The sequence below is a fragment of the Osmerus mordax genome, chromosome 27 (genome assembly GCF_038355195.1).
Source record: "Osmerus mordax isolate fOsmMor3 chromosome 27, fOsmMor3.pri, whole genome shotgun sequence".
Lineage (NCBI taxonomy): Eukaryota > Metazoa > Chordata > Actinopteri > Osmeriformes > Osmeridae > Osmerus > Osmerus mordax.
In genome coordinates this window covers 4692263-4835109 of record NC_090076.1, presented here as the reverse complement: position 1 = coordinate 4835109, position 142847 = coordinate 4692263, and the positions used below count along the sequence as shown (strand labels likewise).

General features: G+C 44.6%; 8 protein-coding genes and 1 long non-coding RNA gene across 11 annotated transcripts in view; 4 read left to right on the top strand and 5 right to left on the bottom strand.

Moving 5' to 3' along the window:
* Positions 1 to 5316: 5316 nt before the first annotated feature.
* Positions 5317 to 16447, bottom strand: adcyap1r1b (adenylate cyclase activating polypeptide 1b (pituitary) receptor type I). Of its 2 annotated transcripts, none has more exons than XM_067230326.1 (13): positions 16384 to 16447; positions 12258 to 12356; positions 8011 to 8124; positions 7574 to 7674; positions 7275 to 7372; positions 7042 to 7174; positions 6781 to 6934; positions 6582 to 6642; positions 6384 to 6453; positions 6202 to 6293; positions 5866 to 5995; positions 5673 to 5714; positions 5317 to 5505 (listed from the first exon to the last, which is right to left on the bottom strand). In XM_067230326.1, the coding sequence occupies exons 1-13, from the start codon at positions 16445 to 16447 to the stop codon at positions 5317 to 5319; spliced, it is 1347 nt and encodes a 448-aa protein (XP_067086427.1). The 2 variants fall into 2 exon arrangements, with proteins under 2 accessions (XP_067086427.1, XP_067086426.1); XM_067230325.1 differs by having other exon boundaries at positions 12258 to 12363; positions 16391 to 16441.
* A 38973-nt stretch (positions 16448 to 55420) lies between these two features.
* Positions 55421 to 61590, bottom strand: LOC136936568 (alanine aminotransferase 1-like). The gene is made up of 13 exons (XM_067230183.1): positions 61542 to 61590; positions 60573 to 60692; positions 59117 to 59241; positions 58821 to 58910; positions 58512 to 58620; positions 57961 to 58094; positions 57581 to 57824; positions 57375 to 57454; positions 57007 to 57143; positions 56396 to 56570; positions 56037 to 56192; positions 55763 to 55875; positions 55421 to 55687 (listed from the first exon to the last, which is right to left on the bottom strand). The coding sequence occupies exons 1-13, from the start codon at positions 61588 to 61590 to the stop codon at positions 55561 to 55563; spliced, it is 1659 nt and encodes a 552-aa protein (XP_067086284.1). The 3' UTR covers positions 55421 to 55560.
* A 10218-nt stretch (positions 61591 to 71808) lies between these two features.
* Positions 71809 to 75022, top strand: LOC136937073 (cytochrome P450 2J4-like). Its single transcript, XM_067230823.1, has 9 exons — positions 71809 to 72009; positions 72106 to 72265; positions 72373 to 72522; positions 72730 to 72890; positions 73190 to 73366; positions 73499 to 73640; positions 73863 to 74050; positions 74150 to 74291; positions 74503 to 75022. The coding sequence occupies exons 1-9, from the start codon at positions 71809 to 71811 to the stop codon at positions 74682 to 74684; spliced, it is 1503 nt and encodes a 500-aa protein (XP_067086924.1). The 3' UTR covers positions 74685 to 75022.
* Positions 75023 to 103477: 28455 nt separating this feature from the next.
* LOC136937013 (uncharacterized) lies at positions 103478 to 104812 on the top strand. Its single transcript, XR_010875203.1, has 2 exons — positions 103478 to 104008; positions 104140 to 104812. It is a non-coding gene; the product is annotated as an uncharacterized lncRNA (long non-coding RNA).
* Positions 104813 to 105090: 278 nt separating this feature from the next.
* LOC136936672 (cytochrome P450 2J2-like) lies at positions 105091 to 108370 on the bottom strand. The gene is made up of 9 exons (XM_067230285.1): positions 108179 to 108370; positions 107863 to 108022; positions 107507 to 107659; positions 107181 to 107347; positions 106911 to 107084; positions 106627 to 106768; positions 106282 to 106469; positions 106056 to 106197; positions 105091 to 105373 (listed from the first exon to the last, which is right to left on the bottom strand). The coding sequence occupies exons 1-9, from the start codon at positions 108368 to 108370 to the stop codon at positions 105183 to 105185; spliced, it is 1509 nt and encodes a 502-aa protein (XP_067086386.1). The 3' UTR covers positions 105091 to 105182.
* A 339-nt stretch (positions 108371 to 108709) lies between these two features.
* Positions 108710 to 122110, bottom strand: tut4 (terminal uridylyl transferase 4). The gene is made up of 30 exons (XM_067230477.1): positions 121997 to 122110; positions 120650 to 121184; positions 120361 to 120515; positions 120047 to 120163; positions 119737 to 119914; positions 119179 to 119267; positions 118858 to 118909; positions 118518 to 118587; positions 118179 to 118305; positions 117957 to 118076; positions 117672 to 117848; positions 117123 to 117297; positions 116403 to 116989; positions 116073 to 116223; positions 115473 to 115559; positions 115244 to 115347; positions 115088 to 115145; positions 114858 to 114961; positions 114267 to 114356; positions 114022 to 114135; positions 113814 to 113891; positions 113314 to 113491; positions 113160 to 113207; positions 112706 to 112788; positions 112458 to 112573; positions 112213 to 112364; positions 110839 to 110936; positions 110121 to 110667; positions 109394 to 109564; positions 108710 to 109243 (listed from the first exon to the last, which is right to left on the bottom strand). Exons 2-30 carry the CDS (start codon positions 121089 to 121091, stop codon positions 109155 to 109157), a joined length of 4557 nt encoding a protein of 1518 aa, XP_067086578.1. The 5' UTR covers positions 121092 to 121184; positions 121997 to 122110; the 3' UTR covers positions 108710 to 109154.
* A 495-nt stretch (positions 122111 to 122605) lies between these two features.
* gpx7 (glutathione peroxidase 7) lies at positions 122606 to 124841 on the top strand. The gene is made up of 3 exons (XM_067230662.1): positions 122606 to 122755; positions 123931 to 124192; positions 124506 to 124841. Exons 1-3 carry the CDS (start codon positions 122624 to 122626, stop codon positions 124667 to 124669), a joined length of 558 nt encoding a protein of 185 aa, XP_067086763.1. The 5' UTR covers positions 122606 to 122623; the 3' UTR covers positions 124670 to 124841.
* A 5477-nt stretch (positions 124842 to 130318) lies between these two features.
* Positions 130319 to 132181, bottom strand: LOC136937060 (protein shisa-like-2A). Its single transcript, XM_067230803.1, has 3 exons — positions 132000 to 132181; positions 131248 to 131384; positions 130319 to 130503 (listed from the first exon to the last, which is right to left on the bottom strand). Exons 1-3 carry the CDS (start codon positions 132179 to 132181, stop codon positions 130319 to 130321), a joined length of 504 nt encoding a protein of 167 aa, XP_067086904.1.
* An 8440-nt stretch (positions 132182 to 140621) lies between these two features.
* The window catches only part of LOC136936687 (excitatory amino acid transporter 5-like), a 23422-nt gene continuing 21196 nt past the window's right edge, over positions 140622 to 142847 (top strand). For both annotated transcript variants that reach the window (XM_067230306.1, XM_067230307.1), the window contains exon 1: positions 140622 to 140762. In XM_067230306.1, the coding sequence (XP_067086407.1) occupies positions 140622 to 140762 (141 nt within the window). The remainder of the gene's footprint in view (positions 140763 to 142847) is intronic.

The window sequence follows — 142847 nt, the reverse complement described above, 5'->3', positions numbered from 1 at the left end:
GAATGACTAACCAATCATTATCTTCACTCACTCCTTATGTTTGTGAACCTTGTAGAACAATACTGCCAGTCCACCCCCCAAACAATACAGGGTCTGTGCTTAGAAACACGCTTTACTTGTATTGTATGTATTTTCAATGGTCAGTGTATAAATGTTTAGGCCCTGGGTGATTTGTTGGTGTGTAGGTTTGAAAGGACGAGGTTCTAGTGGCTGTGTAAGAAGAACTTCATTATGCTCGCACTGTCTAAGGCAAGCTTCTGCAGACACTGAAGGGTCACTAATGGATAGAGGTAATTGGTCGTTTTCTGACTGGATTAGGTAGTACTCCGGATTTACTGATCAGAGAACTGTATTTGTAGATGGGTCACTGCGGACTAATGTTTTGAAAGACAGCCATGGATTTGCACTCCTTCAGATATCTACATACAGTACCTTTGTAAACTATATCGTATTATTTGATAGATGTAAGCAGTGATCTGAAAACCCGAAAACAAACAACCAACAGTGCCTTCACTGTGTATTTGGGTTTATTTTATCACCACTCTCTAAAAGGAAATGCCTTTTGTTCAAACTCATGAATGAAATTGTATAAATAATCTTAATTTGTACAGTATATATATATATATCATATATTAATTGTGAGTGGTGACCATACATTGGTAGATCAACATTTATAATGATGTGTACCACGTTTTTCCTCTGTACATTGTAGCTGTGGAGTCCTAAGACAATTACATTGTTCAGAAGGAACTGCACACAGCTTTGCATTGACTGTATGATTGTAAGCTGACAACACGATCAATTGAGAACATTTGACTTGGGAGGCATGATTCAAGAGCTCAAGGGGTGGAGCTTTAGCTGTTTGTAAAAAGTATTTATTTTGCCCTCTGTAACGGTGCAATTTTCCATTCCCAGGTTTCTGACGACTACATGACTGAAAGTTTCTGAGTGATGTCATTTCTTTGTGGGAGAGGGAGAGTGGGGCCACACATTGAAACAAACACAATGACACAAAAACACCCAAGCAAAATCAGTGAGTCAACAAGTCCAAAACATTTAATAATTGGATAATTCAATAAATGTACAAAACTCTTCTAATATGTACACCAAAACAAGACAATGAAAAATAACCAAAAGAAACCAATTACTTTTACAAACACATTGTAGCAGGCAACGCTCAAAAACAAGCATGATACCATAAGTCCTTAGTTACATTCATACATCAGTGACAAGACTGTTGACTCCATCTGGAGCGCTCCACATCTGTCAGGACCCACAGTCCCACACTAACACTAAAAATACAACGGCTTCGTCTAGGATCCCTTGCATTTTTGTAACTGTAACAAATGATGGATCACTTTCCTGTCTGGTACAGCACCATCCAGAGGAGGTTTGACACGGAAAACTAACTAAAAAAACTAACTGTCCTCATAGAAATATATGCAGTTATGCCATCTATCTGTGAATGGTACGAAACTAATGATTATGTGTTTACATATCTTATTTTCTCATAGAAATATATGGCACTAACTTTTCATCTTCTAAACAAATGCCACAACACAATTGACATTCAAAGGAAAAGTACTGAGAATGCATTTACAAAGCATTGAGAAGGTATTGAGATAACACTGACGACAGTCTGCTGAATAGGGGGCCGTTGTATCAGGTCTGGCCCTTGTATAACATAATTCACAGTTAAAAGAGGCTTTATTTTCCTGCCATTAAAATGGACGTTCTACTCCGCAACTGAGAGGTGGAAACAGATAGCATTTCTCTAAAGGTCATATCTTCAGCTGCAAAAACCACTATGTGATTTTTCTCCGCATAGCTAATGGGATTGAGCGATTTAAGACGCATGCATCATTTAACAGGAGATTATAGGTAGCAATACAATATATGCTTAACATTTAAAACAAACACTCTCCATGAAAAAGAGAGTAAATACAACTAAAATCCTAATGACCGCTATTCACTTGCACCATTGACAACATAATTTACATGATACAGCCAAAGTAACTTATGTCTGTGCGTTACACAATTAAACTGCAAATTCATTTAGACCATAAGCCACAATATAAGGCGACACATTGTTTTAACACTTCAACTAGGCAGAATACAATTTTATATTCAAAAGAAAAGGTTTGAACACCTCAAGTTTGACATCAACATAGACTGGCGATAAGGCTCCACTTCATATTACACTATGTATACTTAATAACTTAAATGCTTCAATATATTGGCTCATGACATATTGGGATTGTCATGCTGGTCGGTATAAATTCATCAGCTTGAACTGTTTTAAGCTTTTCAACATTCAATTTATGACAGAATCAGGCCATGTTCTCTGATTGTCCAGTCCATCCTACACACTACAGAAGTGGTGAAACAGGGACTCCTTGTGGTCAATTGTTGTGACACACACACACACACACACACAGCAGAAAGACTTAAGACAGACTGCATACACTGAACCTATTTGCTGACATAAAATGTCCTCACAGTAAATAGGTTAAGGATATGTATTCTCTCATAACAGAGGAGCAGTGTGCTCTGTCATTTTCTCTATAAGATGCTAAGAGTACTTTATAGATCAACTATTCATAAAACACTGGATATCCCAATGTCTACAGTTTAAAACATGTTTTTTTATTTTTATCATTTGACTACATTTAACGCGGTATAACAATTTAAACAGAAAAAAACTTTTATTTGTATTCATGTTTTTATAAGTTTGTTTTGTGAATTAGTGTATGTGTCATTTAATAAAGGTAATTATTCAATTATCATGTGGCCAAACCAAATTAATTGTAGCCTTGTACACACATTGTGTGTAGGATGGTGGAGCCCATATGAGAATCATTAAGAAATCCTGATCTGTATTGATAGATAGGAATCTCACCTGGTCTTGTTCATTTCCAATGCCAAATTAATTTAAGTCTTAAATGACAGAATCCTGTCAACCAGATTGGATACAAAATAATAAGTCTCATAGTCTAAAATTCTGAAGTCTGAAATTAGTCAAAGGCATCTTTGTATCCATTATCATGTGACATTAAGAGATCATTATTCTAGAAAATAACTTTTGTTTATATTATACAAGGTTGCAGGTTGTGGTTCTGACCAGTAACAAAAATGAGATGAAGGTACTCTGAAGGCCTCCGGGTTTATAATATTGACTTAGCGTACCATCATAAAAAGCACTTTTGTTGAACCTTGTGTTTTTATTTGTTGTTGTTTTTTTGACATACTTTGCAGTGTTGTAAATTTTTTGAGAGAATCACAAAAAATCTCATGAACACATACTATTTTTGTGCATAAAGGCACTTTGGATACATAAATTAAGATAGGACATGGGAATCTGAGTATATTTTAGTCACACCAAAAGTGGAAATCTGCAGTGACATCAGTTGCAAAGCTGGCTCAGCGTTTGCAAACGGATACGGCCGTGCAAGTTCAGTGAGGAGTTGATCATTCATCTTTGGAATGAGATAATTAGCCCCAAGTAAAAACCTACCTCTCTATCAACATGCTTCCTCTTAAGATACAGAGGGAAAAAAGCATGAGTCAAGACGAATGTGAGATATACCTAAAAAAGAAACACAAAGCCAAACAAAGTATAAAAAAAAGCCCCATTACATCATCTTACAGTACCTCAGGGCTTTGAATTTAGGACATTGATATTTACTCAAGAAGGTGTTTGGATTTTTCCTGTTAATCTAAATTAATTTCCTGTTCAATGTACATCCCATACTTCTAAAAAGGCTTTACTTTCAAACTGCAAAGTGAAATTGAAAGGTAATACAGCCTTGCCTCCTGAACATCAGATGTGATATCACAACAGAACGAGAACCAGTTGATTTTTTTTTAAATAAAACAACCTATTCATGCAAAACCATTCCATATTAAATTGGACCCATAATACCACTTATGAGTCATTTCTCATTGACATTTTCTGTACTAGCGGCTGTTTTAAAACTGTTAGCACTCCCACCTCAGGTAATCACCCCAAATGCTGAGATTTAACAAGATCTATTGTAGACAAATGGTCGTAGTTGACAAACCTTAGCATTGTAGGCTACCTGTTGCAAACATCCATAGAAGATGCTTTAAGGCAAGCATCGAACTGTAATCATCATCAATGTTTTTGGCATTTTGTTAAATGGTAGAAAATATACTGTGCCTCTCTTGTAAATAATGCTTGTTACTTTGGCCGAAGGAAATAAGCCTTAACATCCCTATTTCTGGCAGGATAGAGGCAAGTAGCACTAGTGAGGTGTCGTCCAATCAGAACACCTCAATAATCACAGCTTTTACTGGAACAAGTGGATGACGTTTTAAAACTCCTATACCAAGAACTGTAATTTACATAGAAAATTGCTAGTGATACAGAGTTCGCCTTCTTATTCCACTTTCCTGGTGAGTCGTGCGTCTTTCTCACTGACCTTTGACACTTATTCAGTTCGAAGGCCCGAGTTGCTTGATTCAGTCGTTGAAGTTGGTTGCGGACATGTTCTTGCGAGGGTTACACCCCTGGCTTCAATCTTTCAACCAGGCGGTTGTTATCAACTCATCGGTCGACTGATCGATTACGTACACAATGTTATGTGACCTCTTGCCACTCCAGATTCAGAACTCTGTCATGCAGATGTCCGAGCTGTCATCGCCACGGTGATAGCATGATGAATGTGTCTAGGCTGGTGTCCCAGCACCACAATAGTTCACTTCACTTTCATTTACGTGTCACATGAAGACTATATATGTACAGTACAGAGCAGGTAACATTTCTGTTCCTTTTCCAGATGGCTCCTGCAATTGGTTGACATTCAGAGTGTGGCCCCACCCACATGGCTGGCAGCTCCAGCAGTAAAACGCTTGTAACCGGGCAGAATCCCAACTGCACCCCAGCATGGTGGGGCTAGCTACTGGGGTGGCTTCAAGGTCAGGAAGGGTTGGAGGACATTGGGTTTGTTTGGGTTAGATAGCCTGTTGTTGTAGTTGTTTTCCATGATAAATTGAATCTATCGGAGGTTTATGTGTTGTACGTTAGTTTATGTGCAGTGAGTGAGGTGCCAGTTGAGTTTGGGGGTCAAACTATGGGCACAGTTGTACCGGTTGGGTCTTGATCCAGTGGGTTTGGCTCAGGGTGAGGATTGGGGCTACTATGGTTTGAGAGTACTGGGGCGTGTGTGGGGGTGTTGATGGGAAGGTTGGTGGCGGAGGTAGAGGGGAGGTTGGTGGAGGAGGTGGTGGGGGTGGAGGGGGTGTCGGGTCCAGTGTGGAAGTGGCTGGCGGAGGGGCCGGCGTCCCCCAGGGGGCTCAGGTGGCGGGGGTCTCGGCCTGCAGGCTGGACATGCGGATCTGGGAGCTGCTCTTGCTCAGGATGGAGAGCTGCGTCCCCCCGTTCACCCCGCTGCTGGCCAGCGAAGGGTGCCGGTGCTTCAGGTCCACAGCAAAGTATCGGTTCACCGTCCAGCTGCGCCATTTCCTCTTGATCTCCGACTGCACCTTCAGGGAGGTACTTCGCACGGTCATTATTAATGGACCTTTCTGGAAAGGCTCTCTCGCACTCTTTCTCTTATCTCTCCGAAACCCTGTTGAACTATCCGATTCCATATAGAACAACAACAAAAGAAAGATTGAAGAACAAATTGTTTGTATAAAAGGACTCTTACCTCTCCGTTCAGAAAGCAGTAGAGCACAGCCACAACAAAGCCCTACAGGGGGAGAAAAAGAAAGGGGTGCAAAGTGAGAAAACACCCCCGCCCCTGCCTGGGATAGCGGGTTCGCTTTTACACTGACCTACACAATCTCCCCGTCCCCTACACACACCAAAAAAACTAAAACAATCAGAGAGCGGTTACCAACCTGGAAGGAGCCGAGGCCCAGCTCAAACACCAGCCTCTCTCTCTTGCTGACGTTTTCAGGGGAGAAGGCGAACACCGTGTAGTGGATCCCAAACAGAGGGATGAGCAGCAGAGTGGAGCGGGCCAGCCTCCTGCCAATCAACACACGTGACATCATCAAAAGTGGACCGACATCGTAGAGAGCAGCACTGGTGGGAAATGAGACTGTTCCAGCCCGGTCAACAGGCTGACATCAAACGTGGATCCGAAAACATTCCTCTTGAAATACGATTCTTTCATTCCGCAAAGGAATTCAAAAGTGCACCGCCATTTACCGACTGAACCTAACATGACTTACAGGTAAATACTGGATTCATTTCCACCAATGTCTGGAGACTGCAGTTTCTGGACGAGGATGACGATGATACCGATGAAGAGGACAAAGTTGATCTGCGGGAAAGTCGCAGACAAGTTAGGTGACAATGCAGGGTTAAGAAAACCAGAAATGTGTACAAAGTTCCAAACAATAATGCTTATCACCATGATGGAGGCCAGAACAGGCCCTTTAATCATCCACCAGATGGCAGAGTTGTCATTCATGTCCCAACACCTAGGTAGCAGGTAGCAACAGGTACACAAAATATCACTACAAAATATAAAAAACGACCTGAACAATAACGATAATAAAGAATATCTGAACTTTTTCCACACGTTTCCCTACTGGATGAGGAAACTCACCCTTTATCGTCAAAGTGCAGCCGGAGAACAGCCCATATGGTCACACACACCGTGGGTGTCCCTGGACACGAAACAAACGCACACATGCAAGCAGAAGGCGCACACACACACATGAATACACGTGACCTACTTTAAACATCAGGTGTGCTTAGATAAACCATCTCCTGCCCATGTTTGGACCTTCCGGATGAACTCTCACCCCAGCCGATGATGGTGTACCAGTAGAAGTATCTCCTTTCTGGGAAGAAGGTCTCCACCAGCAGGGTGAACAGGTACAAACCCTCTATGAACAGCCAGAAGTAGTTCGATAGCACGCAGTAATGAAAGAACACCATCACTGCCTTACACTCCACCTGTGGGAAACAGAACATCCGGGTTACTGGTTGCGTGTGCGTGTTTGCGTGTGCGTGTTAGCACGCGTGTGCATGCGCGCGGGTGTTTGCGCGCTCGTCCTTCTCACAGTGTGTATGAAGCAGTGTTCGCTGTCCTCCTTGGCGTAAAGCACGCCGTCTTTGATGAACACCGAGATGGCTCTCAGGATGAACGACACAAACAGGTTCATGTGGATGAAGTTCCTGGTGCAGTGTAGCTTCCTGTGGAGGCAACCAATCCCGGGTCAGCAAACCCTCCACTGAAAAGCTGCCCGGCGCCAACTGCTATACAATGCGTCATTTCAAGCTGGAGATATCTCACCTAAACCTGCAGAGAATGACCATGGCGGTGGTCAGGGAGACCAGAGAGGTGCTGTACCCAACCGTGTACAAGGCCTTCACTGACACATAGTACATGTCCTAGAACAACAACAACATCAACAAACTGAGGACACAACATGAGCTCGGTAATGTAAGATCAAGCTCTGATACTATTAATCTCCAGGCAGGGAATGGGGCCAGTGAAACGTCTTCCACGCAGCTAGTAGCGCAGGAGACACTCGCGTGAACAGCGACAGCCACTGTGGACCCCGGTAGACCACCGAGGGGAGAGATACTCACTGTTGTGCTGTTGCTGTCGTCAAAGAGACAGGCGTCCACGTAGTGGGGAAAGGTTTCCGTCCATCCAAACTCTGTACAGTTCCGACTCACGGTCCCCAGCTCTGTTCACACACACACACACACAGACACACACACAAAGACAGACAGACACACACACACACGCAAAGACACACACATGCACCGAAAGATACAGACACACACACAAAGACACACAAAGACACACACAGACACACAGACACACACACACACACAAAGACACACACATACACCGAAAGATACAGACACACACACACAAAGACACACACACACACAAAAACACAAGTCATTTAAAGGCAAGGCTCGGCACATCTCAGACCAGCGTACAGCAGGACTTGGAACAACAGCAACCGTGAGGTTACTGGCAAAAGCCATCGACACGAACGGCTGCCATTGCTCACCTTCCTCTCCTTCGTTAAGGAACTCGTGGAAGAGCTCGGGGCAGTTGACCTCTACCACGTCCCCCACCCTCGCTGGCTGCCAGCATGTCAGGTTATCCCACATCCATGGGCACCCTGCGGAGACAACAAATACAATGTACATAGATAAATATACATCCGTTAAATGTACCTCTAATATAAAAGCGAATGAAAAATGAAACGTATGAAAAGTGAATGAAAACCAAACAAAACAAAACAACAACAAAACTTGTTCTTTGAGGATTCTCCTTTGGCAAACCCATTTTTTTTTCCATCGATTTCAGTTCGTTCAACTCTCCAGCAGGTGGCGCTTAAGCTCCATGAAGCTGCTGCCGATGTGACACGCTTGCATATCATGCACAGGAGGGAGAGAGAGGGAGCAGCTCTGGTAGCTGTGTCTCTACGAGTGTGCGTAGCGTGATTCGATTGGTCAGGCTAGCTTGGAGGGCTGTGAGGACAGAATACAAACACACACCGAGCTGATGGGTCACAGACGTTGTGGGTTGACAGTGTGTGTGTATGTGTGGGGGGTGCTCATTCTACGGTGGGATCGTAGCCGTAATAAGTGTGCGTCCCCCACTCCGGAGGTGACCTTGCAAAACTCTCATTGATATTCACAGCCTTCCTCCGCCTCCCTCCCCAGTCCCTGCACTCGCCCCCCCACGCCCCCTCCTCCCCCCCTCTCCCATCCCCCAACCAAGCCGACCCCCCTCTATATCTCTCAGCTGAGCCTGCACAGTCATGATCAGGCCACACAAGAAGACCAGCGACACAGACTCCAATCCCCACAACCCTCTCTCTGTCTATCTCCCTCTCTCTCTCCTTCTCTCTATGTCTCTCCGTCTATCTCCCTCTCTCTCCTTCTCTCTGTCTCTCCGTCTATCTCCCTCTCTCTCTCCTTCTCTCTGTCTCTCCGTCTATCTCCCTCTCTCTCTCCTTCTGTCTATGTCTCTACATCTATCTCCCTGTTTCTCCCCTTCTCTATGTCTCTCTCTCTATCTCCCTCTCTCCTTCTCTGTCTCTCTCTCTCTTTCTCTCTCTCTCTCTATCTCCCTCTCTCTCCTTCTCTGCCTCTCTCTCTCTCTCTCTCTCTCTCTGGCTCTCCCTTCCTCCCGTCCCCTGTCCCTCTGTCACCATCTCATTCTCTCTCTTTCTCACACACTCTCTCTCCCTTGATCTCTTTCTCCCTTTCGTATGCTAAAGGTCAAGGGGTCTGTGTGCTCTAAGAAGCTGACTGCAGAGGGAATGCCAATACAGTAAGTGATGTTCATAGACGGTAGAGGAGTTGGCAATGCTCCAGAACCGATGCACATGCTATATACAGGATACAGTAAATAGTTGAAAGGCAGAGGACCCACCAGGAGAACACTGCAGGGATGCTGCAGGGATAGACAGGGAGCGAAAGAGGGAAGAGGAGGAGACAGAGAGAGAGAGAGAGAGAGAGAGAGAGAGTAAGAGACAGACACAATGTGAGAGAAAAAAGTGTAAGAAAAGATAGAGAGAGATACAGATGGAGAGAGAGAGAGAGAGAGAGACGGAGAGAGCGAAATTGACACCCTGTCGGGGGAAAGAGTGACAGAGAAAATACAGAAACAGAAAAAGGAACAGAGACAGAGAAAGAAAGAGTTCAAGATGGAGAGAGAGAGAGAGCGCGAGAGAGAGAGAGCGAGAGAGAGAGAGACAGAGAGAGAGAGAGAGAGAGAGAGAGAGAGAGAGAGAGAGAGAGAGAGAGAGAGAGAGAGAGAGAGAGAGAGAGAGAGAGAGAGAGAGAGAGAAAGAAAGAAAGGAGACGGAGAGAGCGAAATTGACACCCTGTCGGGGGAAAAAGAGTGACAGAGAAAATACAGAAACAGAAAAAGGAACAGAGACAGAGAAAGAAAGAGTTCAAGATGGAGAGAGAGAGAGAGCGCGAGTGAGAGAGAGAGCGAGAGAGACAGAGAGAGAGAGAGAGAGAGAGAGAGAGAGAGAGAGAGAGAGAGAGCGCGAGCGAGAGAGAGCGAGAGAGACAGAGAGAGAGAGAGAGAGAGAGAGAGAGCAAGAGAGAGATGGAGAACGGCAGACCAGCATCTGTTCACCATGCCTTCTTCCTGTTTCTGTTCAAACAACATCAGCCTCACCAAGCAGCTCTCCCAGCACCCCCCCCCCCCCCCCCAGAATGTTCCCCTCGTGTTCTCCTAATGTTGTTCTGAGCTCACGTTCCACATGGATCAACAAACACACACACACACGCACACACAGGACTGCTGTCTTTATCTTTACATCCAGTGTGGACATATATCTTCCATCTCTCTGGAGGTTTAGTCGAGGACTCCCCCAGCCAAACCTCAATCTTCACAGACACACCGTATACACACACACACACTCTGACTCCCACACAAACACATACTGTACACACAGACAGACAGACACACTCCCACACACTGACTGCCACACAGACACACATACTACACACACACTAACTCCCCCACATAGACACACATCCTGTACACACACACACACACACACACTGATGTCGGTGCAGCCACATCCTTGCAGTCTTTGTACACATCTATTTTCACAGTGGCTGTGTTCCAGCCTTTAAAGAAAGAACAGCACAAAGGGTTGAGACTACACTCCCTTCCAGAGGGGGAAGTACGGAGCCCCATCTGAGCTACAGGGTCAGGGGTTCCAGAGTATGTCTGGAAAGCTCCGTTCTTGTTAGCTGGGAGCCCGGAGGGGGGAATGGGTGGGAAGGGGGGGTCTGTGATTCCCCATCCCTGTCAGAGACCGCTGTCAATCATTGGCTGTCAGATCCCATTTAAGCTTCAAAACAAGATGGCCACACCATGGAGCTAGATATTATTTTGGTCTCTCTGGAGTTTACCATTCCACACAAGCTGTCTATGTCTCTCTATGAATACAAATATACATACAGTATACATATACTGTACATATGTATATGTATCTATAAAGTATGCATATATATGTATTGATATATAGTGATATAAAGAGAGAGAGAGGTGGGAGAGAGAGGGTGGAGAGAGCGAGAGAGAGGGGGGGGAGAGAGCGAGAGAGAGAGGGGGAGATATTGAGAGAGAGGGGGAGGGGAAGAGGGGGGAGAGAGAGAGGGGGGGGTGGATAGATAGATAGCTGTTGTAGATAGACAGACACTGTTGATGTTCCTAGCCAAATGCACTGAAAAGCATTGTGTATATTACTGTAAGTGCAAAACAAATTTGGGAAATAATCTCTGAAAGCTTTCGAGACACCATCTCCTATCATGCTGCTCTTAAAATGTTTTCTCAAGGTGAGCAGAGGAATGTTTGGAGAATGTGAACAACAAGGCAAGACCCAGAGGGAGAACATTATAGGAACATTAACTTTATATTTCAGATGTGTGAGGCAAACATAAGAATACACAATGGTTTAAATGGTCTTTCTTGGGCTGTCCCTGTTTCTCTTTTGTTCTTGCTTTTTTACTTTTCACACACACACACACCATACATTACATTTACATTTAGTCATTTAGCAGACGCTCTTATCCAGAGCGACTTACAGTAAGTACAGGGACATTCCCCCGAGGCAAGTCGGGTGAAGTGCCCAAGGACACAACGTCATTTGGCCTTGCGGGGAATCGAACTGGCAACCTTCTGATTACTAGCCCGATTCCCTAACCGCTCAGCCACCTGACTCCATACACTCCCTTTCAAAGGCAAAGCAGTGCAAGCTAACTAACGATCTGTGTTCAGGTTCTTGGAGTGTGGGGTCAGAGTCAGTGGAGCAGAATGTGGACGCTAATTCTGAGTATTATATCCTTTTCTCATTAGCCTGCCGCGGTCTCTGATCTAATTAGGCTTTGTGTCCGTTTGATTTGTTTTCCTATTTCTCTCTCGTTCCTGCAAGAATTGTTAACCGACACCAAACAAATGAAAACAGGAGGAGCTAGGAACCGAAGCTAACATTGGAGGCTAAATGGACTACGCTCTCATCCGCTAACGTGCAGTGATTAAAATGACTTGCTACAGCTTAGCGCTGCATGATCAATGGCGCTAGGCCGCTAACCAAAACAAAGTGCTACATCAATATTTAATCAGAAAATGTGTTAGCCCGTCAATATGGCCCGCCACAGAAAAATAACCACTCAGAAATCCACAAAAAGCTAAACGATGGTCTCAACACATACATTGTACAGTACAATACACACACACACACACTCATACAAGCACACAGAGAAGGAGGGTAGGACGTACCGAACTCTGGGTCGTTTCCGGGGTCGTCTGAGCTGATCCTCTCCATGCATTTCTCCTGCTCTAGCTTCAGGATGCAGTCCGATTGCACCGAGTGAAGACCTGGTATCTGCAATACAACGCGCACACACACACGCCCACACACACACACACAGCCATATGCACACACACACACACAGGAGTCAAAGATCCAAACATCATACCTCCACTCCAGGCAGAGAAAGCAAAAAAAAAAACATTTCATTAACACCTACTTCTCAACCTGCTAAGAGCAAAACACGCGCTCTCAGCTCAAGGTCACACTCTACTGTCCCAACCGTCACAGTCGACTGGAACACACCGGGTCCAGGAGAACAGTCAAGCCACCAGGATGGAGAGGTGTGAAAGAGAGCTCAACGTGACAGCCCTGGTGCCTGCCTGTGGGGGGCCATGGAGGTCGCCGTCTGAAGATTGACCCCCCCCCCCCCACCACCACCACGCGAGGCCGGCACCACACAAGCACTTCTGTGTGGGAGCTTGATGTGAAAAAATTCCCAGACTAAACAGCCTGTATTGTAGTCAAAAGGTTCTTACATTTGACATATACATGTTTGTATGACTATGCAAAGATATAACTGCAAACTCTCCATGCACTGGCGGGTGGTAAGAGGTGTCTTTGGAGAAGCTAAGGGGTGTTGGCACAGGTAGTGTGGAGCAGTGTGTGTGTGTGTGTGTGTGTGTGTGTGTGTGTGTGTGTGTGTGTGTGTGTGTGTGTGTGTGTGTGTGTGTGTGTGTGTGTGTGTGTGTGTGTGTGTGTGTGTGTGTGTGTGTGTGTGTGTTACGGCGACAGCTTAGCAGCTGGAGCAGAAAGAGGCGCCAGAGCAGGGTCATGTGACCAGGTCTCCTGTGACTGATTATATCACTGTCTGCTCATCCTGGATCACAATACTTCACTTTAATTAGATCACAATGCGTATGCGTGAACCCTGTGTGTGTGTGTGTGTGTGAGCGAGCGTGTGTGTGTGCTGGTGTGTGTGCATATCTGTATGTATGTGTGTTGAACACAAGTAAATGTTAGCATTTATCCCCCCCAAACTAAATTGTAACCAGTCTCACTGATTGTGTCACAAATTTAAGGTTAGACGAATCTTTGTAAATCAGCTTGAATGACTGAAATCTTGCCTGCAATGCATTCAAATCAACAAAAGATTGTTTAGAACATTTAGAACTCTTTCAGGGCAATTCCCTTTGTCAGGCCTATTCCACGATCCCAGAGTGTTCTTTAACCGATGCAGACAGTGTGTCGGCTAATTGCCCTGGATCAAGACTTGAGCCTATCCTTGTATGTAGATTCTAACTATTGTCACGCTAGATGGCTGATGGTACTGACGACTGAATATGCTCTGGAGAGAATATAGTTACACCAGTAGTCCCAGTCTGAATAACTGGCCTTTTATGATCAATACAAGTGTAACAACTTTATAAATTATATATACACAGTCTTTTGATGCTGTGAATCCATTTCGTTCACACATTCTCAGTCTGATTCTGTACGTGTTAATTGGTTGTTCTTTTTCTTTTTCTTATGAAACTAACACAAATACACACAGCAATAAATGCACACACACGTACACACACACAGCTCTGCTATAGACTGTCAATCATGCAGAAAATGAAAAGAATTCATTGTGCACAGAGTCATAATAGTCATAATAGCTATGACGCAAGTCTGTCTCCCCCCCTCTCTCCCTCTTCTTCTCTCCATCAGACTCTCTCTCTCTCTTATTCTTTCTCTCTCTCACACACAAACACACAAATGGACAAAGGGAAGTTTATGCGAGATGTATCCTCTCTGCTAATCAGCATTGTGGTTGCTAAGCAGCAGGTATGGAGTCGGAGATGGGAGATGAGAGGACATCTAGGGGCGTGATGCGAGAGGAGCGAGGCTTCCTGAATTAGACATTACTTCAGATTAGTGTCGAAACATCATTAGGGCAGACATGTCCCTGTAAACTTCCCCCCTCATCTCTCTCTCTCTTTCTCACGTACATTCTCTCTGTCTCTCTCCCTCTGTGCCTTCCCTCTCCTGTGTGTGCCTCTCTCTTTCTGTCTGTCTCTCTCTCTCTCTCTCGCTCTCTACACCGTCTCTATCTCTCTCCAGCCACCCCCCGAGCCCTCTCTCTTTTTCTCTCTCACAATCGAATCACGTTTGCCAGACCCCCCTAGATCTCTCATGGCTACTACTCTTTTGTGGGAGAACATTCAAGGGTCAGCGTGTGTGTGTGCAGCCGTGCATGTAACCTCTGGATCACAGGAAGTATTTCCTAAACTGGAGTTGGCCGTTCGTGTTGACGAGGGCAGGTCAGACCCCATCTTGCTCTCTTTTTTTCAGTCCTCTCGTTCCTCCCCCCATCCCTCCATCTTGTGTTTTATGCTCTAAGTGCTTCATATGGCTTTGTTTCTACTAGCGCCACTTTGGTAGACCCTTGTGGTGTATAAATGTGTAATGAAAATACATTTGATTGATCGATTGATTGTCCTCTTTCGGATTCGCCCCCCTCTCTTCTCCCCAGTTCTTTTCTCCTTCACAGAAGCACTCGGGTCGAAGGTCCTCATTTATAACACATGTGTAACTCTCTCTCTCCCTGTCTGCCTCACAGCAACCCAGATCTCCGCTCCATCGCTATGGCAGCGATACAGTAAATGATCCCTGCGTGCATTATCTTCCTCCCCTCTTTCTCCTACCTCTCTCTCTCTCTCTCTCTCTCTCTCTCTCTCTCTCTCTCTCTCTCTCTCTCTCTCTCTCTCTCTCTGTCTCTCTCTATCTCTCTCTCTCTCTCTCTCTCTCTCTGTCTCTCTCTGTCTGTCTCTCTCTCTCTCTCTCTGTCTCTCTCTCTCCCTATCTTTCTGTCTCTTTCTTGCTTCTCTCTTCGTTAGTCTCTCTCAAACAAAAATGCATGCACACACACACACCTACACGAATGCACCCACACACACACATGTGCACACACACACACAAGCCCCCTCGCTCTTCCACACAATGAAAGCCAACTTCTCCGTACAAACATAGCCGCTGCAGCACTCAAATCCTCAGCCAACGCTTCACTCTGAAAAGAGAGTGACTCACTATTGTTAAAGGAAAATTTGCACACAATCGTATTTCAATTTTATATCTGGAATGCAGGGGGGAGAGGAGGGCGGTAGAGAGAGAGTACCCAGACCAAGAATACCATATAGTACTATAGTCTCTCATTCCTATTCCATACACCTTTACACCTATGAGAATAACTTTAGCCGTTATTCCAATGCAAAACTTTGCGTATATAATTCTTGGAACAGGAAATAGCATGTAAAAAAGTAAATACAAATGTGACAGCTTTTCCAATAAAGCTCACAGTAATATAACAGTCACAAATAAACCTATATGGTTATATAATCTTCCATTGGAATGCTGAGATTGATTATTGTTTAGTGGAGAAACTAAATCAGCTTATTAAATGGCAATTAATCTATCAATTTAGCAACAAACACACACACACATTCAAACGTTTATAGACAATCACACACACAATAAGGTGAACATGGTTATGATGCTGCATTTGGATGGAAACGTGCATAAACACAGGCGGAGTTGAAATCAATGATTAAGGTGTGTGTGCGCATGTGTGTGTGTGTGAGATAGAGAGAGAGAGAGAGACAGAAAGAGAAATTAAAAGAGACAGAGAGATATCTCTGACGTGGAGGGGTGCATGTGAACGCGGGGCATCAGAGGACATGGCGGTACCAGTCCAGCTCCGTGGAAACCACGTATCGCCGTCGTAAAGCGTTGACACCGTCCCAACCCTGCAGTCAACCCTGCACAGGTTATCCACGAGCACCCACCCATCTGAAGAGTGTTTTGACTTTGTCAATCACTCTTCCCTCAACCTTTCATCAAAGCCTGCCTTTCCACCCCCCCCCCCCCTCTCCCCCCCCCCGCCAACCCACATTGCACTTCCCCCTCTAGGCTGCCTTGCAAAGACAAGACAAGGATTCCTGGTGTGTGGCACTACACAAACAGGGCAACAAACAACTTCTGTCGTAAAACGAATGGACGCTAGTGTCGCTGACAGTCCCCTGGGCCTTGTGACCAAATATAGTGTCGGCAAACAGCTTACCATGGCCAGGAGGAGGACGAAGGGCAGGAAGGGCGCTGCGCTCATAGCGGCGGACATTTTCTTTCCCCTCTGACTCAGGACTTTTCCTCCAATCAGATGTCCAGGAGAGGGCCGGGGGATTGACAGACCGAATAGGATGCTGGTCAGCTTTCTCTGCTCACCTTGGGATCTGAAAACACAGATTCATAGGAGACAAACATCAATACACACAATCGCTGGCGAGCAGGTCAATGTCGTAATCCAGCCTGGACAGCAGCACATTGAGAGGAAGTGAAAAACAATTGTATTACATAAAAACACAAACATACACACACACACGTACACCGATCCACACATTCTGCCATGAAGTCAACCCATGCTGTTTTTGATACATTGTGTAGGAGGGTTTTGGCTTGCAAGGATGGGGCTCTTTTGGTATCAAGAAAGAACACCAGACAAAAGATATGTGACGTTTCCATGGCACTGTAGCAAAGCTAATCAAAAAGCTTTTTTTGTCACAGCTTGTCCTTGGATTCAAAGACATTTGTGCGTTCGTGTATGTGTCTCTCCAGTGTATGTGTGTCAACCATCCAATGCATCTATGTGTCTATCTACAGCATGTGTGTGAATGTGTGAGTGTGTGTAGATTCCCCGTGCGTGTGTGAGTGTACGTGCACGTGCTAAGCGCTATCTGATGCGCAGCCATAGCACCAATCCCAACGCTAGCCGCTTCACGAACGCCGCCCATCTCCCTGCAAGGGGGGCAACTTGGCTTCCAGTACCAGACGAGCTCTGCCAGCGCCCCCCCCCCCCCCCCGCCCCTCCTCCTCTTTCTCCTCTTCCTCCTCCCGTTGTCAACGGCAACAGCTGAGGGCACGGCGGAGTCTTGGACCGAGGCTGGGCCACGTGCGACTGTGCCACCGTCACCAACCTCCTGCTCCTCCAGAGGACCCCGGCCTTGCTACCACCCTCTCTTCAGTCTCACTCTCTATCACCCGAGTCTGTCTATCGGTAATACATAACCGTGAGGTTTATGGAAGCGGTTTAGAGTGAAGGCCTGTTTTACTGTTGGCAGCTATGTCTGGGTTTAAAGGCAGGGTAGGTAATGTTGTTGAGAAGCACTTTTTTGACATATTTGCTGAATTCAACTTCACATTCTGAAAGCACCCTAAAAATCGAAAGGCTTGACAGTGAAATGAAATATGAAGGAAGGGGGTGGGATATTTTGGTTTTGAATCCTTTCAAACCAGGGATCTCACACATGACACTTCCGGCAGTTTCAAACTCTAGCTAAAATTGCTAGATTCACAAATCGTGCCTTTAATGTGGAATGCCATCTATATCTACGGCTAGTTTTAAAGTAAGTGTTTCAGGAGAAGTGGAGGAGGATGTGCAGGATCACTGTGAAAGAGGCTGGGGTCCAGCATGTTCTGGAGTGAATAATAACTTCAGTAGTTCTTCCCCTCACGCAGAAAGACAATGCCTAGCTTGACGTGGAAAGCACTCAGGGAAGACTGCAATTGTTTCAGTTGGAAGGATTATTTCACGTAATTTCTTGTCATTGGCTGAAAAGTACAGCGATGGAATCTCAAGCTACTGTAGCCCAGAAGTGATTGTGTGTTAGTGTGTGCGTGTGTGTTGATTGATAGCAAAGCCAACGTAAAGAGCGTGCATGGGTTTTTTGTGGAAACAAGTCAAAGTTTGTGTGTGCCTATGTGTGCCTGTGCATGTCTGTGCCTGTCTGTTTTTCTTCGTGTGTGTCAGTGTATGTACGTGTACGTACGTGTGTGTGTGCATGCATGAGTGAGTGTGTGCGTGTTTAGCAGCTGCTCGGAAGGCTTTCTTGACTGTAATCAAAGGCCTAATGAGTCTCAGTGGCTATCACAGCCCCTAGTGACGCCCTGAGTGTGTGATCGCTCTCTCTCTCCCACACACACACACAAACACACACACGCCATGACATCTTGAGAGATTCAAAGGCCTCATTCTCAAAAAAAAAAAGTGTTTCCTAGCGTTGGTTTGATAGAGTAGCCATTATTTAACTTCTGACACTGGCTTCTGTGTATATTTCTTTCTTTCTCCCTCCCACCTTTGCTCCCTCCCTCCCTCCTTCCCTCTCCCCCTCTCTCGCTCCATCTTTATCCATCCCTCCCTCTGAGAGAAAATCTTTACCAACCCTCCGCCTGCTCTTCGCAAAGGGGGAGAGGCTTCCCCACAGAGGAAAGAGGCAGCTATCGATAACCCCCCACCACCCACCCCCCCCCCCCCATTTGGCCCCCCGCCTCCCCCTCCCCGACCGTCGTCGCGCCAGCTGCCTCCTCCCCACCAATCACAGAGGCCGAGTCCGTCTTGCCCGCGCGTGAAACACCGCCGCCCGGCGCAAAGGTGAGGAGAGAACGAGGACCTTGTGACTCGCGTGTGCCCGTGTGTGTGCCCTTTGATGTATCCCGTAATGTGCATCGGTCTAGGAGTAGCAGCTGTTGGGGCCGAGAACACAGGCACGCTTAAGCGGATCCTCTACGCATGCACACGAGAGGTCCCCACTTCCACTTCATACACACACACAAACACACACACACGAAAACATTCCCTTCTCCCAGCGCTGGCCCTCAGTGAGAGGTGGTAATCACTGTTATTTTCTTGGAGCTACAAGAAATATGCCATGGGGTAAGTTTTATGATGTTTGCGTGCCCCTAAGCAAGGACAATATCCTATCATGATGTGATGGACAATAAAAAATAATTTTTAAAAGAATATACAGTACTACACTTCAATGCCGGCATATTGAAATGGGAACTTCCATCATGGCAGCCAGAAGAAAGTTGCTCTCAAGGGGATAACTCTCCTCCCTCCGATCCAGCTTTCACCAAGAATCATCTTAGAGCATGTTGCTAATCCAGGACTGGGCTGGCTAATGCCCAGCCAATCCTTGGGTAAGTCACTGAAGTCCACAGCTCTATATTTAGCCTGAGGAATTACGAGAGGAATTAACATACAGAGACATAACTCCATCTTCATTATTAATAGGAGAGAGAGAGAGAGAGAGAGAGAGAGAGAGAGAGAGAGAGAGAGAGAGAGAGAGAGAGAGAAAGGGTGAGAGAGATAAAGGAAGAAAACAGATATTGAGAGAACATGAGAGTGAAAGTGAGGGAGAGACAGAGAAAGACAGAAAGACAGAATGAGAAGAAGAAACAAAGACAGATAAAGAGAGAAAGGGAGAGTAGGACAGAGAGAAAAGGGGGGCAAGAGAGAGAGAGAGAGAGAGAGAGAGAGAGAGAGAGAGAGAGAGAGAGAGAGAGAGAGAGAGAGAGAGAGAGAATCAAAGCTGCCCTGGTTTCTCGCTCCCATTATGTCTCATTTTCCCAGAAGTCATCAGAGGGTTGCAGAAGTGTGGGGACCCTCAGGAGAAGACACCCTAGACAAAAACAACGCCAGCCATGGTTTTCCGTGCTCAGAGCACCACGGGTACAGGGCCAAAACAATGGCAACTCCTGGTCCCCTTTTCTCTCCAGTGCAACAAAGCCAGCATATGACTTCATCCTCAGATGAAAAGAGCCAGATAAGGTGAAGTAAACTCATTCAGCTGGGCCACATCGGCCAATGTAGCATGACAAAATCACCGCGTATGAGTAAATAAGAGAAGGGGGTTGAACGAAGGGGAGGGTGGGAGGAGATCTCAAGAGAATACTTATCTACGGTGGAGTGAGTATGAAATGATCGAAAAAGGGCAGGCGTGTCTGGTGAGGGTAGCCAATAGCCTTGCTCTCAGCCGTGGTCCGCGGCAACAACACTGTGTGACGTACACAGCACCACGGCCATCACGGCCATCACCTGTGGGAAGCACCGATTGGGCGACCCGCCCATTAAAAAATGACATAATGGTGTGCAGCAGTCTAAACTTGCAATGTTAATACCATGTTTGGAATAGTAATTGTAACAATAGTAACAGTAATTGTAATAGTAACATTGAAAAGATGCTGCTTCTTTTTATTTGGCGGGGAGGGGGGGGGGGGGGTAGAGATCACGACTAGACGCGGAAGTGCCAGGATGTAGGGGGACAAGAAGTCAAGGGCCCCAGAGATGGAGCTCAACACTCAACTGAGCGCTGTGTGGATCTTAGAGGCACTGTGATCTGTTGAAGGGGCTTCAAGTGATCTGTGGAGGCGTAGCTGCCCAAAGTGGTGTTTATGGGTGACGGTCTGTAGTGTGTGCACACACACACACACTGGAACACACACACACTTCCTCACTGAAAGGAAGGAACGAAGCAATACCGATGAGAGACACAGCGGAAACCGGTGACACGCACACAACCTCGAAAATGAAATAAAAAGACAACTTCCTCATTTGAGGAAGTGTCGCTCTTTGTAATTTAGGCCGTGCTCAAACTGGGCCTTGTGCCTAATGTTCCAGACCAGTCTCCTCCTTTGAGCTATAGCAGCCAGCAACACTTTTAAATGGCCCCTTCGAAAAGCAGGCCTTTCCTCTTAAACTTCCATTATAGATCGTAGCCCGAAAAGGCATTCAAATGTTTACCAGTAGGGCCTAACATGGTACCGTACATGCCATGGTTGTGAGTTATTGGCTGCGACACAACACACAAGAAATGACTTGGCTCCGAGCACCAGCTTTTTGTCGCCATAGGTGGGAGCTTAAGAAGACACCGCCACAACACACACTGGCATGCAAGCAGACACACAGAAACACACGCGGAAACACACGCGGAAACACCCACAGAAACACACGCAGACATGCCGACGTGCCATTCACACTCTCTGACAGCTTTCTGCCTTTGTAACGGCGGCAAGATGAAAGTCCACCGAGGACGCAGGCCTGTCTGGTGGAAGCCGGAGATAAGGAAAGATCACCCCCCACTCGGTTAAGTCTGACCACTGAAACACTCACACGCCAGGGGAAGGGAGCAGAGAAAACACTGAGTGTTTCCGATGAACAGGCAAAAAGGACAGATTCGAATGGCATTTCCTTCAGGAGGGAATATTAACAGGAAGCGTAGAGGCTGTCTCTATAAGGTGTTCCTTAAGGGTGACTCAATGGTCATGTTTGGTGTTGTTAGCGATCATAAAATAAATGTATTCTCAAAATGTGGACAGCTTTAGGGAAGACCTGTGCATTAGCCTATTATATTATTCCTATGTTCTATACTGTGATAGCACACATGCTTTAACCTCGAATCAAATAATTAACTATTCAATTGAATTTCTTAGTCCCTATGAGATTTTTTTTAACACAAACACCTTTGCATCATATTGGGGTTTCTTCTCAAAATGCATTATTTTTGTGCTGATTTGTAGGCTACTGTTTTCTTTCAGCCTAGCCCCTAGATTGAACCTCAACATACCGCAAAATCCCAGTTTCCCCGAGGCGATGGTGTCATGCACGCTAATTTACGTGGTATTTCATACTTCACTGAAGCACGTTGTTCATGTCGTGTTCACAGGTAAACGAGAAAATCGGTTAAGTATTGCGGGACAAACAGCGTCGAATAGTGCAACCTGATCATAATTGGTCAAGAATAGCATACCCTGCATGCTTCCATCGATTACCCTATTCAGATTCCATTTTAGGGCTGTTATAATGAGAAATACATCTTACCATCACAGCGGAAAGAGCGGCTCAACTTGACACCCCTCACAGGTGTTGCGAGCGGGTAGCCGATGTGAATGGGATAGGCTACTCAGCTTCTGTAGAGAAGGACTGTCGGACTGATAGTGAAAACAAACTCCCCCGTGGCTGAGACGAAAACTTGGTGAGCGTAGCAGGTATAAAACTGAGACCCGTTTAGAGACAATACATATCTCCAGTCCGAAGGGGAAAAGCGAGAGACTTCACGGTACGGGAGATAAGACACATTTACCGCAGATTTCTGCCGTGTTTGATAAAGATACCTAGGAATTATCACTGTCGTTGATATTTCATGCCATTCCGTTGCCCTGCAGTAAACCGCAAGTAGTCACGCCGACCGCTTGGGAAGTATGCGCCGCGCATTTAAACTAAACATCTCTCCCTCACTCTCTTTTTTCTCTCTCTCTCTCACACTCCCTTTCTTCGCTCTCTCACTCCCTTTCTTCGCTCTCTGTCTCTGTCTCTCTCTTCCCTTCTCTCCTCCCTCCCTCCCTCCCTCCCTCCCTCCCTCTCTCTCTTCCCCTCTCTCCTCCCTCCCTCCCTCTCTGTCTCCCTCTCTGTCTCCCTCCCTCTCTGTCTAGCTCGCTCGCTCGCTTTCTCTTTCACTGGCTTGTTCACTGAGACAGATCACTGCTACAGAACAGCTGAGCAGTGAGGCTTGTAGTACCCAACAACCGCAAACACATGCTACTACACCCCCCTCCGCGCGCACGCACACACGCACACACACACATACCACACACACATACCACACACACATAACAAAGTATAATATTTCAACCTACCCACAAAGTCATGTTCTAACACATACCTGCACACAGGCTTGCACCGATAAAATAGTTACGAACAATACCAAATAATACAATGACAGCATTGAATGGTCCAGAATTATATCATTTCCACCAACCTTCAAAACGCCATTCATAATACCATGACTGACTTCTGATTCTGTATAATAAACTGTTCATTGTTGTGCTCAGGTTGTTTACTCTTTCGAATTAAGTGTCAAAGGGACGTTTGGCTGACCTAAATACAAATGATGAGGGAGTCAGGTGGCTGAGCGGTGAGGGAATTGGGCTAGTAATCCGAAGGTTGCCAGTTCGATTCCCGGTCATGCAAACTGATGTTGTGTCCTTGGGCAAGGCACTTCACCCTACTTGCCTCGGGGGAATGTCCCTGTACTTACTGTAAGTCGCTCTGGATAAGAGCGTCTGCTAAATGACTAAATGTAAATGATACATTATGAATGAAATGCTCAAATGATAAAATAAAGGCTCAAATGATAATTCTATATCACACGCAATAGTCAAAATGCCAGTCAAATTGAAAAAGTAACAGTATAAGTGCCTTTTGATATTCCAGTGCCATTGAATCAAATGGAAACGATTACGAACGTTACATGGGTAGGCTACTTGACATTGAGACAGAAATGAGACACCCACCAGCCTGCTCTCTCAGATACTAGTTCTAGTGTGGGTGTTTGTTCAAATTTAGGAGGAGACTAGCTTCATGGAACAGTGGGTAGGCCTATGTACAGAACGTGTGGGATCTTGATGAGACGAGGATACGTGGATTGTGAAGGTGTCAAAGTGTCTGGAAGACAGTGTCATGAAGATGTTCAACAGGAATATACACTGATGAGCCAAAACATGACCACTTTTGACCACATTATGGCCGCTAAATGCTTTTTGTCCTTCGTGGGCCACCAAAACAGTGCTGACCCTCAGAGGCATGGCCCCTTCAAGAACCCTGAAGCAAAACACCAGCAGCAGATCCTACAAGTCCTGTAAGTGATCTGAAGCCCCCGTGGATCGGACTTGTCGGTCCAGCACATCCCAGAGATGCTCAATCTGATCTGGGGAGATCTTAGAAGCCAGGGTAACACCTTGAACACTTCTTCATGTTCCTCAAACCATCCCCAAACAATGTATGCAGTGTGCCAGGGCACATCCTGCTTTAAAAAGCCATGGCCATCATGGAATACCATTGCCATGAAGGGCTGTAACTGGTCTGCAACCTTGTTTTGGTAGGTGGCACTTGTAGTAAGACTGACTTAATTTGAGGTAAAAAAAAAGGTAGCCACCTCTCCCCCTGGCTAAACCTTGCGGTAAGGGCTGAGTTGCTATGCTAATGATCTGTTAGTAGGCTACGTCATTATCTTAGCATAATTTATTACGAAAGGAATTACCGTATTTCTTCGATAAAACGCCGCAGCGTTTATTAAACAATGATCATTTTTGGTGCAGCGTTTATTCGAGGGCGGTGTTTATTCGAGGTCGTCGTTTAATTAGTAATAGAGATTTAGTGAATTGTAGCTGCAGTGCAGCCATAGACAAACGAAGAATGGACAAGGTCAAACACAAAGCCTAGTGTGAAATTGAAGCCGCGCGTGTGTCTACATCGTGTAGAAATCTGAAGCAGCATGCCAACACTTCAGCTTTCAAACAGAAAGCTGTGCAGAATGTCACCAGCAGCAACAGATCTGTAGCACGCGAACTTGAGGTTGATGAAAGGCGAATTCGCGAGTGGTGAAGTCAGCTACCTTGCTATATTACATTTACATTTTACATTTATGCATTTAGCAGACTTCCAAGAGAGAGCTTTACAAAAGAGCATAGGTCACTGATCATAACAACGAGATAGCCCCAAACATTGTGAGCAGCCAAAACATGAAACATACATGGTGGAAAACCAAATAAGTGCCAAAGGGAAGAACCATAAGAGCATGCAGTTAAAGATCCTGTAAAGTAAATTCCATGTTTTGCTTCTAAGTACATTATATACGTGTGAAATGAGTTCCTGAAAGCATGTGCAAAGCGCTAAAACTTTGTCACACTGAAATGTGGAGTTAAACCGAACAGTTTCTCTTCCGTTTTCAGATCAGGTTTTAATGGGCGGAGCCAAAAATCGATGTCATTTCGCCCTATCTACGTCAGATCACTGAATGGCTCCTCCTGCTGTACTGTTATTGTAGCCTACATCAGCTAGCTAGCTAGCTTCTGGATGTGTCCCACCACTCGCAACTGCATCTTCCTTGGATGCAAGAACTCCAGCAGTGCTGCAACGCCATTTAAGTTCCCTATTGATAATGAAAGGAAAAATAGGTGGCTAGATTTTGTGAAGAGCCACGCTCATGGAAAGCTTCGGATAAACTCCAACAGCCGCCTCTGCACTGACCATTTCACAGCGGACAGTTTTAACATGGACCAGAGACAGACGGGGTTCACCATCACACGGCTTCTCTTGCAGCGCGGAGCCGTACCGAGCATCGCCCCTCCGGCCGTTCAGCCTCCGGTCGCACCTGGACCATCCACCGCCGCCAGCCGTTCATCACTCAGTTCTGTGTGCTTGTTATAATTATACTAGATAACTTTTCCAGAGGTATATCTCTGCTATGAGTTAGTGCAAACCGGGAACATTTCATTTATATGCATCTGTATGTTTCACTCATTGAACAAATAAATTGTAATTCTATACGGTTTTGTTCGGCTTGACATAGCGTCCACTATCTGGGTCGGAGGTAGGCACTAGGCAGCGAGGGGCGGAGCTTCAGCTCCTTCAGGTGACACGCCCCCCCAGTCTCAAGCAGAGAAGACTGCTGATTTTTTCACGATTTCACAGCCTAATTTAACATACTTGTCGGTTTTATAACGGTTAATAACTGTTATTTTTTCATTCGAATTTGAATGGGTAGTTAATAACACATTATTCAGTGGTGTGGCGACTTAAAACTCGTTTCCAGGTCCACTTTACAGGATCTTTAAACAAGTTACAATTGAACAACATGAAACTCCCCACAAGAGTGCAAGAGTGTACCTGTAGAAAAAACAATCAACAGTAAAATATTTTACAGCGAGTACAATAATTTGAAACCGTTACAACTAACCAACAAGAGCAACAATGACTAAATGTAAACAAGTCTCTCAATACCAGTCATTGTGATCCTGGAGGAAACTAACATCAGGTCCAGCCAAGCATTCCTAAGTGCCGTTGTACTCCCGGAAAAAGTGCGTCTTGAGCCTTTTCTTGAAGGTGGGGAGACAGTCAGTGTCCCTGATGGAGGTGGGGAGTTGATTCCACCATTGGGGGTCCAGACAGGAGAAGAGCTTGTGTTGGGACCGGGCGCTCTTGAGTGGTGGGACCACCAGACGGTTGTCAGAAGAAGACCGTAGGTGGCGGGTGGGGGTGTAAGGCTGGAGGAGAGACTTGATGTAGTCGGGTGCAGTCCCATTCACCGCTCGGAAGGTCAGTACCAGAGTCTTGAATCTGATATGGGCTGTGATGGGAAGCCAGTGGAGGGACATGAGGAGCGGGGTAACATGGGAGCGTCTGGGTAGATTGAAGACCAGACGGGCCGCCACGTTCTGAATCTGCCTATATTGTAGCCTACATGTAATTGTCTCAATTACATTATAATAATGTATACTTTTTTTTCAACCAATGTCATAATTTAGAATTATATAATTGCATTCAGTATTATTAAGTGACTTTATTTGGTAAGGGTAAAGTGCCTTCATTTTGAAGGCCTTTTGGGACGCTCGTGAGTGATAGTCGACAAGCTAACAGCAAGCGAAGCACGGACAATTTAATGCGCCAATAAAAGTTTAAGGTTGTTATAGCGGATGTAAGCGATCTAAGGAAACCTCTATTCCCTTGTGTAGAGCATGCAGCCAACGAGGTATGTTGTTTTGTGTCTGTATGTAACCCTGGTGAACGTTATCTATGCTGCCCATGTCATTGTATGTTCATATTAAGCTAATGTGGTCTTTATTTTCGGGTTATACTGTGGGTTTAGTTTTCACGGTGGATTTGAAGAAGCTTCAAATTAACCTGTAGCAAGAAAGTGTCTGCCACGTGCTTCGAGGGAATTAGTACACTTGTGATTTACTTGTGTAGGCATAACAAATAGGCTACTGTGTTTTAATTCAGCCAATTAAATAACCGTTTTCTGATTTTCTTTGGTGCGGCGTTTAATCGAGGGCAGCTTTTATTACACAATGTTCATTTTTGGTGAGGTGTTTATTTGAGTGCGGCGTTTAATCGAAGACATAGCCTACGGTGTGTTATTTGTAACTGCAGAAAATGTTGACTGTGTTCTGCTTTTCCGCAGAATAAAATGTAATTTTATTAAACGAGTGAGTAGATGACAACATTACTCACTTTATTGACGTTAGCGACAACATCGGCATCTGTGTTGGAGTTGTTGATAAATGGAAGTAGCTTTGGGGTTAAATTAAGAAGCTTAAAAACGCATACATTATTTGTTAGTAAGACAACTTTTTCAATATTGTATTCTTCCGACAGATATAGGTTTTCATCAGGTTTAAATGTATTAATCTTTCCCCGTTAAGTGTCGCTGTTTTGTCCGCAATCTTTTCTTTTTTCCCGAAGTGTCTTATTTTACCAATAATGCAAAGCGCAACAGGCTATCTAAGTCAGTCTTACGTTGGTCACTGATAGTAAAGCTTTATGCAACAGGTAAATTGAAGTGTCTATGGCAAGTCGGACTTAAAGTTGCATTTAAGTCTAAGACCAGGTCTATTTTTATGCAACTGGCCCCTTTTCTGTGTTTCCTAGCTGTTCCCTCCTGGGTTTCCTGTTTCCTGTCCTGCCATTGCAATATTTGGGTGTTAATATTTGAGAACCGTTGTTCTCTCTCATATATATTTATTGGGTGTGCTCAAGCCTTCGGCGGGAGCACAACCATTGTTCTCTCACATATATGTTATTATTTTTCTTTTTTTCCCCACCCCTTAGGATCCCTTAATATTTGGGCTACATAGAAAACGTCGGTGTCAAAATGTTCATCTTGTTAGCGATTGTGTTTTTTATTTACGTTCCATTGCACGGTTTAGGATGAAATTAAGTTTTTTGAGCCATAAAGTGTCCACAAAGGGAACTCAGTGCTAATGTCACAACGTCAGCACATGTTAGCAACAACGCATGGATACCACGTGCATAGATGTGCTGTTGCACAGCGAGTATCGTATCGTGCCGTGGTGTACTAGCAGCATCATACATTTACATTTAAGCAAATCAAGACTTGCATGTCCAGTAAGTAATGTCACATTAAATAAGGTATTTGAACTCAAGCTTGTGTGGTGCGTCACTGTCTTCAATGTCACAGCCTAAACTTTATGTCAAAAGAAACGTTTCTCATTTCCGGCACATTCAAACAATGCCCTCCATTAAGTTTGGCTAGCAACAGCAGCTAGCTTGCTCGTAGCAAACTTATTTTGAATTAGCCAGTTCCCCCTAAATAAAAGTCAAGCTTATTAACGTTTTTGTGGGCATATTTTCAGTTAAGGCCCCGTCAGACCATAAAGTTCTGGTCGACGTTCTATGACGTTAGAGGAAACGTTGATAATTGTCCATGGTCGCTGGTATAGCGCTGGTATAGCGCCAGAAGAGTGTTGTGTGGACGCTGGTGACGCTGGTAATCGTCGGTGATCGTCTGAGAACGCTGGTCCCCAATTTTTTTTTTGAAAATGCACAAAAGTTCTCATGGCGACCAGCGTTCTTCAACGTTTAATTTTAAACGCTGGATAACGCTGAAGAACGTTTGTGGAACGTTTGACTAACGTTGCACACGTTTGGCAATCGTTAGTTCATGTATCACAGTCGTTACCCTAGCGTTACTTGGTTGTTATTCATCGTTTGCTTTGAAGTGAACAACTCACTCGGTAGTAGCAGAAGCCCCCCTCGCACCCTTATGTCGTCTAGGCGGCATGATGTTTACTGTTCTGAACAACTGAATCCACAGATTTTCCAGTGTTTTATACCCGTTTGGTCATAAAACCCACACGCCAGCAAAACGCTACTCTGTCGTTATTCACAGGTTAGTCACACGCTCAACACGCTCGTCTAACATTGACTAATCGTTTGTCGCGCGTAGCAAAACGCTACTCTGTCGTTATTCACACGTCAGTGACACGTCACACGCTAATAGTTTTCAGAGGTGTCTTACTTGGTCGCTGTTACACGCTCCTCATGCGTAAGTCCCTCGCTAGTTATGCGTCAGTCCCACCCTAGTCATGCGTTAGTCACACGCCAGATGTGTCCACCTCGCCCTAGAACGCTCGAAATTGAACGATTAGAACGGTCAGAGAACTTTGACCAGAACTTTATGGTGTGACGGGGCCTTTAGCAGATAGTACTGTTTGAATCGCGATTCCATCTGAAATACTGCCGGAGACAACGTTGTAACAATAGCTTGTTTCAAAGGGGGTTCAGCTAGTTTCAAAGGGGGTTCTTAATGAATTATGCAATATGCAATATGAGTAGGCTAAATGCTTAAATATCACTAGAAGGGAAAAAACTTAAGGGGATGGACCCACCTGCAACCGACGTAAGCAAGCACACCCTACAATTTCCTCAGAAATTGTACCCTCTCTAGTTATTATTTATTATTTTCCCACCCCTAAAAAAAGATAAATATACTGTATTTGCACTACATAGACAATGTCGGTGTCAAAATTTTGCTGGACCTGATGTTAGCTTCCTCCAGGAACACAATGACTCTTATTGAGGGACTTGTTGCTCTTGTTGGTTAGTGGTAACTGATTTAACTTCTTGTAGTCGCTGTGAATTATATTATTGTTGCTTGCTTTTTCTACAGGTACACTCTTGCACTTTGAGGTTCATGTTGTTTAATTAGTAACTTGTTAAACTACATGCTCCTATGGTTCTTCCCATTGGCACTTATTTGCTTTTCACAATGTATTCTTCATGTTTGGCTACTCGCAATGTTGTTGGGGCTATCTCGTTGTTATGATCAGTGACCTGTGCACTTTAGTAAAGGTCCCTCTTGGAAGTCGCATTGGATGAAAGCATCTGCTAAATGTAAATGTAAATATACCTACAGCTGGCAGCTGTGCTCCGACTAGATTCAGACGTACTGTAGCCCCGGTAAATTGTAGAGCTAGCTAAATACTACACCTCAGCTGTGTGGGAATCGCAGGAGCTAACCAGTTGAAGGGCGTACAAAAATACAAGAGCACGCCCCACAATTTACCCAGAAAGTGTACCCTCTCTAGTTTCTATATACTCTCCAAACATACATTTCATTCATCATTTGAGGATTTGTAAGAAAGAAGTTCATAAACAGCACCATGGACAGCACCAGTCATAGCATTTGCCTGCAATGCATCTTGAATTGAAAACAAATGTGATTGGTGTCTCATAGTTACCAGCATTTTTCTGACTGATTGTATGATTCACTTAAATAAGCCACAAAAATGTTATATTCCCTGCAGTCAATTTGAAGTTTAACTACTTTGCAGGTAGAACCACGAGAAAGTACAATCATCTTATGCACCCCATGCACAAACCCTTTACACTCAATCCCATGTCTGATATTTCATTGGGATTTCTGAAACCCAAATCTCAGTGACCTTTACAGGGATAATCGTTTAAGTGTCAATTGTGATGACGCACAAACGTGGGAGGAAGAACAGAGAAAAGTGTGTCTAAAAATACGTTCCATCTGATGGACATGAGCACTCGATTTCTCTGCTGGAGAGGGGAAAACAAGGAACAGCTGATGTCTTACAGAAGTCATACACAACCCCAGCCTCTACTGCCTCAGAGGAACCAGCCTCTCCTGCCTCAGAGGAACCAGCCTTTACTGCCTCAGATGGGAGGATATGACAGACCAGTGTTTCCAGTGCCAAAAGAAGACTTGGAATAAAATAGGGAAACCTCCATACTTTGACCAGACTCCATATGTCGAACCGTTCGAAAAAGTAGACAAACCCATTTAAAGAAAATCTGTATAGAACTTTTTAAATAGAGCCCTTTCAACTTGAATTTAGCTGTATGGACCATGTTTGGACTTTGTAAACAGATTATCTTCTGTAAACAGAAGACAATCTATGAAGGCTTGGTGATTTTTGCCTCAGTCCTTTAGTTTTTTAGGGTTAAGAGGGGATTTAGTCTATGCCTTGTAGTGAGGTTTGAAACAGAAAACTAGTGGGGATTTGCAAACAAACAATGTATTGTTTTGTCCTCAATAACTTTGGCATCTGCACAGACATCCATCAAAACCACATTTCTCTCTTTCTCCCTCTCTCCATCCTGACATCTCTCCCACACAGATTGCAATGACTCAGGCACCTCCAGCATGCTTGAATATTCCACTATAACTTGGAGAGAGGCTTTAGCTGAGGCAAGTAACTAGGATCCATATGCACACACACACAAACGTGCACCCACACATGTATGCTTTCTCAGACTTTCTTTGTCCGTCTCTTTCTCTCTCACACGCACATATACATCCTACATACTCCTAAACAAATGTAAAATACACACACACTCGCTTTACCTTTCTCTCGCTCGCTCTCTCTCTCACACACACACTCACAAACATGTAACAGCCCTAGCTTCATTTGAAGGTCTCCAAATATATTCCAAGAGCTTCCACTGACAGGCTCCTCCGCGGCGACACATGCAGGCTTTGAGCAGTCCTTGCAGGCAGTGACATCATCACTAATTGATCTTCTTTTGAAAACCCGGACAAGGGGAATAATATGCAGTGGACGGGTAACCATAACAACTGGATTGTATCAATGTGGGGGGGGGGGTCGCAGATGCTTGGGTGATTAGGGGGCGGGGATGAAAGTGGGGGTCAGGATGTGGTTGTGAATAGAGAAATGGGGGGGGGGGGGGGGGGGGGGGGCTATGATGAAGAGAGAGAGGAAGTCTCACTCTACCAGTCTGTCATAGGCAGCGTGGAGGTCCCTAACGACTCATGAATATAAATCATTTTTAATTTGGTGTGTGACTATAAAACCATTCACATACAACATACATACAGCTCTTTATCCTGGAAGGAGTTACAGTCATACATACCGTACCACATGCAGGCAAAACCAGAGCAGGAAAGACCAGAGTAGAGTACAGTACAGTAGAGCAGTGTAGTGTAGAGCAGAGCAGAGGATGGGTGTTCCTGCCAGGAGACACTGCCCTGCGAACGCACAGATTCACTGTTAAATCAACAGAGAGACTCCCATTAACACTGACACAAAGGGCCTCATGTACTAACGTTTTTGCACCCACTTCAGGCGTATTTGTTTCGCAATTTGCGGTAAAAGCATGGCGAGGTATGTACAAACATGCCACACTGAGGTAAAAGCGCAGACTGCCTGTCACGGGAACTGAAAATGGCAAATTGCGCTTTTCCTTGTCATGCATATGCATTCACGGGAGGGTCAAGGGGAAAGTGGGAGTTTCCCATAAAGAGATGGGAGGGGATGCATAAAGTGCACCTAATTATGTATTCCGCGGTATGTACTAAAACCGCCCGTAAAAGTGTGCATCTATTTTGCAGTGAAAATTCTGCACCTCTTAAAAGCAGGTGTAAACCTGGATGCACGCGGGTTCCCTCGCATATGCCTCCAGGTGAAATGACAGCAGTAATCCGAGCAAGACGAAGACATAGGCCGAGGAGACGATCTGAAAGGATTTTTGCCACAAGGATCACACTTTTTCAGTTGAGTGAACACAAAATCATTACGCGTTACAGATTTAGCAGCCATGCAATACTACAGTTACTGGAATTTGTAATCTAGGTCCAGATTGCATCTTTTTGTGTCGATCTGGAATTCCGGCCTTGTATAATATTTAAATTCGCTGTTACCTCATGAACAAGCACATCAATTTCATTATCACTGAATGTTTGTTTTCGCTGTTTTGACTTTGGTGGCTGATCTATGAGAGAAAGAGAGAAGGAGGCCCATTCAATTGCGCGTTTAAATGCTCGCAATTTACAGTATAGTGGGCGGAGAAATGCGCTGATTACACGATGAACTGCAGGTTTCGTAAATACGACGTAAACTGAAGTATCACAGCGTTGGCCATGGCGCTAATAATGCTACGTTTGCAAATGTACGTCATGAGGCCCTGAGAGTCTAACTTTTGCCAACCATGTTGCACACTGGACGATTCGGAGATAGAGAATCGAGGATCAGGTCCCACCCCATCCGTTGCTCTCAGTTTCTCTCCTTTTCCACCACAAAGACAGAAAGAGCCTTCCATGTTAAGGGCTCACTATTCACAGCAGACCCCATGCTAGCCTGTGGGTTGTTTCACATAGTGTTTGGATGAAAGACGGGGGAGGGGCTGGAATCGGTGGGAGGACGAGGGGGCGAGGGTGGGGTTGAGGAGAGTGGCACTGGCTCTAGCAGGGTGATAAACGATGGCAGAGATGGCGACAGAGAATGCGCCGGAATGTAAATATAACCCGCTTTTCCTCCCTACCGACAATGGTAGTGCTGTGGCAATAACGGCGATTGAAATCACCATGGCAACAGAGTTCTACCTGAGAGCAAGGCCGTGAAAAGTAAGAGAGAGGAGGAGATGGTGAAGGGGGTTGGAAAGAGAGAGAGAAGAGAGAAAGAGCGAGAGAGGAGATGGAGAGAGAGAGAGAGAGAGAGAGAGAGAGAGAGAGAGAGAGAGAGAGAGAGAGAGAGAGAGAGAGAGGACGGGCGCTCTCATAACACCGAATGATTTATGGAGGTCTGGTCTTTGTTTCAAACATTGAGAAAGAGGCTCTTAAGGCCAGAAGATCCACTTTCTCCGTCTTTCTCTTTTAAGGAATATTAATTTTTCTTCTTCCCCCTATGAAAAAAGAACTCTGTAACTGGGATGTTACAAGTATTTCAAGTATTATTCTGTCAACAGAACAGTTTCCATGGCAATCTAATTAATGTGGCAGGGAATTTGCTGCAGAGTGCTGTATAGGATTTCCTTTGTCCGAACATTGATTCTATTGAACGTCGTAGGCAATTGTTGATTGACTGGTCGATTTGTTGTTAAGACAACAACAAGTTAAACAAGTGTTTCTAAAGTGATCCCATCAAGGGATGTGGTTTGGAGGTTGGGTTGGTTTGAGGAGGGGTTGAAGGGCCCCAGACAGCAGTTTCATCGCAGAGTGCTTCCTGTTTCTCCTCACAGAGAGGTGGGAGGGGGTGCTTACCTCCTTGGCTGGGCGACACCTCCACCTCCAAGAGTGTGAAACCAGCATTAGTAAGCCAACAACAAAACAGAAAATCATTAAGGGAAGAAGTAAGATACTGTCATTTTTCATCGGCAAATGTGTTGGGTTGAGGTTCTCAGATTTCTTTCTCTCTGTCTTTCTTTCTTCCTTTTTCTTACATTCTTTCTTTCATTTTCTGCAGTGTGCCTTCCTCCTTTTGTTTGTCTTGTTTTTTTCGAGAGCCAGTGATTCATCCTCTCATCCCTCTCCTCTCCTCCAGCTCAATGGAGATCTCCACAAGGGTTCTCAGACAAGACACCACTCCACCATCACCATGGAGACATGGAGCTGCCAAGCAACATGACAGGACTCGTTGCAGCCACAAGATGAATGCTGAGCGGTTCAGGAACACACACACACACACTGACATGTATTAAGACAAGAAGAGGAAGTATCATCCTGCTCTCCTTTCTTTTTTAGCCGTTCCCGTCATCTTTAGTCTGTTTTCCATTCCCATCCTTCCTGTCTTGGTTTCATCAGCAGCATCCAGAAAGGGTGTGCTGACTTGGCCGACAGTCTTGCCTTCCGGAGGTTTGACATCTGGGGGTCCTGTGGGGAGGATGGCTTATGTACAGAGGTTGACGACAACACTGCAGCTCCAATACTTAAATATCCACTGAACTAACTCTTCCCTTATGTAATACAGGGAGAACATTAGCACTCATTTTTTATGTGCAGTTCCAAACTGCAGGTCATACGAGTAGGACTCATATCCAATCCAATCTGGGACTGAGCGGGATTCAAACCCATGATCTGGTGTACACAAAGCTCATCGAAGGAATAGCCACCAAGGATATAAACACGATTATACGTCTAAAGGTATTTTCCCTCTGTAAAACCATCAAACGCTTCTTCTGCCAAACTCCACCACACCATTAACAATCGTCGCTCTCACTTTTCTGTTAAACGTTTATTTTAGTTTGAGTTTTTTCGTCTTTGGTCCCTGTCTCCATTTCCACTCGGTTCACAGTTGTCTGGGGAGTCAGTATGGAGGTTCGAACAGTTGTTGATATTTGTTTTGACAGGTTGTTACCCTGCAGAGAGAGAGACAGACAGACAGGCAGAAGTGTGAATCTGTGTGCGAACACAGGCGGAATTCAGGAGATAAACAACGGTGTGTGTTTGTGCACGCACCCGTGACAATAAAGAGAAACAAGCGCGGGAGAAACGGTCAAACGACAAACGGTGGTAGTAGACGACAGTGGCGATTTCAGACCCTTTTTAGGGGTGCTCAAGCACGGGTGAGCACGGCAAAAGTCACGAATGAGTGACGGATCGAGAATCTGGCCTAGGAATCCAAGACCGTTCGTCCGGACCATAGCTCTCCCGATCCACAAGGTACTGGACCCCGCGACCACAGCCACGGACATCCAGCAACCGCAGGGCCGTGTAGGCGGGGGGATCGTCAATGATTCGGGGGGGGGGGGGGGGCGGAGCAGGTGCAGGCGGAGACAGAGGACTGTCAGAGGCTTGAGCAGGGACACATGGAAGGTGGGGTGCACCCGAAGGGAGGCAGGGAGCTTCAGACGGACAGCACAAGGGTTAACAACTGATTCGATCTTGACGGGTCCAACAAGACGGGGGGGGGGGCAAGCTTCTTGGATTCCACTCTGAGTGGGAGATCTTTAGCAGACAGACAAACATTCTGACCGGGGGGCGTATTGAGGTGCTGAGACGTGGCGTCTGTTGGCGTGCCGCTGCGAGCGGCCTCCAGGTGTGCCAGCAGCGTCGCATATGAGCTTGGACAGAGGGGACCGTTAACTCAGCCTCCTGACATGGAAATAAGGGGGGGTTGGTAACCGAGGGAGCATTGAAAGGGGGAGAAGCCAGTAGAGGCGCTGGTGAGGGTGTTGTTTGCGTACTCAACCCACGGGATCTGGGAGCTCCAGGTTGAGGGGCGGTCTGAAACAAGAGTTAGAAGTGCGGCCTCCATCTCTTGGTTGGCTCTCTCTGATTGGCCATTGGTTTGCGGGTGGTAACCGGAGGAGAGACTGACGGTGGCCCCTAGGGCGGAGCAGAAAGCTCGCTACGCCTGTGATATGAACTGTGGTGTAATTTCTGGTCTGCAAGAGATCTCTGGGAGAGCACAGCCCCTATCCCTGTGTCAGAGGCATCAACTTCAACAACGAACTGGAGGTCCGGGTCCGGCTGGGTCAGGACTGGGGCGGATACGAAAAACCTCTTCAACCTTTGGAAAGCAGCCTTGGCTTCTGGAGTCCAAGAGAACGGCGTGGAGGTGAGGGCTGTGAGAGGGGCAGCAATGTGGCTGTAAAAGTTGGCGAAACCCAGGAAGCGCTGTAACCGTTTCAGGTTGTCGGGAGCAGGCCATTCTGCTACTGCAGAGACCGTGGCGGGATCCATCTTCACCTGACCCTCGGCTATGATGTATCCCAAGAAGGACACGGAGGGAACGTGGAACACACACTTCTCAGCCTTGACAAACTGTTCTCCAAAAGGCGTAGAAGGACCTGACGCACATGTTGCTCGTGTTCAGCAGGAGACCGTTTGGACGAACGGCTCTTCGAGCGATGAGCTGGTCCAGGTTTGCAGGCTCGTCGCAGAAGGCGAGCTCGTCCTTGACAGACTCACACAACGCGTTCTGAAAAGCACCTTGTAGTGCCTCATCGTTCCAGCCGCTTTCTGCGGCAAGAGTCCGGAACTCGATGGCTAGCGTTGCCACACTGCGAGAGCCCTGGCGGAGGGACAGTAGCCGCTTCGCGGCGTCCTTGCCACGTACTGGGTGGTCAAACACCATGCGCATCTCCCCGGTGAAGTCATCGTATGAGAAGCAGACCTCCCCAGAGGCCCAAGCGAGTGTGTCTCCTTTTAGCGAGCCATGCAATCCTGGACCTGTCAGTGGCATAGGTAGTGGGCTGCTGTTCGAACACCACCGAACACTGAACCAGGAATGCAAGACAGGATCCTAGGTCACCGTTGTAGCGTTCAGGCGCTGGGACACGGGGCTCAAGCTGGTGTGGAGGGGGACCTGGGGTTGGGCCAGGATCAACAGGAGGCTGGTGAGACACAAAAACAAACAAAACCGCCGCTAAGGGGCAGAGGTAGAGGGCATGACAATTATCGTTTCATTTGATGCTGGTAGTTCACGAAGAAAGGGACTTTCTTAGTTTTTTCATTCATTCAATATTTTGCATAATAATAAATACATTTATTAATTGTTATCCAGTGAAATTTGTGAATTATTAGCAAGGGGGTTTCACACTCCATGTCACATTCTCATTGGGGGCTGAGCCCCCCTAAAGGTATGATCCTAGAATCGCCCCTGGTAGACTATATAGAACAACTCTGAAGAGACGGAGAAAAGGATGGCGCGAAACCTTTTCACTCCGATCGCGGAGCTAAACAACTCCTCGGCGGATGAATAAAACATGAAGCGGACCCATTACACCCCACATCTCTGAGTGATTCGGCAGGCTAGGGTGACAAACGAGGCGTCGGGTCACGGCGGACGACATCTTCGCCGTTTGTCACAACACGCAGTTCTTTTCTGTCGCGGGGATTTAACAGGCGCTACTTGTGTGATCGGCTTGCTGACAGCTAGGGATAGGGATCTGTCCCGCGGATGAGGGGGAGAACAGAGGATGACAGACAGGCTGTCTTCCCCATTTTCTTCTTCTGCAGGCACCCTCTCATACTGTTGCAAGTATTCCCTACACTCTGCTACAAGGTGTAGTGTGTAAGAGACTGTATGTACAGTATACAGTAAAGGAGAAATGGTCCAACAGCCAGCTAGTCAGAATAAGCACAGGAAAATAGAAAACGATTTAAAATCCCCAGAATCGATTTATAATTCGAGTCTGTCATGCATGCCAGGGAGTAACAGTGAAAATGAACACAAGGGATGGTACTGACCTGTTTATCTGAGGAAGGGAGCATTAGAGAGAGGAAATGGGAGTTTAGGAGAAATTAGAATGATGGAGGGGGGTGAAGTAATCCTGACTGACTGAATCCCTCAAGAAAGCAATTACTTGACTTACACAAGTTTTTGGAAAAGTCTTCTTCCTGAAACTTTGGAAGTGATCCGCAACAGGAAACAGAGCAAGGGCACAGAGTGAGATAGCGGAAAAGAATAAGAAATAATATTCATAGTGCTTTTAGTAACCATAACGGAGGTGGCCTTCCCTGCTTTAAACAGTTCTGGTCTACTCTATCAAAGTGGAAGATATCCATCATCGCAGTCAGTTAGGTCAGTAAAGGCATTCTCAATCTGAGACGATTGCTTATCTTATCTAGAGCAAATGGATCAAGTCAGATTAACAGAAATGAAGAAAAGCGCTTTAAACAAAGAAGAGCATTTCCCATTTCGAGCAATATCCGCCCCATTTATATAAACACATCCGAGAGATTATGCTAGTATTTGGGAACAAGGAAATCTCTTCAGTAATTGTGGCCTTGAATATGCATGCTGAAGTTCCTGTATCATGTGTGGCCCGGTTCAAATGATTCGGCCAATGTCCGAATAGTAATCACTGTTATTGCACCGTCTCCCCTCACTTTGACAGTCAGCGCGAGGAATTGGCTCTGGGTCTATTTTAGGTAGCCCTGCAGATGACTGCTTTCAGGTTGGAGCTCCTGAGCATGACTTCAGCCCACCTTTGCAACAGGCTTGATACTGTACCGCTAGTGGATACTGTACCGCTAGTGGATACAGTACCGCTAGTGGATACAGTCTGTTACCTAGGTAATATACAGTATTACAGTACACTGTAGATGCTTTGGATGGTAATCGCATTATCCTGTCTAACGTGGTTATGAAATATTCATTTCCAAGCTTTACATTTTCTCATTCCTATTTGCTTTGCTAATATCACATGTGGAACATCACCCCAAGTGCTGTGGATTTTTAACACCACTTTGATGTGGATTGTGTTGTTGCGCTGTGTTGGTGAAGTTTATTGTTTCCTCTGTGAAAACAGCCCACTAAAGGATAAGTTCATTTTTATTCAAAAGAAAAAAAGAAAAAAAACATTCCCAGGGAGGCATATGGGTTGCAGTTTTTTATTTGAAATGTAGATTGGAGCTCTGTCTGATACGCTTTCATCCAGGCCATGAAAAATGCATGCTGTGATCTCATTATCCTGTTCTCTTCTATGAGTGCTACATCAAATCAATTCTAGGCAGAGGAGGGGTGAGGACACTAAAGTTGCCTCTCATATTGAACCAAAAGAGCCTGTACAAGAGTGAGAAGGCACTGTCTGTTAGTGTGCACATTCATTATTTGTGAGTTTTGCTGTTAGGGTTAAAGTGCAAAGTGTCAGTTTTCACTTGAGGGTCTTTTCATTCTTACCAGGAGCAATATGTCTAACTTATAACCCTTTTGGTGCATGGTCCTCCTACTTTAGGGAGTGAAATCGTTATTTACAATAAAATTGCCCCGTTAAGTGCTAAGGCAGTTTCGTTATTTGCACTTTCCACATGATTAATCTTGTACTTGTTCAACGTAGACGGCTCTAAATCTTCATTTGAGAACTTTCCACATTACAGACTGCCAGACATTTAAACCAAATTTCTGTTATCCAAGGGGAACATTTTTGTTCTTTAGCACACTTGGTTTGACTTTTACAGATGGGTAATGACACTTAATATTTTTATCATGTTGTTAGGAAGTCTCAAAAGATAATTTTTAAAACCTTCACCCGAGACTAGATATTAGTAACATGTACAAAAAAAGGCACATTCTCCCCGACGTCTGATTACATGTTCGTCCATCCACGGGTGAGGACCGCTCGTGGCGTAGCGCAGGCGTTGCTCGGGCTGACAGAGCAGCTCACGGGCAAGTGTGAACCGTTACCATGGGTAACCTGTTGGAAAGGAAAGACTAGATATTAGTAACATCTCATATATATGTGTATATATAACTGTCCATGTCTGAAATACAAGATGAGAGACAGTTTATTCCCTCACGAGGCATTAGTACAGTAACTCAGCCCTGTAACCTGTTGTATGGTTTTTTTCAGCCCAGAACGCTTTTATTGCTAAATTGGTTGCAGGTGTGGAGACCAATCTAACTGTGTTTTAGCCAATTACAGTAATGATGGGTAAGGGCTTTGCTCGCTTCCTTTGTTAAAGGGGGTACACATGAATAGACTTCATGAAACACATTGGGATAAAAACAAGCCTCACCAATCCTTACACAGTGTATAACATTACTATAATCTTGTGTCATGGTAGTTTCATTGGTGAGACCACTTACATAAACAGTATATAGGTGTTTGCAAGCGTTTGGTGTCCGTGTGTGCATGTGTGTGTGTATGTGTGTGTCTTTGTGTGTGGCGGAGGTCCCATGCTGGTTCGTCTGTGGTTGCTATGGAGACTGTTGCCCATTGGTTTACTCAAGCAATGTTCTTGGCTTTACAAGGAATATTTGGTCCATTCATAGAAATCTCTTGATTGGTTCCCATCCTTAACATCAATACAAACACCACCATCTAGGACAACACACTGATGCAATCATAAACACACACACATATACAATAGCCATGGAGATTAACCCCCTCAATGCAACACAAAGGATCTGTGACATATTCAGTAACAATGTTTATCGTAATTCTGCCTAATCTTTATGGCCACTGGTTCAATTATCTATACTGCACAGCATTCACACTGTCCAGTACTGTATCGACTTGATCTTTGCTTAAATCTCATTGGGTAATGGACTGTATACAATGCGTTGGGTCCATTTTCAGCCCACAGCTCATTCAATCACCCTTGGCTGTAACTTTGTTAGGCCAGCCTTGTTACCCTTATCGTATGGATCACACAATCAATATCATTACAGTATACCTGGGAGAGGTGGAGAGGTCAGCACAGATTCAGTGACACATCGAACGATCTTTATTCGGAACGTGCTGAAGAGTAAGACCTGATCAATGTTGAGTTGACACGCGACATTGCGTGACGTCGAACAGAATCAGCTGACAGGTGACATGCTGAGCAGGTGGCCAGACCTCGGGGTCCTGAGCGTTCGCTATCCTGTCACTCGGAATTTGCTAGTATGTCCTCCGACTAAAGGATACTTACCTCACGTCCTGACTATGGAGAAAACAATGTAAATACTAGGTTGGTGCACGTGAAGTTTGTGTTACTGGGAATAAACGACAGCCTGAAGCAAGACTTCTGATTCTCTTTAGGTGTTTATTGGAAAGGTATAGTTAAACCCACCACTGAGTCTTCCCCTTCAGCAAAATGCTCAGACAGGCGAATTAAAATTCATTACTGAATCCCTAGAAATTCTTAATTGCATAATCACACTGCAATGTAATACTTGTAATCTTTGTCTGCATGAAGCATACCACAAAGTATCTCTAATAGGTTGTTTGTGAAGATGGCAAAGCCCTCATTGGTTTAATTAGGTTTCGGTACTGGAAGGACCTGTGATTATAATGATTAATATTTCATCTGTGTGAATATAATGAAAGTGAGGTGGTTATTTGTGGGAGGCCGACTGAAACTGTAGGTTGCCTAGAGACTGATACGACGTGATAGATATGGGATTCATCAGACTCACCAGCCTTGGTTCTGTTCAGAGGATGTGTCTTCGTTTTGCTGGATATATTGTTGTTGCTGAACTAATTCAATGCTTTCCTTCCTGTGCAACACACAGCGGCCTGGGCTGTCCGTGAACAGATTCTGGGGATGAAATGAAGGTTGGCCGTTTTGTTTGTCGAACATGACGGATGGGAGACTGAGACATCCTGGGGATAAAAGGTGAAAAGGTGAAAGTGATTTGAGTGATTTGAGTGAATTATGAATCCCCCCACCAAGCCCAGCCACTTTCAGCGACATCAGAATCAGAATTCGGTTTATTCGCCATGTATGTTATACAAACACGGAATTCACTGTGGCAGGCATCCTCGCTTAATAAAGGGGCCACACAAAGCATGTTCAGGATCACTTGAATTGCTTGTTTAACCCATGTCATGGGGTCCTGTTCGAGATGACTGTCTATTTCCTTTATAGGAAAGACATCAAGGCTCTAAATTGCCCACAGAAGGTTGCTCTATGTGCCAAGGCTCCTCTGTGTGGTCTCTGCCCTCTACAAGCTGTATGTGCTCTAGGATGCTTTATGTTCTCTAGGATGTTCTATGTGGTTTCTGTGCTTTACATGCTCTAGGATGCTCTCTGTGCTCCATGCTGCTCTGGTGTCTGGCGAGGCAGATCAGCTGGAGGGGTTACAGTATCGGTACAGTGAGTGAGCGGGCAGAGGAGAGGAGCTCTTCTGAGATGCATCTCAATTAGACTCTAGCCTGCAGGCTCGTACCGCTGTTTTCTCTCTCTCCTCTCCTCTCCTCTCCTCAAGTTTTGACGACAAGCATTCTTATTTCGATGCGGATTCCAACACAGTGGAAGGAAACGTATGCAAATTTCCCCTAAAATCCCTTTGTGCCACGGTTCTCTCGCTGCATAAATTCACCTCCGGAATAACTCTGTGAGATTAATTGTTTTAAATTGCGGTAGCATACAGCCCCAGACCTCATGACTGGCACACACGCAGACACAGGGTAATTAGTCACCAGAACCAAAGAGCGATCTGGGCCATGGCAGGGCCCGAGGAATCGCTCCAGTTCTCTGTGTGGAGACTCAGATTACGAACAGTCAGTCTTCTGCAAAGCCCATTATCACACAGCATCCAGGCAGGCCACATCAACATAGAGGGCATTCTCACTAGGATGAGACACACAGGAACCCAACGCATTTCTAATAATGGATGGTAAACGGTTGCAAAATGGCCGACAAAGACATAATGAAGCCACGCGAAGAGACACAGGGCCTATTGTTTTAGTTTAGTAGAGAAAGTGGCAGAGGACAACAGGAGGCAATCAATCTATTCTTCCCGACGGCTGTTTTACATGTTCGTCCATCCACGGGTGAGGACCGCTCGTGGCGTAGCGCAGGCGTTGCTCGGGGCTTGACAGAGCAGCTCACGGGCAAGTGTGAACCGTTACCGTGGGTAGTCCGTTGGAAAGGAAAACGTGAAAAGTAAGAAGATTAGGTACAGCTGAGATGCTCACATCAAACACACACGCACTCATGTTCACCAACCCCCCCCCCCCCCCCCCCCACACACACACACACACACACACACACATGAAAAAACACTGGTATTAGAAACTGCAAGTGGCAGCTCGGATCTAAGATGGATTCGAGAGACCGCAGATAGAGTGCGGCTAGTTTGGTTTGTTAAACGTTTTAGATCAACACTTGTATTATTGTTTTTGTTGATTTTATGTATAGCACTTTGAGCTGCAATTCTTGTATGAAAAGTGCTATATAAATAGCACTTTTAAAAGTATTACTTACTCTTACTTACTTACTTACTGCAAACAAACACAGTTAGTCTTGAATGTTTTATGAGCAGCGATTCCTAATGTCTATCCATGAAAGCGCCTGACGGTTGAACTCCCTTGACAGCCGAACAACAATTCAAAACGCATCCACAAGTAACGTCTAGCAGACGAGTCTTACTCAACCATATTTGTGCGCTACGAACCGAGCAGACAACAGTCTCTGAATGTGTGCGGCACAAACATGGAAATGTTTGTATTCTGTGTCTCTACGAGCACGGAATATAGCGCCTCGCCGGAGGGATTCGTCAAAGTTTTTTTTATGTTTTGCTTTGCATATTTGATGGGTTGCTGAGGGGAAGTGATTGAGGAGATGAGAGTAATTGGCTTTCGCTTTGACTGCACCTCTGTGATTGCGGAGGCAGCGCGACGTCGGAGGGGGAGGAAGCCGCCGCCACGGTGACGAGAGATTCCGGCGGAAAGGGAAAAAAAGAAGAAAATAATTCTGTCCGGAGACATCCCAGGAGCCAATGCGGTAGGCAGGCAGACACAGATGTTGAAATTCAGATCACATACAGACGCCTGCAATCCCTGTTGTTCACCCGGGAGAGAATAGGAGGAGGGAGAGGGAGATATGTGGAGGGAGAGATAGAGAGAGATGGGGAGAGAGAGAGAGATCAGGAGGGAGAGAGTGAGAGATAGAGATGGGGAGAGGGAGAGAGAGAGAGAGAGGTAAAGAGAGAGAGAGATGGGGAGAGAGAGGGAGAGAGATGGCGAGGGGGAGGCAGGGAAAGAGAGAGATTGGGAGGGCGAGAGAAAGAGAGAAAGGGGTCTGTAGAAAATAGAAAGGTAGTGACGTATGGGGCAGACTGTGAAGAGAGAGAACCAAGTCTAACTAACTCTTGATGCCCTGGTTTGAATCTAAACAACAAACCGCACAGAACACAACCACACAATCCATGTCCATCCTTTCTAAAAGGCTGGTTCAATGCATCACTCCGCAGTGTCATTCAGACCGCCCACCATTAGAACAGTGTTTACAAAAGATTGTGTAAATATTTTGACTGTTGGCAATGAGTGGTGGACTGTCCACACTAAGGGAATGTGTTTGTCAGGCGCACAGGGCATGGAGAAAAAGAGAGAGTGAGAGAGAAAGAGAGAAAGAAAGAAAGAGAGAGCACAGGACAGATAGAAGGTCCTCGTTATTGTTGGAGAGCTGTGCACACATGCTGTGTTTGCACATTGAGCAGGGCAGATGGGTGAATGATGGAGCAAAACACACACACACACACGCGCTTGTCAGCATGCAAGCAACACACATGCTTGTAAGCAAACACATGCACATCACACACACACGTGCGTGCATTCTTACGCAATTATATACCCATAAAGCCATAAAACGGTAAAACGTCCATTGAGACACATTTACGATTTCACACAAATCGCACATAGCACACACAAAACGGAATGCGTTGAATCATATTTTTTCCCAGAAATCACAAAGCCGTGAGATAATGGCTCATTTTTTGTCAGTAAACAGGGGGCTCCAGCTGCTTCACTGATTGTGTTTCTTGTGCTCACGTTCCTATTTACGTTATCCATACTTCTATATTTGTCCTTTTGTTTTTCCTCCTTTCTCTTTCGCTCCCGTCTTCATGCCTCCAAACCCAATGACAAAGCGTCCTGACGCTGATTATTTCTAATCGGGTGTTCCTCTGTGGCCAACTCTCGCACAGGACATTAACTCTGGAGAAAAGCAATGGATGGTTAGGAGGGAGGGAGGGATGAGGGAGGGAGGGGACAAACGCCAGCTGAGCAGAGCAGAGAGGAAGGGTCGACCGCTCCAAAGGGGGCCAACTTTGGGCCAACGATTCCAATCACTCTGCGTGAGCTCGACCCGATCAGAATCAGAAGAATCAGAATCAGAAAGGGATTTATTTGCCATGAAAGTTTGCACAGACAAGGAATTTGCTTTGGCAGGAAGGTGCATACAATAAAAATATACCTAAAATTTAAATATGTGGACTAATCCACGACTGATTCAGCTCCACCTGCACCCCTAATACAACCACCCCACTAATCCCCCCCCCCCCAGAAACTAACACTCACCCCCCCCCCACCTCACATGAGTTGTCTGTGTCTTTCCCCCAACTGGGCATAGGGGGCAGTTTACCAAGCTTGGACCCCTCTCAGAGACCAACATGGAGCCCCTGTGAATGGTCCCCATTGATCCCAGGGTCCGGGGTTGCGGGCAATTTTAGCCGCATTGTTTGGGAGTGAGCTGAAGTTTGCACGCAGCCATTGTTCGCGTTCATGCAATGTTTGACTCGAGACGGAGACACAAGAGGGCACCGAACAAAGCGTGGGTGACTATTAACAGTGGAGCACAGTGTGTATTTGTGTGTGTGTGTGTGTGTGTGTGGGGGGGGGGGGGGTTGGGGGGGGTTACTGTGTGGGAAAAGAGAGGATCTAAAATGGTCTGAGTAGAAGGATTGCTTAACGGAGGCGACGTTGAGGGGGTTGAGCGATCAGCTGTGGGAAGAATGGATGGAGATGAGGAGGGGCGTGAGGGGAAAGGAGAGAACAAGAGAAAGAGAGAGAGAGAGAGAGAGAGAGAGAGAGAGAGAGAGAGAGAGAGAGAGAGAGAGAGAGAGAGAGAGAGAGAGAGAGAGAGAGAAAAAAAGGGGATTTCGAGAGGATAAAGGGTGAAAAGGAGGTAGGGAGGGAATGAGAGGGCGAGAGAAGAAGAGTGAGAGAGATCGAAGAGAAAGGGAGAACCCTCGGTGTCTGAGCTCTAACAGTAATTATGGCTGGCTGTTTCTCTGGGGCTGACCCACACTGATTGAGTTTGGTAGCGATGGGGACGGAGGGAGATTTGGAGAGGGAGAGAAGCAGAGGAAAGGAAGGGAGAAGGAGAGGGCAGGGAGTGCATGTGTGGGAGGTGGGGGTGCGGGGAAAGCGACGGGGCAGGAAAGCAATTTTTGAAGCATGGATCAAGCATTGCTCCATAGGCCCCTTCTCTGAGGCCTGGCTGGTTTAATTACAGACCCCTTTAAGAATCCATCCATCAAAGATTCCAGAAACAGGACCCCCCCCCCCCCCCAACACACACACACACCACCGCCCCCTCCATGTCCCAGTCGAGGCCAACAGCAGCCCCATAAAGAAGGGCTCCACCCCCAGCAGCAGTACAGGAAAATCTCATCCAGCCCTTGCACCAGGCACTCGGCTGTAGCGAGTAATAAGCAAAGCCGTGACCTGGACAGCCAATCGAACTCCTCCTGTTCCCAAGCCATTCCCAGCTCTTGTAGGATGGTAGGAGGAGTATGGAGCCTGCAATGGAGAGTGCGATAAAGAAACACGGCGTTGGTACTGTTGGTACTGCTGGTTGAAAGGCTTCCCACAGGAGCCGAAGGAATTGAACCACGCCTGGGAAAGTTGACGTTTTGGGTCGACCGGTGAGCCACACCTGTGACAAAGTGTCGACTGTGACAGGATTCTGACACCCCCCCCCCCCTCCCCCCTCAGTTGGATCAATGCCACGCTGCTGCTCGACACAAGCAAACTCGCACGCGCGCACGCACTAACACACGCGCGCACACACGGGCCGCTCAATCACCACCTCGCTGGCAATGTCGCCTCCATCACACAGCGCACTCGTCGCCATGGCAACCGCGGCCCGCTCTCCGCGCCGGGTTCTTACCTGCCTCATCAGAGCACAGTGGGGTGGAACAGAATGTTCCAGAATGACACACAGACGCGCGCGCGCACGCCAAGAGAAATAATCATGTTTCTTAGTGGCCGTGGATAAGCCAAATAGGCATGCTATGCAGGATTCAAAGTGTTGGATATGGTGTGACACTGTGTCGCTCACAAGACCAGAAGTGGTACCTGAACATGTGGCTGTATACAGAGATAATTACTTTGAGAGAGCATGACAACACAACAACCAGACTACTGCCAGCAAACGACCTTTAGGCCTGCTGTTAATAGGCGTATGAATTAATTATAAGCCACTCACCAGCTCGTCTGCTCCCCACAATGAAACGATGGCCCTTTAACCATGGTAGTGGTGTTTTATAAGGGCAAATAACATGTCACACTTCCTGTAACTTTAGAGTAATCGCACTCTGTGATTGGCTGAGGCCGGAGGAACTGACACATGATATTTAACGGCATGGCTGACAGCTATAATTCACCTCTTTGACAGGAGCCTGTGGTCAACATTGGACACCTGAGATGGAGTGAGCTGTCCCCGGTTCAACGGTATTCTGAAATGTGGATGGTCTCTCGTACCAGAAAGAAAACTGCAGGGAATGCTAGGTTGCTTCATTATGTTGCAGGTTGCAGGTGGCCGGTTTCTAAATCAGATGGGACATAATATGCAGAGTTGATTGATTGAGAAAGATGATTAGGTAACACTTATCAAGGTGCTTGTCATAAGAAGTGATTAATAGGTAATAAAGCCCTTGAAAGATTATTAACATTTATGTGGGGTAATAAGACTACAGAAGGGTTAATAGGGCTAGGGCTATCATAAGATGAGAGAAGCGGTCATTAAGATATACATACTATATAATAAGGCCCTTATATGATGTTTATCAACATTAATGTGTTCAAAAGATTTACTACCGTACTGTGGCCTCATTACCTTCTTATGCTTATTACAAGCACCTGAATGTAAAGAGTTACCAAATCTTCTTTCTTTCTTTTTTAAGAGATTTAGTGGACAATGACACAAATACACATGATGCAGAAGTTGGACGAAACTATCCTGAGAGGAAGTGAGTGCAGCTTGGTGTCATGTCCATGTCAGATGTGTCGCGTCGCTCATCGGTATCGCTTCCTGTTTCACACGGGTCCGCTCGCAAAAGCGACTTCAACCGACGACGCCACCGACGTGCTACCGTTCGATGTTCGCGATGTTCGATGTTCTTTCTGTCTGTCATCTGCGGGACAGACAGAAAGACAAAGCGGATGGAGGCTGTTTTGGTGTGAGAAACAGGAAAGGTGTGGGAGGAAGATCACGCGTGTGTGTGTGTGCTTGTGTGTGTGTGTGTGAGAGAGAAAAAGAAAGCGAGGGAGAGAGGGAGGGAGAGAGGATGTAAACAAGCTAGAGCTCTTTTTTCCCCCCCCCACCAGTCTACAGTGTCAGTGAACCGCAGCCATACATCGTTCTCATCCACTTTCAATTGGAGGGTGTCTCTCCCCTTTGTCTCTTTCTCTCTCACACGCACGCACTCACAGAAATGACATGAGAGCCGTACGCAGTCTGCATTCCCTCGGCTGGCAAATGAAATGAGGTGGAAATGTAGAAAGACTCAAACATCCTCAGGGAGAGCTTATGTGAAAGAGACACCAGCAGAGGAGAGAGAGAGCGCACAAAGCCACGCAGATGGAAAGAGGTGGAGGAGGGGAAAGGGGGGATAGCCACTCAGAGGAGAGAGAGCAGGGGGGGTGGCTGGGTTAGGGTTAGGAGGATGGGTTCAGTGTTGGGAAGGATACTTTCGAACGTATTTCGTTACAGAATACATGCCCAAAAATATTACTCAATCTGAGTAATGTATTCGGAATACTTGGATTACTTCCACATTGAATTGCATTTTATAAGTGTAGGAATGCAGCCATCAAATCCTGCTTACTAAACTTATTTTCCCAATCACAATGGATCTTAGTTGTTACGAGAGTTCTCTACGATCAAAATAACCATCGTTATTTCTTACGTGCGTGAGAGGGGGAGAAAGTGACAGAGAGGGAAAAAGAGAGAGAGAATACAAGGAAGAGACAGAGAAAGAGAGAGAGACAGAGAGAGAGAGAGAGAGAGAGAGAGAGAGAGAGAGAGAGAGAGAGAGAGAGAGAGAGAGATAGAGAGAGAGAGAGAAAGAGAGAGAGAGAGACGGAGGCAACGTGTGAGTTTGCCCGTCGCTTGCGGGAACAAGTGTACAGTGCACTGCGTGTGTTTTTCATGTCCTTCATAGGAAGTACATGAGGTGGCTGAGCTGGTAGTCATCCCAGTCAGAGCAGGCTGGGTATCCATGGCAACATGGTTGTATTAGGCATCGCTTCTCAGAAAGCTGTGAGCCGTGCGTGCCACTTGCTCACGTCGCTACTTCTAAAACGACGACGGATCAACAAACAACTGATTCTGTGCCTCCATCCTGCCTTATAGGTCACAGAAAGAAACTGAAAACACGTATTACTTCAGCAAGAAGGTAAGTCAAAGTACTATCCTGTATGAAGAAAGAAGGTACGCCATAAAAGAACAGCTAAATGTCATACACACTGATATCACATCACCACAGCAAATTAAGTAGCCATGGTAATGTAGTCTGACATTTCAAACACCAGCAATTATCCTGTCTCGAGCTGTAATGAGCTCACTGTGTAGACCTAGCCCTGGCGCCTGGGAGCAACGAGGCTAAATCAGGACAAGGTGTTCACCAGCTGCTGTGTCGACGACGTGTTCATAACAAAACCCTGTCGGGACTGGGGCCAGAGAACCTAAACAGAGACAGACACGAAATGACAATAACAATGTACAGTAACAGTGAATAACCTTGGATCTGAGAGATAAGTTAAGCTATACCTTTATTCGTACCACAATGGGGAAATCTGGGTAAAGAGAGTGAGACAGAGAGAGAAAGGTGGGGTAAGTATGGTGGGCGTATCACCAGCGATGGCACCTTGAACAAGCTCTCCCTGTCACTCCTGGTCTCTCCTGGTCTTTTCCTGTCTCTCATAGTCTTTCCTGGTACTCTCTGTCTCTCCAAGGCTTTCCCTGTCTCTCACTTTCCCTCCTGGTCTCTCTCAGCCGTTTTGTCTCTCCTGGTCTCTCCTAGTCGTTCCCCTTCAATCTCACACAGACAAGGTCACTTACAGTAGCAATGTAGGGCAGAAAAATAAAAAAAATTATTCACTTAAAAAACTCAGAAATGGATAGGGGGCAAGAGGTCTTGATGATTCATTCAAACGATTCATTTACAGAATTCAGTCAAACTATTCTTTCAATCAGCCTGTCATAGAATTTCAAGCACAGGCAGTCGTGGTTTCACAAAGGAGATGTTGTATTTTTCTGTTAAGGAACCACTTTGTTCATTCCTTTGTTCATTCCCACACGTCCTCCCAAAAGGAACACTTTTTTTTTACATAATACAATAAATTGTCAAAAGTTGGCAAGTAACCTAAAAACGTTATCTTGAGTTTATTTTTAAGATCCTTTGAGTGTTGTTGACAGCTGCCATTGCTCCACATCCAGGAAACGCTCCAATCGCGTTGTTGACCCACATCAAGACGAACTTCCTCTACTCACCCAGGTCTCCTCACTGGGTCCTGTGGGGCAGCTACACCTCATGTCTACACGATGTATGTACAGACCATGAGCAGCGGTGGAACCGTAACCGTGGTGATTGGAACAGTAATCAGCGAGGTCTTCATCTCTGCAGGCATGCAGCGGGCAGGAGCAGGGAATACGGGCCGGTGATTTGATTAGGTTGACGCTAACCGCGTTAGAGACGCAGGTAGCGGAATATGAAAAGTGACAGCGGACCATTACAGACAGGGGCTTGGTAGCCGTGGCTAAAACAGGCCCAGTTTGAAGCCATCTTCTCTTCACATTGATCGGGATCGACCTACATCGTGGTTCACAAATGAGTCATCCAATGATTGGAACATGTGTACGGTCTATGCGAGCTTGTATACGTATGTGATATACGTCATATATACATATGTGTATGAATATGTATGGATGCATAGACGCACATGATGTCTGCACGTAGGTATGTGTGTGTGTGTTTTTTACATTCGGCAAAAACAGGTTGGATCACAACAACATGATAACATTCATGCACACACAAACACACACGTGCACACACACGTTCACACTGAGCGAAGCGAAACGGGCAGTGTGAAAGCAGCAGACGACCATCGACACCCTGTGTCCTCCCCTACGTATCCCTCCAGTCCCTCCTCCAGGCTGGAGAGGATGCACCACTCTCCCTGCTACCAAAATGGACCCGGCCTTTGATCGTTCAAGTGTTTCCTCCATTAGCACCGAGGGAGCGTCTCGTTCTGGGACAGCGCGCGTGTTTTTGAGGAGTTTTTTTTTCTCCCCCCCTCCTCTCTTGGACTGCACAGGAAATGGGTGGAGGTGGTGATGGGGGGCAGGGAGAGAACCGGGCCGGGATCTCTCAATAGCCGCCGCTGACGGCGCCTGGATGATGGAGAGAGAGAGAGAGGGAGAGAGAGAGGTGGAGGACGAACTGACTTGCACGTCGACGAAGGAGCTGAGGAACTGTACGTATCCCACGTGAGCAAGCCAGAGGTAAATGGAGAAAGAGACCGAGGGAGGACCGCGTTTCTGTGGAAGACAGAGAGACAGGGTCATCCGGAGCCAAGCTCATGGATGGAATGGTCTCTGCGCTTACAGGTCTGAACATTGCCGACGTGACTCGAGGAGTGTGAGCAGAACATTGGCCAAATCCTCCGTTCATCTCTTTGGAATTCAGGGTGACACACAGATGTTTCTTCACACCGCTTCGTTTCTACCGTCCAGTGAGGAAAGGATTATCCAGGAAGCAAGCGCCGGTGTGAAATTTGCCGAGAACTACCCGAGACCATCTTTTGCAGTGAGCAGTACAGACAGATATGCCCACATTGTGTGTCTCAGTCAGCAGCCCCTTCCCCCATCTGATAAGATGCTGATACTGCATTTTTGTTGTGTGAAGCTGAGGAGATGTGTGCTGCCCCCCCCCCCCCCCCCCAACACACACACAAACCCCTTCTAGGGGCATGAAGGAGGGATGTGCTTTTGAGGAACGATCCCTCGCTCTGAAAAAAACACACTCCCCAGCTGAGACCAGGGCTGGAATAATTACAGAGCATGTGCGAAATTGTGCTCCACACTCCATGAAGAGGGTGAGAGAGAGAGCGAGAGAGAGAGAGTGGGGGGGGGAGGAGATAGGGAGAGGAAGAAAAAGGGAGAGAGATAAAGGAGAGTGTGAGAGAAAGGGGGGAGACAGAGAGGGAGGGGGAGAGAGAGAGAGAAGGAGAGGAAAAGAGAGAAAGAGGGGGGAGAGAGGGAGAGGAAGAAAGAGAGAGAGAGAGAGAGAGAGAGAGAGAGAGAGAGAGAGAGAGAGAGAGAGAGAGAGAGAGAGAGAGAGAGAGAGAGAGAGAGAGAGAGAGAGAGAGAGAGAGAGAGAGAGAGAGAGAAAGAGAGAGAGGGGGAAATGGAGAAATGAAAGATGGATTCTGGCTCCTGCAGGCTGGGCCCTGTTGTGCGACAGCCATCGCGTTATTTACGACCTGGGACTTAATACATCCCTCAGTAATGAGCGCAGAGCCAATGGCCTGTGATCTGAAGCCCATTCATTCTCTCAATGAGTAAAACAACAGACGTAATAGGTCATTCAAATCTCCCTCTGCATTTTTCAGCCTGACGCGCACGATTGAATGTGTGTGTGTGTGCGTGTGGTAAGCGTATCCGTCCTACTCAACTTTGGGCGGCTGTGGCTCAGGGGGTAGAGAGGGTTGTCTGTTAATCACAAGGCCACGTGCCAAAGTATCCTTGAGCAAGACTCTGAACCCCAAGTTGCTCCCGATGGGCAGGCCGGCGCCTTGCACGGCAGCTCCGCCGCAGTCGGTATGTGTGAGTGAGAGTGTAAATGGGCGAATGAGAGGCAAAAATTGGGAAGCTTACAAATGCAGTCCATTTACCGTTTAAACTTCCCATTTTGGCCTCTACCCACTAGTCAGAGGAACACATCCTGGCCTCTCACTGTTGTTCACTACTCTGCTGAAACAGATGTCAGTGACTCGCCTGGGAGTGTTGACTCATTCAGAGTCTGTAAAACTATTACTGAAGAATGACGTCTTTGTAGACAAAAAAAGAGACATTGTAAACATTGTAAACATTGTAAAAAGCAATATCCCTCTTAGAAAATCCCTCTCACCATACATACAGATAGACAATATAGAAAGGGACTAAGGACTAAAATGTTGTCAGGTGGGACACTAGCTAGTTAGATGAATTAATCCCTTTTGGGGGGAATGTGGCATATGATTAATGCCTTATTGGTTATGAATAAAAAATATGTTGTGGAATTGTTCTTCATACTGTAGAGTCATCTCTACCTTCCAGTAGACTGGTAAATAAATAAGGTTTAACTCACAGACAGGATGCTCCTGACAAATTCAAATCCCATCCTGCCACCCGGTGGTAACAAAACGTCATTGCAAACCAGGTGGAAAAATGTCATGGAAATTGAGGCTGAAATCCTCGACAGTGTGTGTGTGTGTATGTGTGTCTACGTGTTTGTGTTCCTCTATGTGTGTGTGTCTGTGAGTCTCTGTGTCTACGTGTGTGAATGCCTGCATGTTTGTGTGTCTGTGTGTGTCTGTGTGTCAAGGTGTGTATGTGTGCCTGCATATGTGTGTCTGTGTGCCTGCATGTGTGTGTGTGTGTGCGTGCACGCTCCCATCCCCGTGTGTCCTCCTCACCCGGAGGCCACACATTTATCATTCCAGCCGGGGTGCACCGCCATCCTCTCCACCCCTTTGATCTGCTCCTCATTCTCCTCAGCGGTGAGGTCATACTCCCTCAGAGCCACGCGGCACGAACCAGATCTGACACCACACGCGCACACATCAAAGGCCGCAGTCAGACTCCGCGGTGAAACGATCAGGCACGGAGGTGCCACTGGGGGTGTTTACTCGTGAAGCACAGTGGCCAGCAGTCATGACCCAGTTAGGGGCCGACCGAGGTACATCCACAGGTGTGGCAGTATGTGGATCTACTGAGGTGCTGCGGAGAGATCTGGAAACAGAGAAGCTGGATATACACGTCTGGAAATACACACAACACACCTTGAGAATATGGGAGCAGTTTGCTCGGAGACAAACGGATTGAATCTATTTGGGGATTTGTCAAGGGGTTGCGTCTTCGTCTTGAATGCTTGATCTTGGTTTGTGGATCAATATTTTTGTTTATGTTTATTGTTTTCCGTAAACCATAACTGAGCAAACAGCATTCTTTTAGGCTTGCTACAAACTGTCACGGCCACCACAGCCATGCCCCCTTGTTTTGTTTTTGTTTTGCCCTGCCCTAGGGTTTCCCTGGCTCTGTTCGAAATGTCTTCAAATGCCTCCTTCCTTCCTATTAGGAGAGCAGGGACTGTTCGAAATGTCTTAAACCTTCTCTTCCGCTTTAATAAGATACCTTGAAATACATCACATAACGGTCATTTTTCAAGAGAGCATATGAGCTGCCGTGCTGTCTCAATGGCGGCAGGTATTACCCATAACTCTGTGCGCCAGAACCCAAATCAGAGAAAAAATATTAATAAGATGGCGGAACAAACCACTGAAGTGCTGGCCAAAAGTATTCATTAATGTTTTCATTCAATTATTTTAAAAACACTAGGGGGTTTTTTCTCCTGAAAAGTAACAGGTTTGAAAGTACAAGGTTTCCACCTGATAGCAACCTAAGGCATGGCCTAAGCGATGTCTCTTACCTGACAGCCGTAGGGATGAGAGAAGCGGGTTGGCTGGGCATTCCACAAGCACACAAATAACAATATTACAGGTCTCATTACTGCACTCTACTGCTGGAATTTTCTAACGGTACTTGGACAGTGGCTCTAGTGAAAGAAGCCTGGCGTTGAGTTGGAGAGAACAGCTACTCACCATAGTTAACCTGCAGCAGGAAAAGAGCTCTTTTCATCATCTTTCCTCCCCAGATTGGGGGAGGGTCTTTTTATACCCCTCCCTAAACTTCTCACACAACTCTTATCTTCCCCCTATGAATACTGTACACTCCCCTCTCTCACACAGCCACACAAACAGATTCACATACACTAAAGAATTCGGTTTTAGACCTGTTCACAAGTCGTGTACACACTGGGACACCCTCCCCTGGGAGTCCATGTTCCTAGTTCCACCTGTTCCAAGACTAAGACATGTCCCTGAAGGACAGAACTGTGTCCACAGGAGGCTAACAAAACCATACGCTGAAATATCCTTCCACACATTCAACAGTTAATAATACAGAGAAAGTTACACATTTATACTCCAAAGTTTAACCACAGAGTTACATCTCGTTTATTGTTTCATGACCGAGTACAATTCATGATCACCCAATACAAATAAAAGTTATTTGTTCGGCCTTCTCTCTCCTTAGAGGAACTACAGGTTATTTCGACAGTAAAGTCAAGGGAGTCTCATTCTATTGTTGTTGAGCCACACCCCAGTGCATGCTGGGAGTCTTGGTCCAGGAGGCGGAGGTGAAACGAGGTCAGGCGGCTCAAGACCTCCTCCAGCGTGTCAGGACGGGTCAGGATACACAGTCTTGGTGGGGAAAACAAAGGTTGCCACAGGAACCAAAACACGCACACACACACACACACAGTAACAGTCTCATACCTGAGGTGATAACTGCCCTCTCTCTGCCCATGTTGACTCCCTGCTCCTACGCACACACCCTCCTCCTCCAGTAACAGGTGACTGTACAACACATCTACCTCCACTTGCAATGCCTACACACAAAGAAAGGATACAAATATTGTTTTAACTCAGTGACGTGTTTTTGTCATCCCATTAGTAATCTGCAGCTCAGTTTCCTAATTGATGTAGGGTATAAAGGGATGACATTGGGCATGGCTGGAAAACTAGCAAGGGTGTGTGTGTTTGTTCTCACCTTTGCCTGTGCCATCAGTGCAGGGGGAGGGCTCAGTTTGGGGTAAAGAGAGACACCTCCCATTACTGGCTGACAGCTTACACCTGGCAGACCAATCAGACACTCCCAAGCCCGTTGAGCATTCTGGGCCAGAGTGTTCAGATTGGAGAGAACCTCCTTGGTGGAAAACAAGAGTTCAATCAGTCTTTTCAGTCATAAGTTACTTCTAGGTTTAGTCGGAACATTTTATATTAAACATGAATAAACAAAGCAACAAGCCAAAGTTGTGTTACTCAAGTTCAGTTCAGTTTCAAGTCAATTTGACACTTTCATATTGATGTTTTCTTGTGGTGTAACTGCCAAGCATGTGACAACGTCACCTGTTTGTACGTGCCGTAGGAGAGCTCGCCAGGCTCAGGGGGGTGGACCATAACCTCCAGAGCCAGCTGTCCTGTAACCGGGGCGCAGATGTTACAACAGAATAGTGTCTCAGCAAACAGCATCACATCTGGGTCCACGTTAACCAGCTCCATGTAGCCTGCCCGCAGTCCACACCTACACACAGGGAGAAACCACACAGACATTACATTTACATTTAGCAGACACTCTTATCCAGAGCGACTTGCAGTAAGTACAGGGACATTCCCCCGAGGCAAGGAGGGTGAAGTGCCTTGCCCAAGGACACAACGTCATTTTGCTGGGAATCGAACCAGCGACCTTCTGATTACTAGCCCGATTCTCTAACCGCTCAGCCACCTGACACCTGACTCAAACACAACAATACATATGATTACATCAGATTCTAAAGTTGTTCTTCCCTGGATTACCAGATTGATTGTGGTTGAGTTTATGTGGAGACGTTTATGTATTCCATTGAAAGGAACTGTTTGAAAATATTATCACCATTAGTTAATCATTTCCCAGAGTCCAAACACTGGACACTGTTTAATGTCTGGCCTACAAATGGGTTACTGCATGCCGGCCAACTCACTCTCCCAGGAGACTTTTGGACAAGGAGTGGAAGGAGGCCATCTGGACCGTCTTGGAGTACTGTCTGCCCATCTCAAACAGAACCCTCTTATAGGACACAAAATCTCTGCCCTTCCCATACACACTGTCCTGGTACACCTATAGGGCATAGAGAGGACAGAGGGGTGGGGGCGGCGGGGTTGAGAAAGAAAGGGTGTGGGGGAGTCAGGGGGGTTGAACGTCCAGAGGGGCATGGGACTGGGGTGATGAGTCATGCATGACTGTGTGACACAGTGACACTGCGAAGGAACACAAAGCAAACTTGTACTGCAAGTAATGCAAGCTGGCTCCAAATGGTGCATTTGGGTCAATTCGGAAATTGTCATTTACCTCGTCAACCAATAGGAAAAGTTTTTCTTCAGCAGCAAATTTAATCACTTCCTCTATTGATTGTCTGCTCTGCACATGACCTACAGTATTAAAGCAAATAACTGGACAATGTAGGTCAACAGGAAATACAGTAGATAGAGTCATAGACAGCCTCATCATCATATGAAAACAAATTGACATGGATTTAGAATATCACAGTAGCCTACCTGTGGGATTGCCTGGGTTGCTGATGTAAATTGCTCTGGGGTGACAGCGCCCCCTAGTATGTTGGAGTACACAGTGAAGCTGATCCACCTCCAGGGCCCAGCCCTGTTCTTCATGGAGGGGGTAGGGCACCAGGCAGACCCCCGCCACATCCAGCACCATGGGAAGAGTGTGGGGCCAGGGCTGGGGGGCTAAAACACCTGTCTGGGACACCCCCTCCCCCCTGGCCAGAAGCTTGAGCACCACCTGCCGAGCGGATGAATGGACGGATGATGAGCTGTTTCTTCAAGGTTCTCATGAGCAAAATGAGTCTAAATGTCTGCACGTGTAACTGTGTTAAGGCGTTGGGCTTTCACTGAGATACATCTCTGCTTGGTCTCACCGTCAGTGCATGCTGAGAGCCAGCAGAGATGAAGATGTTCTGGGAGTGTGAAGGCACGCCAGCATCTCGACGGGTGATGAACTCTGCGACGCTGCGCTGGACGTGAAGTAGGCCGGCGGAGTCGGAGTAAGAACCTGCCAACGAAGAAGACAGATTGAAAACTAATATTTTCGGGACATACGGAATGTTCTGCAGCCGTGAAGTGTGGTTCACTGCTCGTGCTGTCAGCATTCTTCCTGGCGATTTCACAAATCAGAATAAATCTGAAGTCTGACGGGAAGGGTCTGAATTGTGTAGGAGCGGAGCGTCAAACTTTCTCTTTCACAATTATTTCACGAATCATGTTGATACAAAGCTTATGGGATGTGCAAAGATTGCATGTCATGGAAACCCATCCGCTTTAAAGTACAGCCTTCCCCATCGCTTCGGGCGCAAAGAATCAAAGGTCTGTCCCTGGACTTTACATTAACAGGGAGAGATTGGTTGGAGGGTGACGCAAGGGGCTGGGATGAGTGTTTCAGGGTGTTTCAACAATGAGTCTTTCAACTCACCCACGCTGCCTCCATCACAGCCCCGCAGCAAGTCCCAGACTCTTTTCCTGGCGTCTTGAGGAAGACTGTCGCCATGCAGGAGCTCTGGGTACAGACACCCAGCCAAGACCTGGGTCATGACACACAGTCCATACACATGTAATACACACAGCACATACACATGTAATACAGCACAGACACACACAGTAGTTCTCTCGAATGCACACGCATCCCATCTAGAGTTTGAGAGATGGAGAGAAAGATGAGAGATGGACAAATAGCTAGACAAACAGACGAATGGATGGAGAGACCGACAGAATGATACTCTACCTGTCGAACAAAAGAGAAAGGTTTCATCCCTGCCTTATGGGAGTCCTCCGAGCTGACATCGATCACTTTTTGGAATGGTTTTCGTTCTACCTGCAGAAAGTACAGACTTAGGCAGGTGGACCACATGTTTGTTTGTATGTTCAACATTAGAAAACCTCAACATAAATGTCAATCACCACTCGAAAGTGAGCGGTTCGTTTTCACTGATTAACGATGTTGAATTCAAACAATATCTGTACTTTTAATCACTGAAACAATCATTAGACTACAGCCAGTTGTGTGTCTGAATGATTTACCTTCTGTGTGGCCCACTTCTGCAGAGCCTCCTGGGGTGACACTCTGGTCACCCCCATCCTGGATGTCACCTCCTGAAGGGAACTCATCCTGGTGGCTGGCTGAGTGATTGACTGACTGACTGATACTACGGGGACATGAACATCAAAAAGCCCCAACCAAGCCCTACCCCTACCCCTACCTAATCCGATGACTTTATCCAGTCAGGTAGCAGTAATGTGTAAGCGCTGAAAATGAGTGATGAAAAGTGAGGTGCTGACCACCTAACACAGGGAGTTAGTCTGAAAATGACTCTTGAAAATGACGGAGAGCTGACAGTCACGTAATGGTTTAATCTTCAAGAGCTGTTGTTTATCTGAGAATTACAGTTTACCCTCAGGTTAAAATATTTTCAAAGACAGCACCACGTGGGGAGCCAGAGTTTCTTAAAAGATGAAAAAGAGTTGAAAATTGTTTTGTTAAAAAGTATGTAATGTCTTGCAGTTAATCATTCCCCGAATCCTGGTGAATGGCCATGTACAGTACTGTGCAACCAATATAGTTATACATATGTTTGATAGTCAAAGCTACTGCTTAGGAAAAATACCTTGATAAAAATGTATTATTTCAGAATTATTTTAGTATTCATAAAAATGCTTGACCTCCCATATGTTTACCTGAAAATGATTTAATCTATTGCAACAAGAAAATTGTTTTAGTCCTCTATATACTGTCAACATTTAGGAAATTATCCAAGCGCACACAAACAATGAGGATTGCTTCTTGTAAACTAGCCGTTTGTTCCACTAAATAGCACCTATGTATGTTACCAGTTAGAACATTCTTAATTTCAATTAAACATGTTGCTATTATATAAACACAATATCAGACACCACACAATAACTTTGGAAGTAAATGTGTTTAATTTAGATTTCACAGAGAGCCATATGAAACAAAACAATCTTCATATTTTGTCAAAAAGTTACAAACCACAGTCAGCTAGTGTAATCATGACCCATAGTCCATCAAACTGATTTATAAAATGGATAAAATAAGACAGGTGCACAATGACTGCACAGTGTTTTACGAACACCTAGTAGAAAGAAAAAAGAAACTATATATATGAAATATGTCTGGTGTTGTCATGTACCCAACCCTAACTCTGTCACTCTTTTGCAATCTTGTGGCTTGTCTGACTTGAGGAAGTCTTCTAGAACAGCAGTAGTATGACTGGAAGAGCCAGCAGGAGTGAGAGAGACAGGCCCCCCATACCACTAGCTCTGTTGCACCGACTTTCTTTACAACAGGTAAAGTTGCCAGATAGTTCACCATCACAGTAATTACTGGACACACATCCCCGGGCAGTGTAATTTATACCTGTGAGATAAAGAACATTCTAGAACGTTGCTGGGCAATGTCTGACTTGACCAAGGATAGGCAGGCAAGCATTGAATTCAGTGCAACTACATTTGAACTCACCCTGGGTTTGGAAGCAGCGGTCTTCACTGCCAACACACTCCATAACTTTTTGGTCGCACACAGTGTCGTTCTCACTTTTACAGGTGAAGCAGTGTAGTCCGTTTGGTTTTTCACTGGGGGCTGGAAAACAGGTTACACTTATAGAACCTCATACTAAAGTCAATGCTACTTCCTTGACCGAGAAGTCATTTAAAAAAAATATATATTTATATATTCTTACCAGAAAGGGTTTTGTTATTACATCCTGTGGTGTTGCAGCACAGAGAAGTCATAGCAGTACGGTAGTCCCCAATGTTTAGTGAGGTGCTGACTATGTGGTCTAGTATGGAACAACCTCCGATACAACTCTTTGACACCGTGATAGGAACACCAGGATATACTTAAGGAGAGAAATTGACACACAAAGAACATTAAATCCTCATGTCTCTCCCAACATGACGAAAAACGTGGAAGTTGTTTTCAGACATATTTCCCATTGACCTACTTGGGTGTTCCTGAAAATTTGTGGTGGTTGAGCACACATTCCCTCCACCACACTCCATCAACTTGATTTTAGTACATCTTTCATCCTCACATGAGAAACACTGTAGCATGTCCACTGCGAAAAAACAAGGACACAGACCTTAGCAAATGTCATCAATCCAGAACATTTACATTTACATTTAGTCATTTAGCAGACGCTCTTATCCAGAGCGACTTACAGTAAGTACAGGGACATTCCCCCGAGGCAAGTGGGGTGAAGTGCCTTGCCCAAGGACACAACGTCAGTTGGCAGGGAATCGAACTGGCAACCTTCGGATTACTAGTCCGATTCCCTCACCGCTCAGCCACCTGACTCCCAGAAGGTTCTGTCTTTGTTACTTCAGCTTTTTCTCTAGAGGACTGAAGTCAGCATGTCTACGTGCATGAGAATGGCACCTTTCTTTTTCACAATTGTCTCATAAACATAAACAAAAAAAACTTTGTTACCTGTGCTGACCAGGGTGAAAGTGATTGAGAGAGCTAGAATGAGATTCATCTTGCTGATCAGAAGAGCGTTCGTCCAACTGTGGACTAAAGACTTCAATTCACTGCTTTGGTGACTTGTTCAGTTGGTCGGATGGCCGATGATGGTTGTTTGTGTATGTGAGTGCGTCAACATTACAGTGTTTCTGTAGGTGTGCGTCACATGCTTCTGTAGGTGTGTGTCACATTGGACGGCATCCAATGATCAAATAATCTAATCATTGGTCAAGTTCAATTACGGTGAGCCAGAGATTAATGTACTACTTCCTGCATCTTATCCCTTAGTCAAACACCTGGCACTGATGTTGACAGCACCATGGCATATAACCGGATCTTAAGGAAGGTCAAGGACTCCCTCAAATGACTAATAAATACAGGTAACACTTTAGAATAATGGTCCATTGTTAACAAGTAGCTATGCAGGAAGTCATAGGTAGTTATACAGACTTCCTGCATAGCTACTTGTAACATCACAGGAGACAGGAGTAGACCCAGGGGAAGAGGAGCGTTGGATCGTGACACTACTCACTACTGATTCTGATTCTGATTAACAACGGACCATTATTCTAAAGTGTTACCGAAATACATGGGAAGGTACAACACACCCAACATCAAAAACAGCTGAATCTGACCAGGGGGGTATTCCAGAAAGCGGATTCAATAAACTGTGAACTTAACCCTGAACTCTGAGTTGATTTACTCTAAAATGGGAAACCCCGACTTATCGGTTCCAGAAAAGATTATATAAATTAGTTACTAAATCAACTCGGAGCACGTCCACTCTGAGTTAAGCGAGGGCATGAGAACTATTAAAACCCAACATCAATGTAGCTCCGATACTAGGATCCACCATGGCACCCGGCGACAAAAAACGTGTTTATGGTAAATCTAATCACATATTCCGCAAAAAAGCAACACGGCTGTAGCAGCGTAGATCCAATTGGTGTGCGAGTCAATGCATACATTTGAATGCAGTAGCCAGTCCATACATTGAACATTTAACCACACTGTCAGTTAATTGGGTGTGCTCACGCCTTCGGCGAGCACAACCATTGTTCTCTCACATATATATTTATTTATTGGGTGTGCTCAAGCCTTCGGCGAGAGCACGAAGGCTTGTACGGTTTAGGCTGAAATTAATTATTTTCATGAACAGGTTGACAACGTTTAGGCTGTGGCAATGAAGTTCAGGTTAGTAGTTAGATAGACTTTTGATTTAAGTAAGGGGAGTGCCGAACATGTTCTGTCGCCGTTTGACTTCCTAAACAGCTGTGTACTGTAGATGTTTTTGTAGTGTGTCTCGCGTAGGCTACAGCGTTTCAGTGAGCAACACTGGTTTGAAACCACAGGTAATGATAATTTCACCCACAAATCGTTTACTTGTAATGTAATGTCAGAATAAATCATACAACGAAAATGTATATGTGAGGAATGTTTATTTTAACGATTGAAAACAGATACATCATAGACCACTGTAGTATGTGTTGCCCGGGCAACACAGGCTAATGTCATGATGCTAATACTTCAGTGAAATAGTAGACTACTGTTTCCGAAAGTAGATGTACTTCCTTAATAATATCAGCTTATATTGTACATTACACGTCACAATTGTGTGTCATATCACAAAGTAAAATGAGTAAATAGTTATCACCCTGGCCTCTTTTCTTGTGGCGTTTCTGCAGCTGCCTTGCAGTAAAGCTATAGTTAGCCTAGCTATCCCCCAAGTTAACAGATGCGAAACGAATGTTCTGCCAAAGGTAGTCACGCGTGTTTTCGTGACGTTAGTGACGCAGTGACGTTAGTAACGTCAGTGACTGTGGCTAGCAAATTAGCCACCGTTAGCTTCACTTTTCGCCACAAAAACTTAACTTAAGCCTAAACCATGCAACGGAACGTAAATTCCAATAGAAGCAACTCAATCGCTACCAAGACGAAACTTTTGACACTTACGTTGTCTATGTAGGCCAAATATTGACTGAGTTTTAGGGGGGCAAAAAGAAATAAAAAAAATAACTAGAGAGGGTACAATTTCTGGGGAAATTGTAGGGTGTGCTTGCTTGCGTCGGTTGCACAGGGGTCCGTTTTTGAATGACATTTTTACAACTGATATTTCTGTATATTTTATATAAAAATGCATACTTATTATTTATAAAGATTACATAGATTTAAAAGCATTTTTTTTTGCTGCTATTTACAACTGAAAATACGAGTGAGGTGTAGAATGAAATAGATGTCTTCTCATTTCCCCTGCAAGAGGCAGCCTCATCGTTGAATCAACGAATAAAATTGCCAGACCAGTGTAAAAATTGACCTAATCTCTATGATTTAAACGTCATTTTAAGTTTTTCCCTTCTCATGATATTTTCCGGCATTTAGCCTACTCATTGCATTCATTCATTAATAAAGAACCCCCTTTGAAGATTATTCTACTACGTTACCCGGCAGTAGAAGATGGAATCGCGATTCAAACAGTACCATCTGCTAACTGAAAATATGCCCCCCAAAACGTAAATAAGCTTGACATTTATTTAGTGGAATATCGCTCATTCATAAAAAGCTCACTGGTAGCGATCATTGTCAGTAACAACGCAAAATGCGATATAGCCCTGTGTGGAGAAGCTGCCCCGGTAAATTGTACAGTACAGTAGACTACTGCTGTGTTCGTCTTGGTAGCGATTGCGTTGGTTGAATTTGATTTAACGTCCCGTTGTACGGTTTAGGCTGAAATTAATTATTTTCATGAACAGATTGACAACGTTTAGGCTGTGGCAATGAAGTTCAGTTTAGTAGTTAGATAGATTTTTTATTTAAGTAAGGGGAGTGCCGAACATGTTCTGTCGCCGTTTGACTTCCTACAGCTGTGTAGATGTTTTTGTAGCGTCTCGCGTAGGCTACAGCGTTTCAGTGAGCAACACTGGTTTGAAACCACAGGTAATGGTAATTTCACCAACAAATCGTTTACTTGTAATGTAATGTCATAATAAATCCTACAACGAAAATGTATTTGTGAGGAATGTTTATTTTAACGATTGAAAACAGATGCATCATAGACCACTGTAGTATGTGTTGCCCGGGCAACAGAGGCTAATGTCATGATGCTAATACTTCAGTGAAATAGTAGACTACTGTTTCCGAAAGTAGATGTACTTCCTTTATAAAATCAGCTTATATTGTACATTACACGTCACAATTGTGTGTCATATCACAAAGTAAAATTAGTAAATAGTTATCACCCTGACCTCTTTGCTTGTGGCGTTTCTGCAGCTGCCTTGCAGCAAAGCAGTTAGCTTAGCTATCTCCCAGAAGTTAACGAGCTGCTAAACTAATGTTCTGCTAGAGGTTTCGTGACGTTAGTGACGTAAGTAGCGTCATTGACTGTGGCTAGCAAGTTAGCCACCGTTAGCTTCACTTTTCGCCACAAAAACTTAATTTCCACTTAAACCATGCAACGAAACGTAAATCCCAATAGAGGCAACTCAATCGCTACCAAGACGAAACTTTTGACACCTAGGTTGTCTATGTAGGCCAAATATTGACTGAGTTTTAGGGGGGCAAAAAGAATAATAAAAATAATAATATATATGTGAGAGAACAAAGGTTGTGCCCTTGCCGAAGGCAAAGCACACCCAACTAGAGAGGATACAATTTCTGGGGAAATTGTAGGGTGTGCTTGCGTCGGTTGCACAGGGGTCTGTATATTTTATATAAAAATGCATCGGGCCTACTTATTATTTTTAAAGATTACATAGATTTAAAAGCATCTTTTTTTTGCTGCTCATTTACAACTCAAAATACGAGTGAAGTGTAGAATGAAATATGATGTCTTCTCATTTCCCCTGCAAGAGGCAGCTGACAGGCTGAATCAAAACGAATACATTTGGCAGACCGGTGTAAAAATGGACCTAATCTCTATGACTTAAAAGTCCTTTTAAGTTGTCCCTTCTCGTGATATTTTCAGGCATTTAGCCTACTCATATTGCATTCATTCATTAATAAAGAACCCCCTTTGAAGATTATTCTACGACTTTACCGGCAGAAGATAGAATCGCGATTCAAACAGTACCATCTGCTAACTGAAAATATGCCCCCAAAAACGTAAATAAGCTTGACATTTATTTAGTGGAAAATCGCTCATTCATAAAAAGCTCACTGGTAGCGATCATTGTCAGTAACAACGCAAAATGCGATATAGCCCTGTGTGGAGAAGCTGCCCCGGTAAATTGTACTACTACGGTACAGTACTAAACTACTGCTGTGTTCGTCTTGGTAGCGATTGCGTTGGTTGAATTGGATTTAACGTTCCGTTGTACGGTTTAAGCTGAAATTAATTATTTTCATGAACAGATTGACAACGTTTAGGCTGTGGCAATGAAGTTCAGGTTAGTTGTTAGATAGACTTTTGATTTAAGTAAGGGGAGTGCCGAACATGTTCTGTCGCCTTTTGACTTCCTAAACAGCTGTGTAGTGTAGATTGTTGTAGTGTGTCTCACGTAAGCTACAGCGTTGCAGTGAGCTACACTGGTTTGAAACGACAGGTAATGGTAATTTCACCAACAAATCGTTTACTAATGTCAGAATAAATCCTACAACGAAAATGTATATGTGAGGAATGTTTATTTTAACGATTGAAAACAGATAACGCTACATCATAGACCACTGTAGTATGTGTTGCCCGGGCAACACAGGCTAACGTCATGATGCTAATACTTCAGTGAAATAGTAGACTACTGTTTCCGAAAGTAGATGTACTTCCTTAATAATATCAGCTTATATTGTACATTACACATCACAATTGTGTGTCATATCACAAAGTAAAATGAGTAAATAGTTATCACCCTGGCCTCTTTTCTTGTGGCGTTTCTGCAGCTGCCTTGCAGTAAAGCTATAGTTAGCCTAGCTATCCCCCAGGTTAACAGATGCGAAACTAATGTTCTGCCAAAGGTAGTCACGCGTGTTTTCGTGACGTTAGTGACGTTAGTGACGCAGTGACGTTAGTAACGTCAGTGACTGTGGCTAGCAAATTAGCCACCGTTAGCTTCACTTTTCGCCACAAAAACTTAACTTAAGCCTAAACCATGCAACGGAACGTAAATTCCAATAGAAGCAACTCAATCGCTACCAAGACTAAACTTTTGACACCTACGTTGTCTATGTAGGCCAAATATTGACTGAGTTTTAGGGGGGCAAAAATAATAATAATAATAATATATATGTGAGAGAACAAAGGTTGTGCTCTCGCCGAAGGCTTGAGCACACCCAATAATATATATGTGAGAGAACAAAGGTTGTGCCCTTGCCGAAGGCAAAGCACACCCAATGAATAGAAAGCGATTTGCACATTCTGATCCTGTTGAACCGAGCATGGATGCCATACACAGTGAGATGTTCATTTAATGGCAGGCAAATTCTGTGGAACTGTGGAATTTAATGTAATCTCATGTATTCCCAGTTACCAGTAAAGGAGTTGTACAAACTGCATCTCATGAAGCAAGTGCCAAAAATTGACCAAGAGATGGTGTACTTAGGGCAGAAGAATAAAGTCTGATCTTGTAAGGCTGGGTGTCAACCTGCCCCCACCTCTCATATGCTAAAACCTGGAGTTACTGGACGGAGTCTCAACTTGATGGCTCTCACACCTCATTGTGTAACTTACTGTAGTCAGGGAGTCAGGTGGCTGAGCGGTTACGGAAGCGGGCTAGTAATCAGAAGGTTGCCAGTTCGATTCCCGTGTCAAATGACGTGTCCTTGGGCAAGGCACTTCACCCTACTTGCCTCGGGGGCAATGTCCCTGTACTTACTGTAAGTCGCTCTGGATAAGAGCGTCTGCTAAATGACTAAATGTACTGTAGCATTGCTAGTCATATGTTGATAAGTAAGGGTCAAGATTGTGGTGATTGGCATAAAGGGAATTGTGAAGCATTTGGGGATTCTTGATCTCCTGAGGCCTTCTCCTCAGCTCTGGCTTGTCCTACTCCTCCTTCCTCCCCTCCTGCTTTCTATCTCTGGTTTACAATAATCATGGTAGAGTAGGTAAGAGTTAAACTTCATTTTGTAACATGTTTGCCTTGTAATTGATTTCATTCATTTGCAATGTTATTAAATGTTTATTTTATTTAACCTTAATTTGAGCATTCTTGCTCTGATTTAACCCATATAATCAAATAACTATAATTCCATTGGTATTTCCACTTTCATTATTTGGTTAATGTTAATACACTGTTCAGTTTCCCGTCTTCCTTCAAACCATAGGGCAATTAGTTTAGGTTGTTTGGACAACATTATCCCATACAATCTTGAAAAAATTGATTTGCTGGAACACCAGTTACAGTTTTAAATGAAATCCTTCATAAACAGCATCGTCACCAGCATTTCACAACACAGTAAGGTCCATTTCTGACCCATATCCTGGCCAGCAGATGGTGCTATACACCTTCCTTCTCCTTCTCAAACATGCAGAGAGAGGAAAAAAGCTGTCTTGGCCAGATTGATGAATCAAATCAGATCAAATGTATTTGTATAACCCTTTTTACAAGCAATGTCACAGAGGGCTTTACATACACCCATAGAACTCCCCCTCAACCAACCTAAGGAAGACAGGGAAAAACTCCCAGAAAAACGAATTTGAGACTAAATGGAAAAACCTTGGGAGGAGCAATCCCTCCTCCAGAGATGGTCGGTGAAAGAGAGGTGCAGAACACAGGCATCAAGAAAAGTACCAATGGGTGTTGGAACACAGAAATCCAAATCCAAAGTGACGAATGTCAGTTTAAGCCGTGGAAGCCACAGCGCTGGGGGCGTGTGATCAGCGCAGCATCAAGGACAGCCAGGTAGATGGATGGACAGGAAGGGAAGGAACCAGGAACTCTCTGTTGTCCGTCAAAGGAGACCGATGTCCACTTGGCGGCTAGGTCCAACATTGGCAGACCGGTGACCAGGCAGATTTTAACAGCTCAACCCCCCCACACCACAGGGGAGGTGTGGGGGGAGGACAGAGAAGAGAGCAGGATTAGAGAATGCAAAAGAGTAACTAACAGTTATAATAACAGTAAGGGTGAGGTCCCCACTGGTCAAGTGTGAACTAGTGCAGCAGTTTAGCAGACAAAAAAGGCTATTTGATGTAGCCCTAGACACCAAGATAGCGCCAGCCCCCCTAGATTGGAACCGGAAATCTGTTCCAGAGAAACTCCAAATAACAATGCCCTGTCCTCCGTTGACTCCAATTTGCAACAGAAGTAACAAACAGGTTCAGGTTTACTCTATTTGTAAATTCAGACCAACACACTTCTGATTTGTTTTGTTTGTAATAAAGTTTCAAACTAAACATACAAGCACACACACAAACTTTAGCAGCTGTACAATTCACTAAACAGAAACGTTTTTAATCTAGCTTTGAATTTCGAAACAGTATCAGTCTGTTTCATATTGAAACAGGGATTTTGTTCCAGAGAAGAGGTCTATATGAGAACGCCCTGCCCCCAGACGATTTTTGTTGATTTTGGGAACCACCAGATAGCTGGCATCTTGGGATCGTAGTGTCCTTATTGGGTGATAGGGTGCAAGGATACCAGAGAGGTAAAGCAGTGCTAATCCATGGAGAGATTTGTAGGTTAGGAGTAGGACTTCAGCTCCGGCTTGGGAGCCAGTGAAGGGAGGAGAGAGTGGATATCATAAGGTCGTATTTTCTGGTTCTGGGGTCTCATTTATAAAGCTTGCGTACGCACAAAACGGGGCTTAAAATGTGCGTACGCCACTTTCCACGCAAAGGTTGTGATTTATAAAAAACAAACTTGACGGGTGAATGTGCGGTCCTCCACGCAAACTCTGACCCTCCCGTAGGCCTACGCACATTTTGGAAGCAGTTGGAATTGGCGACGCAGATGACCGTACTGTAGTCAGACTGCAGAAAGTGAATGTGGGAAGAACATTACTTGTAATATTTATATATTTTGTTTTCCTTACACACGCTTTTTTCACTCGATTTCATAATTATCATGAAGATTAAATCCAGCAGTGTTATTTGCTCTTGTACTGACTGATAATTGTTCCATAAACACCTTGTACAATCCAACTCAAATTTTAAATCAAAATTCAGCGCTGTATGTCTCACCCGATTGTCCACTACGGGATGTAGGAGGGGGAGATGCCCGAGCCCGACTGCATCGAATACAGGATAACATCACATATCCTACCTTTAGATAACTGCAGAACACATTGTATAACTAAATATATTTCTGTAATACTGTGCATATATCATCATATGTCAAAAACTGGAAAAACAGTCGTTAAGATCCCGCGCAATCGCTACACTCTACGTCCTCGTTATCAGTCCTTCAATAGACTACTTGTCCATAACAAAACACTTTTGTTTTCAAATTGTATCTCGAATTGCGGTATCACTGGCACAGTTGACGCCACTCGCACTGTTTTTTTTTTTTTTTGATTGGTGATCCAACGGCCACCAAATAATGTGGTTTTTGGGCCTCCACCAATAGGTTAACAGTGTCTGAGAAGTTGTCATGCGCCATGATTCACCGTGAAGAACAATCGCATGCCAGGGTCATTAATATACTGGATTAGCATTCATAATGTGCTTTGCATTGACCATTTATGGTTACAAATGGGCGTGTTCAGGGCGGGGTAAAATGCAGATTCACCTACGCACACTTGTGGGTAATCTGTGATTTATAAAGGGAACATTGCTTACAGGTGTGCGTACGCACGGTTTTATAAATCAGATTTTTTTTTTTTTGCGGACGCCATTTTAGGCTTTTGGGCGTACGTACACTTTTAGTAAGAAATGAATCCTACGCACAGTTTTATAAATGAGACCCCTGGGTCAGTAGTCTTGCATTGGCATTTTACACCAGTTGCACATTTTTGATGTAGGTACTTGGAAGGCCAGAGAATAATACATTGCAGTCCAATCAGGATGTAACAAATGCATGTATAAATCTTTCAGCGTCATCCTTTGAGAGGAAATTTCTTATTTTACCAATGTTACGTAGATGGAGAAATTCAGTTTTGGTAATGTTATTAATATGGTATTAGAATGAGAGGTCAGGGTCCATTGTGACTCCTAGATTTTTGTCAAGCTGCCAAGCTTTTGGAGACTTTGATGCCATTGAGGTCCAGGGTGAGATTGGACAGATTCTTCCTGTGTTTTTTAGGTAAAAGAATTTGCACCTCTGTTTTATCCAAGTTGAGAAGTAGGAAATTTGCTGTCATCCATGTTCTTATCACAGAGACACATGTTTCAGGAGCGTGTGGTTGGTCGACCGGGTTTAGGGACACGCATAGCTGGGAGTCATCTGCATAGCAGTGTTTTGCTGGTTCTCTCTAATCAACTTAGATAAGATTTCTGATCTGGTCCTGGTGAGGGCTTGCTTTTACTTGTGAGTAAAGGCTATCCTTCCAAGCCAAATGGAAAGTTTAGTGGTCTGCTAATTACGTTCCAGTTTTCTAGTGAACATTTTGAGAGTGCGGGTTTCCTCTGAATACCATGGAGCCATTTTCATATCTTGCTTCAAGTTCTCCTGGTAGTATATTAGCCAGTTCCAGGGCTTTGTTTGAGATTATGCAACGGCTACTAACAATTTTCTGAAAGCCTTCAGGGCTCTGGCATAGTTCCATTTTGAATGTAACCAGACAGTGGTCTGATAGTGTAGGATTGTGGGGGAAATCAGGGATAGCAGTGACGGCCTTGCTTAATGGATCTGTTGGGTCATCCACATGAATGTTGAAGTCACCCATAATTTGAAAATTATCAGTATACGTCACAAATTCAGCAGCAAAATCAGCAAATTCCTGTAAGAAGATGTAATACGGGCCTGGGGGCAACACAGAGTGGCTATACAAAATTATAAGCAAACTTGTGACACAATGCTACCAAAGAGATTGTTCTTTTCTCAAACTGTACACAAAAAAAACAGATACACATGGACACACAAGAAAAACATTATTTATTTTAGGTTTATTATTATGTTTCCTGTGCCTTGAGAGGAAACAGTGAGGCAGGAGTGAAGTGGGGCTAGAAAGTAAACACCACAATAGGAGAAAGGCTGTGAATTGAAGCATGATCTATGGACTAGAAGTACACAGCACACGCCTAGTCACGTGGTGAAACATGACCTGACAGAAAGAAGACTTATGCAATAATACAACACATAGTTCAGAAACCTTCTGACATAACCCAATAGAATCCTTTTCAACCACAGTCCGTTCTTAGAGCTGAATGAAGATGTCTCTGAGCTCAACACTTACAGAATGGCTGGACATTCCAAGTATTTTAGTTTTTATATGCATTTTCCTTTTGCTTACAAACATAATCAAAAACAAAGCTCCGAAGAATTTTCCCCCTGGACCTTTTTATCTGCCTTTCATTGGAGACTTACATCGTCTTGATTCTTCAAGACTTCACCTTCAATTTGATGAGGTATACCTAATGGTTTATCCTCATATATATAACCTTTACTAAAACATTATTCCAGGATGGCAGTCATGTCATGATATTTATTGATTTTATTGTCAGTTCTCCAAGAAATATGGAAAGATTTTCAGCCTCCGTGTAGGACAACCATGGGTCATTGTGAACGGACATAAGCTTGTGAAAGAGGCCTTGGTTCAAAATGGTGAAAACTTTGCAGACCGGCCGTCAATGCCCTTATTTGATGATATTATTGGAAACCGAGGTAAGTGTAATTACACAGCTGTGGTCAGGTCAACATCTTGTGAAGGGAATCATACAGTTTGACATCTGCTTTGTTACGTAGAGATGCCTCTGTGATATCATCGTCAGGTATTGTCATGTCTAATGGAAATAAGTGGAAACAACAGAGGAGATTTGCCCTCTCCACTCTGAGGAACTTTGGACTGGGCAAAAAGACCTTGGAGCCTTCCATTCATACCGAATGCCAATGTTTGAATGAGGCAATCATGGGTGAAAAAGGTATCTGGAATAATGGGTGCAATATGTGTTTACTCTGTTGCCTTGAAACTTCATTACTTATCAACTTTGAATATGACCTTGAAAATGATATTAATGTTTTAGTTATAGTAGTAATACACATATCACATTGATGGTTGGATTATTAAAGGTTTCAACAATGCAATTCCTGTATAATGAATTCCAGTTTTGTTTGTTTGTTTCCTTAAGGTAAACCATTTAACCCCCAGTTCCTAATGAACAACGCTGTCTCAAACGTGATTTGCTGCCTGGTGTTTGGGGACCGGTTTGAGTACAGTGACAGGGAGTTCCAAACCCTCCTGAAGATCATCAATGAGGCAATTCAGTTGGAAGGATCCATATGGGCTCTGGTAGAACCATTTAATCTCTTAAACTTTTAAATGTATTTGCTTTAAATCTTAGGTGTGTTTATCAAATGTATTATTTCCGTTTCATTCATTTAGCAGATGCTTTCATCCAAATAAATGTACAATGGGTGATTATATAACATACATGTATGTTATATAATCATCATCTTACATTATGTCGGTGTAGTCAAGGAACAGTTTGTATTTCCTAGCCACATTGCAAAGTAACGGAATTTATCTCAGGTACAAAGCGAGGTGAACATCTTGTATTAAAGAACTCACACAAGGTTGAATGTCTGCAGCTGTACAACCTGTTTCCTGCCATCATGAGACGAGTCCCTGGACCACACCAGAAGATCTTTTCCCACTGGAAGAAGGTCATCGCCTTCATAAAGACGAAGATTGAGGAGCACAGTGAGGGCTACGACCCGTCCTCTCCCAGGGACTTCATCGACTGTTTTGTGAAGGAGATTGAGAAGGTGTTTTAATTGAGTTAGTTTTAATACCTTGATTAGTTCTCTTTAAATTGATACAAGTGCACACGTTTCGAATTGTTCACCTTGATATTATATGTTTCATAATATATCAAAATGTCCTCTTTTTTTTCAAAGTTCAAGGATGACTCAGAGTCTGGGTTCGACTTAGAAAATTTGATTTATTGCACTCTGGATCTGTTTGTGGCTGGGACAGAAACCACCTCCACTACTTTGTACTGGGGACTGCTCTATATGATCAAATACCCAGACATTCAAGGTATGTGTTCAAGTGACTACACCCCCCCCCCCGATCGCCTCTTACGATACTGTTATTTATTATATCTGTGTGTGTATGTGTTTGTGTGTGCGTGTGTCTGTGTTTAAGGATGACATCAGTGTGTGTGTGCGTGCTTGAAAGGCGTGCATGCATCACATTAGGGCCCCGTTTCTGTATTGCTTGAGTTCACATCCCATCCTGTCGTTCCGTATCCCTCTGTAGAAAAGGTCCAGAGAGAGATCGCCGCTGTGGTTGGCTCGTCACGCCCAGTCTCCGTTGCAGACAGGGACAACATGCCCTACACGGATGCAGTCATCCACGAGATCCAGAGAATAGGAAATATCATCCCCCTCAATGTATCTCGCATGGCCACCAAGGACACTCAGCTGGGTGGATACACCATCCCAAAGGTCAGACATCGGGGATGGTCCTGTGACAGGACATTTGGACCAATGAGGCCTCATGACTGAAATATTCAGTGACTCAGCGTTTTGTGATGTTGTCCTAAGGGCACCTTGGTGGCGGGCACTCTCACATCTGTCCTGTTTGACGAAAGCGAGTGGGAGACCCCGAATACGTTCAACCCGGGACACTTCCTGGACAAGGACGGCAAATTCAGACGAAGAGACGCCTTCCTCCCATTTTCTGCAGGTAAATCAACAGTATCTCCTTGATACAGTCTGACCACAGCTTGCACTTAATGCACAGAGAATACCTATGCCAGACATCATACACTTCTCTATTCAGCATCCTTGACATCCCAGGGCAGTTATGTCTTTCCTGAACATCTTAGACATTATTTGGCTTTCTTTGGAGCGCTGGTTTGTGAATTCTTGCTCTGTCTTTGGGACCTCCATCCCAGGTAAGAGAGTGTGTCCCGGGGAACAGCTGGCAAGGATGGAGCTTTTCCTCTTCTTCACCTCCCTCCTCCAGGAGTTCACCTTCTCCGCTCCTCCCGGCACCACACCAAGCTTGGAATATCAGATAGGTGTCACACATGGGCCCATGCCCTACCGACTGTGCGCTGCCTCGCGCTGCAACTAAGTCTCACCTTCAAAACGACAGTCCCCTGGCAGGCTGAGCAGGGAGATACAAAATGGCAGTTTCGTGCACTTAGCATTCGGAGGGTATTGTTGTTGTCGGATGATGAGGTGAATGTGTTGCTATTTGTATTGCTGTGGTACAGGGAGCGCAAGGCTTAAACATAATGAATAGATCACACAGTGATATGAATGGTCTGTCATCATAATCTTGTTGTAGGGTAGAAATAAACTATGAAACTGATTGTTTCGTGAGCACAGTCAATATGGTGTTTTACGAGAGCATATCTCATTTGACTGTAAGTGTAACTGCAACATGTTAAATAAAGTTGACAAAAACGACACTATTGTTGTTCTTATAAAATGTGAAGGTCACCGTATTCTTGATTAACCTATCACTCTTTAGGACGGCTGTTACCATGTGCCTGTTTTCAAATGAAATACCATAGATTCACCCAACAAACACATAACATTTAGTCATTTAGCAGACGCTCTTATCCAGAGCGATAACGTGTCTGACAGCCAATAAGAGAAGGATGACCCTCTTTTCTGGATTTTTCAAAAACTTGTACTTATTACATGATATCGCTACAATCTTTAGAATGAGGAAGCAAACAGAAATAGGATTGCAGATGACGAACAGGCAAAGAGACACCCACAATCTTCTGAGGTGAGGTGGTCACTGGGACCTGATTCCTCACCCTGTCTGTATGGTTTTGTGGGTAGGAACTCACTAAGATGGCACTCTCATGGAAATTATAACAGTTATGACTTGGCCCCAGATGTTGTACCCAGTCCAGGGAACAACTTTGAAGTACATAAAAAAAAGCTTCAGGCAAGCAACTTCTCTTCAGTGACATTTATTGCAGACAAGTTTCTGAGCAATCTCTTTGCCAAAGCTAGCATATGTGAATGTACATTTGCTTGAGAAAGAGGTTATTCTGGTTTGGGGTCGGGGCACTTAGTTATGGCGTGGTGGGATAATGTATACAAGAAATATAACGTTACAGAAATCCCTTTGTTATTACCTTGGATGCTACAGTCAGTACAAACCCACACTCAACAGCAGCTGCACATAGCCCTTGATAGAGAGAGGTAAAACAGATTAACAGAGGAACATTTTCCACTTACATTACATTTAATATCAAAAACTAGGACTAAATCTTAAGATTAAAACCATTCACAGAGAATGCCACAGGATAAAATGTTCCAGTTTTTTTCTCTTTTTTTATGCTTATCCAAAGAAATCGTGATGCTGCAGATAAAATATTGGGTGGCACACAACTTTGCTTTTAAACCCAGGATAATTAACGAAGTCATCGCCATCACATTTACATTACATTTACATTTAGTCATTTAGCAGACGCTCTTATCCAGAGCGACTTACAGCAAGTACAGGGACATTCCCCCGAGGCAAGTAGGGTGAAGTGCCTTGCCCAAGGACACAACGTCATTTGGCACAGCCGGGAATCGAACTGGCAACCTTCTGATTACTAGCCCGATTCCCTAACCGTTCAGCCACCTGACTCCCATCACAATCACAATTAGAACTCAGTATTTACTTTGCGATCCCACTGAATTTGGGCTGAATGTGTCTGGTCTGACACAAATGGAATAAAGAGACTTCTGATTTCTGTAATCAAACATGTAGTTCTGAAACAATCACTAAATTACAAGGAAATGACATTTCAATGTATGCTGTTTGTTATCACTGTTGTAATTACAGCATCACTATATACATTAAGAATAACAGTTAATCAATAAATGTGTGTGATGCTTCTCGTACTCGTGTGGCGATATAGTAAATTAGTTGGTGTCAATGTATTACACTGGTATGGGAGAAAAAAACTCAACACTAATTGATGGACATCCAACCTGTTCCCCAATTTTTTCCCCTCACCTGGCAAACAGCATAATAAGGATTGAACAGATTAAATAGGAGAAAGCTGATTTGATAGTCACTGTACTTAAACTACAGCACTGTACATTAAAGAGTGAATGCATACTGTACGTGATCAGGGAAGGTAACTGGGGTTTACAGTGGGTCACACAAGGTCACAAGTGCAATGTATACAGTCACATTAGATAGCTACAGAGAAAAAAAAGGCCCAAGAAAAGTCATTCAAGATCTCTCTTTCGACTGTTCTCTCCGAAGATGATGATTCCAGTTTTACCGTTCACCGATTCCTCCTTGCAAGTGCTCCACCTCAGCATTTGTGACCATAAAAATAGCCAACATGATGCCAAGCCAAACACGACACTGTTGAGTGATGAACAGTGTAAATATGTTTGGTTTTCAGTAGACAAGACTTCTCCACTTGTCAATGGAAAGACAAGCCAGCTTTAATTCTCTCAGGGAAACATTAAAAAGTGAAACATTGGTTTAAGTCCCACTGTGTGTATCCAGAGGCAGTTGTAACGTCTCATCTATGTTGACGACCAGATCTTCTGGCTTGGATGCGCCCAGATAATTACTGGGGTTATGGGTAATGTAGTTCATTTCCACCATTCGTGGCCTTTCACTCATCTCACTCATCTCGTTCGTGCTGTTCGTTATACAGTTGATGTCACTCTTGCTTCTGTTGGTCGCGCGACGAGATCCAAACACCCACTCTATAAAGAGACAGAAATGAATGACACTTGCATTCGGCCATTCAACACAGATGCACATCCACGAGAAGCATTTATCAATGCCCTTGTGTGGCACCTCTAAATAAATTCAGGCAAATATTACCATTCCCAGGCCTCAAGCTGTAATGAATACATTTAGAAACACAAACAATTGGGACACTTTGGCACATTATGGATGCATGCAACATTGTATTCATTATATGCAATGCAAACTATACTGACTGAGGGGGAAAAAAGGTTTTAAATATGTTACAGTTAAATCGGTGTCATTCCAGGTCGTTTTTTTTTACAGTTGTGACTGAGACGCCTCATAAAGTCTGTTGTCACTGTACTGAGACAATGACCCCAACGGTAGGATAGAGGGTGTGTGTCTACAGCATGCTGATGTCTAGCACGTGGACAGCGAAAGACAACAGAGGTAGATCGAGCCAGACAGTAAAGGTGAACATAGGGGATAAAACCTTAAATGTGTGTCAGAGAGCAAAAAAAACACGCTGGAACTTAATTCCAGTAATGATAGGGTTTAGCATTCATAATTCCATTGGAGGCAAAACTGCATCAAATTGTTTCTGGGTAGATGCCTGCCGCGAACCTATCCTATCGCGTGTGGGAGAGCGATTTCGATTGGGAGACATCAATCACTGTTAGATAGGGAAGTGGAATTAAGGCAGACAGGCAGTGTGAAGGGAAAGCAGAAGGATGAGTCCATGGTGAAATTGGGTTCTCCGACACAGTGACACACACACACACACACCCACGATGCTCGTCCGTGGGTCTATGCGTCGTGACTTAAACCGGTGACAAAAAATGTATTGCATGAATGCAAAGACTTGAGTACATAGAAACACCAGACACATTTTATTGAAAGAAACAACCGATATTTTATCCATGCAAAATTGGATATTGCATATCCTTCATGTATAAATCAATTTCAGTTCTACCTTTGTCTGCGATGTGGGATGAAAATCCAACAAATAAATTCCTCGGATTCCTTGTGTCTGACCCTTCCCGTGTCACATCCTGTTAAGGGTGTGGCAGCGTCACACTAGAACCAGGGGCCAAGAGGCTCTCTATGACACCCTGGGGAGGAAGGACACGCCCTCTGCGGGCACAACAGCCTGCACATTTACACCTCAAGAACACGGCCAGGAAACCAAAACATCCAGTGCAGAGAGAGCAGGGGAGTGTTGAGGGATATGTGTGGGGGAAGCGGGTTAGCAAACACAGGCAGGGGCCGCTTCCAGCATGTGAGTGGGTCAGGGTAAATCTCTGGGGCTGGTTGAGTGCTGGGGAAGGATGTTTCGGCATGGCATCTGCTAGCTGGTTCACTAAGCCTGACTTCCACCTGGTGTAAAGGTAGACTGTAGGAACAGGCACATTCCAGAATAAACACAATTGGGTTGTTTTTCTCATTCCTACCTATTCAATGATTACAGTAAATATTTGTCTTCTGTCAATACCAAACTTGTAGATTGGCATTGGCTTGGCCAGATGGGTCTACATTGGTACCATAACATATTCATTGCTGTATGTAGAGATGGGGAATTCAAAGGGGAAATTATTCTCAGGCCCTGTCATAGTGCTGAACACACACACACATACATACACCAAAAAACTGGTGCCAAAATGCAGAACAAATGTTCCATCCTCTGATTCATGACTTTCATTTTTCTTTTCGCTTGCAGTATTTTGACAGTTATACATTTATGGCTTCACTATTGTTTTAACTACTTATTTGATTTCATTTAATTGTTTGTCCGGTTGTGTTTTTTCCTATTGTATTTGTTGTGACTCCTGAACACCTGGCAGCTGACAATGAATTCCAAAACCATAAATCAACAGAAACACACACGTAGTCCCGCAAATACAAACACAATCACAGAGATATAAAAAACAAACGCAAACACACACTTCTGCATCCACAAAGATTACAGTATCTTTCTACAGTCAGAATATTATTCTGAACAATTCATCAGTGTCAGATAACTCTGCCTTTATCTCTGTTTTGCACCAAGGTCAAATTCCTCAGTGTGGGAGCTGTCATGCTCTTGTTGAATGTTAAGACAATTACTATATGTGGCGTATTGTATACCATTTAAGGAAATATAGTTGTAGCCTACATGCAGAATGCACATATTTGGTCACATTAAGAGACGTACATATTCGGCCAGATTAACAGACATGAGAATACAGGCCGTGTATGTGTCAGCTAAACTTACTGCTGGTGTGAGGCAATGAGCCAAAACTTTACATCCATAACAATCCCTCACACAGATGCTCATGCTAACATCATGTGCTTGACACAGAGAAACACACACACAATTTCTCTGTCCCCCCTCTGTCTTTCTCTCCCTGTTAAGCTCTCTCTCTCACACTCTCTGACACACATCCACACACATTTTGAGCACAAAATGTGACACATACCAATTAGGTCATGAACCAGATCCTTGACCAGGTGGCCAACTATAGCGTAAGCCACTGCCACCACCACCAGAGCTGCCATGACCAAGTACAGTACGGCTTTGGGAAGGGGTATAGAGTCCCGGGCAGGAGTCCTGTAGTCTGTGTACAGAAGGTCGCTTTCGGAGTAAGAATATTGAAAAACATGCTCCATGCCGGAAGTATGATTTGAATTAATCGGGGGGTTACTTGCGCTCATGCCGCTCAAGTCTGGCTCTAAAGCGGTCACCATGGTCGTGGTCACAGCCTCTGCTTTGTCTATTCCCTTGTGGACGAAACCCGCCGTTCTGTTCACAAGCGGCAATATTTGAGAGAGGAAATAGCTCCAGTCCTTAATTGCACTGATGTTGCATAAAAACATGATTCCTTAATACTATCCCAGCAAGGATGAGTAATGCTGTAAAAACGAGCGATTTACTGACATGTCACCGCCGTGAAAGCCTATTCAGAAAAGTGACAGTGGCCATAAAAAAAATGAAATCTCCAAACTTATCATTGTCCTTCATAAAGGTTGAGTGCAGGTAATTATTTTGGTAAATCCAACAGGTTTCCTTAGACGAGGGGCACCAGAGAGTGGGTTACATCCGCTATCACGACTGAAAATCATCGATTTGATGGAATCAGTCAAGACTGCTGCATCCCGACAGCCTGAAATTCGAAATATTGACGGAAAAGACCCGGCAGGGTAAAGTTTTCAAACCAAGTGCCAATTTATTGACTTACCTAAAATGAATCACTTGTGTAATAACATGTAGGCTACTTAGATAAATCGACTACATGATTTTAGTCAAAAATCGGGATTAATATGTCTTCAATGCCTAGGAGTAATCCATGATGGACGGTAAACTATTTCGATTGATTGGCAAGGATGCGATGTCATCGTGTCCTTCAACCTGGAAAAAAAAAACATCTCAAAATGTCCTTTGCATTTTTTTCACGACCTCAAACACGTGTGAAATTTGTATGCGAGAGCATTTCAAAGTAGTCGATGTTGGGCTACGCTGTGACTGCACAGTTCTCGGTTTCGCGCGTCAAATGATTTGGATTAGCATAATTGCACGAAAGAAACTGGAACCTGAAAAAGTAACGACAGCATGGCCTCGCCGTTCGGCTGCTCACGATGGTCCGGTTAAGGTAAATCACGACGAGCTGTGCGCTCCCCAGTTACGGTTTCGTGGGTTTCTCTGATGTAGTTTTGTGTGCGTGTGTGTGCGCGGGCGTGTGTGTGTGTGAGTGTATGAAGTGACTCGATATTGAGCGCTGTCCAGTGCTGAAATACAGACGGAGACGCATGCCAGTCCCTTCTTCAGGTTTGATTGTGTAATAAATCTTGTGTGGATAATAGATACTTTTATCTAGGCCATATGGATATGGGTTGTATATGGATATGGCTGTTCGGGTAACTCTGCAGATATGTTAATGTAGCCTAAATATACTTTTTGTTGTTGCAGGACGATATTACACGTTATTACATTTTACAATACAAGTCTGTGATTAGCACCTTTCTGTGCTCTTGTTAGGTACAATCACTAGACAAATAAACCAACAAAACCTAATACACCAAAATAACGTCATGAGATTAGATATCCTTAGACCAGAAGTGGAGGGTGGTTAGACGTAGCCTACTGATTAAAGCGGGACATGCCCCCAACGCACGTGCGCTGAAACGCACGGATACACACACACACTTGCTGTCCCATTAGACCCACAGAGGAAGTTTTTGTAACACATTTAAAAGTACAAGATACAACTCACAGCTTGAGGAAACTCTATTTGACTTGCTAAAGACTTCCTAGCAATAAATTATCCTGTCTATCAGATAAGAAAAACAAATGATTAGAAAATCTATAACTATCTATATCTATAACTAAAATGCATTTGCATTTGTATATTTACAACCATTTTAGGGTGAAAACCAAGCAAAATACTAAATAAACATATGAAGACATTAACACCCTTTAGATTTAACATGTTCATTTAACATAATTTTATTCATATACCTTTGCATTTGCCTGTGTGCATAAACTACCACAGGTCACGGTTGGAAGCAACACTTTCTACACCTCAAACACAATTTACATTCATACCCTTGTACACTTAAGGTGACGGTGTGGAGTCTGAATTGGTGTTGTTCTCCAGTGCATGTCCCCTTCACAGTGCCTGAGTTCTACATGCTGAGTTGAAGGAAGCATTGGGGATGGAAGCTACCTGCAGGTCTATAAGATTTTCTTTTATTCTCAACCAATCCCTGCTCCAAGCATTGTAACTCAAGAGCCTCCGGCATACTCTTCTCCACGGAAAGGGCATGTTGAATTGATGTTGGAGGCTTGAACCGGAGACGCCACCCAACCGGTGACGAGCGACGTCCTACCGTCAACATATCCCCTCTTTCTTTCATTTCCTTTTGCGGCGCAGGTCATCGAGCCGTTGGCCACAGCGGCCATCTTTGGCACGTCAATTATCTTTCGTGATGTTTAGTCTACCTCTGTGGCTTTGTGGGGCCTCATACCCCATTCCCTCTCCTTTCTGGGAAGATGACTAGACTCAATTAAGATCACATCAGTGGTTTCAAAGAGTGGCTCTGGCAAAATGTATTGGAGTCGCTGACCCCTAAATAAATCATTGCGCAGGACAGAAAAGAATGAGTCATTCAGTGTGACATCATAGCCCTCAATAGAGCTTCCAAAATGGCCAAAGGAGTTCAACAACCGATGTTCCGAGGTGAACAAACTTTTAAGATGTCTGAGCGAGACACACAGACAGTGACTATTCGCCCTGTACCTATACAGTCCTCGAATGAAAGATTAATCTTCATACACACTTTTTTGTTGGAACTCTAAGCAGAATGTGATTTTTAATTAGATCCCCTTAGACATTGAGACATCAGTCTCATTTAGGAACCAGGCTTGTTTAGAAGTTTAAACGTCATAGATGGGTGGAGCTTGTTCGGCAGCTGAATGCACATTTCCTAGTCAGTGTTTCATTGCATTTAACCAAATCACACAGTTGTTCGCGTAAACATAACCCAAATCCTTAGCCCTTAAAGTGTTTGCTGTTTTACTGCCGATATAAATTGCCATACTGCTGATACTTGTAATACATATAGGTTCAGGTTATTTGTGTTCTACGTCAAATTGCACATGGGCCGGTCCAGTAGAAGTTCCACTAATTGTGGTTCTCATCATCATCTATTACCGTTTTAGACTGGAAGGCCTTTCGTTCATTATCATACTTAGTACTGAAGGTATTTACAGTTTCAAAAAGACAGTTGTTTTTGTCGATGAGCCACTAATCAGAGAGTCATTTATGCAGAACTTTAAATCCCTTGAAAAGTGTGATCATTTGTCCCCCAAGGCATCCCTTCCCTCCGAGTTACAGCTGGTTCAGGTGTATGATGACGATAAGATAGAATCAACCCTTCACGCTGAGATCCACTGTATCCCAAACGTGTGTGACTGCGTTCAATGGCAGAAGTGCTCCTGCTCATGACTGCTGCACGACAACCTTGTTCACTTGGCGATCCAACTGAACAGGGTGCGCCAATAAATAACGATGGTCGCACACTGGGAAGAATCTGATTGACTCGATTGAGCGTAACCATTCAGGCATGATTTTGAATGAGTACTAGTGAACGAGAGGGATTTGCAGAGGCGAGTGGTTACAGAGAAAGCAAGAGGGAAAGAGGGTGTATGAATGAGTGAGAGAGAGAGAGCGAGCGAGAGAGGATTTGTAAATGAGTGAGAGAGAGAGAGGGGGGGGGGGGGTAGAGAGAGAGAGCATGACCACCATCCCAGCTAATCAGCCAGGATTCAGATGGCAGCAAGGGACACTAGCTCTCAATCGGGTCCTGCTGAATAATAAAGAGTCCCTGTCTATGTGGCTCATCTGACTGCCTGATGAAAATGATCCCTCCCTTCTGGGCTCATGTACTTTAATCAGATATGACCCCGGGCCAGACAAATGCCTGATTCCACCTCTGTACTCATCCATTCCCTTATTCTATCATTCTCTTTCCCTTTTTCCGATCTGCTTAAGCTCTCTGGTGTCACAGCTCTTTTCACTTCTCTCATTTGCTGGCTGGATGGATAGACAGTCATTTTCTCTCCTTAAAACCATAGTGGTCAGAATCCTTTCTTTCGTGTCTGATCTTAATCCTGTCTAGTCCTTACGTGAGCTCAGTCCCAGGGAGTGGATTCACTTTCAATACAGACCCTTCGATCGTTATCTAAACCCTCACCTTCCTCATGTCTGACCTATAAATCCAAACACTGAAACCAGTGACCGAATGGAATTTTGCTAATTCACATTTCCAGATACACTGTGAAGTTATTATGATAAATGTATAAATTTATTATTATATAATTTTTCATTTTTGAAACCGTGAAGATTTCACGGATGCATTCAGGGTTGAAAACAGTGGAACGGGCCTAAAGGCTTCTGTCCAAAGGAGGCTTCTTCTTTTCCTGTGAGTCAAGGGTGTTTTTTCAGTCTAATTGCAATCAGTGGCATTGTATATAGACCATTCCATCCTCCCGCACCATCCACGATGTAGTAGCTGCTCATCGACAGTGGAGACCACTTTGAACGATTCCGTTCTGAGCAACTGCAGAATTCAACTGCAGAAGTCTGTGTGATACGTGAAACCATCTTGTTCGCGTCTTTATCTGACTGCCTCCTTATCTCCGTTTTAATCCTATAGTCTCATTTCAAACCAGGTGTGTGAGTGTACGAACGTCATGACGCATTAAGCCTCACAGAACTGCCGCCGGAGCACTTAGGAGCCATTAATTAGTCTGTTGGTCTCAAGGCTCGAGTTATAAACGTAATTAATGGCCCCCACCTGTTAGAGACAACTTGCAGGCCGTTCTCTGTGCAAATATACAGAAGCTGACTCAGTGTGGACACAGAATATTCTGAATAAACCCCCCAAAGTATCCAGACATGAAACATTGCTGATGTTTGTTCTGTTCACGTCAGCCCAGCTACAGATCACCAGACGAATCGTACTGGGGAAAGGCTCCAGCACCGATAGCACATGGATTAAATGGCAAATGAAATCTGCCTGGCAACACTGACTGAGTCCATCCACTAAAAGTCTGCCCCCTACTTTTGTTTTAAAGTTGTGTGCATTTCAAACCTGCATCTATTAGGTTTTGAATTGAGAATGTGGATCTCTGTTCTGATTTGAGGTTCTGATGGTGGAATGTGCTACTAGGTGCCACCTGGATGGGCCTGGACATCTTTTGTAACATTTGTCAAAGAGGCAAATGGAATCTTTGGGAAATATCACAGACATTGTGAGAATGTTGTTGACAGTCTACATGTTCTTTGAGTCACTCAAAGGACTTTGAGTCATCCTTAATTGTGTGATATAGGCACTTTTATCTGGAGCAGCAGTTTAAATTGGATTGGTGATTTATTTGTCACAATTGGTTTATTTGTTTAATTAACATCAGATTTACATTTAGTAGACGCTCTTATCCAGAGCGACTTAGAGTAAGTACAGGGACATTTCCCCCGAGGCAAGTAGGGTGAAGTGCCTTGCCCAAGGACACAACGTCATTTGACACGGCCGGGAATCGAACCAGAAACCTTCTGATTACTAGCCCGATTCTCTAACTGCTCAGCCACCTGACTCCCAGATAGAAAAGATAGTCTGTGACTGGGTTTGGTTATCCTCCTACCACTGTGCAGTATTTCCCCTGGAGTTTGAAAGTCAATAAGATACCCAGTCTTATTGATTTCTGACCAAGGAAATAAAATTGACCTGATACAGTCATCCCTCCATGAAGTCCTCTATCAAATGTGTTAATCCCTCTCTATCTCTGCTTTAGATCACACACACATAATGCACACACACATTCACACACTGCCCCCCCCCCCCCCAACAAAAAAAACTATGAGCAATGGCCTAAACAATTGACCTAAGACTTGTCGGTTATAATGATAAGACTCATTCATAATTCAGCAATTTATCGCCATATGTTGACAACCTGTTCTCCATCATTGAGTGTGCATGGGGTTGGGGCACCTTTACCTCACATGGAAAACAGAATATTTTGCCAAGCTCAGCTTGGCATGGAAATGTGAAAATAGGAAATTGTTACCGATAGTTAACAGGTTTGTTTTGTTTACGTAAGGAAAACCTACAGTGTGTGTGATGGAGACAGAGGGAGGTGTGCTGCTTAAACTCCCCGCTTTCCTGAAGCTACCAACCACAGAAAAGGTTACACATGCCGTTAACAAGAAATACTGGATAAGCACTAATCTGGGGAAAATGAGTTGTACCTGGGCCTGCCTCACTTAGTATGGAAATTGAAAGCCATAAATTGAGCGTCAGACTTGGTGAGGTCTCCTAAAGTTTGTGGTAATTGAGTTGCCTGTCCTTCCATCAAGTCTACTGTGAATGCCAAGGTGTGTGCGTGCGTGTGTTGGGGGATGGGGGGTGTATGTGAGTGGCGGTCGAGTATGATTGGAGATTCTGGTGGGGTATGTGAAGGTTGGACGCAACTACAGTGCCATCTTTATAAGACTCATAAAGAGTGCACGCTGTACTTTACACTCCTTACCAGCCACACAAATAATTGAGGGACAAAGTTCTAGTGGCAGTGACCTGTCACTGATAAGCACCTGTTTGTCCGTTTCATGCGGTAGTTACATACATCACCTGTACACACCGCCTAAAGACAACTTGGAATGGGGATGGTGCACAGCTCATATCAACTCTTTCTCTCTGTAAAAGAGTGATGACTTTTAGTCCGGTAGGTTCTAAAATGAAGTATGAATAGGTTAAGAATTAGCATGCTGATCAGTGCGGCAGCAGATTGCAGACCTAAACTGATAAGGATCTGGAAGTGGCTTTGGTCCACAGGCAGTTTCGTTTTTTTTATTAATCGCTCGCCATCATTATCCTCTTTACCAATGAGCACACACCAATCCTCGTTCATTAAGCACATCAGATCAGATATCCCTATTCAAAGAAGATTAATTTCTAAATGGGGACATTTCAACCCACGCTAGTGTACAATAATCTATATCAAAGAGAAAAGGAGGATGCTTGAATTTAGAGTGAGTCATGCTTTTACTTTGCTATGAGGACTGGGGATAGTTTGTCGCTAACTGAACATGTTATGATGGCAGAGCTGACAAGAGTTTGGTGAGATGTGCTGAGACCGCCATTGTTGACCCTGCTCAGGGATTAAAACGCTGACAGCTATTCCTCCGACGGGCCTCCACAATTACAAGCTTCTTGCAAAGGTCCTGAAACAAAAACTATCACCATTTAAACATAACGTTCTAGCTAAGCTTTTAGCTTGAAAGCTCTGGTGTCACGTGCAGACTTGTCTGGTCTTTGAGGCAAATCGCTGGTCTCAAAGACCAGAGAAGTTGTCGATTCCCCTTTAGAGTCTGCACAGAACACCAGAGCAAGCAAACTAAAAACTTAGCCAGCTGGAATGTTGTGTCGAAATTTTGGGGGATCGTGACCCGTGCGCCTGTGCCCTGGGGATGGCGGCCATTATCACTGTGCCAGGTGGGCTTCCGGAAGAGGATGCAGTTGACAGTTGGCACAGGTCACCACCCTGTCCTCTTCTCACCCCTTGCAACCTGACCCCTGCCCACCCTGTCATTTCCCCACCACCGCTAAAAGCCAAGAAGAAAGTCAAACATGTCCGTGGTTGCAATTCCAAACCATTATTAGCAGTCTTTTATAGAGGACATGAATTCCATGTTTTAAGGGAGTCAGGTGGCTGAGCGGTGAGGGAGTCGGGCTAGTAATCTGAAGGTTGCAAGTTCGATTCCCGGCCGTGTCAATTGACGTTGTGTCCTTGGGCAAGGCACTTCACCCTAGTTGCTTCGGGGGGAATGTCCCTGTACTCACTGTAAGTCGCTCTGGATAAGAGCGTCTGCTAAATGACTAAATGTAAATGTTTAAGCACTGTTCAGTATGTTTCAGAAACTCCACCGGAATGTGACAAGACACCAGCATTGCGTGAACACGCCCCGATGTTTCTACTTGAGCGGGATCAAAGACAAATTGAGCCCTCCAACGCTCAGATGGGGCTGTCCCCTTTGAGCAGACACAAGGCAGGAGTGTGTTTTTAATTCAACCTTAATGGAGCCCATCCATGTTGCTTGACAGTTTCTTTGAAAGGATGAAGCCCCGCTTGAGTTTTTACCAGAGTGGTAAAGATAATTAGCATTAGATCTCAATGAGACACTTGGGTCGTGTCTGCTGGTGTGTTGGGACAAGGTCTGTGGCAAGTCTGCCTGTGAGCTTCCTTAGCTAGCCAAAACGATGCTAATGATAACTGGAGATTGTATAGGAAATGAAGAATGTGCTGAAATGAAAATGAAACGTTTTTGTTTCGTTTTAGCTCACACATTCTAGTCATGTAAGAAAGCCGGCAGTGGTGACCACCTTCATCACATCTTTGTGTTTCCTGCCAGCGTGTTCCATGATAAAACTGAAGGGCATCAAGGACAATAGTGAGTTATGGGTTCCAACCAATTCACAGCTTGCCTTCTCCGAATCCCCTCCCCACCACACATCCTGTTTATTGCGTGCTATGGTCTCCAAACGGCAGACCATCAGAAAGGGCACCGCACAACAACAAAAAAGTGAAACTTTCTCCAGAAAATACTAGCATTATTTAAATTGTTGTATTCTTAGATTGTTTCGTTCTTAGAAATCGTTAAACCTTTGTACTCTTAAGATTCGTATATGTTTAGTGTTTTGCACCTCCCTGCCACAGTAAATTCCGTATTTATATAACATACATGGCGAATAAACCGAATTCTGATTCTGATTCATAGATCACAGCTTAATAGATTACCTAAACCCTAGAATCCTCATAAAGTTACATTTTCCAGCCAGCTGCAAGCATTTTCCAAACAGACTTTGTTTGAATGCAGATGTCGTGACTCCAGAATATGACAGTGGGAGAGGACGTGGGTGGTGTCAGGATTGTTTCCTGCCCTCCTCTACGACAAACCCGGCAGAATCTGAAGAGCCGGCTGTGGTCGTTTATGAGGTCACATATGAACTGTGAAAGGGTCTCCCTATGGACACCATAAAGAAGCCTTCTGTGACATGCTTGCATGTAAAAAGGGCTATACAAATACATTTTGATTGATTAAAGACAATCTGTGTCCTCCTTTATTGTTGAGTCTCTCTCTCTTTCTGTCTCTCTCTCTCTGTCTCTCTCTCTCTCTGTCTCTCTTTTTCTCTCTCTCTCTCTCTACAGCGCTTAACAAGATTAATGTGCTCTTCATGATCATCAAACCAAGCACTTTTATGATCGTTTTCACAGTCCATGATTTCTTCTGGCTCAGCCGCAGTACGTAAAGAAAGAGAGAGCGTGACTGCAGCAGAGTGACTTTGCTCTTTATTTTTCCATATAAAGTCAAACCATGACTCAGGTCAGTTGTGGAAACTCGCTCTCTGTATCTTAAAATCAGATTATGGTTGTGTGAAGTACTTGTTTTAGAGTGCATGTCCGCATTCTGTTCATTGAGACTCGTTGTTTTGTTTATGTTCATGCCCCTCTCTCTCTCTCTCTCTCTCTCTCTCTCTCTCTCTCTCTCTCTGTCTCTCTCTCTCTGTCTCTCTCTGTCTGTGTGTCTCTCTCTATCTATCTTGTAAAACTGATTATGGTGGTGTGCAGTTCTTGTTTTAGAGTGCATGTCCGCAATCTGATCATTGAGGCTCATTGTTTTGTTTATGTTCATGCCTCTCTCTCTCACATTTGTCTCACTCACTCTCTATCTGTCTGTCTGTCTGTCTGTCTCTCTCTCTCTCTCTCTCTCTCTCTCTCTCTCTCTCTCTCTCTCTCTCTCTCTCTCTCTCTCTCGGCATGGGTGAGATGGACATGTACAAGGTAAAGTCAGAGTGAGTGACTGTCACCTTTTGTGGCCGCCTCTGCAGATAGTAATGCCACTATGATCAATACCACATTAATGCATTCCCCTTGCACTCCCTCCTGAGCACCCACTCCAAGGGTACCTGTCTTGGACGGGTCTCAGCCCAGTCATTCTGTTTCTTTAAGTCATGAATCATTTAACACTCAATCAGTTCTTCTCTCGGTCAACTTTAAGAGGAGAATTTATTTTGACAAGAAGCCCTAAACAATGCAACCCCTGTTTGTAGTGGAAGGTAGATCATATTCATGGATTGGCACCTAGAGCGACAGGGTAATCCACCAATAAATACAAATAATGTTCATAACTTAAGTCAAATCGAACCGACAATAGCATTGATGCATAGGAAATGAGAAAAAAAGAACTCAATCAAATATCGGTCCAGCTAGGTTTCCACCGTCCTTACAATCCGTAGGAAGATTTACTCTGGAATGTTTGGGAATGGAAATCTGGGGAGCAAATCGAAAACATGGTCCCATTTTCTATATAATCACATTCCAGATATGTCCCCCCCCTTTGCTCGCTTGTAGCCGGATAGAAGATTCATTTTGCCTTCTGGTATGTTCTGTCGCCTACCCTTCCATCACAGGCGTGATAAAGAGAGCCTTGACAAATGGAATTGTTTTTAACGGCCATCCTAGACCACCCCCCTCCACCACCACCGCCACCATGATGAAACACATTTGTTTATCCGATTCCTCCCCTCCAGGCAAAAGGACGTTTTCTCAGCTCACCTCGTGTGTCACGGTGGCACATTCTCTTCTTTGCGGGATTAAATTATCACAAGGGAGGACAGGGTGAGCCGGGCTTGCGCCGACAAGGCCTCCACGATTCGTTCTCGTCACCACAGGGAGACTTCCCCCCTCTCTCTCTCTCCCAGCAGTGTCTGGCCCGCTCAGGCAATCATTAGTCCTAGCAGAGGAGAGACGCCGCTCGAGCACTGTACTGTGCCTACGTCGATTGAGATATCAACAAGGTCACAGGTAACTCTATAATTTCCCAAGGAGTTAACCTGACCCTCAGTAAATAAACACAGGCAGGGAGTGCTGTTATTAATTAAATGTCATTTGAGGTAATGAGGGTTGAAATGAGAAAAACCCTTATGAGGTGAGATGAACTATGAAGTATGTGGTTAGGGTAAAGATGTGACTCATTATTGTATCATTTATTTGATAGGGGAAGGGAGTATGGATGTGGGATGTATTGAATGATCCTTTTTTTCTAAAAATGTGAATCTAATTTCTTCTTTGTAATGATACAATTAATCAATGTCTGGTGGCGGGAAGTATTTGTTTATTACAGCTTCCTGTAAGAGAGAGAGAGAGAGAGAAAGAGAGAGAGACAGAGAGAGAGAGAGAGAGAGAGAGAGAGAGAGAGAAAGAAAGTGTGTATGTGTGTGTGTGTGTTGTCCTCTGTGCTGAATTGTGTCATTTTCTGTCAGAGGTACTGCCTAACTTTCTTTTAGATAACGAGATGGGTTGAAAGAGCTGGTGGACAGAATGGGATGTCATAACAATGACAAATGATATCCAATAATGTGGATTTACTCACAGCTATCACGCTCATTCGATTTTATTACAGTGACACTGATGGAAATAGCCAATTGGTAGCATGAAAATGGCAATGTCAGTGATCTGCTATTAATCAGGAGCATAAACAATTTTCAGATGAGATTGTTTTGCTTGTCTCTGTAACTCTCTCTCTCTTCCTGTCTCTCTCCCTTTCTATTACTCTGTCTCTCCCCCTGTAAGATTAGATGCACTAAGAGGCAAATCAGAGAGAGTAAAGCCATACTTTGCGAGTGGGTATGTCTGCCAGTCTGTCTTTATTGGCTGGTCCTTTTCCACATCGCTACCTAGTTAGAAGCACACACAGCATTGGAAGGGGAACCCCATTAGAAGTTGTTAAACAATACAGGTACTGGAACTAAGTACCTGTATTTGGGGCAGGTACTTAGTTCCAGGCTAAGTGGGCAAGGGAGATGTTTCCCACTCAAACAACTCAAGCATATTACAATGTAGCATTGACATCTTTGAAACGTTAACCGTTAAACGTTAACCGTTATGCAAAGTGAAACATCTCTTCCACCTTCAAATGTTTGATTTTCCATTCTTAAAATGGACCGGATCTCACGGAGTGTCCATCTTTGGAGACTTTTGGGAAACACGTCAGTGTGTGAACTTTCCAAAGAGAAAGGAAAACAACCAGGAAATGACACAATCTCCTCTCTCCCAGAGGCTGGACCGCCACATTATCTCCTCCCTGTATCTCTCTTTGTTTTAAAGGTAGAGCGACGGAGGGAGGGATGGAGGATATCAGAAGTGATGGAGTCTGCCATCAGGGATTGGAAGGGCCGTGGGGCCCTATCTTTCTCCGACAAGGCTTTAAAATGTTGTCTTGTCCGGAGCGAGTGGTTTCAATTTCCCTCTCTATCCCGCATAGGTGACAGAGTACACACGCCATGCCACAACTCAGACAGCCCAGATTCCAATCTAAACACTAATGAACAAGAGAAAGTGTGTGGGTGTGTGGCTATGAAGAGACTGTACACACAATTGCCACGCTCCAATGGTTCTTCCCCTAGCAGGAAAAGGTATGCAAACAGTAAAAACACTTTTAGAATCAGAATTCGGTTTATTCGCCATGTATGTTATACAAATCGGAATTTACTGTGGCAAGGAGGTGCAAAACACTTAACATATACGAATCTTAAATTAAGTAAAAGTACAAAAGTTTAACTATTTCTAAGAACTAAACAATCTAAGAATACAACAATTTAAATATAAAATAAAATATATATAAAAATAAGAATAAATCTAATATTTTATTATATTTAGTTTAAACTCTTTAAACACACGATTTTTACACTTTATTGTGTTCCAAGTTCAAGGGAGTCAGATGGCTGAGCGGTTAGGGAGTCGGGCTATTAATCAGAAGGTTGTTGTTTTCATTCCCGGCCGTGCCAATTGACGTTGTGTCCTTGGGCAAGGCACTTCACCCTACTTGCCTCGGGGAGAATGTCCCTGTACTTACTGTAAGTCACTCTGGATAAGAGCGTCTGCTAAATGACTAAATGTAAGTATGGCTCTTTAACATGGATAACGACATTATGTGCTTTGAGACCCACAGTTGAATGCTTAGAGTCGACTAAATCATTTGTGACTTCTCACAGCCAGTGTTAATTGAACACAAAGCGTATTCATTTTATTAGTTGAGTGTTTGTATAGGTCCAGTCTTATAAGATTACTACTTCTGGTGTTCAATTTAACACATTGAAATGTGCATGTCTTTCTCGCTCCAGTCAATGTTACTGCAAGTGTTTGCCACATGACCAATGTTCCCAGTCACAAACTGGCACCATATAGATTTGCAGTGCTAAATAAGAGGGTGAAATAGCATATCAGGGCATCCCACCCAAGCTAGTGACATACTGCTCACTGTCAGTTCTGGTGTATGTAGGCTTGGTGTTCGTAACATGCAAGGCAAACTGACCAAACTGTGACGATTAAACCCAATTGGATGTTTTCATGTTCACCTTAGTCCATTCTGTTCTCTTACATCCCAACACATTCAGAACCCAGTTGAATTGAGAATGACTCGTTTCAGTCCAGGAGACAAATGACTTCCCCTTTGGCAGTGGTATTTAGGAGGAGTCAGAGTGGGGCTAGCCCCTGTGACCCTGACACATCATTAGCTCATCAGGAAAGATGAGCTAACAGAAGGCCCTGTACTGTGATTTGCTGACTGCCAGCGAGACCGTGTGTGTGTGTCTATTTCTAGGCTGATGATGGTCTATTATACACATTATTAAAAACAACAATGGCTAGCAGCATTCACAGTGACCAGAAACAGCATTTTCAGGATGTCTGCACATCTGAAAAGTGTGTGTGAGAAAGAGAGTGTTTGTGTGTGTGTGTGTGGGCGAGAGAGAAAGAGGAGGAGATAGAAAAGGTAGACCACAAATTTCCCAAAAATATCTCAAAAGACTGTGGCAAGTAACCAACAGGCATCTCATTAACAGATCCCTCTGGAGTATATTAATTCACATTTAAATTCATCAATCCGATTAATAAATACGAGACACCAGATCACTGAATGGATGAGTGGACTGACGCTGGATGCACTAACTAACTGACAAAAGGTAATATATATGGGATAGATAGGGACAAGGCATCTGGCCCTTTCACGGCTCATTGAGTTGATGGAATACTAATAAAAGCCATATGACAACAGCATACTAAGTGTGCAATTAATATTCAAAAATATTCCTGCGCCGCATGTGGTGAAGACCTGTTTGAGGCTCCCTCGTTGGCAAAGTGACGGCGCTGTCTCCCGGTAAAAAGGGAGACGTCCTTATCAACCTCATTCCCGCGCCCCCCCTCCGACAGAACGGCAAGGTCTCATGGCAGATCGGTCAGTTTGCTGTGGGCTATTCCGGATATACAGGGCACACACAGCAACCATTTGTCTCATGTTTGCAAGTAGGGGGGCCTGCCAAGCGTTCTGTCAGTAAATAAATAACATTGTGTGGAGACAGAGCTCTTCCTTTAGGCTAATAGAGGAAGCTCACAGAGTCATTTAGCAAATTAATCAAAGCCTTGAGTGATGGCACGGCTCCAATGAATCTTCACCACAATTAAAATCCTCCTCTCAGGAACAAGCACCAGGATGACAGTAGAGTTATGTATCCAGTACGGTTGGCAGACTGGTTATCTGGTGTATGCGATACCATTCATCTCGCACCAAATCTCAACATTCCAACCCAATGGATTTGTTTTTGGACGTTGATGGAACACTCGATGCGTAAAAGAGAAGGCAATGAAATATCGTGACTTTCAATTGATCCAGTCTTTTTCTTCCTCTCGAATAACCCCTCGATGCCATTCTCGCTCACACTAATATGTCTGAGGAAATCTTTGTTGTGGAGTTCCCAGGAGCTCTCCTGAGGCTTACGTCTATTATACTAGCCTGTCTCCTGAGCCGATCCAGCTAGACAGACAGGCCAAACAAGGAGGAAAGAGAGCAGACCACAAGTCTCCTGTGACTTCTGATTGTCAGTTCCAGAGCTGAAGCCGAGCTTATCGCCCCAACTCTCTCCTTGTGTGATGAGAAAGAGCCATCCTTTGGATTCAGAGAATTGCCAAGCCCTGCCATGTTATGGCAGCACTTTTATTGTGGAATTGGATTTGCATCCATTTTATGCGAGAGGACTTCATAAGGCAGGAGCGAGCCCTGTGGCTCGAGTTGTTTTGGTAAGAGTAATAAAAGATAGATACATAGAGGCATAGCTACATGACCTGTGGTTTATTGAAGAGCACATAGTCTCCTTCCCACTTAACCCACAACTGGCATGGTGGCAAGCTACTCTGTTGCCACTAAGTAAAGCAATATTCGCTCTTTTCATAATGTGTGGAGGGCACCGCACATTGAAAGTCTCCGAATACCAGAGTATGAAACGCCCCCCTCATCCCCACTTCTACTTGAATGCCCCGCGCTGCTGCAGACCCTGTGGTGGCCCTTAGCGGGTGACCGCACCCCCCCTCCCAAACAGCTTGGACATCTTGAACAAACTGCTTGTGTCCACTGTGTTCAGGCTGTCAGCGGAATGGGGAGATTGTCCAGCATTTCTCCAGGGTTTACTTTACCATCCCAGTCAGAACCGGGGTGGCCTGGCACATAAGCTTTTCAGTCCCTCTGAATGAGCCATGTAGGGAAATTGATGATGCGTCTAATAAGAAGCGCCTTTTCTTTTTTGGGCTCACTGTAACCATATCATTCCAGGGAGATAAAAAAGGAGTGTTTATTTTTGGCCATGGCTCTCTTCTGGAGGGTCTTATCTGGTAGCCCCTGTCTCTCTTCGTCTCCGCCTCAGGCCTCCAGAGTGTGCCGTCTTTTAGAGCCAAAAGCAAGTCCCTTTGAACGCTACAGGCCCTCCCCTGTCCACTGTGGAGGGGTCAGGGAAAAGCAATTTACATTTTAACACGGGGCCAGCGTGCGGAGTGGTGGAGAGCCGAGCCCTGTCCGACCTCATGCGCCAGGGCTCCCTGAAGGGCGGATTCTCTCCCATCGTTTCCTGACATCCCCTTAATAGAGAGGCATAGCCACGCAGCAGCCAAAGTACTGACAAAGTAGACATACTGTCCCTCGCACACTGTTTTGTGTTTCTTTTTCGGGGCACTTCCACTTGAAGAGTGCACAGTCAATCCATGGTGCAAATGTTGTGCTCAGAAGTCAAGAGTGAAGAAAACTGGGCTTTGTATAAGCTTGCATTTGTATACAGCGCAAATAATTCGGGTTTATGATTGTTTTTTGTATAAAATGGTCTTGAGAAATCGTTCAGGTGACCTTCAACAAAATGGTGGCTGCATGCTTCAGTAAGTTTATCAGTTCCACAGAAAGCTTTGCTATCAGGGGCTGAGATTGTAAATGGATGATAGCTGCCTTTTGCCAAGGTTACACAAAATGTTCTGTGAATAATGACACTACCATCAGTCATTTTGGGCTCCCTCAGAGGAAGTCCAACAACCAACACCGTGATTCAAATAGCCTACTTAAGCACCAAGGTGTCCTGTCCACCCCATTGTTTTTGTTCATCTATGTAAAGTAATCATAGAATTCTCCTTCTACGGTGTGTGTGTAGTGTATGTATCAGAATCAGAAATCAGAAAGGGATTTATTCGCCATGAAAGTTTGCACAGACAAGGAATTTGCTTTGGCAGGAAGGTGCATACAATAAACATATACCTAAAATTTTAATATGTGGACTAACTATACTTAGGGTACATAAACTAGCAGTACTAAGTGGGATTAGAATAGAATTAAATATACAATAAAATATAAATTGCCGTAAATTACAAAATACTAAATTATAAAAATACAAAAATACAAATATTACAAAAAATACAAATGTACAAGATACCATGTTGTGGTGCAGTGCAAAAGCAGAGTGTTTTAAGCAAGAAGTCATTTTGAGTCAGTGTGGTCCCTTGGCCTTGTTGAAGAGGCCAACAGCGGAAGGGAAGAAACTGTTTTTGTGGCGTGAGGTATTGGTCCTGATAGACCGCAGCCTTCTGCCGGAGGGGAGTGACTGAAACAGGGAGTGTCCAGGGTGGGAGGAGTCGGCCACAATCTTCCTCGCTCGCCTCAGGGTCCTCGAGGTGTGCAGGTCCTCGAGGGTAGGCAGATTGCAGCCAATCACCTTCTCAGCAGTACGGATGATACGCTGCAGTCTGCTCTTGTCCTTGGCAGTGGCAGCAGCGTACCAGACGGTGATGGAGGAGGTGAGGATGGACTCAATGATGGCTGAGTAGAAGTGCACCATCATTGTCTTTGGCAGGTTGAACTTCTTCAGCTGCCGAAGGAAGTACAACATGCAGTATATACTGCATGTTCCATGTATGCATATGTATATACTGTATTTTCAAAAATTCTATATAAATATGGGCTAGAGGGGAAATCTATTTTTGTGCAGATAAACATCTCAACAAATACTTTGACACCAAAATCAGTTTCCTCTGTCTCATGCCTTCATACACCAAAGGCTCGCTTAAAACACAATACAAGATGATAACATCTTTAAGATTTTCATCTTTCTGTAGCGTAGGTTCCTACAGACACCTCGGAATAAGGGCCAACTTTTTGAAACGTGCCATATTTCTCGGCCGAGTATATTGAGCAGAAGGCATTTATAAAAATGTTAAATGACAACGCCCTCTGAGCCAGGGGAGGGGCCGGTGATGGATAGCCCAGAGCTCAGTGGGTAGTGCAGGAGATCCTGGGTGTGACTCTTTGATCAATGTGTTGCTCCTCATAGCCAGTCAGGAGATGTAGCACCTGCCATGTTCAGACCCATTGTTTAATCCAATGCGTCATTCCCACACCATTGAAGGTTAACGACATAAAGATAACCCATTAAGATATCAATAAATCACTTGTACATTCATCTCTCGTTTTTTGGGTCCTTTCTATTGGATAGATATTAGATGCACACACACACACCCACCAAAAGAAAAATCTGGCATTTTTTGTAGTTTCCATCTTGTGCAACTTGTCGGTTTTATCTTGACTGAGGGATAGAGCTGGCTTTCGGGTGCATGTTTAGATAGCCCAGATAGTCATTATCGGTCCAAGGTAAACCGGATTCAGACCCTGGGTAGAAGAATGACTCACTCAGAAGTCGCCGGATCCTGTCGCCCTCTCCTCCACACCAGACTGCCATGTTCACTGTTAAATTGGGCTGCTAATCAATTAAGAGCCGGGCACACTCATCCCTTCAGTCAGACGCATAAATGAGGCAAGTAGAATCAAAGCACAGGCTTTGAGTAGAATGGATCACAGCAATGCAGGGGACAAAAGAAAAGGCAGACAGACTGATTGTAGGCTTGTGTGTGTGTGTGCCTGTGTGTGCTGAGATGTTTGGAGAATTTGAGTGGGTTTTCTCGATTTCACATGCGATGTTATATACATTTTTGCATACTACATACCTTAATAATTAGGAAGAATACATTTTGATTTCCAACTTGAATTCCACTTTCGGCTTCAATGCTTCACTTTCGAAGTTTCATCTGTTGCAGCCTCCTCTCATACTCGTTGTGATCCACACTGAGTGAAATAGCCACGTCATTCCTAAATCAGAATTAAGCTGGTAGTGTCAAGTATCTGCTTACTGCCATTTAGTCAACATTAAAATGGTCTTGATTTGAGCTGTACACGATATTTAGTTCGCCATTTGCTTTCACGTTTTCTCATTCAAAAGAAAAGCAATTCTTGCTGCTGTATATGTTGTACATGGTGTACTATGTGGTGCGGTGCATATCGGAATGCAACATCATGGCAGTCAACAGCCACACAACAATTCAAACGTGCACAGCAGCCCTTATCCTGGGGTAGGTGGGTCGTTTCAGCACGTCTCCAGATGTGCCTTTGAGGATTGTCCCAAACAGCCAGGGTCCGGTCAGCCTTGCCTGTCCTCCTGCGACGCACACGTCCGCCAGCCTGTTTGCAACTGCTCGTTTGATCGCTCCCGATTAAGACGCATCCCTTTGACTTTCACACTTCAGCCGCATTAGGGCGTTTAAAGGCGGACTGGGGGCACGTGGAGACTGACAATGCACCGAAGAACGAGCAGTCATTTCCACAGTCATTAGGACCGTTTAAGTATTTTATTCCGGCAAATCCAGCCAAGGGACACCAAAGTGGGATGGTTGGCTGTGGTACACCGTATAGGCTCAGAGAGCTTACTTGTAGTCTAAACAAAGCAGCTACTTCCCAACATATGTGCAAATGGAAAACTCCTACTTCGAAATGGTCTGGTCGGTGTTCCTTGGTTACAGAGCCTAAATGATTTTGAGGTATGTCCTTTAGGTATGGAGTAATTAATGTAATGAGACCGTCTAGTTTATCTTTGCTCAGGCCTGTTATCAGGAGGTATTTCCTTATCGCAAATAGACATTTAATTAGGAACCCATTCCAATTAATGATTTAATTAATTTAAAGTTGGTGAACAGAGCTGACTCAAATAGATAATTCCCTGGTTGAATTACAGGCCCTAAAACCTTCGGACAGCGGTTCAGCATCTGGTCAACTCATTCACTCAGCTTCTGCAAATATCGACATTTTGAAGTATTCATTTTAAACAGCCAAATCCAAATCTGTCCCACTCCCATTCCAGATAGTCACTGACTCAAACGTGGTGTTTGGATTGTTTCCATCAGCAGTAATTCCTGCTATTCCCCACTAGACCATAAATTAGCTGGCATTCGCAATTTGCAATGAATCTTAATACTGGCTCTTCCGCTCTGTTCTGTTCGTCTAACTTAATGTCCAAATTGTTCCCCTTGCACCCCATAGCTTTGCCCTGCGGGTTTTAGCTTTTTGCACGGATGCAGGAAGACTCAATAAATACACACAGCCATAAATCATTACTGTTCTGTATGCTTAAATAACTCCCTGGCCTCTGCCCAGCTTTGGGCCTAGGTTTCAGCTCAGGGGTGCGGTGAGGGTGGTAACCATGGTGCAGAAAGCGAACACACAGGAGTGTTCTTGACGCCAGACTATCACCCAGACTATCACCTTCACCCTGGCAGCTGTGAGAACAGGGGACTCACCTGGTTACGATCAAGTAACCTGGTTGTCTTTGTCAGTTCATGATATGTACAAGAAGGACCATGTCCCTTCAGGTTGGGGACTGAGCCCACGTGTGAGTAATCTTCTCAAGATTTATGGCAATCATTTGCTAGTATGATGATGAGGTTTGTGGTAAATGGTTGAATCTGTGAAAAGAAATTCACATTGTTATGTTAAGGAGGTTATTCGTTAACCTGTAATTTAGAACTGTTATAGTATGATGGTAACTCAATGATTTTCTGAGAATCATTTTTTTATTCCCTTGCAACCAATCTTTTGAAGGATGAAAAGGCTTTAACAGTGTATCGCTCTTTTCTTTTCTCTATACCCTTTCTCCAGGGATTCTGTCACATCACCTGTAGCATGGCTCTTAGAAATAGCTCTGGAACAAATGAAATCCCCAGACTTGTTGTCAAGATCGTAGGCAGCAAGCAGGTCAAGTATTTCATCGAGGAGCCAGAAAAGTATGTTCACTGGGATCAGTAATGACTCTGCTGTGTCAGAAAGCGTTTTCAAAACCAGGCACCCTTCTGTCTCAACACAATTCTGTTCTCGAGCCATCTGTACACTGCTTATTATTGTAGGAATCTTGCAATCCCTGGTGTGTCTATTTACTATGCAGGCAGAGAGAGGACCAAATCCAGGATTCAGGGCCAGATGTTGTGGATGAGAGGATGAAGGAGGGCCCAGTCCAACAGACTCCCCAGCCACACTCTAGACTACCAGGATTTCAGGCTAAACTGGGCATAGTACCTCATGGTGCACTTGACATGGTAAAAGAACCCAAAAGATATACATTTTCTCAGCTCATTTACCATTTCCCATAATGTGGTTTGAGGCTGCTATATATGTGCCTATGAGGGATGATGTGAGTAAATATTAGCATTCATTTAAAAAGATTTTTTACGAAGCAGTACTTTTTCCTCAAGGCCCGCAACAGACTGTGTTTCACAGCGCCATCTGGTGACAGAACCTTCTCATACATTCACCAGGGGAATCATCTTGAGAGGACAGATTCTAAAGCAACGGCAGGAGTTGCGGACATCACAGTGCAGGCGAGTCTATAACAAGGAGGATGGTATCCTGTTCCTTTCAGATAAACTATACTGAAATATATTGTGCCTGCCATGTTCGCGATAAACACTATGCTAAGGATTCAATTCAATAAAATAAATTACGGTCCATCCCCATAGGGTTGAAAATTGTATTTAGATTGTCTTAATGGTCTTAATTGTCAAACTATACAAAACAAAACTAAGATAAACAAAACAACTTTTTATGTTTGTATGAGACCTATTAAACTGTTATACAACTGTTGTAGGAGACCTATGAAATTACATGTATCTTAAAATGTCAATTAAAATATCAATAGCAGTAGGGATAAAAAAGGATAGAATGCCTGAGGGTTTGTCTGCAATGTCGCAGGGAGACCTGTCCGAGGGGGGTCAAGAAGAAGACTGGTTGTGTCTGGCCATCCGTGAGGAGCTGTGTGATTGGCCCGCCTCATCCCTGAGAGGAATCGAGGACAAACTCGTTGCTCTTGACTCCTCCCTCCGTGGGACCCTGAAACAATCCCAGATCATTGATGTATTTCTCAATAAGGAAGTTCCACTAAAATTGCCTTCGTTTCACCTGCTTCTAAAAGCCTTCTCTGATGTTCACAACCCAGACAAGGTACAGTCAACCAGAGAGAGAGAAGAGAGTTCTCTGAAAGGTTATTTAAAAAGTCTGCATAATCAGTCATGGTGTCTAAGTTGACAGCAAGCTCATGGTAAAAACAAGAAAGTGCATACAGTTAGATATAAGTTGTATCGCTTTAATACTTTTTTCTCATAGGTACATTACAAAGGCGTTCTTCGGTTTATAGGACGGGTCATATTCCCTCAGGAGCTACAAGAGTGCAGCCAGGTAAATCGAGCAAACTTTCTAGTTTATTCTCTGGTCTAACAAAAACAAACGTGGAGTCAATAATGACACGTGGCAATGAGCGTTCATTTATCACTCTGTGCTTTTTTGTTTTGTTTTATGCTCTCGTTGATGTATCTGTAATATTCTTTCCATTCACAGTCAGAGGCTGGGCACGTGTCACATTTATCACCAGTCCACAGGGATTCAGTTTCAGTGTGTAGCCTGGATTCTGTCAACGATGCGGAAACAAAAACATGGCTACAAAGGTTCCAAAGGTTGGAAAGAGCTATGCACTTGAGTGACCCAAACAATACTGGTAAAGTATAGATATGGCCTTTCAGTCTGTCCCTAATAGTAAAGAAATAATCTGTTTACAACTGTGTGAATTAAAACCTCTATCTGCTATTTTAGGGTACATGGACAAGGACATAGCCAAGCGTCTTCTTCAAAACTACAACCTCATTCTGGACTTGAACCTAAGTTCATTGAGAATTAATGAGGTAACTTGTGGAGCAAAGAGCCAGAGAAAGGTTCACTTGGACTCAGCTCTGCAGTACCTGAAGCAGCTATGATTTACAAGCAGTGCTGTTGGAAAGTGTGTGCAGTGCTTGTGTGTGCTTGACTCTTCATATTTGATTTGTAATTCTTAGCATGAGAATGTCTTATCTTGATTTCAATAGTTGTAATGCAGGCCCCATTGACAGACAAAATTGGCACTTTCTCATGGCTTAAGGAGTGTAATGGCAGTTTCCTCTACATGAGTATTGAGAAATACTTTCCTTAATTAAACTACATTATTGAATGACTCAATGTAAATACAAAACTCCATACCCAAACTCCAACTGCAGGCCTGAGCCTAGTCCCAGGTCTACTCACTTGGCTCAGTGTCTAGGTTTGTTTGCTCCTGGTGTATGATGTGTATGCCAAGATAGAGAAGCAACTGGTCTATATCTCTGCAGCTTCTTTGTCTGTTTCTCACATGTATTTCTCCTCTAAAATCTCACAGTGGGCTACTTCATGGTGTCCTGTTTCAGTAACCTTAAAACTTCCTACCAGTATCTACGAACTGCTGAATCATTTCATCCTGGTCTTTACGGTGTTCTTTGTCCACTCTGCAGAACATCTCTAGATAGTCCAACTCGTGCCTGTCCCCCAAAAATCATACATTAGCCTATATTGCAAGTTGACTAGATTCAAGATGGCAGGGGAAGACATAAGATCTACCTCTTGTTATAACGTCCCGCCTTCCTCCATTGACTAACCAGTTATGTTTTGCGGAACTATTTTTGTGCTGGCAGAGTAGCTAATTATGAAATAATCAAAATAATCTGTTATCGCTTTGTAAACTAATAAACGGCCCTTGTAGAACTGTAACAACTTGTTACATTCAAGGTCTCGCGTTATTGCAGAATCAGAGGGCTCTCAAGTTTTGTAGCAGTTTGTAGTTTGGCGTGAGATTTTCATACCTGTCAAAGTGTTGGTGATGTTTTCTGTTTGGCTTTTTCTGTATAACTCGAGACAACTATCATCCCAGTATGCCTGCTCCTCGTCCATTAATTGTAGGGGGGTGGGGGTGGTAGTATTGCATGCCGCACCATGACCATGTGAATGCTGCCGATGCCATGTGCTGTTGTAAACAATGCAACTAGTGGAGGCGCCGGGCAAGGTGTTCAGTGTTGCCAGATTGGAAATGGCGAAAGTACGGAAAAGTATCGTACCAAAGGCTCAAAATGATCGTATTTAGAGGATAATTATCTTGCATCTGGCAACACTGAGAAGGCGGTCGACCAATGACAGTTCTCTCTACAGTCAGAGTTCAGGCAAGAAGGTGGAACGTAAGGGAGATACCCTTTTCAAAGCTTGTAATAACTAGTTTGTGAAAGACCGAAAGAAACAGATATCCGACGAAGTAAAATCCCGGGCGATTTTGGAATCCCTGCCGGACGCATTTTTTAGGTCTCGAAAAGAGGATCAAATGTCCGGGTAAAAGAGGACGTCTGGTCACCCTTGCAATACAGTACTCTACTACACACAAGGAAGTAGGGTTTACAGCCTAGCCGAGTTTCAATTCTGCAAAACTGAATCCAAAACAGAACAATAACTTTACTGTGAATAGAAACGCCCAATACATAGGCTACTACTGCAACTACACTCCACACATTATTGGCATTGATTGGAAATCTAGTGTGAAGATCACTTAGGATAATTGTGAGATGGCTGAAACAGAGTACCGACTGCAGACAACCAAGTCCTATGCAGACGCCCTACAAACACGTTTTAACAGAGGTATGGCGATTATTTTATATCGACTCGAGTAACCTTTCATTGTATTTGGCTGTATTTGGTACAATGACCATAGAAGAAAAATAAAATCATAATTATGGCGTTAATTAAATATTTACTTTCAACAGTGAGAGCTCCTGCAAAAACTACAGCAGGCCTCCTTGCCCAGAATGATCAACAGACCAAGCTTAGGAACCGTCTCTTTGACCTCATGAAGCAGCATCCTGAGGGGTTAACTCTGCCTCAGGTGAGACTGGGTTGCCCTGACCTTGTCAACCCTTTGGTCCTGAATTCCTACCCCTCCACCAGACAGCTTCTGGGCTCTTTAACTGATGTGGTGAGACTACAAGGCATTGGTGTCCAGACACTCGTCCTCCCAGCCTCTAGACAAAACACAGACGGAAAGGAGACATAGTCTCCACAGAAGCTGCAATTGTGCAAAATGGGACCAGACACAATTCAAGCTTGATCAAGCATGGACTCTATGGAGGGATTAAATGGACATTATACAGTATATTGAAAACTACGCATAATCTCCCTTAACTCAGGCTCATTGCAAACAGGGACCAAGGGGACACACCACGATCCTGTTTTTAATCTATTTTTATTTATCATGGAAAGCTGTTTTATGAAAACACATTTGACATTATAATTCAAATAATAGAAAGGACATTTAATGTTTGTTTGTTTTTATAATTTGTATTTACATTTGATAGCGAAGCATAATGCTTACAATATTTTGGGATTGTTATGCAAAAACATGTTTGTCTCAAGGGGCACTTCAGGGATTAAAATCTTTTGTCATGGTGTCAGGTTCCAAGGTGGTAATCTTTTATTTAGTATTGCACTATAATACACAGTGCACCTCAGTGGCACTAAACACATTTAACCCAGTCATCTTTCCCATAGAATACCACTGGCTGAAAGCCCACTTTAATCAAAACATCAAAAATGCCATGTCATTCTAAAACACCTTGGTTGTAAGGAGTGCAACGTGGAGGACAGCGTGGCAAAATAAAACAATAGCTACAGATAGTGTATCATGACAAACTGTGAGGAATTATATTTATTGTACATTAGTCCTGGTACACGTACAAAACAACATTAACAAATAAATCTCAAGAAGCACACCGACATATCATTAACCCCGATCACAACACCGTGTTGACACATTCCTTTAGTGTGTGATGGCTCGGCTGTGGCACAGCATGGTATATGGGTTGGGACATCGGACCACTCCGATGGTTCCTTCTAAATCTGGAGGCGGGGTGTTAGGGGGCCAGGAGAAGCGCAGGCGCTGGAGGAGCGAGGTGAAGAACACAAAGATCTCCATCCTGGCCAACTGCTCCCCAAGACATACCCGGAGGCCTGCAGAGAAGGAGCGCAAGGTGTTGTTTATTTATTAGTTTTATTATTTATTTATTTTACCTTTATTTAACCAGGTTGGCCAGTTGTGAACAAGTTCTCATTTACAACGGCAGCCTGGCCAAGATAAAGCAAAGCAGTGCAACGTCAACAACACCAAGTTGAGAATGAAGAGATAAATCAAAACTGTAAATAGGCCGTAGTAGGTTGTGATGATGTTCAACCAGATGTTTATTAATGCAAACTCAGATCATTAAGCCATTCCTTCCTAGTGGATCGTGGTTCTAATGAGTGAGGCAAGAGGTTACAGAAGGCCATATATGCGCTGGACTGGACATGGCACATAGACAGTGACTGTAGAACACTCCTTCTAATGGACAGCATGAGATAATCATGTTTCTATCCTTCTAAGGGCATGCATGATAACATTGTAGAGGCCTCAAGTTTTACATATCGAACTATGTGAAGTTCACCAAGCGACCTTTTGACCTTAGAAAGAGAGAAGTCCTATTTCACGGCAAACTCATCTTATCACAAGTTAAGACTAAGGAAACACTGACCCCTAAAATGGCACATACACATTACAGCCATTATATTAAAATATATATTAACATGTATAATTTTCAGCTCTATGTAATCATCTGCACACCCATAAATAATCTTTGGCTAGAGTCTGAAGCCTCACCTAGCGAGAAGACAATGAAGGCCTCATGTTTGTAGAACTGGCCCTTCTCATCCAGAAAGTTCTCAGGGTTAAACGTGTCCGGGTATTTCCACTGGTCTTTGTCCGTCAAGATCGAAGTCAGGTTAAGAAGGATGTCCGTTCCCTGGCGGAAGAAAAATCACTTTCAACGCAGCGATGGAGAGTGGAAAGAAAACTGGAACGAATTGTGCAGCTCATCACCCCTCACTTTAGGTATGTGGTAACCTCTCAGCTGGGTGGCCTGGGTGGTCTGGTGGGGCAGCGCCATAGGAGCAATGTTGGCCATTCTCTGGACCTCGTGGATGGTAGCATAAACATAGGGAAGGTCTTCTCTGTTGTCCATGGAGGGACTGCGGTTGAAACCTAGCACGCTGATAATCTCCTCATGGCATCGCTCTGATAGCGAATTGTGGAAAAATGGAAACTATATTTTGTGAAAGCAGATTATCTGGTCATTGTTTTCCCCCAAACACACAGGACAGAATTAATCGCACAGTGTCTAAGGAGAATGACTGGGATGGACGCAACAGCCTGGACCAAGCCCTCGAAATACCTTGAATTTCGGGGTGCTCCATCATGTAGATCAATGCCCATCTGAGGGTCGTGGAGGTAGTGTCCGTCCCAGCCAAGAACAGATCAGCCACGGTTAGCACCATGTTTTCCTCAAAGAATGTTGAGTCTGGACTCATCTCCTGCTGCTCAACAGAGAAAAAGAAGAAATAACCGTGGGGAGAAATGAAGCTATGACATCACCACACATATCGACCTCATTGGAAAACAACACGGTGAAAAAGATGGGTCCAGGGTGTTTTGGACACACGCGCACCGGTCACTTACTCTCTCCTGCTGCACTATGTATGCATCTATGAAGTCTCTGAGATCATTTCGGTCCAAGGTCTTGCGGTGTTCCATGACTTTGTCCCTAATGAAACCCGTCAGCTCATCAGCCTGTTTTTTGATCATCTGCTGGGGGCCTGGAAAATGTTTGATGAATGGGATCTGGTTGAAGATCTGGTGGGAAATGAAATAAGATAATAATATCTAGAGACAGTATACTGTTATCTCCTTGTGCGTAAACAGATGTATAGAAGTGTGGTAAGCTCATACCAGGCCAACAGCAGATCCTGTCAGGTACAAGTTTGATTTGATGACATCCAGGAGGTCGTTGAAGTGCTTGTCTGTGTACTCAAAGCGATCCCCGAAGACAATGGAGCAGATAATGTTGGAGACGGCGTTCTGAAAGACTTGTTGTGGGTCAACTGGATTCTCGTTCCCTGACAAACAGCAACAGCATTGGTCTTTGACAGTGGCAGCTTATGTTTGTCAAAATAGCATGATCATCATGTGCCCTATTGTCCTGCAGTCAGGAACAAATTATGAGTCACAGCCGGGCAAGTTGAAACCCACTGCTGGAAATAGTTTGCTTTTCATACCTCCTTCTTTGTTTAGATGCTCTATGAGAAAGTGAGCTTCTTCAACGATTCGCTCCTCCAGAGATTTCTTCCCCAGACCAAAGTTCTTCAGAGTGACTGACGCAAACTTCCTCTGTTGCTTCCAGGAATGCCCATAAGTAGCCCCCACAATCCCTTGTGAGGGAGGGTTAAAGGAATGTCAGGTAACCTTAGGCCCCTTACTGACATCCATCCAGGAGGAATATACATTTATTTACATTAATTAATTAATAATAGAAAAATGGCTGAATCTTATAGGACTAATTCATGTAAATCTAATACCAGACATCAAAATTGGCTGTTTTATGGCAATAGGAAACATTGCTGTTTTAACTGACCATTCCCATTGGTGATCCAGTCCAGAACTGGTAGAGATGGTCTTCCTGAGAATGCTGCTGCGTTATGGACCAAAGCCTCCTTGGCTATCTGCAGCTTGTTCAACACTATAGCTGGGCTCCTGCCCATGTATAAGGTGCTTATCTCTCCATAACTCCCCAACTACCAATCAAGATAATCAAGTTATATCCAAAAATGCCACAACAATGACCTCAATAAATAAGGCATCTGGGAAGGCCAACCAAACAAGATTATTTTATTTATTACTAGACTACTTCCAATATAACTAGAGAATGTGTCAAACACTGTCAAACTCACATCCATAAATACTTTTAAGGGGTCCTTCAAAGTCTCAGGCAGATTCCCCAGAAGCAGCCATGGTTTGGGTCCAGGAGGAAATTTGTTCAGTAAAGAGAAATATCTGTGTAGCTCATAGAAGATCAGGAACACCAGTCCAAACAGCAGAGTGGGCCCAACAGAACTCCAGCTCAGCAGTACTCCTAACTCCATGCTGGTGCGCCGTTTGAGAAGATTGTCTATAGATGCACCGTAGAATCCAGAATGTGTACAATTCCCTCCACCTAACTCAAACTGGGAGGAGCATGGAAAGTGAAAGAGCTTTCATTGTGCAGTTTGAGAAGCTTTGTTTTACAAATAAAATTCGGTGACAGGACCTTCTTTTGCAGGAAGAAAGTGCTTAGTACGTTTATATTCAATTTTGGGAAGGGAAGGCTTACTGCACGAACATAACACCATAAAAGGTACACAAAATTCCTGTCAGCATAAACAATCCCCTTTGACATGAGAAAGGATCTATTAATTTCACACCAAAAAACAAGGAGCCACAGAAGTTGTTGCTTTTCTTTATTTTATTTTTAGGGGGTTTTCTATTTTGTCATTTTTTTTTCTTCTTTTGCATACTATAACTTTTTGGCACTACATAATTAGGGGTGGCATGTTAGATCGTTTTTAAAACAAATGTCTATTCAAAGCCTTCATTTTTCAGCAAGCAAAGTATGAATACATCTAATAAAAATAAAGGTATACATTTTACCTCCTTACTTTACACATAAAATAAAAACACTTTTTGGACCCCCTCAAAAATGGGGGTATTAAAATATTTGACATTTGTATCACAAATCAATGTAATTCGACAAAAAAACTAAAAACTGTACAAAAAATGAAAAACATTTCATTTTAAAAAGTCCTGTGACCAAATGATTAAAAGTTAGACAACATTGTTTTGTTACATCGGGAACCATACGTCTTAATCCATAAACAACGACGCCACAATTCATTTTTTCTGTTGAATGTAGTTCAGGTTGACGTGGTGTCTGCCATGGGGTAGCAGAGGAAAATGCTGATTTGGGTGAACCACAGAACCTAAAGAGGAAAGCGAGACAACATGGTCATACGTAACCCCAGGCTTTCACGAGAGAAATGACAATGACGATGGATCAAAAACATCGAAGTGGCACTGCAATTTACAAACGTGACAGAGAGGAGTGTTGGTGGGTATCGCTGGTCTCTCACCTTGGCCCATGAAGGGCTTGCCTGGCTGGAAGCCCCCATTGCCCTGCTGGAGGAAATTCTGGGGCATGCGATAAGGCCAGGACGGCGACAGGGAGTAGTGGGCTGTGTTGCCGTGCTCCCAGGACCGAGAGCCCTGGGTCACACCCCCGAACTGGGTCTGGTAGCCTGGCTCTGCAGAGCAAAGGAGAGAAGGACAGCTTAAATACGTGAACTACAGCAGGCTATTCTCGTCTGCAATAAATAACAGTTTTGACAATTTCACAAGTTGACGAAATGTGGTGATCCCATTTAGTGAGCAGTGCCACCGTGTACTACCAATGCTTTTAGTGCACCGATTCTCCTCGACACCAGACACAAACCGTGGGTGATTCTTACCTTGGCACATTACAAACACTGATAATGCACACACACACGCATACGCACACTTACTGAAAACTCCTTGAACAAGAGGAAAATGGAATCTCAAACTTGTAGACTTTCATCATCTGCTGCACTTTATGATCCATTTGTGCTTCGCCTTGGATAAAAGCGTCCGCCGAATGAATACATGGAAACGCCTACCTTAAGGAAACCACTAAAGCTCTTCTCACCCTCAAATCCACTGACTCTGGCAGTTACGAATATTTCAACGCTAGCAACATTCGACAGCTGAATCCAACCAAGCACGACAGAAAGATGGATCAAGACAAGAGAACAAGTGCCCCCCCAGTGTTCACCCAGTGAGTACCTGACTTTCCCACGGTGCCGTTGCCCACCAGCGCCCCCGGCTGTGCCAGGTGGTTGTGCCAGTGCCCTTCCCGTCCCGGCCCTCCCAGGCCTAGCTGCCTCCCCGCCGGCTGGGCGAAGATAATGCTGGGATCGTTGAGATTCAAGGGGCTGCCAACCGCGCCAGAGGCCCCATTCCCGTTCCCATTCCCCGAAGCTGGCCGCAGGGGGAATTTAAGGCCGGGAGGGGAGGGGGCATTAGGGCTGGAGGTCTGGATGACGGGGCCGTGGATGGGCCAGGAGGTGGAAGGGTGTGGGACCGGGTGGTGAGGCTGGGACTGGTGGGACGGGAGTAGGCCCAGGGCGGTGAGAGCGCTGTGGGGATACTGGCTGGGGTGTGCGGGGGGGAAGCTGAAGAGGGACAGAGGGACCTGGGCGTGGGGCTGCTTGGGGGGGCCCACGGTGGAGGTCTTGCTCTGGGCGGACTGAGGGGAGCTGGAGGCCTGCGAGGAGCTCTGAGAAAACGGGGTCGACTGAGGAGAGTAGGGCGGAGTCTGGCGGCTGTCAGACTGGAAAGAGTCGGAAGGAGAGAATTCAATTTATTATGCCACAAAAATAGCTCATCTTGTAATTAACTGAACTTCCAAGCATAACGGTGACTGTGGAATTAAAGATGCACAGTACCAGTGTAGTACCCGTGGTCTAGCCTGGGGACTAGGTTCGAGGATATGTGTACTCACACACTCAGAAAGCTGTCTGGTTCGCCCAGGACGGTCTGGGGTGGTCTGGGGGATGGGGATGGACTGGGAGCTCACCATGGCCCGCATCATGTGGGGAACTGTGGGAGCCAGGAAAGCAAAACTCTTGAGTCACTACTGCCCCCTACTGGACTGTGTACTGTCGAGCCAGACCGTCCCTAAAATGAGTCGTCCTACAGACAGCTGTTCCAAAAAAATGGGTTTGTTCTGAACGGGTGTGTTTGTGAGTATGCGTGTGTTTGTGTGTGTGTGATAGGGGTGTTCATGATTAATCATTAATCGATGAATTGCCGTTAACATTTTTACCGGATAAAAATGCATTGCCCAATAACATTTGCCGTCTCCATTGTTAGTCGAGAAATGGCAGTAATTGCGCCCGCGTGTTTCCGCTATACAGTGATCCCTCGCCACTTCGCGGTTCACTTATCGCGGATTCGCTATTTCGCGGATTTTCATAATGCATTTTTTTTTTTTTTTGGTGCATTGTGCTCTGCATTCTGATTCACTAAAAACTCACTCCCGCTTCTTGTATCAAAACATGCTACGAATTGTGCTATCATTTTGTCGTCTCGTGCAGTTATGTGTACGTACATAAAACAGCTTGGCAAATTTACATTAAGTTGGCCAAATTATCTTGTAATTTCGAACATCTCCTAAACCCATAATGTCGACGAAACGGCCTACACGTGAGTCACTGTATTTGTATACATGTAATAGTTGCTAATTGTAAAAAAAAAAAGTTTTCTATTTCGCGGATTTCACTTATCGCGGGTCATTTTCGGAACGTAACCCCCGCGATAAACGAGGGATTACTGTATTCATCATTACCGCCACTGCTTCAGAATTGTATGAAATGTCATGAAGTTGCGACTGGACGACTGCGGAGCTGTGCGCTCTACGGAACTCAAACAAATGGTTTCCCGTTCTCTCCACTTGAGAGGATGAGCAACTGGAACCGTGAAAGGACGTCAATCACTCGCAAAGTCATGCCAACCAAATAAACAACAGCAAGAATATAGTAGGATACTAGCTAGCACTAACTTTAGCTAGCTACAGTATCACTAATAATAGTAGCTAGCGATCACGGGCTGTTTGTTTAAATTGTTTGTGCTTTGTGAATGAATGTTTCTCGTACTTAATGTGCCTATATTGTTGTTTAAATACAACTTAAACTGAGAAAATATGTGCATTTAATATACTAGTCCTTAATGATTAATCGATTATTGATTGTTAACGTGTTCAACTGTTGGGAAAGGAAAATGCCCGGCACGCCGGCTGCCCTTTGACGGAGCTGACAGTACTCCAGGCAGTGAGCGTTTGTGTGCGTGTGTGTGCGCGTGGTGTGTGTGTGTTTACCCGGCCCGCCGGCAGCCCTCTGTCTGAGCTGGCGGTACTCTGGGCAGTCCCTCCGAACGTGGCCCATGTCCCCACACTGGAAGCAGCGCCTCTCTCGGGGCTCGTCGTCCTTCGTGGCATCCTCCTCCTTCTCGTTCTCCTTTTTCTTCATCCTGAACACGCAGAAGTCAGCCACGGCTCATCCGTTCCGCTGACGGCACGCGTCAGGGACGCGGTTCCAAGCATCCAATCGGAAGGATACGTACCTGCGTCTCTTGGGGCAGTCCTTCATGTAGTGGCCGATCTTGCCACAGATCCGGCAGCAGCGGTCGTTGGGCGCCAGTTCCCCGTCCGTTAGCACCTTGGAGTCGAAGAAGTAGTCCTGCAACGGAGAAGGAACCCAGGAACATGGGGTCAGACACAGGGAGAACGGTTCTAGAATTATCACCTGTTTACTCGCATGACACAAGGAGAACCGGTGTGCATGTGTGTGGGTGCATAGTGTGCAACCCACCGCCTCCATGCCGTGTTGAGGGTAGAAGGGTGTTCCGAACAACTTTCTCCCATTTATGAAGGCCTTCATGATGAAGTTGGTCACTGTGCGGGGAGACAGAGGGTGGGGGTTAAGCCACGATGACTGAAACAAACCCTTCCCTGAATGGATCCATCTAGCAATAAGGCTAAGACTGTTTGATTGTAAATAAACTTCCTTGGTTGATTCACACTCCTGCTTTTCTGGTCTTAGAGTAGATACTCTGTCATGGGAGTCAGGTGGCTGAGCGGTTAGGGAATCGCGCTAGCAATCAGAAGGTGGCCCGTTTGATTCCCGGCCGTGCAAAATGACGTTGTGTCCTTGGGCAAGGCACTTCACCCTACTTGCCTCTGGGGAATGTCCCTGTACTTACTGTAAGTCGCTCTGGATAAGAGCGTCTGCTAAATGACTAAATGTAAATGTCATGTTCACTTACTTTTGCGCGAAACTCCAGCACCGAGATTATGATTCAAGTCAAAGGGATCTGAAGGGACAACCACAGTGAAGCGAGGGATCCGTATTATTATTACTAATATGTTCGTTTTGAAATCCTAACGATAACGTGGGGAAAAACGTCGTTGAGTAAACACCTTCGATGGCGATGCACTTGGAGGTCCACTGCTTCTCAAAGGTGGTGAGGCGCTTCCTCTGGCGGATGCTGATCACGTGCTCCTTGAAGTCAAACTCCTCTGTGTAGAAGCGCAGCAGGCCCAGCCACAGCTCGCCCACCGACTCCCCGTTCTGACTGGGCTCCGACAGCCGCCGCCGCTACCCAGGGAGGGAGGGAGGGAGGGAGAGAGTGAGAGGAGTAAATGGGAGAGAGAGAGAGAGGTGAAGGGACGAGGGAGGAAGGGGGGGGGGAGGGTGGAGAGAGAGTGAGAGGAGTAGAGGAGAGAGAGAGGTGAATGGACAAGGGAGGAAGGGGGGGAGGGAGGAGAGACAGAGAGGGGGAGTGAATTGAGGAGAGAGAGGGGGTTGAAGGGAGGAGAGAGTGAGAGGAGTAGAGGAGAGAGATGCGGGTGAAGGGAGGAGAGAGAGAGAAGGGGGGGGGGGGGGGGGAGTCGCCGAGCTGGTGAGCCCGGTGACTCACCAGCTCGTCGATGTCGTTGAAGAAGAAGGCGTTCCAGCCGTCCACCATCCTCTGAGGGACGCTCTGACCGTCGAAGATCTGAGAGAGAGAGAGAGAGAGAGAGAGAGAGGGGGGGGGGGCGACCAAAAACATCCATGGTGTATAGACTCGTGAGACGTTCCTAAAAGTTGAGACGGTGGGCAGGGGGGGGGGTGGATGCGTCGTTTACCTCCTGTAGAACGGGGATGACCGGGGGATGCCTCTGCTGCAGGAAGTAGAGCACCATGAGGATGTAGGCGTAGGACGACAGACTGCCCCTGGACGCGTCGCCAATGTCGCAGCGCTGCGGGGGGGGGGAAACGCACCCGGGGAGGGGGGGTTAGACGGTGTGAGGAGACACCACGTCGGATTGGTTCCTCAAAAAACGAGGGGCCCCGCCCGGTCGGGGTGTGAAAAACGGTTTGCCGCCCCTACCTTGGCGAAGACTTTCATGGTGTAGCCCAGGTACTGCACGCGGGGGTCGATAGCGGCGTAGGTCGCTAGCATCCTGGTGTTGTGCTGAGCCTAGAGGGGGGGGGGGGGAGAAGGAGCTTGTCAAGAGTGTGATGTGCCGGAGCTAGCTACAGAGGAAGCCGGTGTCCAGGTGAAAGAATGCTCTAGTCTAGACATACAAGCTTGCTTATGGAGCCTTTACATGTTAGGCTTACGTACGGACCCTTTACATGTTAGGCTTACGTACGGACCCTTTACATGTTAGGCTTACGTACGGACCCTTTACATGTTAGGCTTACTTACATGCCTGGCTTACTTACAGACGCTTTACATGTAAGGCTTGCTTATGGATACTTTACATGTCAGCCTTATTTATGAACACTTTACACCAATTTGCACCGTCATCATGTTTTACAACTACTCGGCATGCCAACTAGGACAGCCGTTTATCAACTTGAATAATTATCCTGTTACTTTATATAATTGATTTTGTGACAGTTAACAGTGCATTTCTCCTTCTGGGCATCAATGAAGTTAAACTCTACTCAGAGACAGTCTACAGAGGTTCCTTACCAGGGTGTTGTAAAGGCTGATGTCTCCCTCCAGGCCACTTTGCCTGTGTTCAAACTTCACAATAGGCACTTTAGCTGTTGTGATAGGCAGGATGTTCCGAAGTCCTGGGACAGGCGAAAAAAGCATGAGCAGGAGTGAGTGGCACGAAAAAGGTTTGGATCAAACCGGGTTTTTTGGCGGAGATATGAAGGTAGCATCGCAGACGTGACTGATCCAGAGTTGTCGCTTACCTGTGTGTTTTTTTAGCACCTTGGCGAGTCCTTCGATGATCTCCTTGCAGTTTAGCAACTGTTGGGTACAGGGAACGGACATGAGATTCTGGAAAAAGCGGGAGGTAGCAGAAAGATCCATGATGATTCATGTGATGTTGAACACACACTTCATACCTCTGCTGTGTCGTGGCCCTCCAGGGTCATGCAGATGTCGAGGTCGCTGTCGCGGAAGCCAAAGCCGTTCTTGGACGAGCCGAACAAACACAGCTGGGCTTTGTCTGGGAGGGACGAGAGCATTTTCTGTCAACTCGACGCGGAACCAGCGCGGAACCTAAACGCCGGCCGGTCTGGCTCGCGGCGCGAACGTTTCGGTGGCGTTTGGACGGCACGAAGGGCCACCTACCGTTGTACTCCTTACGTATGAACCTCTCCAGACTGACCAGGATCTGCTCTCTCTTCTGCTGCTCTCCGAGAGAAGGGGACAGCTCATCTTCAAGCACAACGGATCAAAGACAAACATGGCGTTAGGTCAAGTCTCACTTGCTTTTTTCCATCTACGGATGTCAATTTTAAAAGCCATTTAACCAACAAAATGTTGAAAAGCAATTTTGGCATATTTGCACAAAAAAACGTAATATCCTGATAGCAACCATTAAATCGAAAGGCTTGACAGTCAAATGAAATAAAACCAATATCTATGGGTGTTGCAGAACTGTAATAAACACAACCAATTATTAAGGTCAGACCGGCACTAATGATTGGACGGCATTCAGTTTGAATGCAACGATTGGACGAGCTACTCGTCTGTCTACCTACCTACCTCCGGACAGTAGTCAGGCATGTGTGTGGCTTTTAAGGGAGGGGGTGGGATATTTAGCTTTGAATCCTTTTGAACTCAAGCTAAAATTGCTAAGTCCACAAATGTTGCCTATCCTGCCTTTACGAAAATGTCTAATCGTGTTACAAATGTGATCGTGGTGTTGCGCTTTAGGGGGGGACTAACGGTAGCAGAGTCGGCAGAGGCCATCGAGGATGTCGCGGAAGCGATCGCTCATGGGGGGCAGGGGCTTCAGTTCGATCTTCTTGAAGTCCTCAGGACACTCGTCCTTCAGGTGGCCGTCTCGCTTGCAAATGCTGCACACGACAGTGGGAGGCTGAGGGGAGACGGAGGCGTGCTCGTGATTCAACCACCTTGAAAGACAACCGCAACTGTGCAGTAGCTTTGTTCTTTGTTTCTACTTTTACTTTCATACGACTATATTTTCTTCTATTTGTTGAGGGGGGGGGGGGGGGGGGGGGGGAGGAGTGTAAATCATGTGGGAGTATGCTTTACCTTTCCCCCTGTGAAAATCATTTGGTCAAAGATATAGTGCAGATCCTCCGGAGCAACAGGGGTCAGCATGTCCCGTCGCATCTCCTCCTCCTCCTCCTCCTCCTCATCGCTGTCAGGCAGGCCGTTGGGAGCGGAGGGTGGGCAAGCACCGGGAGAGGAAACCCTAAGGACGGCATGGGCCTCCTGGGCATCGCGGTCGGCAGGGGCCCCTCCCGCGGAGCTGCCGCCCTCGCTGAGGGCCAGGTCCCGGACACTGCGGGCCAACTCCCTTGCTTCCGTCCCCGGACACGGATCCGAACCGCCATCTTCCTCGCTTTCGCCCTCCTCGTTCGCGTCCGGGCTCTCGGCGTTGGCGGCGTGTTTTCCGTCGCTCTCTCTGGCTTCCGTCAACGGCACTTCCTTCCCCTCGCCTTCGCACTTGTTCGGGTGGAGTCTGGAAGTCTTGCTGGCACTGCGGCACCCCCCGGTGGCCCTGCCCTGCGGACAGGCGAAGTATTTGTATGCGGTGCGGAAGCGCTCTTGGATGTACTCGAAAACCATCTGACTGTTCAGACTTCGGGCGACGTTCCTTTTCAGGGCAAATGGATCTGGAGAGAAGAGAAGAGAAAAAAAATGGTAGAACTCAGCCGGAATGTCAAGGCGAAGTTGGATGTGTATCCCCCTCCCGGAGAAGGTTTAAAAGGATCAGACAGTTTGCGACGTGGTCCCCCCCCCCCTCACCTTCGATGGCGAGCCGGCGGCGGGGCCAGTTCTTCCCCTCCCTGGAGAGGAGCTCTCGGAGGCGGATGCTGATGATGTGCTCCTCCAGGGCGAACTCCAGTGTGTAGAAGCGAAGCATCTCGAGCCACAACTGGCCCAGAGACACGCCCTTCCCGAGGTCGAGGGTCAGACGAGTCTGGGGGGGGGGGGGGGGGGGGAGAGAGACAGCATAAGAGCAGACCGTGTCAAGACCAGAGAGAGCTCTATTAAAATGTTTTTTTTTGTTTTTTTTGGAAGGAGGGTCATTTGACCCGAGCTGTTTGCTGAGTTGGTGTTCCTGTAAATCGGTGGTCGTCAGGGACCCCCTGTCCTGCATGTTTTAGATGTGTCCCAGCTCCAACACACCTGATTCAAATGAATGGGTCATTATCAGGCTTCTAACAACTTATTCATTTGTATCAGGTGTGTTGAAAGAAGGAAACATCTAAAACATGCAGGATGGACTGACCCCTAAGGACCAGGGTTGAGAGCGACAGCTATAAATGGATTCGATTAAGCATTGAGGGTTACCATTCCCTCTGTGTGCCCAGCATGAGGTTTGGGCTCTGGCTTCGCCTTCGCCTCGCCCCTGCCGTCACCTCGTCCCTCGTTGGCACTGGGCGGTCTGTGCGCCCATCCCACGAATATGTCCATCTCCACTCCAGTCAGATGATACTCATCCACGGTCTTCAAGTCGAAGCCTTCGATCTAAACGACCACAACAAAAAGTTAGGTGGCTCCTCTTTTTGTTCGGTTCAATCAACTACCGCAAAAAGGCGGCCTACTTTGGCACTGGTTAGTACCGGTGTAGCTTACCCAGTAACCCAGGTAAACTGGGAGGATAGGTGTTCTCCTCTGCTGGAGGAAGAATATGACCATGAGGGAGAAGGAGTAGGACGGTATCCCTCCTTCCGCTTGGCAGTCAATGTGGCACAACTACAGAAGAAGAACGGATTTTTATGACATGCTGTCAGGGGGACTCCTGGTCTAGACCAAGATGCAACAAGGGATCTCCACTCATTCCTCCTCCAGCCTCACCCTTGCCCAGTAGCGGAAGGCCAGGACCAGGGGAATGAGTCTCGGTTCCAGTTTCGCCAGTGCAGCTAGGTGGTTGGTGGTGAGGCAGGCAACGTCGTTCCCGGCACTCACCTTGCACATAAGCCCGCTGGATAAGACAGAGGACGAGACCACTTAGAAGATGACCCTGAACAGTGGGATACTTTGTATCAAAACGAAAAATCAAGCTTAATGAGAGCTGGCTCGTACTGGAAGCTCAGCTGGGTCTCTGGGTTTTAGAGAGACAGATGGTGTGTGCTTGGCATCCCGGAATTACGTTGTCGAAAAAAAAGTTGGACACGTGCTGTCAGGATAACTTACCTATTGATATCTCTGCAGAATATCACAGGAACCTTGGCGTGAAAGTCAGACTCAACCTCAGAAAGTTGAGCTGTAAAAACATAAAACCAAACAAGAAAATATTCTCGTCAGTGTCGTTTATGGTATACACTCCTCATAAGTGTTTGTGGTCTGCGCTGTATATTTGTGAAATTATGTTTTATAAGTGGATAAAGTGTCAAACAGGTTAACATGAACACTCTGGTTTAAACAATGAATGTAGCTCTACAGAGTGGGGCATAAAGAGCTCATTGAGTCTCACTATAGTCCTCATGCTAATGTTACAGCCTCAACAAAGGATGCCACTCAAGGTCCAACTAACCACTGTTCTTCAGGATTTCCAGTACTTGTATCAATACATCTGGCTGTGTCATCTAAGGAAACAGAGAGAGCAGAGGGCATTTAAAAGACATAACTGCTGATATTGTTGTTACTTCTTTTAATGTCCAATTTCAACCTATCCTGACCAGTGCTTCTCGCTATCATTTTTATAATTTCACTCCCATAACCAGTTGCGTCCTATTCAAGGTCATCGCTTTGTAGAACAATAGGTGATAAGGACAAGCTCTTCATAGTCCTCCACCGTCTTCCTCGCGTTGTTACACGGCTGTTACAAGGCCCAGAGAAAGTGGGAGACACTTACGGTGGGGGGGTAGGTGACGTCAATGTTGATGTCACTCGTTTTGAAGGCAAATCGGGTAAGGCAGGAGCCATAGAGACGGAGGGAGCATGCTGGGAAGGAAGAAATAAGCGCATTAACGTCACAGCGCCACACACGTCGTACTTCTCGTTACCGCTAAACTAGGCTGACGAGGTATGGGATAATGTGAAGATTCTAGGTCTACACACACACGAAACCATTCAAATTCTACAACGTTCTATATTTACATATCTAAACACGCCGTCACACCAAAGACTATATGCATATGTATTATGCAGCGTCAACCTGATGTTTCGTAGGCTACTCTCGTTGGAGAGTGAATGGCCGACAACAGACCCCTTTTTCGCTAATTGTCAAAATGAGAAAAACAACATTACCCAGCATACCACAAAAAAACTAAGGATTTTTAAACGCTGAACGTTTTGAACTAGGTGTATATCTACACATTTAAGTCATAACTTTTGAAATATTAAAATTTTTGTGCAATGACTGACAGTGGTCTAGAGGTCCATGATAGACCGCCTTTACACTAACAGTTACCTGCTAGGTGTAGCTTGATGGTCTCTTCCATCCTGGTGACCACAGCTTGACGGACCTCGAAGTCCTCTTCGGAGATGCCATGCTGGCTGGCGGTTTCCAAGATGGCAGCATCCACCGCTCTCAGCTGGGCAGAGGAAGGTGGAGGCAGTGCACGCAACTCATTCTCCTCCTGCTTCTCCTAAAACAGCAGAGCGATACGACAGCACATTCCCTCTTAAACAAGGGTTTGAGAATCTTACCGGTTATGGAATTGTACACCTGAGTGACACGAAAATAAGTTGAAAAAATGCAACGAAACGTTCCGTAATACCATAATGTTCCTCTTGTGTCTCTTCTCCTTTATGTGTTTGTGGGCCCCTTGTATGTTCTCAATGTGCACTGAACACAGTTTGCATACGTATTGGAAGTTAGGGTACTCAGGAGACTGCTGTGAAGAACAAAATGAGAAAAAGAAGCCAATCAGGACCGAGGAGCTGTTGATAACATTCAACCCTAAACTTTGGATAGGCAAATGAGAAGACAACATAAGCTCCATTACGCCCCTCCCAAACGATCGCTTGGAAGCACAAACGACTCAAACTACGCAGTTACGTGTAGCTTGACATGGGAACGCCCAATCCTTACCTTCACCAGTCTGTGAATGTAGTCCCTGTACAGGCGCTCCTCTGCCTGTTTGAGGCCAAGCTGTTGGTCAGTAATCCCAGCGCCGCCCTCCATCCCTGATCCAGCCGCCCTGCCCTCCTGGACGGGCAAGCCCACAAGCACTCCAGCATTCTCGCCTGCAAACAACCGAATATATATATACAGGCCGACATTCCAATAAGATACAGCCTCAGAGTGAATCGTTGTAAAATGACAAGTGGGCAGCACAAAAGCTCAAATCGACTGTCACATTATAAATCTAAAGACACACCGATTGGCTTCTCTTTCACTTGGGCTGCCCTTGATGACTTGGTCTCCTCGGCTGGGCCTTCCTCTGGAGCTTTAGGCACCACAGTAAGTCCACTGTCTGGGGCCGGCAAAGCCCTGGAGTGAGGAACCTGCCCTGCCAGTTGCTGCCCTCCCGCTTTCCCTTTCCCCCTCTCTCCAGAGCTGGTTCTCCCAGTCAGTCTGCGGGGCTTCCCTCGTCCCTGGTCCTGGGGGCCGTCTATGGGGGCCTTCCCGAGCCCATGACTGCCCGCTTCTTTATGACCATCCTTTGCAACGGTGACGTTTGCTTTGCTTTGGCTGGCTGTCCTGGTGCCCTCTTTCTGAGCTGGAACCTCTTTCAGGGACTTGGTGGATGGAGCTTTGACTCCTCTTGCCTCGTTGCGCGAGGTCTTAACTGATTTCAGTGGGCTTTTGGACTCTTCCATGCCTCCCGTCCTCCCTCTCTTTATGCCCCAGAATGAAGAAATGCCTCAGATGATAGTGTGACCCGGTTGGTAGAGATCAAGATAAATTAAAACCTGCAAAGGGGAAATTTGACATTGTTGGTCATTATCATGACTGGCTACATGAATAATAAAAAAAGTTTACCTTGCCGGATCAGGATCCCACAAGCTGATGGGAAATACTAATTTGCAAATGTAATGCCAGCAATAGTTCATACAAACCTTTTCATACATACTTTAAACCACACCAATTCCGAAACTGATGGAAATGAAACTAATAGCCTACGGTTCGAAAAGGAAGGCATGCCCATCCCACAAAACCGGCTGGATAGAATTTCCCGAGCACGAACTATTGACAGACTTTCAGCTGAAGTTGTTGATGTATGGAACGAGGCTCGCAATTACAACTACAACATATTGCAGATACGAAACTATTAACAACCTAGCCACTTAGATCGAAGTTACATACTTAGTTATATACGACTTCAGTACGAGTACTTGATGGCGAGCTAGAAGTTCACTCAAAACAAACAAGAACCAAACAGTGTGAGATAACAAAACACTGCATCTCATAGCACGACCTTCACACGCTTGTTGACACCATGATCGGTGTGTACTCGAAACAGTACCCGTGCAAAAGGCGATAGCACCACCACACTAGCTTGTTAAACAAATATAACATGTATCAAAGTATCGCCAGATAGTAAACCGGCTAGGCCAGTTGGATAGCATTGGTGCTAACGTAAGCTAGCTAGCAAGCTAGCGCAGCCAGCTAGTTGACTTGGAAATCATTGTTGATTTGACAGAGCAAGATATCATACATGCTCAAACGCGAAGATAATTGCCTCACAAGCAAACTGAATACAAAGAAGCATGTGTTGTCTTACTTTTGTGTGCAGACTTAGTGCTAACTATGTCACTAGTTGTTCTCCATCTTCCTTCTCAGCGCTTTGTTTTTCACATCCACACAGGCCTGACCAAAACAGCAGCCACGGACGCCATGTTACACTCGCTGCATTGTGGGAAGCTTGATGATGTGCGGTGTGCAGACTGTGGAACCCAAGGGAACCCAAGTCTGAAATGTTCTTCTACCACAAGAGTTCTGCGAATAAGTGTCACAACTAACTTATTAATTGCACATCACAGAATATGAATAGCCTATATGTATTTATATTCATATAGCCTATTCAATGTTGTCTTACAGAACCTGACGGCTCTTATAAAGATATAATATAATGAAGAAGATTAGCTATTTTGTGTTGCATGTGTTGGTTAATTTGCGTTCAAAGTTGTTGTTTGCATTTTTCATTCGTTTTGCTGCACACACTGATCTTGAGTGTAGTTAGGATGGAGTTATGTAACTCCGCCCTCCCAACGAAACTTTTCTTGGTCCAGTCATTGGATTCCGTGACCAGACAAATCCCATTCTACTGTTGCAGTTTAGTCCACAGTTTGTTCACTCTTTAATCTGATACATTAAACATAGACATAGTAGTAAGCATAGTCTTGTAAAAATGCTTTTCGGAGCGCTAACATTATGTATGTTTTTCTGCAATCTTATCGATGGTAAACAAAAAGATTTTTACACTTTCAAGGTAGTTAATAGCAGAGGAAGATTAGTGTCTCTGGACAAATACAGGGGTTCGGTAAGTCTATCAAGCTCACACAGAAAATGTACCTGGATCTAAACCTTGCTGCGTTACTGCACAATTTTCAATGTGCATGCATTATTTTTATGGATTTCATAACCATCTTTTGTCATGGTAAATTATCTTGCATTTTTCTTAAGTTAGTCTAACCCATTCATTGTAGCCATCATCAGTCTACGTGGCAACCCCCGAGCGCAAGTACAGTCAAGCTTTAAATCAGAAAAATCACGAAGCACATAGAACATTATCAGTTCAATGATTGTACTTTAGCCCCAATTTACGAATAGTAGCTAACACAAATTTTAAATGTAGCCTGTGCGTTTCTAAGACTAGCCTGTTTGATTGTTGACGATTCAGTGAAGAAAAACGTCGGGGTCATTATGCGATTAGAATTCTAGTTTCCAATTGAAGTGGTGCTTTTTTGATTCAGCGATTTCACTGTTTTCTGTGAATGCCGTGGATCACCAATTGTGATGACTTTATGTTGACACTAGATGACAACATTAGACTACAAGAGCAACAAACGTAGGTATTTCAGCGCTAGCAAAATTAATCCGTTACATAAATGTTTTGAGATCAGCACGTTTTTCCTCAAACTGTTTCAACATTTCTCCGATTGTAGCCTAATTTTGGTGCTTGTTGGCATATTATTAATAGAAACCCTATTGATAACCTTGGAGCTGAAAGTGCCTTGTCCTTAGTACTCCCACATATCACTTTAAGCCCCATTTAAAGAAGAATGCTTCTCTTGAAATTCACATGAATATTCCATTCAAATAACACATTAAATGAAGGGTATTCATCTTCAAATGTTTATTGGTGAACATGTAAAAACTTGGAGTTGTAAGTGCACCTGAGATACCATTAGAGCCTTTTTGATGTAGGGTACAGTCAGTTGGAAACCTGTCAGTCAAACCCTTCATTTCCCCCAGGCAGCAATCAATCTGCAATAAATTGTTTTAACACAACAATTTCCTTTGGCTTTTTTGCCAAGCCAGAATTTAATTGAATCCGGACCTGCATTTTTTGTCCACGCATAGGACCAACATACCAGGCATGTTTTTGTTGTGATAACCATATAACTATTACAACCACAACATGCCTGGTCAATAGCCATATAACCATTATAATTATGGCGATTCTACAGTATTTTCCTTGTGTTTTCCATACAGGTGTCCCTAGTGGTGAATGTAGCCAGTGAGTGTGGTTTCACAGAGGAGCATTACAGAGACCTACAGCAGCTGCAGCGGGACTTAGGGCCGTACCACTTCAACGTGATGGCCTTCCCCTGCAACCAGTTTGGTCAGCAGGAGCCTGGTAGTGACAAGGAGATTGACAGCTTTGTGCGTCGTGTCTATGATGTCTCCTTTCCACTTTTTAGCAAAATTGCTGTGGTTGGAACCGGGGCTAACAACATTTATAAGTACCTTGCAGGTGTGTATACTGGCAACAGGTGGTGAAAAAAAGTAGCTACCAACAGTGCACTAGAGGTCTTTTAATGAATGATAGCACCAGTGCTTAAGGACTTAATTAACACCAGTATTTGTGGTTTCTCTCTGGAATGCACATGATATGGGTGGTTTAGATAATTGGAGTGAGGACCAACAGGTTATGTAGTGGAGAAAGCCCTTGTTAAACTGAAAGATTGCATAAACATTGTGAAATGTCACTTGTTTTTCAAACAGTATGTGTACAGCCATACTTTAGGACTTATTAGTTGTTTTATTTATTTATTTTATGCTTTCAGAGGCAACTGGGAAGGAACCTGACTGGAATTTCTGGAAGTATCTCATTGATGTAAATGGAAAGGTAGTTGATGCATGGGGGCCAAGTGTTCCTGTCAAAGAAATCAGACCCAAAATCACGGAAATGATACGCCGGATCATCTTAAATAAGAAAGAAGAACTTTAACACAAGACTTAAAATCCTAAAATAGGGTTTGTGGTTTACTGTATGTAACCATCACATGTTTAGTGATAGTTTGAATGCCATCAGGTGCCACAAACACAACTATCATTTATGTGTTTTGTTGTTATTTTTGTTGGTGAAGGTGTTTGTTTGTTATTCTTATTAAAATATAAGTGTCACCACTATCTTGAATTTACTTTGTCATGGTAATTTTTTTTATTTAATAGTTTCAGCATAATTGTGCATTAGTAACGATCAATCTTTCTCCATAAAAACGTTCTGTTGACATGTAATGGGGAATCTTTGTCCGACTGTCATTTTAGATTACAAATTAGTCCTCTGCGATTCGTATTTGAGGGGAATGTTATGCTTGTGTGGAAATGTCCTTCATACACTGAAAATGGTCTGTGTACAACAAACTCCTCAAAGTAGAGAATTTTTTTCTTTAATATTTCCAATTGTCCAAGCAGAAGTGGTTGTGAAAGTTTGACATCTTAGCTTGTCTTTTTTGCAGTCAAGGTTCTGGAAAATAATGCTAACAGAAATTAGAGAGAAAGAACATTTATATATTTGTATGCATGTCATACAAATAGGGCAATGTGCATTCCAAATGCAATGATTGGACGGGCTAATTGCCTGTCTACCTCTCTACCTGCGCACCACAGTCAGGCAGCATGCTAATGTTTTTTAGGGGAGTGGCTTTGAAGGGATGGGGTGGTAAGTGGGTTGGATACTTCAAACTCAAGCCAAAATTGCTAGTGTAGTTAAATTTACCAACAATGCATTTAATAGGTCATGTAACCCTTTTAAGATGCTGTTAATATGTGTTATTAAGATTGCTAAGTGTTAATAACAAATAATGAAATAACATATAATGTTAATAAATTCAGTAAGGGTAAGGGTTGTCATTAAATGATACAATTAGTAGTTGCTAATAAGGTGTGTGTTAATTACTAACTTACTAAGACATTATTGCCTAATAACTAATGCTTATTACAAGTACCTGGATGTAAAGTGTTTATTAAAGATCACTGGATATAATCTGTGTGGTCTGGTCTGGCATCATTTCAGCCCGCTGCCGCCTCTGACTGGAATGCTCTGCAAAAACATCTCAAACTGGACACATTCATCCCTATCCCTGCCTTCAAAGAAACCATTTCACTCATCCTCACCGATTTCTGCAAATGCTCTCTCACCTTGTAACCCTTCCCCTCAGTATTTGTTGTCCTATTCATCCCCATGGTTTGTCTTTATGATTGTGTGCCGTTGTGCTTTTTAACCTGATTTTTCATCCTTAACCTCCTTCCCCTCTCCCTCAAAAAGCTTCTGCTTTTTGCCAGGCCACCTTTGTAAATAAGAATTTTGTTCTTAATGATTCTGCCTGGTTAAATAAAGGTTAAATGAAAGAAATGCTTTAGCTCAACACTTCTCAACCTGTCCTGATCTCCTTCCCACAAGGATCTATCTGCTTTTGTGTCATATATTTACTACAAAAAGTAATTAAGCTCATTCATAATTCATAGTATGTGAATAATGTGACTTAAAATGTATTTCATGATTGTGCAAAGTACACCAATGTTTTCTGCTGAAAATACCTCTATTGTAAAATAATCGTGTTTTGCTCATGAACAGAATGATGACTCTCCCTGTACTGTAAGGCCGGGTGTCATCCTGCCCCCACCTCTCATATGCAAAAATTTGGAGTTGCTGGACAGGGTCTCTACTTTACTTGATGGCTCTCACACCTCATTGTGTAACTGTCACAGTGAGAGGTGGGGTAGGACCCAAACGCAGGAGAGATGCGAGGCATTGTAGAAACAAAGGGTTTTAATCTCAAAACGGGGAACAGACAGGGTACTCACACGGCACAGGTAGTAATGACAAGACAAAGACTGGACACAAAACAAACCTAAATACACAGAACCAAACGACACAATGCCGCTAACGAGAACGAGACACAGGTGAAGACAATGACAGGGAAACACCAGGACAGGGCAAAACCAAAGACAACAGGGGGGCACGGCTGTGACCGTGACAGTACCCCCCTGTCAAGGGACGTCACCCGACATCCCACAAGGCAGGGCAGGGGGTCGGAGCAGGTCCGGGGGACGACCCGGAGGCAGGGAAGAGTGTCGGGGCAGGTCTGGGGTGCGGCCCGGAGGCAGGGCAGAGGGTCGGGGCAGGTCCGGGGGGCGGCCCGGAGGCAGGGCAGAGGGTCGGGGCAGGTCCGGGGGGCGGCCCGGAGGCAGGGCAGAGGGTCGGGGCAGGTCCGGGGGGCGGCCCGGAGGCAGGGCAGAGGGTCGGGGCAGGTCCGGGGGGCGGCCCGGAGGCAGGGCAGAGGGTCGGGGCAGGTCCGGGGGGCGGCCCGGAGGCAGGGCAGAGGGTCGGGGCAGGTCCGGGGGACGGCCTGGGGGCACAGGGGCGCCTGGGAGCGTGGACGAGGGGGCGCCTGGGAGCGTGGACGAGGGGGCGCCTGGGAGCGCGGACGAGGAGGCGTCTGGGAGCGCGGACGAGGAGGCGTCTGGGAGCGCGGACGAGGGGGCGTCTGGGAGCGTGGACGAGGAGGCGTCTGGGAGCGCGGACGAGGGGGCGCCTGGGAGCGCGGACGAGGAGGCGCCTGGGAGCGCGGACGAGGAGGCGTCTGGGAGCGCGGACGAGGGGGCGTCTGGGAGCGCGGACGAGGGGGCGCCTGGGAGCGCGGACGAGGAGGCGCCTTGGAGCGCGGACGAGGGGGCGTCTGGGAGCGCGGACGAGGGGGCGCCTGGGAGCGTGGACGAGGGGGCGCCTGGGAGCGCGGACGAGGGGGCGCCTGGGAGCGCGGACGAGGAGGCGCCTGGGAGCGCGGACGAGGAGGCGTCTGGGAGCGCGGACGAGGGGGCGTCTGGGAGCGCGGACGAGGGGGCGCCTGGGAGCGCGGATGAGGAGGCGCCTGGGAGCGCGGACGAGGAGGCGCCTGGGAGCGCGGACGAGGGGGCGCCTGGGAGCGTGGACGAGGGGGCGCGGACGAAGGGGGCGCGGACGAAGGGGCGCCTGGGAGCGCGGGCATGGGGGCGCATGGGAGCGTGGGCGCGGGCAAAGGCGGCAGCCAGGAGTCCTCGGGCGGAGGAGGCAGGGGCACAGGGAAGGAACGAGGCTGGGGCACAGGGCAGAAACGAGGCTGGGGCACAGGGCATGACCGAGGCAGGGGCCCAGGGCAAGACCGAGGCAGAGGCCCAGGGCAGGACCGAGGCTGGAGTCGGGGTTCGGGCTGGCGCTGGAGTCAGGGTTTGGGCTGGCGCTGGAGCTGGGGTAGAAGCCCGGTCTTGGGGTAGGCCTTCCGCTGCAGGCTTCGGGGTCCACCGAAGGCAAGGCGGGTCCCTATGATAGGGTTCGGGGAACTCTCTGCTGGGTCCTTTTTAGGTTTTGTCATTCTGTCACGGTGAGAAGTGGGGTAGAACCCAAACCCAGGAGAGATGCGAGGCATTGTAAAACCAAACGACACAGGTGGACACAATGACGAGAACGAGACACAGGTGAAGACAATGACAGGGAAACACTAGGACAGGGCAAAACCAAAAACAACAGGGGGGCACGGCTGTGACCGTGACAGTAACTTACTGTACCATTGCTAGTCATATGTTGATAAGGAAGGGTCTAGAAGTGGCCTGATTGGTTGTTCTTGGGTATAAAGGGAATTGTGAAGCATTGTTCTGTGGATTCTCCTGAGACCTTCTCATCAGCTCTGGCTTGTCGTTGTACTCATTCTCCTTGCTCACCTCTTGCTGTCTCTCTGATTTACAATAATCATGGTAGCATAGATAAGAGTTAACTTTCATTTTGTAACATGTTTGCCTTGTAATTGATTTCATTCATTTGCAATGTTATTAAATGTATATTTCATTTAACCTTACTTTGACCATTCTTGCTCTGATTTAACCCATAGAGTCAAATAACTGTAATTCCATTGATATTGGCATAATTTGTTTCATGCTAATACACTGTTCAGTTTCCCATCTTCCTTTAAACCATAGGGGAATTCGTTTTGGTTGTTTGGCCATTATTTAACCCCCTACAGTACCCAAAGAAAAAAATACATTTCTTTATGTAAACAGCTTTTTATTTACGTCGTCATATCAGCATAATGAAGTTATCATAGTTTACAAATTCCACAAACCTTTCAGAGAAACTTCAGAGGCTCAGTCTATATGGATACCAAGGGTCTCTGCATGGATATTTTATCAGGTACAAGTATTCCTTCATCAGTGAGTGCATTACATTTGGTAATAATCATGCCACATCCCCAAAGTAAGTAATTTGCTTATTCAAATAGTAGTTGTGGATCAATCTTAATTTATAGAAGTGTTCATAGCAAATGATCCCACTGATGGTTTCACCAACATTTTGTTATTTCCATAAGCATGATATTTAAGTTTGTTTTAAGACAATAAATCAAAAGAATTTGTTAAATAAATAATTGTATTCAATTGTTCGATGTTAAGGTAATGAAAGGCATTCTGGGTCAAGTTAGTTTACTTTTTTTCTAAGCAACAATTGGCTACTGTACCTACTGTAAAATGTATCAACATAAAAGGGTTGCTATACTTACTAATATGAACATTCGGCGTTACCAAGTATACCCTTTTTAAGGTAAAAAGCTAATGGATGGTGGACCCCCTACCTTTTCTTGCACCTGGCTCCATCATGATTAAACTACGCTACTGAAAACAGAGCATTTTCATTTCTCCTCTTGTATACACACATAAATAATATATACACACACGTGTATATATTTATTTATTTATAAAAAGTAATTATTATTATTATGTTTTTATAGTATTTGCTTAATGTCAAAAAAGAGGGAGACAGATAAGAGGTATGAGTTGCAGCAACTGGATGGTAACCAGGTAAAGCTTCGGCTGTATGTGACAGTACACTATGAGATGTATGCTGCAATATCGCCTGTATTACCTAGAAACTGCAGATGCATTAGCTTCATGCCTGACAAAGCGGTCTATATAAAAGACCAATAATCCTAACACACTCCTCTGACACTGTTGTAGTAGATGTGTGTGTTACTGTAATGCATTTGCTTCTGCAGCTTTCTTGCCTTGACATTATCTAAAATTTAAAATTATGGTGGTGTTTTTTGTACAGAGAAGTCGCCAAATGTCAATGTTAAGTGTCATAATTACAGTGATGAATTGACAGTAGCAAATCTTTTACCAAAAGATTTGTGATATTATAACATTTTAAAAGTTGTGGTTGAGTGTACTAAATGGTTTCAAAAAGCTTGTAAAGAAACAGAATGGGATATGCTGTTACAGTTTGATAGTGATGTCATTCCTTAGCCGTCTGAACACCAATTAATCACCAATTCTGCTTCTTGAAAACTAAATATTGATATATACATATAATATAAGCTTATTTCTTCAAGATGTTTACACTTTCAGTTGATGATCAGCTTCCATCCCCCTCTCTTTCCATTTCCTCTGCTTAATGCAGGTTTAAAATTCAATAAATAAAGGAGTAGATCATTTATAGTGACCGAACTGTAAAAGGAAGAAAAAAAAAAGCCAATTCCAACCAAAGCGGAAAAGAGTTAAATAGAAGGAAAGAGAATGTTTCTACAGTGCATAAATAACTGTGATACTGGTTTGAGGTGCCTCTGCCAGTCTATGAAGGACCTTCCACGTTGATTGTCGTGACAGTAGCCATGAAGCACCTCTGAAAGAGGCGATCTGGGTCAGGAGGTTGATTGTCACAGTCTAACTTGCCACTCAGGAAATGCTTCCGAAGCCCTTGTGGACCAGTGGGGGCAACACATTGGCTCGGTCCCTGCTGTGGGCTTGGCTCATTACCTGGAACACAAAGCCCTCTTTTGACATTTGCCTCTTCTCAACCATTGAATGAAACCAATGAAGTGTGGTGAAAAGAATTGTTTCCATGTACTGTCACACAAGTTACTGTAATTGCACAGGGGATTGTCTGACCAGTTTTACACAAAGGATAATTGACATTGTTATGGAAATGAGAACCTATTCTTCTTTGCAAACAGGATTCCTTGGTGATTTTCCGGCCCAAAACATGAAAGGATAAAGATCACAAGAAACATTTTTCTCTAGAAAAAAAAACTGGATCAACCAATCTTTGCTCCCTGACTGTAACATAGTCAGATTTAAATCACATGAACAAAGGGTTGACTGGCATAGTAGACGGTGGAGAATGACAACAAGGCAAGAACTCTACAGCAGCAATATCAACAAAATCTGAACCACTACTATTCAACAATAATGGGCCAATTTTGTTCTCGTCCATAGTGTGGAGTGTGTCAATCTATTTTATCTCTCTACCTCGTCTTCAAATGCATGTTTCACTGAAACTGTTTAATAGAATGAAGTTCTACCACAAACTTTGAGGGACTTATTTGGTCACCTATTCACATTACTTTGTCATATTTACTGACTGAAACTACTGACTTTTTAAGGTGCACAACAGAAAAATAAACGTACTTATATTGTTAAATCTAGAACTGGATAAATCATATTATGCCAGAGGGCAGTATTATGTTCATACCTATCATAAATATATTGCATTGTACTGACCTGGAGATTGAAGAGGGAGCCCATTGTCCAAACCTCTGGGTTTGGTGGCAATGAACAAATAGCAGAGCACACAGATGGTGATGATGAAGGCTAGCAGAACCGCAGCTGCTATGGAGAGACCCACGAGAGCTCCCAGACTGCAGTGAAATGAGACAGGTCAGTTCATCAGCACACTCTCAAAAACAATGAAACCAATGCTCTCTGTCAGTACGACTATGTAATTACAATAAAATGGCACAACCATTTAGCTGTTTATAACTTTCTGAAAACGATGTTAAAACTTAACATAGGCTACATTTCCTCTTTGTTAGGCTATTTACATTATGCATTTTGAAGAGATCACTATGCTGACAGACTCATTCTGTTGGAGAAGGAAGCTATAGCTTCTCCTTGGAGAATATCTCAGGAAATCCAGGTAGTTTAAGCTTATCCAATTGAATTCTGATGGTTCCTCTTTTATTATGTGAATATGACTCAATTGAGTAAAGAAATTCTTCAAAATAACTCAAAAATTGTCTAAAATAGACTGGACATGTTTAGGTTGAATAGCCTGATGCTGCTGATTTGATGTTGGATCATCCAACGTTTAAAACCAAGTTTTCCGAGAACGCTAGCTGGCTACAGGCTATATTATCCCCGAGATGCAACAGGTAGGCTATAAGCACATGATTGTAGGCTACTCTTTAGAAAACTTGAAGCTTCCATATGATTCGCGAGATCATCATTAGCGCCGCACCTGCTGTAAATCTTACCTCAGCCACCACATGTATCCATACTCATAAGGGAAAAAACTGTTGGGGTCATCGCAGCAATATTTCACATCGTTAAAACCGCAACAGAAAACTGACCGGGCGTCACTGTCCGATTTGGGGCACGTGAATCCATCCACAAACACTTTCTCTGCATTGTAGTAGCTCTTGCAGTCTGCGCTCATCTTTACTCGAAACCCACGCGTGGAGTAAATTGTCAGTAAATGTTCAGGGTGGTGAGATGATCATACTAGATAAAGTCTTAACGCGTGAGATTCCATTTCGAAGTGATCTAAACTTTTTCAGTCGAACAGTAACGCAAGTTCTTGTCAGTGGTCTGTGAGCTTTCACTTTCCCCGCCAGACATCCCTACCACTGGAGCTGACTAGGTTCTGGGCAGTTTCTTTCAATGTGAATCTCATCTCAATGTCATCCTCTTAATTCTCTCTCTCTCTCTCTCTCTCTCTCTCTCTCTCTCTCTCTCTCTCTCTCTCTCTCTCTCTCTCTCTCTCTCTCTCTCTCTCTCTCTCTCTCTCTCTCTCTCTCTGTCTGTCTGTCTGTCTGTCTGTCTGTCTGTCTGTCTGTCTGTCTCTCTCTCTCTCTCTCTCTCTCTCTCTTTCTCTCTCTCTCTCTCTCTCTCTCTCTCTCTCTCTCTGTCTGTCTGTCTGTGTGTCTCTCTCTCTCTCTCTGTCTCTCTCGCTCGCTGGCTCGCTCGCTTGCTCGCTCTCTCGCCCACTCTTTCCCTTTCTGCTTATTCAAACTTTGTAGCAAAGTAGTGCGAACCATCTTTTACGTAAAGGCAACATTTATAACCCATAAATTAAATCAATCATTTTACAAGCACATCATTCTAATTTGTAATGTTCTCAAATTAATAAGGGAGACAGTCAGATTCCAAACATCTGTTTTTACAGTAAAGTGTTTTGTACATATGTGTATTATCCCGTGTTCTAAACCTGTGTTTTACCCCTGTACAGCCCTCTGTACTGTTTTTATGTTACTGTAATAGTTATTTTGTATATTTTCATTTTGTACTTTTTCCTCCTCTTGCCTGCTGCAAGTCCCTACTACTACTACAACGATTTATTATTCAAAGAGAGCAGCAGCTTCTATGGCTTTAGAAACACTGGACTATAGGTGATAATGAGAGCCTAAACGTTGTAGTTAGAGAATGCAGTATAGTACAATACTGTATCTCCAGAGCACATGCTTTTTACGTGCATTCTATATGCATAATTGAGCTTTTTCTGCATTATAAATATGAATGCAATTGATTCCAGCTATTTCAACAATGCTGGAAGCAATCACTTTTTTAAAGGCGCATGTTATATTTGAAATATATGTGACTAATTAACCTTTATCTGAATACAAATATAAGATCCCAGGAGCATCAGAATGTGTTCTAAGTACTGTAAATTCAATGTAATAATCAGGTTGGTGTTCTAAGCCTCCAATGTAAACCCAGAATACCAATAGTAGAACTAGAGAGGGTACAATTTCTGGGGAAATTGTAGGGTGTGCTTGCTTGCGTCGGTTGCACAGGGGTCCGTTTTTGAATGAAATTTTTACAACTGATTTATGTATATTTTATATGAAAATGCATACTTATTATTTATAAAGATTAAATAGATTTAAAGGCATTTTTTTTTGCTGCTCATTTACAACTGAAAATACGAGTGAAGTGTAGAATGAAATAGATGTCTTCTCATTTCCCCTGCAAGAGGCAGCCTCATCGTTGAATCAAAACGAATACATTTGGCAGACCGGTGTAAAAATAGACATAATCTCTGACTTAAACGTCATTTTAAGTTTTTCTCTTCTCGTGATATTTTCAGGCATGTAGCCTACTCATTGCATTCATTCATTAATAAAGAACCCCCTTTGAAGATTATTCTACGACGTTACCCGGCAGTAGAAGATGGAATCGCGATTCAGACAGTCCCATCTGCTAACTGAAAATATGCCCCCCAAAACGTAAATAAGCTTGACATTTATTTAGTGGAAAATCGCTCATTCATAAAAAGCTCACTGGTAGCGATCATTGTCAGTAACAACGCAAAATGCGATATAGCCCTGTGTGGAGAAGCTGCCCCGGTAAATTGTACTACTACGGTACAGTACTAGTAGACTACTGCTGTGTTCGTCTTGGTAGCGATTGCGTTGGTTGAATTGGATTTAACGTTCCGTTGTACGGTTTAGGCTGAAATTAATTATTTTCATGAACAGATTGGCAACGTTTAGGCTGTGGCAATGAAGTTCAGGTTAGTAGATAGTAAGTAAGGGGAGTGCCGAACATGTTCTGTCGCCGTTTGACTTCCTAAACAGCTGTAGTGTAGATGTTTTTGTAGTGTGTCTCGCGTAAGCTACAGCGTTGCAGTGAGCTACACTGGTTTGAAACCACAGGTAATGGTAATTTCACCAACAAATCGTTTACTAATGTCAGAATAAATCCTACAACGAAAATGTATTTGTGAGAAATGTTTATTTTAAAGATTGAAAACAGATGCATCATAGACCACTGTAGTATGTGTTGCCCGGGCAACAGAGGCTAATGTCATGATGCTAATGCTTCAGTGAAATAGTAGACTACTGTTTCCGAAAGTAGATGTACTTCCTTAATAATATCAGCTAATATTGTACATTACATTTCATAATTGTGTTTCACATCACAAAGTAAAATGAGTAAATAGTTATCACCCTGGCCTCTTTGCTTGTGGCGTTCCTGCAGCTGCCTTGCAGTAAAGCTATAGTTAGCCTAGCTATCCCCCAAGTTAACAGATGCGAAACAAATGTTCTGCCAAAGGTAGTCACGCGTGTTTTCGTGACGTTAGTGACGCAGTGACGTTAGTAACGTCAGTGACTGTGGCTAGCAAATTAGCCACCGTTAGCTTCACTTTTCGCCACAAAAACTTAACTTAAGCCTAAACCATGCAACAGAACGTAAATTCCAATAGAAGCAACTCAATCGCTACCAAAACGAAACTTTTGACACTTACGTTGTCTATGTAGGCCAAATATTGACTGAGTTTTAGGGGGGCAAAAAGAAATAATAATATATATGTGAGAGAACAAAGGTTGTGCTCTCGCCGAAGGCTTGAGCACACCCAATAATAAATATATATGTGAGAGAACAAAGGTTGTGCTCTCGCCGAAGGCTTGAGCACACCCAATTATCACAGGTAATTTATCAGCTCAACTTAAGCTCTTTCTCTCAGAGACATTAGGAACTATTGTTTCAGTCAGGAGTCTCAGGTAGTATCATAATTTCATTCAAGTTTCAAGTTTTTATTGTCAGGTGCACAGAACAAGATCAGACTGGGCACTGACAAGACCAATACTAACCTAAGACAAGACCTATACTAACCTAAGACAAGTGGGGTACAGTTAGTGCAATAGTGCAATATTGAGTGACTATTGAATATGTAAAGTGACTAGAGAGAAATGTATCAATGTAACAATGTAAAGTGACGAGTGAGAAATGTCCATGCCAAACTTCTTTAGTCTCATCAAGAAGAAGAGGTGTTTCTGGGCCGCTTTGACCACCTTGTCCGTGTGAGCAGACCAGGTGAGGTCATTGCTGATGTTCACCCCGAGGAACCTGAAGCAGCTGACCTTCTCCACTTCGGATCCGTTGATGTGTAGGGGTGCATGCTCCTCCTCCAGCCACCTCCTATAGTCCACAATCATCTCCTTGGTCTTGCTGACGTTGAGAGAGAGGTTATTGTCCTGACACCATGATGTCAGGGTATCAACCTCCTCTCTGTAGGCTGACTCATCACTGCCAGAGATGAGGCCCACAATGGTTGTGTCGTCAGCAAACTTAACAAGGAGGTTGGAACTGTGCGTTGCAAGCACAGTCGTGCGTGAACAAGGAGAACAGGAGAGGGCTGAGCACACAGCCCTGGGGGGTGCCTGTGTTGGTGATCAGTGTGGATGAGGTGCGGTCACCGATTGGCACCACCTGTGGCCTCCCCGTCAGGAAGTTGAGGATCCACTTGCACTTAATTGTCTCTCTCTCTCTCTCTCTCTCTCTCTCTCTCTCTCTCTCTCTCTCTCTCTCTCTCTCTGTCTGTCTGTCTGTCTGTCTGTCTGTCTGTCTCTCTCTGTCTGTCTCTCTCTCTGTCTCGCTCGCTCGCTCGCTCGCTGTTTAGTGTTTTGCACCTCCCTGCCACAGTAAATTCCGTGTTTGTATAACATACATGGCGAATAAACCAAATTCTGATTCTGATCATGAGAGATGTCACTGAAGACCCCTACTAGCTGGTCAGCACAGCCCCTGAGGGCCCTACCTGATATGCCGTCTGGGCCAGGTGCCTTGCGAGGGTTTATCTTTTTGAAGCAGTGCTTCACCTCAGCTACAGTTAGTGTAGGCACACCACTGGCTTGGCCTTCAGGTAGGTCCACTGCAGGGGGGTCACTGTCCCTCTCAAAGCGAGCATAGAAGGCACTCAGCTCGTCTGGCAGTAGGACAGAGGACTGGGTCTCATTTAGCAGCTTTAGTGTAGAAACTTCTCTTGGCTGTGTGGTTCTGCTTTGCAACAGGTATCTGCCAAATAAAGGATCCTAATCTCAGTCTAAAGGCGTGTTATATTGCTGCTTGGGAAGAACCTGATGTCACTCTTCCACACAGAAGATAGCCTTTGGTGTCTGTATTTCACAATACCGGACAATAACACTAATCCTGACCTTCCGTGTCAACATAGCAAGCCTTTATTACAGACTGCCACTGGCGTCATTATAGTCGAGGATACACCCAACTGATAATCCATCACGACATTACTGGCAGAGTTTTTTGATACCCACGGTTCCCCTGACAGATTAGAAAAGACAGAACCGATGGTTGGAGACTGAACAAAGAATTTAGCGTCAGAGTTTCTGGTGTTATATACACTGCCCTGTTAACGTTGGTAAGGATGATTGGATTAGGGGCAGATCTGGGGAGGGGGGACTTACATTTACATTTAGTCATTTAGCAGACGCTCTTATCCAGAGCGACTTACAGTAAGTACAGGGACATTCCCCCCGAAGCAACTAGGGTGAAGTGCCTTGCCCAAGGACACAACGTCAATTGACACGGCCGGGAATCGAACTGGCAACCTTCAGATTACTAGCCCGACTCCCTCACCGCTCAGCCATCTGACTCCCTCAACTTGTGGCCTCTGATAGTACAATGGATCCCAGCTTGGCCCCACAGTTGGCATGGTCTAGAACCTCCCCTGGCTTGGATGAGCGTAATATGGCAGTGACATTGCCAACTGACACATCTCCCCTCGGAGTCTCCCGCCTGAACCAGAGCGCTTGACTGTGTATGTAGCTAAACTGTGTGCAACTCAATCCTCAGCAGATCAGATGACAAACCTAAAACCAAATCCAAGACGTTGGACTCTAGTAAAAAAAAAAATCCCCACAATTTATACATGATTAGTACAACATAAGGATCTACCCCTTTTTCTACATATGTTGTCATCTAAACCTTGTTTTTCTGTTCATCCAGTATACTTTACAAAGCTTCCAGTTAGCATTTTATAAAGTTCCACAGCAACCCCGTTTTCCATTACAAACTGTCATGGCGTTAACTTAATTCGCACAGAAGTGATTGCCCAGAACCTTTACCTTTACCGTTTTGTTCTAAAGCATCACCAGTTTCACCGGCAGGTGGTGAAAAAGCAGCCAGAGGTCAAATACAAGAAAGAGGATCCATATGGGGCTAATTATGTGAGTAGCAGTTCAGATGAGATTGGAAATAGCCCCTTTCCTCACTGTGCTGTGAAAAATAAAAGCGCCAGCACCAATATCGCTGAGTGAAGATTGTGGACTATCTTCTATTATTACTCTGTCTTATTGCCCCTCCTTTTTGTTGGCTCGGGAACTGAAAGCAAGTATTTAATCGACCTCTGTTCCCTCAAGTGGCAAATAAGTCATTGGTAGCATCACTCACAAACTTGTATCGTATAGTGTACTGTAATTTAGAACTTAAATTAAATAAATTGTGATCTAATCATCCAAACATCGGATACTATACGATACAGAAAAACCATAACCTAAAGAACTCTTTAAAGCCTTAATTAAATTATTTGTCTCAAAACATATCCGGATGAACAGTTAGTCGCTGTACATCCCGAGGACAGTTATGTATGTTGTAGACATCCCATGGATTTACAGTTTATGGATTGTCTGCAGCACAAAGGTGAAGGGCAGGCTAAGGTCGCTAAGCTAAAACCTTCGAACCTTTCACATCCCGATGACAACCAGCTATTCTCCCACCACACCAGATTACATAATCAAATTACAAGTGAGAGACACATCCAGTAAAGTGCATACCTATCAGAAAAAATCTAAAATAACTATAATTATCATTAACTGTATGCTTATGCATGGTTTTATATTGTGGATGCATTTTGGGAGAGATGCATATGAAGCAGCCATTAATATTGTTAATGAATGAATGCATGTCATCTTCTGGAAGGTTTTCTAATCCAGTGTAATCCCAGCCTGATGAAACCAGATAGAGAGGAAATATTGGCAAAAGAGAGGGATTAGTGACCATGGAGTCTGGGGATCCCATGTGATTTCAGCACAAGCTCAAACACACACGACCACACACATGCAACATATTCAGGCATGCATGGCATCTGACTGAGGCACTTTGTTCCATTCATCATTTTGTTTGAAATATCGCAGATTACATGGAGGATGCACTGTGGTCCTGGGTTGTGTGTGACTTGATGTAGGATTGGAATTGTAAAGTCAGCCTACATTGCAGTTTGCATGCTCATAGGATTATTCTGGGGGCACATGCCTCAAAGTGATTTTCATGGTTCTTCTATTCTACATTGTATATCTCTATTTACAGGAAACAATTAAATGCCAGACTGTAATCTCTCCCCTCCTCTCATCCCTCTCTATCATCACTCTCTCCATCTCATACTCTCTCTCTGTGTCCCTATCCATCGCAAATTAAATGTTTCCCGATGCTGATTTTGCCTCTGACATAAAAAATTAAAAAAAGACGAAAAAAGAAGAAACCCCATGGCTCTGTCAGTTCTGGATGTACGTATGTGGAGTTATCTAAAAACCAATTTGATCCATTCCATTTTCTCTAATTGCATTTCCTCATCTCAATAAGGCCATGACGTATTTTCCTGCCTGTCCCAAAGGATGATGCTTATTCTGGTTCTTGCTGAAAGCATGAATCATGATTTTAATTTTGCCAAACATTGTTTCAATTAAAGCGTGTTCTTGTCCTGTGCAAGATAGAGTAGAGGGTTTGAACTGTGGCAGAAGAAAAGACAGGAGACAATGAGAATTGGTGTCACCTCTCCCTGACTGACACAGACGGAGTCTAGTCATGGCAACAGCCGTTGGAGGACAAAGTGACCTGAATCGCAAGTTTTGGGTCAGTAAAAGATTAAAGCTCCTCTGCGCAAAAAAATACATGCAAATACATTTTGAAGCTTATCTTGAATAATGTGTCTATCTTTGAGAAGCCTTTGGGAATGCCTAGTTGGTGGTTGGTTAACATACGCATAGCTGTCCACAATGAGTCCTGGGGTAGTGATGAATCCTTTCAGCCAGATACAAAAACTCACATTTGCAGTCCAACTCTAACATGACAAATTGAAAATTGAGACAACTTCCAGTTGAAACTGTGAATTACTCCAACTGTCCAAGCAGCTGTATTTCTGCCAATCCCTATTGAGCTTTAATCATCTCAATCATATAAAACTACAATTGACTTCATGGACTAGTTATGATCTTCAAAGCCTATACGCACTGCTTATGCATATCATGAAGTGTGGTTGGACAGAAGCTTTGTGGCTGTACTATACATACTATTAACGCTATTCAAATAAAATGCCTTTTTTCTCCACTTAAAGAACCTTTGTTTCGACCGCATACAGTATTTGGATGAGATTATATCCTATATCATACTAAGTTGACAAGATTCAGAAACGCAATTCAGAAGATAAATGTATTTCTGAATATCACTATTTACTTGCATGTTTCTATTTCAAGATGATTTTCAATTGGATTGCCTACACTTGAGCAGATTATAAACTGTGACCCAAAACTGACAACATTAGAGTCAAACTTCCTTATCCTCCGTATTTTCCAAGACAATAAGGCAGCTAGTATTAACATGCCTTTTCTCAGATTGTGGGTAACCTTTGTGTAATATTGTTCATGGATATTTAATCCAGTCTCAGCCCCCTTTAATATAGTGCCACTCTAACTGGATTGGGGATGTTAACCCCAAGGACAATACTGACAGCTGTCACAGCCTCCTGGCGGCTGGCTGGAGAACAGGGACCACGCAGGGGAGAGGGCTGGGCCTCAGCAGGGTGGAGCACGGAGGGAGGGCATGCCTGGAAAGTGTCATGATCTTCTTAGTTCAGAGCACATCACCACACGGAGAGAGCAAGAGGAGGGACGGTTCAGTCCGAAAGTGCTTCAAACGTGGAGCGCCAAAAAGAGATCCTCCCGTTGCCTCTCGTCCGTGCAGGTTGTTCCGCGTCTTCTATCTCTCTCTCTCTTTCTATCATACTGGTCATCCTCAACCTTCCCGCCGGGATTTTGGCTGTAAACGTATGGGTTGGTGATCGGGAGAGGACAGGGGATTTCGTCATGGCCGTGGCTCTGGATGCGGTGTGGTTGAGGGTGAAGAACGTGTGCAAACAGAACGGACTCCTCATCCTGTCAGTGCTGGCTGTGGTCATAGGGTGCCTGCTGGGCTTCTTCCTCCGGACCAAGCGCCTTACAGAGCAGGTTAGTCTCCCACCCCATTCCAGAACACCTGTGACCCTCGACCTGCCTGCTCTCATAGCCCTCCCTGTAAACACCTCCAGCCAAAGCTGTCACCTGTACACACTCTGCCATGACATCTCATGCTGACACTCTCATGCTGGTCACACAAAGTGTCACCACCTTTTTTCCAACATCAGTCATCTGTAATGTGTTCTTCGTGAACAGGTCTATCATGGATTTTGGATGTATGAATTATTACAATTCCATACCCCTTCTCCTCAGAAAGAGTGTTCAAACATTCAATGTTTTCAGCAGTTTGGAGATATATAATACTGTAGTTTGGTCTATGAAAGGACATAAGTGGCTTTACTCGAGTGATATTTTGTTTTTTTAACATTCAATTAACATTATTTCTATGTGACTTAACCTACAGCAAATTCTCAGAAAGGACTAAAAATAGCCAACAGGGCCTTTTCTTTGACAATGGAGGATTACCATCCAATCAAACAAATGCTTTCAGTAATTGTACATTGAACAGGAGTGCTTCTCGGCACATTAAAGAGAAACTGGAGTCATTCTTGTTTTCAGTCAAATTAGAAAGAGCTTTAATAATTTTTGTAGTAGAGCTGTGGGGTGGAAAGGAAGGGGGAGGCAATCAAGCGTGACTAATTATAAGTGACCCTCACTTAGGTGCCCAAACCTCGTCACATTTTGATGAGAAGAATGCCTCACCTAAGAAATCGAAATGTTATTTGTACTCATTTAAAAGTCACCAACACATACCCTTTTCTGAATTTTTGATTAATTATTATTAAACTATTGAGGGTAGTGTCATTCAGTTCAGCTAAAATAAAAACGACAGACATCAATGAACAAAAGATGTGTTGCATAAATACTTGCAACAGAAGCCCACATTAGTCTCTGACCAACAACAGCATTCTCTTTTGTCCTTGAAGCTTCTCCCACTCTCTATTGGTCAGAGATGAAAAAATACATTTTCTCATGTGTATTACAACAACTCACTGCTGACCCAGGTGTGCCAGTAATGATACCCGTACCCAAGTACTGGCAAAAATATTGCAAAGGTGTACAGTGCCCATGCCACCTGAGCAGTACATTACTAAAGCCTACAGTGGGCTCAAATTTCGACACCTGAGCAGTACATTACTAAAGCCTACTGTGGGCTCAAATTTAGACTTCTAATGCAGAGCAAGTTTCCTTAAATAGTCCTATCTTTACTTAAAAATATTGATTCATTAATTACAGCAAAGAGTTCCTCCAAATGAGGCAGAAAAATCTGTGACAGGATTTCATTATGGCATTGTATATTCAAAGTCATTATTATCCATAGTCTGTATAGACTCCCATTCAAAATCCCCCAAAGCAATTGTTAATGTTTCCGCCTTCTCACAACCCATCACAAAGCCCTTTGGCTTTTGCAGCACATTTGCAGCACATTGTTTATGCAAATTAAACCTTTAAACATTGATTGGGTAGAATTTAGAATGTCCCTCAAAATATGTAGCTCAAGCAATATGGCTATCTCTATTTTTGCGCAGTGCTATTCAAGGCTTATTCAGGTACCAGGTAATGTAGTTTACCAGTACATCAGTTTGAAAGTTACTCAGTGTTTGACTGTTTATACATGTTCACATAATTTTAACTGACCCTTCATAGACTAAGTAATTGGCTAACCATTGGATTCTAATGACAGAACCCATGGAACAGTGATTAAAGATTTGAAGCCATGGCTGCACAGTGCAAGCCTACTCTATTAATGACCTCCTAGCTGTCAATTCCCACTAGATTATTTACATGAAAATATAACTATTACAGAATTACATGTTCTGCTTTTGTCTGATTTGTCTTTAGCTAAATCATTTTTTTCCCTATTAGCTTCTTACATTTACATTTAGTCATTTAGCAGAAGCTCTTATCCAGAGCGACTTACAGTAAGTACAGGGACATTCCCCCTGAGGCAAGTAGGGTGAAGTGACTTGCCCAAGGACACAACGTCAGTTGGCACAGCCGGGAATCGAACTGGCAACCTTCAGATTACTAGCCCGACTACCTCACCGCTCAGCCATCTGACTCCCATCGGTTGCC

Bases quoted from the DNA above. Each gene is read 5' to 3' on its own strand.
- adcyap1r1b (XM_067230326.1), bottom strand. From the start codon at position 16,447: ATGTCCGCCGCTATGAGCGCAGCGCCCTTCCTGCCCTTCGTCCTCCTC. The intron at 7,675-8,010 runs GTGAGCAATGGC...GTGTGTGAACAG, and splicing joins CCTTAACGAAGGAGAGGAAG to AGCTGGGGACCGTGAGTCGG. The intron at 6,643-6,780 runs GTGAGAGTTCAT...TTTCGTGTCCAG, and splicing joins GTACACCATCATCGGCTGGG to GGACACCCACGGTGTGTGTG.
- LOC136936568 (XM_067230183.1), bottom strand. From the start codon at position 61,590: ATGAATCTCATTCTAGCTCTCTCAATCACTTTCACCCTGGTCAGCACA. The intron at 58,095-58,511 runs GTGAGTTGAAAG...CTTCGTTGGCAG, and splicing joins CTGTGATGGAGGCAGCGTGG to GTTCTTACTCCGACTCCGCC. The intron at 55,688-55,762 runs GTATGAGACTGT...TTCCCCACCAAG, and splicing joins GAGGGCAGTTATCACCTCAG to ACTGTGTATCCTGACCCGTC.
- LOC136937073 (XM_067230823.1), top strand. From the start codon at position 71,809: ATGAAGATGTCTCTGAGCTCAACACTTACAGAATGGCTGGACATTCCA. The intron at 72,891-73,189 runs GTAGAACCATTT...GAATGTCTGCAG, and splicing joins AAGGATCCATATGGGCTCTG to CTGTACAACCTGTTTCCTGC. The intron at 74,292-74,502 runs GTAAATCAACAG...CCTCCATCCCAG, and splicing joins CTTCCTCCCATTTTCTGCAG to GTAAGAGAGTGTGTCCCGGG.
- LOC136936672 (XM_067230285.1), bottom strand. From the start codon at position 108,370: ATGGAGTTAGGAGTACTGCTGAGCTGGAGTTCTGTTGGGCCCACTCTG. The intron at 107,660-107,862 runs GTCAGTTAAAAC...CTCCCTCACAAG, and splicing joins CTGGATCACCAATGGGAATG to GGATTGTGGGGGCTACTTAT. The intron at 107,348-107,506 runs GTATGAAAAGCA...GCTGTTTGTCAG, and splicing joins GCATCTAAACAAAGAAGGAG to GGAACGAGAATCCAGTTGAC.
- tut4 (XM_067230477.1), bottom strand. From the start codon at position 121,091: ATGGAAGAGTCCAAAAGCCCACTGAAATCAGTTAAGACCTCGCGCAAC. The intron at 116,990-117,122 runs GTGAGGGGGGGG...TCTTCTCTCCAG, and splicing joins CCGCCGGCTCGCCATCGAAG to ATCCATTTGCCCTGAAAAGG. The intron at 114,962-115,087 runs GTAAGCGACAAC...CGCCTGTCCCAG, and splicing joins GGTGCTAAAAAAACACACAG to GACTTCGGAACATCCTGCCT.
- gpx7 (XM_067230662.1), top strand. From the start codon at position 122,624: ATGCTTTTCGGAGCGCTAACATTATGTATGTTTTTCTGCAATCTTATC. The intron at 122,756-123,930 runs GTAAGTCTATCA...TTTTCCATACAG, and splicing joins TGGACAAATACAGGGGTTCG to GTGTCCCTAGTGGTGAATGT. The intron at 124,193-124,505 runs GTGTGTATACTG...TTATGCTTTCAG, and splicing joins CATTTATAAGTACCTTGCAG to AGGCAACTGGGAAGGAACCT.
- LOC136937060 (XM_067230803.1), bottom strand. From the start codon at position 132,181: ATGAGCGCAGACTGCAAGAGCTACTACAATGCAGAGAAAGTGTTTGTG. The intron at 131,385-131,999 runs GTAAGATTTACA...ATTTCACTGCAG, and splicing joins GGATACATGTGGTGGCTGAG to TCTGGGAGCTCTCGTGGGTC. The intron at 130,504-131,247 runs GTCAGTACAATG...TTTGTGTTCCAG, and splicing joins GCTCCCTCTTCAATCTCCAG to GTAATGAGCCAAGCCCACAG.